Here is a 144,179-nt window from a genome sequence, read left to right on the forward strand (position 1 = left end):
ACATTGGTGAATGGAATTCAGGACCACTGACTCTGATGTGATCTGTAGGCCAGCTACAGTGGTTTACACATGGCAAGGAATCATGGCGCCCTACTCTTTTCTGCTCCAGTGTGGTTTGCACTGTTCACTTAGTAACTGACTCAAAAGGCAGATTTGTTCCAGTGTGAATAACTTCAATGGTGTTCGTTACAGGCTGTTGCTGCAAGCTGCCTTTCATTTCCAACCTAGCCTAATAAAGCCTAGCTACTGACAAAATTTTTTGGTTGTGAGCCTAGTCTTTAATGGCTGAGCCATCTCTCCAGCCCCTGACATCATTTTTTAAGAACACAAATCCATGCATTTTTTAAGTTAGTCCTAATTAGCTTAGATACTGTCAACCAATTGGAGAACAGATGCAATTGTGCCAATCAGTACTAATGGAGCCTGGATACCGGCTTTGGTTCATGTGCAGTAGTAGTGTACAGCACAGTAGTGTACATAAGGGACCCTTTGGCATATGTGAAAAGTGACCAGTAAGAACATTCAACATTAACACCAATATGCTATGCCAAGATTGAATCTGTAGGTGGCAGTACAAACTTGGGTATAGGAAATACAGTCTCCAGGGCTACTCCAGTGGCCTCAAGAAGATTTGGGTGCTGGGGGCAGGTTTTATTAGATTCATTGTACCGTTTGGTGATTGCTAAGATCATAAATAGTAACTTAAAAATATATCTGTGTTCCTTTGTTATTCTATATCCTTTAAAGAGACATCGCCAATTGTAAACCCACAGTTTGCCTAGAGACAACATCAAAGCTATTGGTTTTGAATTTGACTTTATTTAATATTATCTGGCGTGTGTACTCTTGCTTTATCTTTACCTGTTCCTTAAATTTCTAATTTTCTGTGAAAACGTGTAAGTGTATCTCTTGGAAATAGCATCTAGTTTTATATTTTCTTCATCCAATCTTCACTCTTCCTCACTTGATACTTCCTCCACGTTTCTTGCTGTACGTAAGAGTTTGGAATTCCTATCTTCCTCCTTCCTTCACATGTTACATTTATCACATCCACCACTCTTCAAGTTTAAGCAGGGCAGTACTTTTAAAAACGCTCTCGCCCTCCTTCTTTTGCAAGCACAGTGTCAGAACCACATCCTTTATTTTACCTCACCCCCAAAGGTGTGTCAACTCTCCGAGCATACTATAGTTCATTAATCATGCTGCCCCACTGGGGCAGATGTTCTGAATACTTTTGCTTTCTCCTTTACTCTCCCATTCCCAACTTGACTATTTGGTTGGTAAAACTGGGAAGTCGTCACCGTACACAGTCTTTGTAAGTTTTGGAAGTAATATTATAATTAGGAAGAAAATAATACATTACCGCAAAGAGGAACATTTCTGATGAAGTCTGTGGATAGAAGCAAGATGGTTATTAATGATTGTTTTGAAACATGGTCTGACTATGTGCCCCAGGCTGGCTTGGAACTTGCTGTGTAGGCAGAGCTGGCTTTGAAGTCACAGTTCTCTTCTCTCTCTCTCTCTCTCTCTCTCTCTCTCTCTCTCTCTCTCTCTCTCTCTCTCTCTCTCACACACACACACACACACACACACACACAAGAGTTGTTTTTTTTTTGAGCCATTTGGATGTAATCCACACATACCATGATCATTACCACTCAACAGTTTAGTGTGTTCTTTCCTAAGAAGAGTAGCAGGCTTTGTTTTGGGCCACCAGCCAGCTCCCAAATCATTACTTAATTTTAATTATGAATTCTCGGCCTTATCTTATGCTTGTCCCATCAGCTCTTATAACTGAAATCAGCCTGCTTTTCTTCATCTGCATTTTGCCTGGGGAGTTTTAACTTTTCTTTCATTCCGTATGCCCTACTCTCACTGCCTGCTGTGTCTGGCTGTCTGGCTGTCGTTGGGCATCTCCCTTTCTTTCTCCCTCATTCTCTCCTCTCTTTTTCTCCCATCCTAGATTCCTCCTCTTACTTATTCTCTCCGCATGCCAGCCTCATCTATCCCTCTACTGCCTAACTATTGGCCGTTCAGAATTTTTTATTAGACCAGTCAGGTACCTTAGGCAGGCAAAGCGAAATACCAACACATCTTTACATAATTAAATAAATGCAGCACAAACCAATGTAACACATCTTTTGCATTGTTAAAGTAATATTTCATAACACAACACATGTAACATACCTTTGCCTAGTTAAAGTAATATGCCACAACAAGGACACACACAGTACAAATGTCAATTTCACCACCTGTGACCCATGTTCACTGTGTGGAAGCTGACATGTTAGCCCCCTCTTCAGTACTGGCCATCCCTTTCCAGTTCAGGGTCCAGAGCTGAGTTAAGCATCACTTACTTGTCATGCCTCTTTAGACTCCTTTAATCTGAAGAGTGTAGTCTCCCTAACATTTGAAAAACAGAGTGTTCCTTTTGTGGCTTTTGTTGATTACTACATTGTGATTTGGATATAGGCTGCTGATTCTTGGCTCACTCTTATAGTAGGAAGTATTTTCTTGATGATACATTAAAAAAAAATAAAGATCTTCTGTTGTCTTGAATCTATCTTTAGGAGGTGATCAGATGGTAAGAACTATATCTCATGGGTGGATTGGTGGTCTTAAGATGGTGCCTGTGGGAGCTGACTTGCTTATTCAATGTGAATTGGTCCTCACTAACACTAAATCTGCAGTCCTTAGACTTACTTGTAGGTCTCCAGAAACTCAGGGAAAACTTTGTTCTTTCCAAGCCACCTAGAGACAGGTGGTAGCTGTCCTTCATAGTGACACAACTTTGCCATGCATAGTGACATGAGTGTTTGTTTAATTTCCTTCCTCTGTGGCTATGGTTTTATTGACCTCTTGTGCCGTCTTGAGTGAACTGTCCTAGTATTATCTCATTTACATACACACACACACACCCCTGGAAGTTTTTCCATTATGTGTCTATTACAAGATCATAATTTATTTCAGTGTAGCAAGAGAACATACTTCATATGACCTGAACCCTTTCAAATGTGGTGTGATTTTTTTTCTTGCAGGATTTTGGTTCTATCTTTATAGGTACACCATAAACACTGATTGAATTTGTGTCCTGTTGGTATTGGGTGGCACATTCTACAAATATAAATTATTACAAGGTGATCTCTAGTGTTGCTCCGATTTTCTGTTTCTTAAATGTCTACCTGAGAGTCATGAGTATTGAGATATCCGAGTAGATATAGAAATTTCTCTCTCTTTGCAGCTACATTTAAGTTTAGAAACTATGGTGGTGGGTATATTCACCCAAATAAAAGGATAGAAAATGATTTACTATATAGATGCTAATGAAATTAAAGATTCAGTAGCTTTATGTATATTATATAAGACACATGTCAGAAAAATTCAGATAGAAATGGTAACATCAATGCCATATTTAAAGTGGATTTATTATAGATAGCATATAGGGTGGGCTTTTTAAAATCCAGTTTCTTTAATACTGTTTCCTTTTTAATATGCCTTATTATATCTTAGCCTGTTAGGAATGCTGTAGCAAAGTGTCATAAACTAGGTGGTTAATAAATACCAGAGAGTGATTCCTTGATGTTTTGGAGTCTTAGAAGTCTAAGCACTACAGATTGAGTCAGGCTAACCAACTGACTTACACTGAAGGAACAGGCATTTCCCACAGGTGAATTCTTCATAGGAACACCAGTTACTCATTCAGCACTGTTCTGTGACCCGCTGCTCCTAAAGGTAGACACAGAGCTCCGATGACAGTGGATCATTAGAGTTCAGTGCGTTTACATGCATTTACGTGTGACGTTCTTACCATTCACTGACTGCTCATGTCTTCTGCACTGGTTTGCTTTTATTGTCAGCTTGGCACAAGCTAGGGCTGCCTGGGAAGAAAAAAAAATGTCACTAGATCATGGAGAGAGAGGGAGAGAGAGAGATAGAGAGAGAGAGAGAGAGAAGCAGTAAGCAGAATTTCTCCATTATTTCTGCTTCAGTTAAGATGTTTTTGAAGAGGAAGGGAATACAAGAAAGAAAGACTGGTTATCTATAAGGAGCAGAGGGCATGAGAACTATTGAGAAGAAGGCATGGAAGAACACAGTGCTCCCATAAGTATACCTTTTCTAGAGGCCTTCCTTTTGAAAGCTTGTTGCTGGGTGACATGTTCAAGCAATAGGAGGATGCCAGAAAGAACAGAAAGGGTGTTCCAGCACAGATGAGATGAAGGAAGCCTGCTGCACCCTTTCATTTCCATGGATGACACCTAAAAGACCTGGCATGGCACAGGCCCTACTTTCTGTTCTGTTGCTGTGAGAAAACACAGAAAACACTCTGGCCAAAAGTGAGTCAGGAGGGAAGGAATTATTTGTCTGATGCTCCCAGTCATGGTCCATCATTGAGGAAAGTCAGGGCAGGGACTGATGCAGGAATGTGAGGCAGAAACCATGCAGGAACGCTGTTTGCTGGCTGGCACACAGGTTTGTGCTGAGCTAGATTTCTTATAGCCTGGACCCAGATGCCTAGGGGTGGTGCTGTTCATACTCTGCTGGGCAGCCCTCACCACCTCCAGACATGCTCACAAGCCAATATCTGATCAGGGCATTCCTTACCTGAGGCTTTTCTCAGATAACTCTAGGCTTCTTTAAATTGATAATTTAGGTTAACCAGGATGCAGAAAGAAACTCTGTGGGGGACTTTGAAAAATAAAATATTTATGGTGGTTAGGAGCTGAGCTGAGAGTTTCAATTTTCTGTAGTCACTAAATCCAAATAGGGGTCACATGGCAGGGGTTCAGGTTAGAGATTCTGAATCAACTATATATGTTCACTGGAATCCAACAATTACATAAACCTTGGCAGATGGTAGCAACCAGGTTCCTCCCTGCTGGTGTGGGAAGTTACAGATAAGCAGGGGCTAGATGATCCATATGGCAATGGATTAGAGTTTGAGACGTGACATCAGTGGGAACTAATTTCAGTTTCATTTAGATGCATGGCTATAGGTGGAAGGGTTTATAGATCTGTGCATAGACATGGTTGGGACATGTAGATATTTTCTGGTTTGATTAGCAAGAGCCTAGAAACTGTAATTCTCCAGTAGCATCCTCTTAGTACACAGTTCTTGATTTCAAATGCCATCCTCCAGAACAGGGAACTAGATAGGGCTCCTTGAGAAGGCTCACCTCAGGGCTGCAGCTGGAAATAGCCAAGAGGACAGCTTTGGTGGAAGGGAGGAGGTACTGCCATCCAACAGGACAGCATTGGTGGAAGGGAGGAGGTGCTCCCATCCAACAGGACAGCATTGGTGGAAGGGAGGAGGTACTGCCATCCAAGAGGACAGCATTGGTGGAAGGGAGGAGGTGCTCCCATCCAACAGGACAGCATTGGTGGAAGGGAGGAGGTGCTCCCGTCCAAGAGGATAGCATTGGTGGAAGGGAGGAGGTGCTCCCATCCAAGAGGACAGCATTGGTGGAAGGGAGGAGGTGCTCCCATCCAAGAGGACAGCATTGGTGGAAGGGAGGAGGTGCTCCCATCCAAGAGGATAGCATTGGTGGAAGGGAGGAGGCACTGCCATCCAAGAGGATAGCATTGGTGGAAGGGAGGAGATGCTCCCATCCAACAGGACAGCATTGGTAGAGATGGATCAAGAGCACAGATATTAACTGAAAGTACTCCCAGCAGTCAATGAGAATAATTACAGCTGCAGAACCTTCAAAGAGCAACATGAGTGGGGGGGAGTACAGCAAACAGCATCCAGTCATGTCTGTGAGTCCAGGTAATGGTAAGAAAATGCTTAAATGAATAAGTAAACAAATGGACCTGAATGGGCACATGTCCTCTGCCTTGGATAAATACTTGGCCTTCGAGGTATGTAGTACCACTCACTCCAGTTTTTGATGCTGGGATGGCGACATCTTTAAACTTTGCGTCTTCCTCTCCCTCTTCCCTTCTGACATGCTAGGAAGAAAGCCCAGGTGATAATACCTTAATTGATGGCTGCAGGAAATTCAGACCCTCAGCCCAGCCCCTGATCACCATGGAGGAAGGTTTGCTTCCTGTATTGGTCCACCTTCCCCTGCCCCCAGCCAGTTTTATTTAGTGTCTGTCTGTTAATTTATTTACTTATTTTTATGTGTATGCTCTGTGTGGGTGTGTCCAGGGAAGCCACTGATGAGGGCATCCAATCCTCTAGAACTGCAGTTACAGGCACTTTTGGGATCTGCCTGATGTGGGTGCTGGGAACTAAACCAGGTCCTCTGGAAGAGCAGCAGGTGCAGTGCTCTTAACCACGGAGGAGCCATTGCTCCAGCCCACAGGTGTAAATTTTGAAATGTGGCATTTAGCAGGCTTCCTTCTCACCTGGAGATGGAACAGCTTGTCCTTTCTGATTACCTTTTACTGTGCAAACACGTAGACTGTTAACAGGGTTTCAAAAGAGAGACTTGAGAAAAAGACACACATGGACACATGGTGCGAGTGCTGTGTCCTCTTGGCCTAGTCCCTATTTTCCACCCTGTTACCTTTTGTAACCAACTTCAAGGACAGTTTCTCTCCCTTGCATTTCCCTTCATTGTGATAAGTGGGAAGATGGGTGTCTTCTCGTTTTCCTTCCTTCTTGCACAGAGAAAGCACAAAATAATATTGTTTTGTATTTAGCAGGACAGTTAATGGGGATTGACCCCAAGGCCTTGTTCATGGTAGGCTCTACCAGTGAGTGTACCCAAAACTATTCTTTTCTTTGCTTCAGTTAGTAGCAGTGCCGATTCTAGACCACATAATAAATTGCTTGCAGGTTGTTTTCTGTTGCAAAGGCATTTATTTATTCACACCTAGAGTTTACAGATCTATCAACTAGGATTCCAGTAAGAGACAGACACACCTTAAGGGTCACATAAGCAGATGTCTTTATGTTTTCTGACAAAGGGACTCTCAGTCTGTATAGGTCAGAGTTCAGGGGAGGATTGCAGAAGTTCTGGGTGAATATCTCAGAGTCCAGAGCCCGAGTCTCATGGGGAAAGGGTGCTTTGGCCATGGGAACTGTGAACTTAATTATGTGTTAAGAGGAGCAGTCCCTTCCTTAGAGGCACATGGCCAGCCCAGGGGACTTGCCAGGTGAGGAACTTGACCTTGTCCTCTGTAGGGAATTATCAAGTGGTAGCCCCAGACCTAAAGAACCCATAGAAGAGTCTGCAACTGGTCAGTCTGCCAGAGCAGGGACAAAGAAGAGACCTTTGCACTTATTTGTAAAACATACACTACAATATGTATTCCGTGTCATTTTATTTCCCATCATTTGGCTTTATGATTTAAAATGACACTTATGTTGAAAACGGTCTCTTCAGAATACAGGGATGGTAGAAAGGTGGCAGAGTTCTGAGTCCAAGTTACCCTCACTTTCCTCTGCCACCGGCTTTGACTGCGTTACCTGCCTGCTCAGCACCCTCAGCTCGCAGGTCTTCCTAGGGGAAGTCTGCAAGCAAGAGGCTGGGGGCTCTCTTAGCTCCTCTTTCTGCTCTAGTACATATTACCTCTGTCAAAAGTGCATTTTATCCATCCTTGATGTTCAGAAAATTCAACCAAATATATTCCATATGGCATGACTTTTCCTGGAGAGATATGAATATGTCTGTTCACCCCAGGTGAGGCACCAGTGACAGACCATCTAATTAAACCCAACTAGTGAGTTGTTTAGGTTACTGACAGGAGCAGGAACAAGGGGGCTATTTACAAAAAAAGTGAGCAACTCAAAGGCAGGTGCGGCATTCAAACTCCTCCACCCAGTGTGGGTGATGACGCACAAACACTATATCTCTGGAGCTGCTGGCGAGACTTGCATGACTTGCACGTTGCGGAGCTATTTGGAGAAAACTCCCTCTCTTAGCAATTGATAGTACTCACACAACCTTAAGAAGGGGCTTGTGCAGGATGACAAGGTCATGAAAGGGGAGCCCACAGAGACAGCTGACCTGAGCTCTTGAGAGTTCACAGACTTAGGACTGACAGCAGGGGAACCGGCATGGTACTGACCTGGGCCCTCTGCATGTGTGTGACAGCTGTGTAGCTTGATTTGTTTTAGGGATTCCTAGTAGTGGGATCAGGACCTGTCCCTAATGCTTGAGCTGGCTTTTAGGAACCTATTCCCCATGCTGGGTTGGCATTGCCAGCCTTGATGCTGGGGCAGGAGCTTGTTCTTGCATCAATTTGATGAGCCATGCTTTGTTGACCCCCCCCCCATGGGAGACCTACCCATTTCTGAAAAGAGATGGAGGAGGAGTAGACTGGGGTTGGGATCAGAGGGGAGGCAGGGGATGGAAATAAGAGGAGAAAAGGGGATGTAAAATGAATGAAAATTTTAATAAATAAAAAAAATAAAAGAAGGGCTTGTGAATCTTCAGCATTTCAGGAGCTAAAATGTCCAGGTTTTGTCTACTTTCTGAGTCTTTTGAGCCCCTCTCCTCATGTTTTGAGGGAGTTGAAACAGGGAACGTTTCAATTTGCAGGAAATTGCTATACAACACCAAGTATGCACATGTTCTGTTCTCATTAATTCAGCCTGGGAGTTGGTGAGCCCTTTCTAACAGAAATAAATCTTGAGCTGAGAAATGCAGAATCGTATGCTCAGATCTACTGAAGAGGACTATAGATAACGAAAACATCCCAGATGCCCATATTAAAGCATAGTAAAGCAAGCCTGGCCATTGCCCATACTCATATGTTACGCTAATCTTGGTTGTTCAGTGGTACTAGAATGGAGGCAGATTTTGTGTTGCTATAGCAAAATACCTAATGCTGGGTTATATATAAATAAAAAAGGTTTGTCAGGCCCACCATTTTAGTGGCTGAAGCAGTCAAACAGCATGGTGGCGGTGTCCTAGCAATCCTCCTCTGGCTGCAGTACAATACAATAAAAAACACAGAAAAGCAGCCCAGTACAGAAGGGGCCCCAGCACACGGGACCTATTGCTTTACAATAACCTGTACTGATCTAGCCACACAAAAGCTGGAACACTTCAAAACAGCACTGAGCTCTCCATGGGAGTATTGACCCTGTGACTTAACAGCTTCCATCTCAGCACCAGCACACTAGGGACTTCCCAGCCTAGGAACTTCTTTAGGATACAACATGAGGTAGAAATAGAAGGGATCTAAGCTGTCATCATAAGCAGAAACTGGGAATGACCCATGAGAACCCTGGATGGACAGAAGGCCCACTCCCCCAAATACATACAAGCAGCAAGAAATAAAAGCCAAGTCACCTGAAAATGCAGATCCACCAGAATAGCAGGTTCCTCAAATAAAAATGAAAAGCTATAGGAGCAGGGCCAGAAGGATATAGTAACTACCACTCATAATAGAAGAAGGGGAGGGGGAAGACTTTCCATGATAAAAATAGACTAAATAAATCCATGACCACTAATTTCTATAGAGGTACTTGGAAGAATTCTCCAGATTGAAGATAAAAAGAATTCCACCCATAAAGCTGCAGGAAAGGATAAGCCACACTAGAATAATAAGTATGAGAATAAGAAAACAACAAACATTACAAATTCAGCACGGTATCAATCAATACATGTCTTTAAATAATAACTGATTGTTAATGATCTCAATTACCCAGTCAAAAGACACAGACTAGTAGACTGGAAGAACAGTCAGGAACAAATCTGTTTGTTGCCTCCATGAAAAATACCTCACCACAGCAGAAGGACTAAAGAATGGTAGAAGGAATCCCAAGAAGATGCTTCCAATCTAAGAGTTGACAGAATAGACTGCAAACTAAAGCCAGTGGGGGAAAAAGTAAAGGCTGCTTCATACCAATTAAGGGAAAAATTCATCAACAGGACATTATGATTCTAAACTTGTATGTTCCAAACATGAGTGAAACTACTTTCATAATACATACATTACTAGGAGTAAAATCACAGACCATCTCCAGTACAGTAGTAGTGGGTGACTTCAGGAGCAGATCTATAACAAGAACAAAGATAAATATCTGAATGAAATGATGTCATAGATCAAACGGATTAAACATCTATAGAACATTTCATCCAAACACTGCAGAATATACATTTGTCTTAGAAACCCATTAAACTTTCTCAAAAATATACCATATATTAGGGTGCAACACAGATTTTAACAAATACAGGAAAATTGAAATAAATCCTTGTATTCTATATGATCACAATGCAATAAAACTACAAATCAACAGCAATAAAAACTCTAGAACATACAGAAACTAATGTAGATTAAACAAATGCTATTGAAAAATGAATGCATTTTTGAAGAAATCAAGAAGGAAGTAAAAAGTTCCTAGAATCAAATGAAAATGAAAACACGTTTACCTAAACTTTTGGAATACAAAGAAAGCAGACCTAAAAGGGAATTTTGTAGCTTCAAGTATCTACATAAAGAAAGCAGAGAGCTTTTAAATAAATAACTTAATGGTGTGCCATGTGGTCCTGGAAAAAAAAAGCACAAGGCAAACCCCATGTCTGCAGTTAAAAAGAAATATAAGATCAGGGAAGGTAGCAATTAATGAAATGGAAACTAACAACAACAATGAAATACAAGGAATCAAAGAAATAAAGAGTTGGTTTCTTGGAAAGGTAAACAAGAACCATAAACCTTAGCTAAACTAACCAAGAGAAAGGGAAAGAAGATTCAAAATAGTAAAAGTGGAAATTAAAGGGGAGCCATAGTGGCAGCTATCAGTAAAGTTCAGAAAGTCACTAGACTAGTTATAGATGGCATACTAAGTTAAACCAAGATGAGATAAATTAAGCAGATCTATAACAAGAAGTGATTTTGAAGCAGGAATTTAAAAAAATATCTCCTAACTAAAAAAGGAACAGGCCCAGATGGATTCACTGGTGACTTTCACTAGACCTTTCAGGGATAACTAAGACTCGTGTTCCTAAAACTTGTCCATGAAGCAGGAAGGGAAGGAACATTGCCAAACTCTTGATGGAGTTAGTAGTGTCCTGATACCCAACCAGATAAACACATAACAGCAACAACAAGAATGTTATACACCAACCCCTCTGGTGAACATAGACACAAATCTTAAACAAAACACAAACTGGGTCCAAGAACATGCCAAAAATATCATTTATTATGATCAAATTAGCTTTAATTTAGAGATAGAAAGATGATTTAATATATGTAAAACAATAAATGTTATGAATTAAGTAAATGGGCTCAAGACATATCACACCATGATCTCAAAAGGTACAGAAAGGCCTTTTTTTTTTTTTTTTTTGACATATTCAAGTATGTTTTCATGATAATGGTCATGAAGAAACTTAGAAACTTAGAATTTTTTTGTTCTGTGAAAAACATCATGGCCAGAAGTGACTTGGGGAGGAAAAGGGTTATCTCACTATACAATTTATAATCCATCATAAAGAGAAGTCAGGGCAGGAGCTCAGAGGCAGGAACTGAGGCAAAGACCAAGTAGGAATGCTGCTCACTTGCTTGTTCTCTGCAGCTTTCTCAGCTTGCTTACTTACACAACCCAAAACCATCTGCCTGTTAGCTGGCCCTGCCCATGTCAACTATTAATTATGAAAATGTCCCCATACTTGATAATAGGCCAGTCTGGTGGGAATACTTCCTCAGCTGATGTTGCTTCTTCTCAGGTGACTCTAGTTTGTGTCGAGATGACCAAAACTAACAAGCATAGTAGTACTGTGGTACTAGTAATACTGGATAGAAGCAGTTATTGAGTAAACCAAATTCTCTTTTTGGTAAGGTAAAGGGAAATTAACACTATCTGGTTCTTCCAGGGAACAGAATGATGAAGAGAAAGGAATTGCTCAGCAACACTGGCACTGAGCACAGCTCTGGGGCAGACGTCTAGGAGGAGTGTGTGAGAGGCATTGAGGGTGAGCTCAGGTTGGGTAGTGAGAGACACAGAAGAGATTTGGTGGGATTACCTGCCCCACTGGACTCTAGACTGAACCACCAAGGCAGGATGAGCTCAGTACAGAGATGTTAGAACCCTATGTTGTGATCACCCCCTGTTGATACTATCCCCAAACAGTTGGCTGATAGCTCTCCATATCTGTGTCATTTCAAGTTCCCTTTTCATGATAATTCCATGCCACAATGATGATCTCTAGATCCTTGTTGCCTAGAGTTCATATACTGAAATCTAGTCGCCAGCATCATCCGTGAGGATGGAGCCATCTTCAATGAGATTAGTGGTCCATTTTTAAGTCTATAACTCTGGTCCCAGAACCTTGCATCTTCTACTTCAAGAAGACATAACCTGGGCCAGCCATCTGCAAACCAGGAAGGAAGCCTCACCAGACATTGAATCTGCTAGAGATTTGATGTTGAACTTCCCAGGTTCCAGAACTGTGAGTGTTTCTCTGTGTAAGCTCCTCAGCTTATGGTCATACCACTGCACCCAAGACCAAAATGTGTGGTAGAATTTAACACTGCTGTTTTAAGTAGAAAATGATAAGCTATAAACAAAACACCAAAACACACTATTCCTTTCTGCAACTTCAAGGTCTTGTCTCTGAAGTTTGCAGAGTCTTCAGTAAAAGGAGAAACATGGGGAAAAGGAATTAATGAAGACGAACCTAAAAGGATACAAGTAGTTAGCCCACTCTAACAGTCAATGACATTTTAATGACTTGTTATAAGTGGAGTGACATTTTAAGCTGAAATACTTCATGAGTGACACAAGTTTGGCTAAGGAATGAAAACAAAATGGTCACTGGTGAAAAAATGGCTTGTCACTAAAATGGGCACAAACACAATGTCACAATATTTGCTGTCAACACTAGATTTTGCCAACCACCTGTTAACCACACACACACACACACACACACACACACACACACACACACACACACACACACAAAGAGGGCTGGTGGATAATTCTCAAAATGCTTTATTAAGGTTGATGATGGTTCTTTTAAAATGACAGTTGGCCACATTACCCAATGAACCACTAAGAAAATTCACCCAGATTTGACTCCTAAATAAGCCCCTGTGTTGGCTTTCTCTTTTTTCTTCTTTTTTTTCCCACTTAATTTCTTAAGTTTTTTTTCTTTAAATCTTTTTAGACTCTTATCTCCTTGCTATCATCCTTGAACATCTTTTCCCTCTATTTTTTTTTGGTCACATATGGGGCCACCCACACAGTTCTCTGTTACTCACCATGGATAAGTCTATTGCTGAAGAACCAGTTCACTGATGGAGATTCACTATGCTTAATGAACAGAAATTATCAAAGTTTATAATTGGAAAATACGGTTAGATTCAAGTTAGGCACTGTGGTGTCAGTCACTTCTATAAAGCTATAGCATTATCTGTCCTAGCATTTTGTTACTAATCATATACTTCAGAATTTCTACCAGTAAATTTGAAACATCAAACTACGTTCATAACGGTCACATTCATCAGCTTACTATAACTTGTGCATATACTATGCTAAACACATGCTCCTGTTCCCATGAGTCATTTTTTGGTGTGTAGTCCATTAATATGCTATTTTTTTTAGTTTAAGTTTATGCTTATGATTGAGTGGGATGTACTTTTTCTCAGGGATCCAATGTTGCCTTAACATTTTAAAGTGGATCAATGCAATAAACCATGTTAACTAAATAAGAAGTAAATCCCATGGTTATCTTAATAGATGCAGAAAAGACATTACACAAAATCTGGGGTCCATTTATTATAAAAAGGGCAGTGATAGGAGATGTAATTTAGACCAGCCAAGGGAAAAAACCTACTTGTAACAGGGCAGACAAGGTAGAAATAGAATGAAACTCCCTAACATGTATGGGAAACCCGCTATTGATATCTCAATAATGCAGGAAGACTGAGTGCTTTCTCACAAGATGAAAATAGCACTGTTCTTGGCTCAACATTAGAAACCTTAGGGGAGACTGAATTGGTCAAACTTGCATTGTATGCCTACATCCTTCTATTATGGGCAGGGTCTAACTATGGTGGAAGGCAGGGACCAGATGTTTTGGGAAGGGCCCAGATTCCAAATGGTCAAGAGGTCAGCTTCATATAGACTTACATTAAGACCTTCTTACTCTAAGTATCATGGTGGGTTTTTTCCTCTCATTACTGTGCTTTTAAAATTCATTCAGATAATTTTGTGTGTATTTGCATATATGTATACATATGTGAATGTTGGTATGGAGAGTATAGATCAAATTCAGATGTTTTCCTCAATTGCTTCTCTGCCTAACCTTCTGAGGCAATGTCTCTGAGTGTGGAGCTCCCCAAGTGTCCAGACTGGATGACCTCTGGTCCTAGGGATTCCTCCAGTTCATTCCCCCACCAAGCACTGGGATGACAGGCGTGTACCACCATGCTGAGATGTTTACCCATGGGCAGGAAATCTGAAATTGGGTCCTCATGTTAGTGCAGCAAATACTCTACCTCCTGAGCCATTCCTTCAGCCTTCAGATAATATGAAAATTCTTAATTATGACCATTAATGTTATTAGAGATGTGTGGTTAGTTTATTTTGAAGTAGAGGTGGTTGGCTAGACTCACTCCTCAATACCTCTCTTCCTGGAAGATCATGTGTAAGGTGACTCTGCCCTTCTGAGGACAGTAGAAAGAAAGCCAGCAGGGTGTGCAAGGTTTCCAATTTTTAGTTGGTAAACTACTGCCTCATCTAGTTAGCACTTACAGACTTACTGTGTTAGTTACCTATCTTGATGCTCTGATAGTGTAACTGGCCAAGGTAACTTAGGAAAGGAAGGATGTGCTTTGGTGCAGAGTTTGAGAGGAGAATCCATTACATTGGAGAAGACATAGCGATGGGAATGCGAGGCAGAGGTCCCATCCTACTTGTTCAGGAAGCAAAGAGAAATGAAGACTGGCTTTCCACTGCCTTCCTCCTTTCAGCCTCATAGTTTAGAACCTCTGCTCATGGGATAGTGCAGCCCACATTCAGGCCAAGGTTTCTCTCTGCCCTTCAGCATCTCTGGAAAGAACACCCCTGTCACACACACAGAAGTGTGTCTCCCAGGTGATTTAAAATCTGGCAACAGTGAATATGACTGTACTGTACTTGCAGCTCCCCCCACCCCCCACTCCAGCTGGAAGGCTTCCTCCTGATGCTCAGCCTGGACCCAGTGTGAATGGTTGTGCACCTTTGTGTACTAGGCATTAGAATTCCAGGTCATCACAAACCAAGCTGCAGTGGAGGGTCTCTTTCCTTCCTCATCACCTCCCTGTGCTGAATCAGCTTTTCCTTCCCAGGATGCCATGGAGGTGGGGGTGGGGGCAAGTCACCATCTTATAGTCACTCCTGGAAAGCCTTCAGGAGCCCTAAAAGTGGACATTTTGGCAAGACATGAACTCACTTCAGTGATGTTTCCATATTATTTTTGTTATCCTTGTTCTTACAAGTTTCTATGCAGAGCAAATGATTTCAGATAAGACATTTCATGCCTTTATCACTGAATCTTGTCAGTGGTTTTGAATAGTCAACCTGAGAGTGTGCCCCTTTAATTCTAGTACTTGGGAGACAGAGGTAGGCAGATCTTTGTGAGTTCAAGGCCAGCCTGGTCAACATACTGAGTCTCAGACCTTCCAGTGAGATTCTGTCTAAATTTAGAAAGAGAGAGGGGTCAGGCAGCGAGGGAGGGGGAAGAGAGGAGGGAGGGAAGAAAAGGAAGATAGAGGGAAAATGTACATTTAATAAGGTCCCTTCTTTGTTAAGGACTTTTCAGAAGTTCTCCAGGAATTATCTTAACTCTCCAGGTACTTCTTACCCTGGTCCCACCTGTCTATCCAGCTTTATGTTTTGCCAATGCTCTGTAAAATTCCCTCACTCAAGTGATTCTGCGCAAACAACCATTTTTAGATCCTTCATCTGTGTCTTCACATTTTCTATTCTTATCTACTGTAATGCTCTTTATATAAATATCTCATCTATTCAATATTATCTCAGTTTAATGTACTCCTTGAAGCTTTCCCAGTCTGTGCCTCTCCCACTCTAATCCTTGTCTTCCTATGTTTGCATCCATGACACACCCTGCATATACATTCCTAGACCACATTTGTCACACCGTCCTGCAATCCTTGCTTTGCTGGTCTATTCCCATTGTGGAAAGTGGTTGGAAACACTATTCATTAGAGTTCTCCAAACAGAATGATTAAGACAGGTAGATCAATTGATCGATCAATTGATCGATAGATAGGTGGTAGATAGATAGGCAGATAGATAATGAATAGATGTGTGTATATGGATAGATAGATATACACAGATAAATAGATGATAGCTAGGCAGACAGACAGGTAAATAGACAGAAGAGAATGAGAGTAATTGTCTCACATAAAAGTGCAGGCTCAAGCATCTCACACTGTGCCATCTAGCAGGCTGGAAGACCAAAGAAAATGGAGGTTCAAATGGAAAGCCCTGGGAACCATCAATGACAGAAGTACTGGGTCAAGTGCAAACCAGAGAGCTGATGCCATAAGACCCGAGGCTGCAGGAATGGGGAGCACTGCTCTGAGGGTGGGAGGAAATGGGTATTTGAGCAGAGCACTGCCTTAGCTCTGCCTCTCTCATGTTGAGGCCTTCTATAATTTGATGCAGCCATCTGTACGGATGAGGTTATTTTCTTTTCCTGGTCTGAGTACTCAAATACTAACCTCTTCTAGAAATATTTTGACAGAAATACCTCCAATTAACATCTGTGCATCCTGCTGCCCAGTCAAGTCGACACATAATGAACCATCACAGTCATGCATCTTAAATACTTTTCGATCTCCAACGCTTTGCATTATGTAAAATCATAAAATCTCCTATGGCCCAGGGAGCTGAACCAATTATCTTAATATGCTTTAGTTTAAGTTGACTAGGTCTGGGCATGCTTGTAGTTTTATTAATCTTGATGATAATGATGCCTTTGATATTAGATTCAAATCAAAGGCACCCTTTATACTTGATAAGAATTCTTCCTAGGGCTGATCAAAGGCTAAGGGACTAAAATTAAAATCACAACTAAGGCAAAAAAGTAAAAAGATATAGTTTGATGTTTTCCTTTGTGTGTATGTATTTGTGGATGTCACACGTGTGGTGAAGGATGCTAGAAGAAGGTGTCTGATCCCCTGGAACTAGAGTTCTAAGAGTTGGTAAGCTATATATAGTTGAATCCTCTGGGAGAACAACAAGCACTCTTAACTGCTGAACCATCTCTGGAGACCCCAAAGTAGAATGTTAAATAGCAGGTCAGCCTAATATGTATGGCACATCTCTATGTAAGATACTAATTACTAAGATGTTGGTTGACTTTCAACCAAATATTGAATTTTATGGAAGTACAAAATTTTATTATGAAAATATTTTAATTTCTGTATAAATAGATCTTAGCTCTAAGGCTATGATTGTAAATGCTAGATCTTCTACTAGAATATGTACAAAATAGTTGGAAAACTATGGAATAAAAAATTTGTAGGAAGAATCTTAATGCATGATAATTACATAATAGAATTCCAGATGTCCAGGGTTTGATGTCTAGATTTTGATTTTACATGTCATTCAAATTCAGTGGGAGTCCAATTATTTCATGACAGTGTTGCAGGTAACTGCAATGGAAAATTTCAAGATGTGTCAATAGTCATAGACCCTTAACATGCATTACCTTACCTAGTCTCAGAAACTAAGCAAGGTCAGGCCTGGTTAACTTTGGATGGGAGAAAAACTATCTCAAGGTGTGCCTTATTGAACAACAGTAAATGTCAATAAAGCCTTTGCCCACCATGAGCATCCTTCTGTAATGGCAGAAACTGCCCTCAGGCTGTAGAACAATGGGACCACTCATGCAATAATTTTGATTTTTCTTATCATGTATTAGAAAAATATGCTAGGGCTGGAAAGATAGATCAGTCTGTAAAGTATTTGCCATAAAAACATGAAAACTTGAGTTCAGATCCCAGTGAAAAACAATTGATGTGCCAAGGTACATGTATAGTCAAATTGCCAGAGAAGCAAAGACAGGAGGATTTGTGGGGCTAGCTGGCTAGACAGTCTAGCCAAGTTATAAGCTCCAGGTTCAGTGGGAGACTCTGCTTCAAATAATAAGACAGAGAGTGAGAAAGGAAGGCACTTGACATCAATCTCTGGTTGCTACACACATGCATATTTCCCACATGAGTGCACACATGTGATTGATTACACACATCAAATATGCTTTTGGAGCTCAGAAGTGGTTAAGACATGTTTATTGTCTTAAAGAATTAAAATCCTAGGACTCAGGGAGATGATCAGTGGATAAGTGCCTGTTCTAAAGACATGAAGACCTGAGTTCAGAACCTCACCACCCACATAAAAACAGAAGCTAGCTATATTGACACAGGTCTGTAACCCCAATGCTAGAGAAAGCCAATACCTAGCTAAACTGATGATCCCCAGGTTGAGTGACACCCTTGTCTGTGGGTGGTTGTTCCTTTCCCTCCTGCCAGTTCCTAAATAACCGACATGGAGATTCAATATGAATTATAAATGCTCAGCCAATAGTTCAGGCTTGTTACTAGCTAACTCTTAAGTTAACCCATGTTTTTAATCTATGCTTTGCCATGTGGCTTGGTACCTTTACAATATGCCTATCTTTCATCTCTGCTTCTGGCTCATGATTTCAGACTCTGCCCTCCTTCTTCCCAGTGTCCTCCTAGTCTGACTGTCCCTCCCAGTCTCTTCCTGCCCAGCTATAGGCCAGACAGTTATTAATCAGTGAGAGTAATACATATCATATTCACCGTGTATAGAAGAATTTATTCCACAGAACTTGTCAAAGTAGAAAGTAACAGAGGATAACACTAATTTTGACCTTTGACCTCCACACATGTGCACAAAGGTGCATGTCCACTCATATCTATACATGTACATGCACATATACCACACACACACACACACACACACACACACATACACACACACACACACGAATTTAAAAAGTAAAAACTTTCGAAGACACTGGAGACGATTGGAGTTCAGAATTGTGCAATAATATCACAGTGTTGACTAGTGTCACTTTTCTAGATTAGGCCAATTGAAATAGGGAGACCATCCTAAAAATCAGTTCTGGACTGACTGTGAATGACACGTGACCAGCAGCCTCAAGCTCTTGCCACCAGGACCTGCTCACTGTGACAGACTGTACCCTCAAGCTGGGAGCTAAAGTAAACCCTTTGTCCCTTAAGGTCCTTTGGCAGGGTACTTCACCAAAGCAACAGTAATAATATAATTGGTTACCCACAAACTGCCAGCAAAGTCAACATTTTTAGTTACATGTTGTTCAGATAATTAAAAATATTTTTAAATCTTTATGCTTTCCATATATTTTAAGTGTTATATTTATGACTTTTATGTCTAGAAACAAGTATACATTTTTCCTTGTTTTATTTTTTTATCCTTGTTTTATTCTTATTTAGTATTTTGGGGGCTGGGTCTAATGTCAGCAGGCTTGAACTCACTGTGTAGGTGAGGCTGACCTTGAACTTCTGATCCTCCTGTCACCACCTGTCACAACAATATGTCACTTTTAATTCTGATAATATTTCATAATTTTACTGTATAGATTCTTGACACACTTAATTTTAATGTTTACATGGTGTTTTAATACTGTACTAGTTGTGAAATGATTACTACACTAAGCTTGTTAGTATTCCCTGTCACCTCACCATGTTTTTTATGGTGTGAATACTGAATATCTATTCAATAAATTCCAAGAATGCATGGTGTTATTATGCATTATAGATAAAATATGTCACATCCATTTTCCTGAACATATATTCTTATAACTAAAATTTCATAACCACTGACACAAATCCCCCATTTTCCTGTCCCCATCCCCTGACAGAACCTTTTGTTCTCTGCTTTTACAAATTGGACTCTTTGGGGTCATGTAGTATTTGTCCTTGTGTACCTGGTTTAGTCTACATAGCATAATGTCTGTGTTCACTCACATCATTGCTAATGGCACAGCTACCTTCTTCTGTGAGGCTGAATAACATTCCATTGTGTCTGTGTTCTCCACAGTTTCTTTGTCCTTTTAATCAGTGATGGGGGCTGAGGCTGTGTTCTTATCTTTTCTTTTCTGGATACTGCCTCAGTAAACATGCATGGTGTCTCTTTGAGATACTGATTTCAGTGCCTTTGGATGAGTACCCAGAAGTAGGATTGCTGGATCATACAGTGGGTTTTATTTTTAGTTTTAAAAAAGAACTTTGATATTGTTTCCCACAATGCCTGCATCAATTTATGGTCCCTAGTAACTTTTGTTCTACATCCGCATTAAGGCTAGATATGCAAGCATACCTAGCTGCTCTTTACAGGGAGCTTTACTTCAAAACTGTCTGATACATCTTTGTGGCTACTCAAAGGCATGAGAAGACATGTTCCTCAAACATGTATGATGCTCATTGGCACTCTAACAAAAATATTCATGGTATTTGTTGCCAGTGTTGAAGTTTAAAGTTTTAGAGGTAAAATTTAAATTCCCAAAACTTGTAACTAATATCTTACACTCAGTGCTTTCCCAAGAGTTGTGTTATCTTTCCTGATGATGTCCTAGAAATGTTAACAATTGCATTTTTAAAAATATGATATTTAAATTTGTGAATATTATATTTAAAGGTTGGTGAGGCTTAAGAGCATTTGATGCTCTTGTGAAGGACCAGAGTTTGGTGCCCAGGACCCGTATTCGGTAGCTCAGAGTTTTCTGTAATTCTACCTCCAGCGGATCCAATACCATCTTCTTGTGTCCTTGGGTACTTACATAATTGTGGCAGGTGTGCATGTGCAAGCATGTGTGTGCTGTGCATGCACGTGCATGCTCGAGCATGCGCACGCGCGAACACACACACACACACAAACTTTTTGTTTTTTGTCTTTTGTTTGTTTGTTTGTTTTGTTGTTGTTTGTTTTTTGAGACAGGGTTTCTCTGTATTGCTTTGGAGCCTGTCCTGGAACTAGCTCTGTAGACCAGGCTGGCCTCGAAGAGAGATCTGCCTGCCTTTGTCTCCCGAGTGCTGGGATTCAAGGTATGCACCATCAATGCCCGACCACACCCATTTTTAAAGTACTGTTGTTATTTGGAATGTCCTCATATCCTAATGAACTGGTACAGTCCAAGTGACCAAATATTACAAAGTCATACACAGAGGAAAGATCTCCACAAAGTACACAGTGTAGGAATGATATTAGTAAGACTGATGTAACACTGACAATTTCTGATTTCACATGGCCACTGGGTATAAAACTATCACTTCTTAAATTTTGGTGTCTGTGCTAATTTACCCCAGAGACAAAAACATCTTGCCCCGAAGCTCTGGAGGCAGGAGTCTAAAACAGTGGTGTGAGTGAGACCATGCTTCTTTGCATCTTTAGGGGAAGAAGCCCCCTGTTCCTTCCAGCTAAAGGACCTGTATGGTCCTTGGTTTGTAGCATCATATCCCTAACTCTGCCCCATCTTTCCATAGCTTCCCCCTAAGTCTTTTCATATATCTTACCATGTATTTATACCCAATGTCCTGATTCCATGTTATTAATGCTGTAGAATTTGGGCCTACTGTGATAACTGCTTATCAAAGAAGACATGATTGGAAATGCCAGGAGTTAGGGCTTCAACACATTCTTTTGTGTGGATATATAGTAACCATCACCATTGCAAAGGCAGATATACCCTATTTGGAAAGGCAATACTTTTTTTATGGCCAACCACATATCTGTGTCTGACAAGATTTTATTCTAGACTGAAATCAAAATACCATTTCCTAACAGACTGAGTTTAAAAGCCCATATGAAAATTCATCTGTCTTCTGTGAAGGTCAGTAAAGAGATTTTTTGACAAATGTAAAATAGTGTGGTTGAGCTCATTGGCTTATTTTAGGAAAAAATGTTTTTTATAAATATGTTACTAACATTAATATGTGACAGGCTTATCTTTTCTATTACCTACAATTATAACTTGTGACATGGAAAATATTGATAGATACAGATAAAACTTGATAAAATTTCTTAGTTTCTTTAATAGCTTTCCAACCTTTGCTTCAGGGATAGTAATATAGATATTCAATAATGTCTCTGAAACTCAACTGTGTCTGTCCCCTGCTGTGGGACAGAACACCTGACAGAGACAACTTAATGGAAGAAAAATTTATTGTGGCTGGTGCCTGGTGCCTTCAGATGGTTCAGTCCATCGTGGCAGGAAAGGCATGGTGGAATGGAACACTTCATGACATTGCAGGCCAAGGAAGCATGAAGAAGGCAATGCTAACACTGCTGGATTTTCCATTTTTCCATTTTAGTTGTGGTGGTGCCACGAACCCTCAGGGTGGCTCTTTCCCCATTCCACTAATTTCTTCTGGTTATGTCCTCACAGGCACACCCAGAAGTGAGCCATAAACTCCGAGGTGACCCTAAGTCCAGTGGAGTTGGAGTGAAGACAAGCAATTGTCAACTCCAAGGATTATCTAGTTTATGGCTTTGTAATAGCCGTGTTTTGTCTGGGCTTCAGAATCCCATGATATAAATGGGTGGTTTGGAATTTAATAAAGGACTCCAGTGATCCCATATGCAAATGCTGGCAGCCACTGTTCTGGGTAGCCTCCTGCTCTCTAGCTGTCTAGCTCATGTTCTACCTGTTCCAGGCTGGCTGTCTCTTCATTTCTGTGTCCCCATCTGCTCCCAGCATCAGTAGAGGACTCTGGAGGGAAAGTCTAGACATCATGGGGCTCCTTTGCACCCCCTTCACAGGGATTACTCTCTTGTGCTGTCTTTGCCAGATTCCTGGAAACATTTGTTTCATAGTTTCCTCAGTTTGCTAGTTGCGTACATAGGAAAGTCAGTATCTGTGCTGGCAAGTGTTTGTGAACTTGGCCCAATCTAGCTTCATCTGGGGAGAAGAATCTCAATTGAGAAAATGCCCCCCCCCAGCTTGTTCTGCAGGCTGTGTTTTGATTGATATAGGTAGACTCGGCTCACTGTGGAAAGTGATAATCCCAGGCTGGTGGTTCTGGGTGGTTTGAGGAAAAAAAAAAAGCAGAGTGAGCAAGTCATATTTCCAACCTTTGAGATTTCACTTAATTGTGCTCACATTATACTTTTAATTAGGAACAAAGACACTATCAACATCAAAATCAGTTTGCATGGAGTTTGCATTGTACTGAAACAAGACAAATCCAGTGGGCATCAGAACAACTTGTCAGAACTACCTCTGTGTGGTAAATAAAGTCCCCTACAAGAAATTACCTCATGATGCAGTAAGAATGTTAGACAGTGGCTTGTTTCTTACTTTGAGTCTTCCTGAAGGTGACTCTGAGGTGAAGATTTTAGTGGAAGTGGCTTATTTTGGAACATGATTGCTGGAAAGATGGGGTGGGGGAAAATGAGAAAGTGTGACAGAAAAGAACACAGAGCACAAATGTAGCCTGGCTGCTGCTGTGGCCAGCTGAAGGATCATCAGGAAACATGCTCACCCACTTATTCTACTACAAAGTGTGGCAATCAGGGCACTCAGCTACCAGTGTCTGTCAGCCACCGGCTGATGGCTGCTTCTGGGGAGTGTGCATCCCAGTGTCTCACCAGGGAAGACACAGTAAGAGATGGAGATCAGGACATACACACAGGGAATGGGAGTTGGAAGCTGGTAGTGTGTGCAAAAGTGGTAATGGATACAGAGGCTGAGACAGGACAAAAACTTCTGCTACAGACGTGATTTGGTTGAGGGTGGTCTTACAGCTTCATTAAGAAGCAGCTAACAAGAAAGCTAAACAGACCCAAGGTTAGATATACATGTACACACACACACACACACACACACACACACACACACACACACACACCTATAAATATGTATATACATATAACAATAATAAAAGAATTTGGAAGGGAGTATGGTCAGAGTTAGGGGAAGTGATAGAGATTCAGGGTTCATATATGAAATCCCTCCCCCAAAATTGTAAAAAACATAGAATTCATTTTTCACCTCCCTATAAACTTATGAACTTGAAGTTTATCAATAACATCAATGTAAAAGGTGTCATAGGCATTAAAGCAAAATGTGGATAAGTAAAAAGAAGAGAAAAGGAGTGAAGGAGAAAGGGAAGAAGAGGAGGAAGAGGATGAGGAGGCAGACAGCAGTGCGTCACCCACTGCCATCCGAATCCTTGAGCTGGGAAGACTTTGTGTCAGCCACTTTGATGTCACATAACATTTGAAGCTGACATCCTGGATGGCATATTCCTGGTGACACCCCCCCCCCCCCCGGAGCACTGAGTAAAGGCAGTCTTTGCAATGTTTTGCCAGTTTGCCACAAGTCTGGGGAGAAGGAACTTATTTGAGGAAGTGCTTCTGTCAGACTGGCCTGTAGGCAAGTCTGTGGAGCATTTTCTTGATTAATAGACAATGTGGGGCCCACAGTGGTCCAGGCCCTCCCACCGTGGGCAGATGATTCCTGGAGATATAAGAAAGCAAGATGAACAAGACATGATGAGCAAGCCAGTAAAGGAGCATTTCACCCTGGCCCGCTGCATTTCCTGCCTTGATTTCCTGCGCTGACTTCCCTGGATGATGGACTATAGACTATAAACTGTTAACTGAAATAGACCCTTTCCCCCAAGGCTGCTTTTGCTAACGGTCTTTATCACACCAGTAGTCAGCTCACTAACAAGTACCTCTTCCACACTTCTGGGCTCACTGCCTGCACTTGTCCCTCACTCTGTATCGGCAGCGTGGTCTCCTTTCTGGGCTTTGTAGCTTCGGCTCCCACGTGCTCCTTGTGTTCTCTGCTTTCAGAGTCCTTCTTTAAATATCTTCATGGCTCGGTTCCTCGCTCGCTCCAATTGCTGAGTTTAGAACATTTACATTTTGTGTGCTTATTGATTGAAATCTATGCATCGGCACCTCCCATGTACTGTTTGTTTTATGCCTGTACCATCTGTCTCTTACTTCTCTTTTGGTACCTATTTTCTTCTGGTTTACCCCCCCTCAGTTTGCCAACACTTTCCCCCTTTTTTGATAATCTTGTATCTCTGCTGACTCATTGGGCTCCTTGTTTTGTATCCTCAGTGGTTGTTGAGGGCTTATAATAGTCATCTTAAATTGACCACGTTCAGCTGGATGGTGGTGGCTCATGCCTTTAATCCAAACACTGGGGAGGCAGAGACAGGCAGATCTTTGTGAGTTCGAGACCAGGAATACCACAAAGTCAGCTTCATGCAATCACTGTACATCCTGCTGCACACAGTCACCTTCTCATTGTCACAGTGCATAGATTCTTCTTCCTGACGTCAACTGTTGTCACGCAATTCTCTCCTGTATATGTCATGAACCCTAAAATTTGCCATGGTTATTTTGGCTTCAGTTAGCTACGTTTCAGAGAAAATTAAAAAACAAAACAAAAAACCGATTTGTTGTCCTTGTTCATTGTGTAGATTCAAGTTTTTGTTCTTGATCTGCTGTCATTTCTCTTCCATGGACAAGTTCCTTAAATAATTCTTTCTTTTTAAAAAAGATTTTATTTATTTTTATTTTAAGTGTGTGAGTATCTTGCTTACATGTATGTAACTGCATCATGTGTGTACCTGGTGCTCAGGGGGCAAAGAGAAGGCATTAGATACCCCTCCCTGAAATGGGAGTTACAGACAGGTGTGAGCTCCCATATGAGTGATAGGAACCAAACCCGGTTCCTGCGGAAGAACATTTAGTGCTCTTAGCCATGGAGCCATCTCTCCAGCCCCAGCCCCATCTTTTAAAAACATGTAGTCCTAGCTGTCCTGAAACTCACTCTGTAGACCAGGCTGGCCTCAAACTCACAGAGATCCACCTGCCTCCTGCTCCCGAGGGCTGGGATTAAAGGCATGTGCCACCACTTCTCAGCTTCTTTAAAAATTTTTGAATGAATCAGGTCTTCAGTTGACAACATCATCATTCAGCTTCCAATCTGATACATGTTACATTCTGTTCTTCCTGTTCAGGTGTGTGTGTGTGTGTGTGTGTGTGTGTGTGTGTGTTTTATGTATACAGAATTTTCGATTGACATTACATATGTTCCTTTTTTGTTTGCTATTAGCACTTTGAAGGTGTTGTTCTGCAGTTTTCTGGCTGGGAGAGCATCTCCCGAGGATTCTGCTGTTGTTTTTGTCTTTGTTTCACTGCATATGTATCATTTTGCTCTGTGGCAAAAATTCACATTTTATTTTTTATTTTACAAAAGAGATTTATTTTGTTGTGTGTGTTTCCAACCTAATGACATTGTGACATGATTTTGTAACCTGCAAAACTCAGTCTGCAGAACTATGCAATAGGTTTGTTAGGTTTGTTTTGTTTTTAAATCACATAAACATTTTTAATGCTTTACAATTTTGTGTTAGGGCACATTCATAGTTGTCCTTGCATGTAAGTTGGACACAGGCGATAGAATACCATTTATTTTGGGAGGTTTATTTATTTATATATTTACTTATTTATTTTTACCAGGAATACATTTTGTAGATCAGGCTAGCCTTCCTTAAACTCACAGAAATCTGCCTACATCTACTTCTCAAGGGCTTGGATTAAAGTCATGTATGCATTACTGCTATTCCTAGTTAGGAATATTTGTTGCCTCCCTTAAAAGTCTTGGACCTCTGAAGTATTTCCACACTTGCTGGAGAAGACCCAGTTCCTTCTAGACAATCTCGAAATTGTCTATGATAGGATGTTCTTTCATTTATTCAATATTTAACATAGGTGTATGTGTGTGAGCATGCATGGGTATAAATGCACCATGTGTGTACAGGGAACCATGAAGTTTATAAGAAAGCACAAGATCTCCTGGACCAAACCCTAGTCCTTTGCAACAGCAGTAACTGCTCTTGAACACCAAGCCATTTCTTCAGCCCCTGCAGTAAGTTTCCTTTCTCTCCTGTCTTTGCCCATTTTCATGGCATTTTACATGAGCCATATACAAACTAGCCCAGCATCTTAAAGGGTACCATGTCAGTTTTCTACATCCTTTGTGTGGATTCCTTCTCTTTGGAGCTCTGTCCTGCAAGTCTAGCCTTCTCAGCCTCCCATAACTCTCACCCCTATGCTCTTAACAAGTTGCCAGATCTGTGTGGTCTTCCTTTTTCTGGGATCTAACCTGGAAGTTACCCCCAGGGAAATGGTAGGCCAAGTGTTTCTTCTCAGTGGTCACTGCTGTGAAATGACTGCTGGTGGTGTTTTCCAGGTCTATATTCTCCTGAAGAGATTTCCATTGTCTTCCATTTGCACAGGTGACACCTTCTCCATGAGTGTTGCATAGTGATGTGCTTGAGTATTAAAACGATACCCTCTACTTTCACTCTGTACTCTTATTACTTTATTTTCTCCACAAGATCATCACTTTTAAATAAACTATAGCATGCTAATTGATCTTGTTGCCAGCCATATTTACTAGAATGAAAGCTAGTATTTTGTCTATGTTATCAGTGCAATCCCAGGGCCTAGAACAGTGCTTGGAATATTAATCAATATTATGATAAATGACGTTCTATGATCTTAGAGTCTGAAATGAAATGTTCCCCAAATGCACATGTTTTGAAATTTTGCTCCCAGTTAGTGATGGTGCTCTGGGAGGCTGTGGAATATCTAGGGGCTGTGGCCTAGTTGGCAGACATAGGGTACTCAGTCACTTTGAAAGTGATGCCTAGGCCCTGCTCTGGATGTTCTCTCTGCTTTCTGGTCTGCCATATTGTCAGAAGCCCCTGTTTCATGCTCCCCTGATGCCATGGGTTTTACCATGCCTTTACCACCATGATGGGCTGAAAGCCTTGAAACTGTGAGCTCAGATGAAACTTTCTTCCATTAGTTGTTCCTCTCAGGGGTGGTCACAGTAAAACAGAAATAACTAATAGATTTAAGGCTGGTGGACATTCCTAAGTTTGGCACCTGGAGGTCTAAACACTGAGAAAAGAGAACATGAAAACAAAACAAAACAAAATGCAGTTCACCATAGTTTCTGAAGTCAAAAAGGCAGTTAGGAGCCAGTGAGATGGCTCAGCAGGAAAAGGCACCTGCCACTAGGCTGACCACCTAAGGTCAATCTCCAGGAACTGTATGGTAGATGGACAGAGCCAACTTCTGCCAGTTGGTTTTGGCCTTCACACATGTGCATGTCCCATCCCTCCCCACAAGAATAAATAAAATAAATGTAATAATTTTTAAAATTCAGGCACAAAACCAGATTAAGTTGAAGATTCTCAAGACAAATCTAGTTAAGTGCTGAGCCGTGCTATGCAGGCATGGCCCGCTGAGAAGTCTCCCTGGAGGAGGTGAGAGCTCTGAAAGGGCTGGGAGGCTTTGGCGCCACGAGAGATCAGGAAAAACACTCCGGAATGCTTTCTACGTTCCCTGAGTCCACACCATCACTCAGGGGCTAGTCCTTTGGTCAAACAGACAAGCCAAACAGGCAGTGATAGACACAGTGAAGGAAAGATGACATTAAAACAAGAGCGAGCTCACTGGGTCTCTGCATTAGTTTGTTACTGCTTCAACAGACCCCCCCCCTCCTGTGAGTGTCAAATTCAGGTGTGTTATCTCAAAACCATGGGAGTCACAGGTGTCAAGTGACTATGATAATAAGACATTAGCTGGGTCACATCCCTTCTAGTGGCCACTAGGAAGAATCTTTTTACTTTTTATTATTTATTTACATTTTGAGCTCCTAGAAGCTCCCCACATTCTTTGCTTCATGACACCCAGCCAGCTAGCTCATCATTCTAACCCCAGTTCCTGTCAGATGCTCCCTCCCTGCTCCTGCCCCAGCCTACCTCCCCACTCTCATAAGGATTCTTGTGATTATACTGAACCAATCCAGAGTAATCTCCCATTTTAGGATCTTTAATTTATATGCATGTGGAAAGCGTTTTAGCCATTGTCTTAGTTAGGGTTTCTATTGCTGTGAAGAGACACCCATGGCTATGGCAACTCTATAAAGGAAAACATTTAATTGGGGTGGTTTACAGTTGAGAGGTTTAGAACATGTCATCGTGGTCGGATGTGGCAACATGCAGTTAGATGTGGTGCTGGAGAAGGAGCTGAGGCTTCTATATCTTAATCTGAAGGAAACAGGAAGTGAACTGGCTCAAGCATAGGAGACCTCAAAGTCCACCCCCACAGTGACACTAACAAGGCCACACCTATTGCAGCAAAGCCACCCCCCCAATGGTGCCACTCCCTATGAGATTATGGTGGTCAATTACATTCAAACTACCACAGCCACAGGCTTTGAGTATTAAGATGTAGAATATTTTTATTGTGTGGGAAATTATTCTGGCTATCTTAGACTTACAAAAGGAGACAAAATGTCACATGTGGGGAGAGGGGAAAAAAAGGACACCACCCATAGCTAAAGAGAATGAGGTCCAAAAATAAAATGATTTTAAAGACAAATTAAATGTTATGTATTTATATTGCCCATGTCTGCAGTTTCTCTGCTGCTAAGAGCTTTTAAGAGCCAGTGCGCTCTCTCTCTCTCTCTCTCTCTCTCTCTATATATATATATATATATATATATATATATATATATATATATTGTTACTGACCACATGTTTGTGACACCCACAGTTCACATGGTAAAATTCTAAGGTGAGAAATAGCAATGAGATAGTATTAGGAGCTGGAAACATTGTGAGCTAACTAAGTAATGAGGATGAAGCCCCCATCATCAGATTAGGAACTAAATAATGAGCCCCTAGCATGGGATTAGTAGCTAGGTACAGAGGGTGGAGGCCCAATCGTGGGATCAGTGCCTTTTTAAGGTGCATAAAACAGGACTTGCTTTGTTTTGTGTTCTTCCTATGTGAGGATTTGACAAAAAGAAAGCCATCTACAAAGTAGGAAATGGCCTCTCAGCAAACCCTGGATTTGCCAGCACCTTCATCTTGGACTTTCAGCCTCTAGAACTGTAAGAAAATAAGTGTCTGTTGACCATGCCATGTATCTATGGTAACTTTTTGTAGCAGGCCAAATTGGCTGAGACAACAAATAATTTTATTTAATTGAGGAATGGTCCCAGGTAGAATGGGTTTCTGGTACCTACCCCATTAGCTTCCTGTGAGAACAAGTATTCTCTTGGCTCTGATTGGCTCTCTTTGCCACTGGATACTATTAAGGCATCTAAAATAACCTGATTTCAAAACACGGACATTTCAGCAGAAACCAGTATAATAATCTTAGAGGATTTTTTTTCTTTTGTGAAAACCAGGCATTTTTTAAAAAGTTGGCTTATGCAATCAAAGCATACAACACATTCAAAGAAAACTTCATAGCATATGGTGTTGTGGTGTCTTCAGTTCAGTGTGATCGGGCCACAGTGAACATGAAGAGGAGGTACAAGTTAAAGCGAAGCTGTGGCTACAGTGCTGCAAATACGACCTAAGGAGGCACTTTGCAATTCATTTTTCTACTTCTATTTATCTCTAGTGCTTTATTGCTGTCTCTCATTCCCATATACTATAAATGTTCCTTGCCAGTTTAGCATAATAAATTCCAATTCCATTCTGTTCTTTCCAAGAAGCTGACATCCACCTCTCCTGGCTTGCTGGAGAGAAAGAATGTTGGTTTTGCTGAGAAAATGAAGTGGGAAGAGGTACAAGGTGGGAAGTGCCCGTGAAAATCCATCCACCATCCTGAACAGAGGTGTGTGAGCTGCTAGCTAAGCACTCCTAACTCTATTGGTTTTGTGCTTAACTCTGCTCAAATTCAACTTGCCCAGTCAGTCACATGATCAGGAGAGTTCTTCCGGACTTTAGCAGTGAAAAAATATTGCATTTATAGTCTTCATCGCCATCATTGAACCTGGGTGGGAGAAAGTTAGTCTTCTACCTAGGTACACAGAGAAGATGCTGGGAGGGGAAAGGAAGTGAGGTTGGGAAGAGAGGCTGGGTCGGGATGCACCAGGAGCACATTGGGGTTGAGGTGGAGAGTGGGCAGGAGAGAAGGAGGAAGGGAGAGGAGAGAGGAAGAGAGAGCAGCGAGGGAGGCAGGGAATTAATTCTATGTTTTGCAAAGTGAGGGTAGAGCACCAGGCACACTAACTACATCACCAGAGAGACAGACGTGCTTCGGGTATGTAAAGGTAAAATCGCTGAGTGAGATTTCCAGGTGACTTGTGTGCAGACCAACCCTTTCAGTGTCCCTAAGGGTCAGTTCCCAGTGAGCCCAGTGTGGTTTTCCATCTCCATTGAGGATCTGCGGCACAGTCTCCAGCCTCAAGGGGAGGAGATCTTCCTGGACAGATGCAGGTTTTGCCCTGACAGCACGGATAGCACGCTCACAAGATGCGCACCTGCACACCCCAGGCTAGGATTCAGCAGCCTACAAAGAGGCATAGGAGCTGCACCCTCCCCCCTTCCACCGAGTCCCGCGCCCCTTGCCTCTCGCTCCTCCCTCTAGGGCTTTCCTCACTCTAGCGCCTGGCGAGAGAGCAAGATCCCACAGTCTGTCCCTCCCAGTCATGCGGTGCCGGATGCTCCTGCTTCTTTTTTTGTTGGTGCTGATATCGCTGGACAGTGTCGGTCGCTCAGGGGCAGGTGAGTAGGGCCCGTGGGCAGGGGCGCCCTTGGAAGGGTCGCAGCTCGGGTTTGTAGGGTTCAGGGTAGTAATAATGTACTAGCAGCGTGCTGCAGAGACAGAAGGCGAACTTCAGCTGGCTTCGCTGAGCGAGTTGTCCCCAGCTGTGCGGTGGCAAAGTAGGGTGTAGAAGGGTGAGGCCCAGCGCCCTGCAGGGGCAGCCCTGGATCATCCAGGGTTGCCAGGCTCTTTGCAAACATGTGGATAGGAGGAAACGAAAGATCAAGGACAAAGATTTTCTTTTATCTTATGGTATTACCAAGTAAGTGCAAAAGGAGCTCTTCCCACTTCTGGATGTTTAGAACACCATACCTTCCTCGAAGTCCAGACCTGGTGTGACTCGCTTCCTAGCTCCAGTTTCCTACAAGTCGCCATGGGGTGGTTTACAAGCACCCAGTAGAGCTCTTGCTCCTGGGAAAGAATGGATGGGAGCACCTACTGCACCTGTCCATGCTGCCTCCGTAGACAGATCCAGAGATCTGGGGAGGGAGGACAATGTGTACCAGGGTAGTTGAGGCAGGTGCAGTTCCCAGTGGATGAAGGTACTAGCTGCTGGTGTCCAGAGGTCGGAAGTACCCAGCATTTGAGAAACACCTGCCTACTGGGTCTGGCAACCCCCTGCCCACACCCCTGCCCTCTGCACAGGTGTGCCTGATCCTACCCCAGTCACAAAGGGAAGAAGGCACAAGCGAAGTCATTTTAATGTTTGCACCTTTAATCACTTTCATCTAACTTTAGTTACTTTGGAGGGGACCTTCCAAGGCTCCGACCCTCAGGATTTGTGCCTAACCTGCTCCAGCTCTACGCTGTGGCTGAACTCCCCATACCACTTCCAAAACAGGATTTAAAGTTACTTATATAAGTATTTTTTTAAATTAAGCAGTGATTCCACACCTTTTAGTATAAAGTTATCTTTACATGTGGTTTAGGACATTATTCATGATTATGAGAAAGTCACTGCAAATTTAGTGCTAATAGATGTTAGTAAATGCCATATAAATAAAAGCCTTTATAGTGAGCCCCTACTTACATTATGAAAGTATTGAAAACCAGTCTGCAGATAATGTCTAGAATTCATGTGCATTTTTGGTTCCTAGATAGATAAACTCCAAGAGAAAATATTCTTCAGTTGTGGCTCACCTAATGGTCTGAGATTTTGACCATAAACAGCAACCCCGAGATCCTTCTGGAAGGATTTTCTGCAAGAAGTAGCAAAGGAGTTACTGGTTTGTGAGCATTGATTTAGCGGCTTCTGTGTCAAACAGCTTTGTGCTCAATTAAGGTTTCAGTCTCCTTTTTGGGTTCACTTATAGCCAAGCCTCATTGTAAACACAAGAAAACTGAGGTCACATTATCAGTGTGCAAGAGGGTACACTGAAGAAATGGCTGACTTGACAACTCCATGATATGACTAAGGTTTTTATTATAGATGAGAGAGAGAGAGAGAGAGAGAGAGAGAGAGAGAGAGAGAGAGAGAGAGAGAGAGAACAGCCAGAGGCATCTGCTGGAAGGGTCTAGAGCAGAGAGAGAAAGAAGTAGACTGAACATGGCCAGCAGACTGGACATGGCCAGGGCTAGGGAAGTGGGAGAGAACAGTGGAATTAGCAACATAGCAAGAGACAGAGATACAGCCTAGTGAGAGAGGGTAAGAGTGTAAGAGGGTAAGAGAAAGTGCTGGGAGAGTAGAGACCAGCCAGTTATAAAGAGAGTGCACAGGTAGAGGGAGGGAAGGGCCATGAGACTGGTGTGGGGGCTTTGTACTTAAGAATAGAGGGAGCCTGGAGGCCAGCAGGGCTTTCATAAGCACCCACAGGTATATGTCAATGGAGCCAGATGTCCCTTCTGCCGTAGGTAAGGGAAATAACTCCTTTCGACAGGCTGGACTTGTTTTCACAAATTCCTGGAAATGCCTGCTTTTATCTTACCACCAGAAAACCCCTATAGTCCAGGCTAAGCTCATTTCTGGGTATTCAGACAGCTTGAGACCTCACACTCAGTCAGCAAGTAGTCCAACCAAAATGCTCCAACCCAGGTGGTCTGTTGACTGAGCCTGTTGCCATAGTAGCAGTTACCAGACATCAAATAGGCTCTATAGCTTTATTCATATGATAGCCTAGATGGAATATGAGAAGATGTTAAAGATGGCAGTAATAAATAGTATTCCTGGGGGATTTATTTTTAGTGCTTTTTGTAAGCTGCATTTGCTTTAAAATCAACTAAGTTGATAATGCAGGCTTAGAAGAAAGCAAGTAAAACTGGGATAGTCTCTTGAGAGACGCAGTCTCACAACAGCTTTGTGTCCATTTCCATCAATTTGCTGCCCACGTCACTGCTGCCAGTAGAACTTGTTGAGTCTCCCACACACAGTGTAGAGATTCTAGCAGTTACAGGCCTCATAGCTTATGTTTTCTAGGAACCAATGATTGTCTTTCCTCTCTAAGAGTTAGCTTTATAGCACAGCTGTTAGGGGATCACCCTTCAAAGGATGTTGTATTGGACCCTAAACTAGACTCTCATTAAACATGGATCTGTACATGTCTAAGATTAAATGAAAGTACTTAGACTCCAAATCTTAGAACCTAAACCTCAAACTTGTAAGTGCTCACATCCCATAGCTTTGTGGTCAAGCTAGAGCTGGACGCACTGTCCCCATGTCTATTGGTGTACAAGTGTGAGTCTGTTTCAATCTAACAGAACAGGAACACAATAAACCTCCTGAAAGCAATTGTATGATACCAGAAAGACATGTGGTTCCTAAGGAATTTCCTGGTGAACCCAAGTGGAATGGGCAGATGGAACTTAGTTTTCCTCAAGGAAAGGTCTTTCAATGTGACATTTCATGGCTTCTTATCATGAAGAAATGTTGGCTTGTGCTGTAGAGGCCAGAAATCCTGACGATTCTGCTTCTTGCTATCTAATGCAGGTGAAATAGAGTGTAACAGAACACGACAAGTGGCTTGTGGTGAAAAGTGTATCCCTGTGACCTGGCTCTGCAATGGGGAGCAAGAATGCCCAGATGGGACTGATGAGCAGTGTGGTAAGCTCTTCTCAAGATGCTACCATGCACCAGCCCTGGGGTCCAAGTCCAGGATGAGCATTCCTAATGTGAAAATCTGAAATGTTCCCAAATCCAAAATGGTTTACAACAGACATGATACCACTGTGGGACATTCCACACCTGACTTTATGTGATGGGTCTTAGCAAAAAAGACAGGTTCATTGAAAATATCATATAAAATTACCTTCAGATTGTGTGTGTGGAGTATATTTGAAACACAAGATACATGGGTGGCTGGGACAGGAGGATCACAAGTCCAAGACCAGCCTAGACTATCACCTGAGTTCAAGACCAGCCTGGAAGAATTATCAAGAGCCTATCTCAAAATGAAAAGGCTGGGGATGGTATATAGAATGTGCAAGACCCTAGGCTGATTCCTCAGTGCTGTAAAAGAAAAATTAGAATTATTTAGATTTGGGCCCATCCTTGTGATACTTTAATGTGTCTGGGGGTGTGTGTTCCTCTGTGTATGTATGCAAAGTAAATGAAAAAAAAAACTTTAATATGAAATACTAGAGAAAGTTCCCAGCATTTCAAATACAGGATATTTGATGTGTATTTGGTTCACAGTATCCATCCCCATGTTTTGTGCCCTAAGGGGACATTCAAACATGTGGGGTATTCTGAGTGGTCACAGGCTCTCAATGTCTAATCCACACACCTTCAAGTACTAGTGGCTGTAAGAACCAAGTTTGCACCTTACGTTTAGGTTTAAGCATTGGTAATCATATTAGCTGAAATAGACTAATCCAGGCTTTTTTGGGAAGCCTTACAGATCATGCTGTTTTGCATGCAAATTGAGAAAAAAAAAAAGAGCGCAAAAATGGTTAGAAGCCAAGTTAAATATTTGGCAAATAGTTTGCCGCTATAAAGCCCTCGTTCTCAGTGCTTAGTGGGCCACCTGAATGCTAGTACAGGCAGGATGCGCCTTAAGCAACGAGTCCTGTTCTTGCGTCACGAGTATAAGACAGGAATAACGTCCTCATGAAAAGAGAGGTAGAGAACCAATGTATCAGTGAGTATGCCCTCTTTTCTTTATCCCACTTTCTTCTTCTTGGGTAGTCACTTGCTGTTTCCAACTTCACGTGAAATATTTGGTGTCAAGACATGCTCAGGACTCAAGGTGCTGCTGCAGGGTTGAGGGTATTTAGAACATGTGCGAAATCCTGGGGTAAACTCTCAGAATCAAATGATAGGCCAAGACAAAGGGACAAAAGAACGGACAGAAGCATGAGTGCTTGCTTCGTTGTATGGCCCTCACCCATGCTACTGCTGGCCTTGAAGGTAGGTGGCATTTTCCCATGCACTGGTGCCCCAGAATGAATAAAAGGGGGCAGGAGAAATTGAGCCAAGTATGAGTATTCATATTTCTCTGATTCCTGACTGAGATGTGTTATGACTAGCCACACCACACTCTGGCCTCCATGCCTTCTCTGCCATGATGAACTATATTAAACTGTGAACAAAAATAATTTCTTCTCTCTCAAGTTGCTTCTGTCAAGTATTTTGTCATAGTAATGGGAGAAGTAAGTAAAACCATAGGGTTGTTACCAGGAGTGTGGAGGGAACCAGCAAGTCCAGGATTGTGATTAGTGTCAAACTTAGAAGTAATTATTGCTTTGCTATTTGAAACATACAACATGAAATCCTGATAAACTCTGACAAATTTGTTCTTGTATCCAACTCTGGCCCTCAGAAGAAACATGTCTTGGACATCAGCAGGCCTGGCAGTGTGATGATGGGAAGTGTATTCCCACTAGCTGGCTTTGTGATGGTGCCAGTGACTGCTTAGATGGCTCTGATGAGGTAAACTGTGGTAGGTATGACTTACTTTAAAAAATGCACCCAATTATTATTTATTTATGTGTGTGCGTAGGTACACATGCGTGCATGTGCCCCATGCACCATCCCATGTGTGTAGAGGTCAGAGAATGACTTAGGGAGAAGATAACTTGGGGAATCGATTCTCTCCTTTCAACACTCAGGTCCCAGTGATAGAACTTACGTTAACAGGCCCAGGGTCAAGGGTTGTGACCTACCAGGTCAGTTTGTCAGCCTTGCACAAGTTATTTTCAACAGCCCATCATCTCTCTGCTCACTCGCAGCTTGTATCAGCATCACCTGTGCTAACTGAAAGTAAGCCTTGGAATAGCCTTGAGCTGTGTGGGCTAAGCCAGGTATTATATTGTCTTTGGTGTTATAAGAGACTCTCACACCCATTTCTTTGTTGTTTACTTGTTGTTGTTGTTGTTGCTGTTTCCAAAATTATTAGCTTTATTGACTTTTTGAAAACTTCTTTGGGGGAGAAACTTCAGTTCAAAATGTCACAACCATGTCCCTAATGATACCTAGCTAGCATCTCTTAGTTGTTGGTTTCACAGGTCAAGTTCCCCGGCATAGCTGTAGTACTTGCCTGGATAGTGTCCATCGTACTTCAACAGTTCTGCCCTGCCCACCTAATTCCTGCCTTTCAGAGAGCTTGGTAGCCTGTCCTGACTACAAAATCCGGTGTCCGGGGAAGGCTCAGTGTTTGGCTGCTTGGGAAAACTGTGATGATCATCAGGACTGTGAAGATGGATCCACAAAAGCACACTGTCCCCACAGTCATTGCTTGGCTGGGCAGTGGCAATGCCAGAACTGGGCATGCATCATGGACAGCTGGAGGTGTGATGGCATTGATCACTGTGGTGATGCCTCAGATGAGGAGGACTGTGGTACGTACAGACATCTGGCTTCCCACTTAAGTTTCAAGGGCAGGAGATAGTACATGAGCTGCTCGGTGCAGCTACGTTTAATCCCTATCACTGAGGCTACTATTATCTAAAAACAGGTTGTTCCCTGATAATAGCCATTGCATAGTTATCTGGGAACACAAAGGGCTGCTTAAATAACCTCTTGTAATGTATGTGCTAAATAAGCATTGCCCAGCATGTTTCCAGCACTGATCTGTAGAACACCTGAGCACCAGTCTATGCAGGGAACCCAACAACAGATGATGCCCTGCATATTCTCATATGCCTAGGGTGAAAAAATTCCCACTAAAAAGCACAAAGCCCAACCCCAAAGTGTGGCAAGCATCACATTCCTCTCCTGAACAAACCCCAACCCCAAGATAGTGGTGCCTCTGGTTTCCTGGTGAACCAAAATCTGAGACATTTATGGAGTTAAGGCTGCAAAATTTAACATGCTCAGCTTCTAACATTTGTACAATTAAGTGCCTTTAAAAATAATACTCATTTTGGTGAAGTGACTGACTCTAGTATAATTTTAATTCCAACTATTTAAAGCTAAATCAGTCAAGTTTATCACGCTTTCAATCGAGTGCCCAGATGTCTTACTATTTTTACGATTGAGTCCAAAGCCCTAATCCCCTGGGGGGGGGGCGGGAAATTAGTTCAAAATGGCAAGCTTTACTTTCCAACCTTGGATTGATTGGTCTATGGAAATACTGCCAAGTAACCCATTGAAATGATAGTCTCTGACTACACTCTTGTCCTATAAGTAGTAGTGGAAGAGAATGTTCAGCTTCCTCCACAGCCTCCTGTCCAGAAGGCACCGTTAGCTGTGATGGAGGGAAATGCATCCCAGAGTCTCGGATGTGTGATGGGGAAGCCGACTGCACAGATGGTACTGATGAACCCAGTACGTGCGGTAAGAAACTGCTTCCTCAGCTTCAGAAGGGAGGTGGGAAAATGGGATGAACTAGCTTTCTGCCTTAGTTACTGGATAAATTACTATTCATCACCTGACTGTGACAAAATAGCTGACAGAAGCAATTAAGGGACGAAGGATTTATTTTGGCTGGCAGTTACAGGCTGGGTGAGATGGGTTATCCAAGGGCATCACGGGTATGTGATTGCTGCTTTTCTCATCTCTGCAGAACGGGATGCAGAGAGATGGGTCTGAGGCTGTAACTGTAAAAGACCTGCCCCCCAATGGCCCATTTTTGCTAGCTAGTTCCCATGTCCCAAAGGTCTCACGCTTCCTAAAATAGCACCATTATCTGGGGAGCACATGTTAAAACACGGGAGTCTGTAGGTGACATTTCAGATCCCAACCCTAACAGTTGCCATCAGCCCAACTCCTTGGGAGAATGCTTAAAACGAAACACATACACAGGCGTTTGTTCCTTACATTGTACTGCCTTGCATTCCATTTATTACATTAAAGCTCCTAGCTTTGGTCTTTTGAATATGAGCAAAATCCCTTAACTTGCAAAGCTATTTTCATTTTGTAGCTTTAAGGAGATGGGTTACCTAAAAACCCTAAATACTGTACTGCTTTGTAAGTCTGGGATACAGCCAGGAGTGTAGCCTCTAATGCTGGTGGCATCCGTGTCACAAGGGCCACACCCTTGGCAGAGGCTCAGCCATCTGTAGCACTCACTATACCCCCTTCTCCAATCTAGGGACCTGTCTACAGGGAACCTCCTCTGAGCCTGGTGCACAGAAGTGCTTTTGCTCAGCTTTCAGCTTGGGGATCTTATAGGATCCAGCACAACTTTGCAGATTCAGCACAAGAAAACCCTAAAAACCGGTGGAAGCAATAGAAACCATTTGGCAACTGTAGGTAGACTTCTCCAAGTATTTAACTGAGAAAAACCTCAGAACGCATCTTTTCTGGTGAGAGAGGTTGTTGAAAAGTAACTCTGATTTTTTTTAAGACAGGGTTTCTCTGTGTGTGTAGCCCTGGCTGTCCTGGAACTTGATATGTATTCCTGCCTCTGTCTCCTGGAGGGCTGGGATTAAGGTCATGCACCACCATCACCAAGCTGTAATGGATTTTTTTTACCTTCTGATTTTCACTAGAAGAATCACTGTTGGATCTGCTAGAAAAGGTCTTAGTTAGGGTTTCTATTGCTGTGTTGAAATGCCATGACCAAAAAGCAAGTTGTCAAGGAAAGGGTTTATTCACCCTATACTTCCACATTGCTGTTTATCACTGTGGGAAGTCAAAACAGGAACCTAGAGACAGGAGCAGATGCAGAGGCCTTGGAGGGGTGTTCCTTACTGCCTTACTTCCCCTGGCTTGCTCAGCTTGCGTTCTTATAGAGCCTGGGATCACCAGCATAGGACTGCACCACCCACAGTGGGCCCTCCCTTTCTGGTCACTAACTGAAAACATGCCTTACACCTGGATCTCATGGAGGCATTTCCTCAACTGAGGCTTCTTCCTTCTGATGACTCAAGCTTGTGTCAAGTTAACACACAAAACCAGCCAGTACAAGCAGAGAGAGTGAGCATCTTACCTTAAGTCATTTTGTCATCTGTCTCCTATCCCCCATGCCTCTAAAAGAGCCCCCTCTGAAGAAACTTTGTACCATCTAGAACACAAGTGGGAGTATGGGCAAACCAAGCCCAGCTTTGGTTCCAATGTAGATAACTCATTGCATTCATAAATACAACATACAGGGCCAAGTGTCCCCATGGACCCCACAGGAAACATCTAAGGGGGTCTTGGCTTTTCTATAGAAGGGAAATGAATACACCGGCTTGGAAAGAAATGTTGCTGCCCTGCTCCTGGGCTTTAGATCTATCCCCAGCCTCATACTCTCAGGTGAGGGTCAAAGGTTGTCCCTAAGTGCTCATCTGTTCCTCACCCAGCACAGAAGGACCATGACACAACCAGTTTGTAACACATTAATCTCCACTGAGTTCTACCTTGTCCTTACAGGTAAAAACTGTTCCCTGCTGAATGGTGGCTGTGAGGGGTCATGCAGTGATACCCACTGGGGTGTCCAATGTTCCTGCGCATCAGGGTGGTGGTTACAGCCTGACGGATGGAGCTGTGGAGGTTAGAGCTCACCTGGCTCATCCTTTAGACACATTCTTATTGTGGTGACATGTACACAGCATGGATTTTAGCACTGTAGCCCTTTTACATGTACTGCTACTGATGTTTACATTTATAATGTACAAGTGTCACCACCATGCATTTCTAGCTCTTTTCATCGTTTCAAACAGAAATTTTCTCTCTATGTAACCATATCTCCCTATGCTCCATAGCCCTTAGTTTATGGTCACCTCTCTTGACTTTCTGTTCTGTGAATTTGTATATTTTATGAACTGCCACATAAGTGGAGTCACACTGTGTTTGGCCTTTTGTGTGTCACATATCTCTAGGGTTCGTCCATGTGTCAGTATTCCCTTCATTTTAAAGGCTGAATATAATTATATTGTATGCTGTTTTATGCTTGTACAACATTTGACCTATTTAGCTATTAATGGTGTGTGTTTGCACAACATTAGCATAGCTGTTGCTGTAGGAATATACATTTTGATCCTTGTCTTTGGACATCTGGCTGTATTCCACAAATGGAATGGTTGAAGCACACATATTTCCACCAGGAATACAATTCTAATTTCCTTGTCAACTCTAATTATTAGTGTGTGGGAATTGCAAGTCAATTATTGACTAAACACAAAGCACTAAGTTTGTTGTCCTACATTATGTAGCTAAAGAATTTCTGTCTTTGAACCAATATCCTTGCCACTTCACAACCAATCTCCAGGTCTTAGCAACCAAGGCTGGACAGGTTGTGGATTGAGAACATTGTGGGTTTGCTCTTGCTTGTCCCTATTAACTCACCGTCTCCAGCCATTCAATCTCGGATTTCATTTATCTTCTTTTTAAAATGGGATTATGGAACCAGAATGGCTTAAAATAAAATTTGTATATCTTCGTTATCCTTAGTAATGAGAAAAATGAATGACTGGTAACCTACAGCACCTATCTATAACAATACAGAATTTAGTTTGAAGTATAATGCAAGCATAAAGGATCTGTTGTATTGAACGTGTTCTCCGGAAGGACAGGTTGAGTTCTACTCTGGGCCTTATGTGTGTACTCAGTCCTCTCTTCCTGAGAGATCTGCAGGCCTACCCATCTGGGAAGGCTATAAAATTATATTCTACATTGGCTTTTATATCAAGGCTTCATCAAGAGATGAACCTATTTTGAAGTTTATTACTTATAATTAAAATTTAATAAGTCTTAGCAATTAAATTTAATTCATTTTATTGTTTAAATTAAACCAATACTTTAAGTTACTAGATTTATTAGTTCTTCATTAGAAGCTGGTCATGACACTCAGAAGCATCTAGGTAAGGTTGTAGCACACTTTTTGGGTTCTGACTCATGGCAAGATTTGGCTGGCTACAAACTTGACTATGGCTATGCATCTATTATCCTGCAACTGAAAAATATTGTTATGCCCAAGGATTGTGTGGTTTAGGAGGAATAATGTTTTTCTAAAATGTCCGCAGGGTACCATTCCCTTTTCTATATCAAATAAATAAATCTAGCATAGTTTTGTTGTTTATCTGATGGAGAGTTCTATTTGGTTTTTGTTGTTGTTTGTTTGAAACAAGGTCTCATGCAGTGCAGGAGTAGAATTGAATTTACGATGTAGCCGAAGATGAACTGAACTCTTGATTTTCCTGTTTCCATCTCCTCAGGACTAGGTTAATGGGTACATTTCACCAAGCCTTGTTTGTGACCATGGGCTCTGGAAACCAATAGAGCCTTAGCTCAATTTGGTATCATATCTGTGAACATGCCCTTTTCTGTCCTCTAGGACGAAGTGTTCCTGTGGCATAAATAGTGTACTCTGGGCCCCAACACTTGTCATTCTGAAACAGATTCTGGTGTGACTGGGAAATAGTATACTCTAAAAATGTTACTGGATTAACACAGCTTGTATTTTAGCCAGCCACAGCAGGGCTCCCTGTCCAGAAGCTTCTGCTAATTTATATTCATACAAATGGGAACTCCATGGTAAACCTGAAACTTCTGTGTTATAAGTCTTGAGTCATCTCTAATTTATAACTCTCTGTCATCAGATGTGGATGAGTGCTCTCTGGCATATGGTCCATGTGGCCAACTCTGTTATAACACACCAGGCTCTTATTTCTGTGGCTGTGTTCAAGGTCACCAGCTCTACAATGGCACAGACTGTCGAGTTACAGGTGAGTTCTATAGTCAAAGCCAGCCCGGCATCTGCTCTGTTCCAAAGATGCTGTTACTGTGACAGGCATTGCCTAATCAGATTGTCAGTTGCATTGAGTTACTATGTAGGCTATAGAACTGGGAGCTCCAGAGAATCAGCCACTTGTTTTAATTTGGCCTGTGCTTCTTTGCACACTCATATCTGATTGCTATGTGACAAACACATATTGGAGTTCTGTCTAAGTGGGATTCTGAAATCAAATAAAGGAATAATGTTCCAAAAGTTAGCTTTAAAGTATTGGGATCAGGGGAAAGGAGGAACTAAGAGCTCACAAATCTTAGAGTATGCTTTGTTTATGCTTTAGGGAGAAGCAGACTTAGGTATAGAAGAAGAAATAACATCTTTAGTTAAAGGGAAAGACCTAAAAGGAATAATATGTTACTATCTCCCTTCTACTTCAGATGATGATGTTAAAATTCTTATAGCAGCAGATAAAGAGCTTGGTATCCTGAACCAAAGAACGGGCATCTATGAGATGCTCATCCCTGTAAAATCAAGGCCCAGTTCTGTTGCTTATGACCTGAACAGAAACATGTACTTCTGGGTAGATAAAGTCTTGAATGTATTCATCCTTGGGAAGCCAAACTCTGTTCCCCTCTACCCAGGTATGTTTTTTTGGCATTATGATTTAACTTTTTAAGGCTTCTTACGTTAGTGATACAAAACTCCTGAGATTGCCAACCTTAAACAAGAGGAAAACCTTTTTTGATTTCAGATTTTTAGAGTGGCCAATTAGCAGTGTATCATGGTAGAAATGTTGAGGAGAAAGCTGCTCACCCCATGATAGCTGGGAAGGGAATGGAGAGAGGACAGGAATATCATCCTACATTTCCATTCAAGGGGATGCTCTCAATAACCAAAAACATTTTACTGGGCCCCTCATTTAAAGGTTCTACTACCTGTCAATAATAATGGCCACAAGATGGGGACCAAGCCTTTAGCCAATTGTCTCTTTGTGATACATCCCACAGTCAATTTATAGCATTACTTATGCTTACTGTAAGAAGTATCTACATCTATCTATATCTATGTCTGTAGATGGGCAAGCTTTATGACATACCTGTTATGAAGCATGAGAGTGTATAAGATGCCAATATGAGATACTTATGTGACAGGTTGGCTTCATAAGGCACCATACAACATTGCTTGTTCCCTGAAAGTGTTTGATCTCTCATGAATGGCCTCGCCCTCCATGGGGAGTGGTTGGGGGATGGGATGGGGGAGTCGGTAGGGAGCATGGGAGGATGGGAGAGAGAAGGAAAATAAGAAATATATTAAAATGTAAAATAAGAAAAATATTAAATAAAAAATTAAAATTAAAAAAGAAGTGTATAAATCTTGTGATGTAGCCTTAAGCCAGAGCCGTCTCTATCACTAGGTATTTGAACTTGGGTCTTTACTCCTTTGAACGGCTCCTCTAAGAGGAGGCACTAGGCAAGGGTGGGAACTAACCAGGTAGCATAGTGAGGAAGGTCACGGCAGCAGCAAGCACAGTGGCAGACAGAGCTCCTCACAATTCCCAGAGACATTTGTGGTGACCAGGCTCTGAGCTGAGGCCTCACACACTTACATTCTTTGCTTGTGCTTCTCTTTGGATCCTCCATGCATGTTGGAGATTCCATGGAATAACTCTGACCATTATTCCTTGTGTCCTATCTGCCTCCTTGTATAGATCCAAATCAGTTAAGTGTCTTGTCAAACACTGTTTTCAAGGTGAACATAGGCATGAAAACGTGCAGGTGTAACTCTTCCCCTGTGTCAACAGAACTTCCACCTGTGAGTAGTGTTTCTCTGGACTGGTTCACGGGACAGTTGTACTGGGCTAGTAGCTCTGCAAGGGTCATCTGTGCTGGCTTAAGTGACGGCAGAGGCTATGTCAAAATCTTGGAAAAGGATCTTGTGCCAGAGGAGCTGGTGGTGTTTCCTGCAAAGAAGTAAGTAGTATTTCTCTTGGAATGCACCCCAAAATCTCTTGGCATTTTACATACTTAAGAAGAGAGCAGGCCAGCCTTAAGGTTACATTTGCCCCACAAAATTGCTATTTGTACATCATAGATTGAATTCCATGTAGCCAAATCTTTCTAATCATGATGAATATGGGAGCTGAACTGTTCAGCTTTGGGTAGCAGGACAGAGACAAAGCTCATAGGGGAGAGCTAAGGGAGTTGTTGAGAATAATGCGTGGATGCAAGCAAGGGCATTTTTGAAGACTGTGTGTTCCTGCTGCTTACAGGTATTTGTACTGGGTAAATCGAGGTGAAAACGGGGTGAAGACTGTTGAGACTGCAGGAATGGATGGCTCTGACAGGAAGACACTAGCAGTGGTGACCACAGAGAGGCCTTTAGGACTGACACTTGATCATGTGACTGGCAGACTCTACTGGATCGGTGGCTATAAAGAGGTACTATTGATAGGCCAAGGCGAAATGAGAACTGTTTTTTTGCTAGGAGCTGGGAATGGGTCTACAGGTATGCATCCGACTTTCTGATGGCTAGCATTAACTCCATACAGTAATTTGCATTGCAAAAACAAGAAAAGCAAGGTTTAATTGCACAGCATCTTGGAGTAGAACAGACTGTACCAACAGCTTGGAAGACTCAGTGTGCTTTTGGTTTTTGTTTCTTTTTTCTTTTTTTTTTTTTTTTTTTACATACTCTATAGCCCAACAGTGCTAATTTTCTTTTTTTGCAGTTTTAAGGTCATGATTTATGTTGTATTCATGATACAAGATGTTTTTAAGATTTCTGGGAACTTCCACAGAAGCATATAGTTACTTAGGCACATTAGAACTATACTCAGAATTCCAAGGCCTAATGTTACAGTTTCTAATATCCCAGCTTGGGAAATGACAAACTAAAAGGTCACTATGACATAGTGACTAAAAGCAGAGACTCACAGCTTGGTGAGTTATATTTCCAAGTCTCGTTTCCTAGTTGTGATTTAGGCTGATTAGGATGCTTCTGTGGGTAGTCATGACTCTCTCTGAGAATACATACATAAAACACCTACCTTGTGCGACAATCACAGAATAGAGTGAACAGCATTGGGACATGTCTGGATGTAGAGCACATGAGATAGCAACTAAAATCTGAACAAGAACCACTCCATGTGCTGACTTGGACAGTAGACTCCACAATCTTACATGAATTCTTCCGGATCGCTTGATATCACAGGGCTATCTAATCAATGCCTAGAAATCTCTGGTGACAGTGACATCAGCAGCCCTTGCTGGTGCTGTCTCTAACTCACGAGACTCTAATCCTTTAGTCCATAGAGACAGTGAAAGTGGATGGCAGTGGGAGGTACACCTTTCCTGGGATATTTTTGGAAGATGAAGACCCCGTTGGCCTGGCTGTGTTTGAGAATGCTTTCTTCTGGGCAAATCAAACTCAACTGATTCGTACCTCGCCCAGCAGTCCAAAGGAGAGAGAGGTGTTGCTCCAAGCCTCTGTGTCTGCACTCTTAGTCCTTCACAAGTCACAGCAGCCCAAGAGTAAGTGACTCAATTGCTTCTAAATTGCTGAGATGGAAACTGCCCAAGATGAGACCTCAGTATGTGATAGAAACTTCCTGTTTTGAGGCCAAGATGTGTTCTAGTCCATAGGACTTCTAAATACAATCAAAAGCATCATGGAGAAGCTCATTCCAAGTCCTGTGCCCTGTGCCTGGCTAAAGCATCAGTTGGAATTTTAGGGTCTGGGGTAATGAAAATATTCACTCTGGGCTGGAGAGTTAGCTCAGCAGCTAAAATCACCAGGTGCTCTTCCAGAGGACCCAGGTTCAATCCTCATCAGCTGATTTGTGGCTCACAACTATCTGTAACTACAATCCCAGGGGATCCAAAGCCCTCTTCTCAGGCACCAGGCATGTATGTGGCACACATGCATACATGTGGGTAAAACACTTATACACAAAAAATAATAAATGAATCTGAAAATGTAATTAAGAAAAAGGAAATCTAAGCTGTCCATGGAGGGGAGAGTGGGGATTATGCCCACTGACATCTGGACTAATAAGGGAAAATAAAACAAAGCCTGGTATCTGGCTTCAAGCCAGAAATCAGATGTTCACCAGGGAATTAAAAGCATTTGCTAACATAAATTGTAGATCATAATCAACTCAGATGCTGCTGTGTAATGTGTCTTTTTATTTGGGGGTTTTAAAACAGGGTCTCTTTATGTGGTTCTGGCTGTCCTGGAACTCAGTGTGTATACCAGGCTGGTCTTGAATTCATACCTCTGTCACCTGAGTGCTGGAATCAAAGGCATGCTTCACCATGCCAGGCTAAGTGTGTCTGTGGTGGAGAATACAGATACCTTTAAGGGGGTCTCCCAGGAAACAAATGGGATACTCATTCTGCCTTAACTCCAAGGGAGAAAGTGCACTTGGTTAAAGTTTGTTGGTCCTATTGAAAGACATTGGAACAACACTTGTCTGAGAGCTAGTCAGGAGACGAGCACACCCACGGAAGGTGACAAATATATTTGGATTGTTCTTAAGGCAGACCATTTTACCTCTTCTTCAGCACTGAATTCTGTATGGTTTGTACAGAGAACCTGAATCCGTGTCTACTGTTTCCTTTTAAACAGGCAGACATTCAGCATGTGTTCCAGGTTCTTGCAGCCACTTATGCCTTCTGTCCCCCATCCATCCCAAGGGCTACAAATGTGTCTGTCCAGAGGGACTGTTTCTTTTACCTTCTGGCATATGTAATGGTAAGTTCCCTGGTGAAAATGGGCACAGTTCAAGAAGGCTTGCTCCAGGTTAGTCTGGAAATATGGCCAATTCCATTTCTGAATCAATCACTTCTGTTCCAACAAGCTCCATTAATGACCAATTTGTTGTCAAAACAACTTGATTCCATTTCCGTTTTGATTATGTTGAGATCAGGTCTCACTGTGTAGCCCTGGATGGCAAGGAACTCACTATGTAGATTAGAGTGGCCTCAGAATCACAGTTCTTCCTGCCTCTGCCTTCCAAGTGCTGGGATTAAAGGTGTGTATCTCCATGCCTTGTCCTTTTGAGTTAGTTTTGTAATAGTGCTAAATAATAGTACTAATAATAGTACCTAACAAAAACTTAACATTTAACCATTTTTAATTGTGTGGTGACATAAGAGGTGTTCTTGTTTCTGTGCAACCTTCACCAAGATTCATTCCCAGAACTTCTTCATCTTTCAAAATGATGCTCTCTACACCTTAGGCATTAATTCTACTAGCTTTCCCATCTAGTTCCTGCCAATCACCATTTTATTTTCTGTCTTGCCTATTTGGTGAACTTGTGGGATACTTGACTCTGGTGTGTTTCACTTAGAATATCTTTGATATTTGTCTTAGTTAGGGTTTCTATTGCTGGGATAAAACACCATGACCAAAAAGCAAATTGTTTGGGTTTATTTGGCTTATGCTACCATATTGCTGTTCATCATCAAAGGAGGTCAGGATAGGAATTCAAACAGGGCAAGAACCTGGAGGCAGGAGCTGATATAGAGACCATGGTGGGATGCTGCTTACTGGCTTGCTCTACATGGCTTGCTCAGCCTGCTTTCTTATAGAACCCAGGACCACTAGCCCAGGGATGCACCACCCACCATGGGCTGGACCCTCCCCCACTGATAACTAAAGAAAATGTCTTACAGCTGGATCTCATGGAGGCGTTTCCTCAGCTGAGGCTCCTTCCTCTTTCTTTGATAACGCTAGCTTGTGTCAGCTGACACGAAACCAGCCAGTGCGATGTTATAATCTATGTTCTAGCATGTGATACAATCTCAGACATACCCTTTTGACTTGTGAAGCAGGTCTTGGCATACAATCTGGAGTTTACTATGTGGCCCTTTGTGCCTTAGCTTCCCGAGTGCCATGATCACCGGGGTGTACCACAACTCCTGACATCATTCTGCTTTATTTTTCAGTTTTGTTTATTTTTATTTATAATAATAAATAAATGTTTATTTATTATTGGGGGGCACTTTGCTCCACTGTGTGTACATGTCCATCAGAGGGCAGTTTTGTGGAGTTGGTTCTGTCCTCCCACCTTTCTGTGGGCTCCAGGATGGAATCCAGGCTCTCAGGCTTGCACACCAGGTGCACTTTTACCTGCTGAGTCATTTCCCTCATTCTATGTTCCTCTTCAAGGCTAAGCGATAATCTTCTTTATGTATACAGTTCTTCTATTACTAGACAATTGTTTCCTTTAAAGCACAAAATAGCATATATAATTCAAGTTTACATGAAAATGTGACAAGTAAATTAATAGAAGAAGTGCCTACTATGAACCCTAGTACATATCCTGACTTGGTTTGTAAGCAGAGTCTCTGCTGGAATGTTGCTTTAGTCCAGCATTGCTAACACAAATTCCCCCATGTTGCTGTTTTATCACCAAAATACTAAAGTCTACACAATTTATTGAGTATTTTTACCCAACCTACGTGGCTTTTAAAACAAGAACATGACAATTTTAAGAAGAGTAAATCATGTAAATATGTTTATTCTCCAACTTATTTTTAATGATAAAGTTCTCAGGGCCAGCTTTGAATGGAGTCATGGTGGGATAAAACGCAGTTGCCAAGCAATCAGCTCAGACTTAGTTTTAAACATTATATATTATGTGCTGTTAAACGCACATATGGAATTTTTCTTTAAATAAACAACCAAACAAAAGTCCCCAGTAGCAAGACATTGTTAAGTCAAGGGGTGCAGCATTCCAGTGATCCAATCCTACCCATTGAAATCTAGAAATTTGTTCAAACAACCCATGTCTTTAGAGGCTCTGGTGGTCATGTGGTCATGTGTGTATGGGCTGCAGAGGCAGAGATGTTAAGACATTTATATGAGTGCCTGAGTTTGAGATGAGGCTGCTCTCATAAGGGAACCCAGGACTAGTCTGAAAAAATGGTCAAATAGCAAATCTCTCTCTTCCCTTCGTAGAATTCAAAGTTGTGTTTTCTTCTGGCAAACGTCTGTACTTCCTGAAAGTCAGCGCTATGGGAACCGCCATAGAGAGAACTCTAGTTGAGGAGCATGCTGGGAATCTCTACTTACTGGATATTGATTGGAAGAGGAATTTCATCTATTGGTCAAATGCCCAGGGACATCTCATTTACTCAGTGGGATATTTGGGACAAAAGCAAGAAATTTGGACCCAGCGCACAGGTGAACTGTGGTACCCTCTTGTTTCTTTCCTTTATTTCCTGCTTCTAAAATGTGTAGGGCCAAAAAAGTGCATCAGTCCTTCATATTTTCATGCCAAAACTAGGTGTGACTAATTGATTGTAATATCTGTTATTGACCCTTTGTTCTTAGACATGACCATGGCTATGAGGATAAATAGAGGTATAAAGGGTTTCTTTTTATTTTCCTTTCCTGGCTTTAAGTCAGGGAAAAATAGGCGAAAAGGGGACCTTCATTCTTCAGTTTTGCATTGCAGATTTTTCATACTCTAATTTAAAAGTCATTTGCAATGCAGATTTCATAGAAAAAAAGCAAGATATTTTCTTAATATGGCAATATATGCTTTTCCTTCCCACACTCCTAAATGCTCTACCTCACCCTTAAGTTACCCTTGCTTTGCCTAAATGCAACATCTCCATTGTAAAGGATTGAGACTTGAGCTCCAGGGTATTAGATTTCTGAACATCTGTATCTGTGTGCTCTGCCAAGTGCTAAGGTTATACCTCACTATGAGAAGTGCTTTGACACTTTCCTTGGGGATGTACAGGATACCCAGAGGACTGGGTAAGTACAATGGCTGGTGAATAGCAACTTCTAATGCCCCAGTCAGAAAACATTCAGGACAAACTAACTATGTCAGCACCTAAAAGCTATCTGAGATGCCTGATTGTAAGCTTCTTACCACTTAATGGAAATGCTACCTTCTCCCTGCTGGCTGGTCATACTAATTGGCTTCTGTGTTGCAGTTGTATCAAGGACTGCTGGTTTAATCTGACCTGGGTCTATTGTGGAGCAGTGATAGCTTTCCATACCTATAATAAATGCCCAAGATGATCACTTTGTAAAGAGAAAATTATAACTGAACAAATGATAACAAATAAGTAAGAGAAAAAATTTGTTTTAGCTCTTGGTCCATTCAGGTTTACACATTGTTTCTAGATCTCTGGTAATACTGGATGACAATGGTGGGAAGTGAGTTATGATCCAAAGTGCTCACTCTAAGACCAAAGAGAAAAAGAAAGAAGGAAGGGACTGGATATCCGCAGACACTTTGAGGGCACATATTCCCAATTGCCTGATTCCTTCCCTTTGGTCCTCATCCATGAAAAGTTCCACTGCATACCAACAGCACCATGGTCTGGATGGGCATAAAGGCACTAACACATGAACCTGAGTGGGGTATTCAAAATCCAAACAAACCACAGCAGTGCCTAAAACAAAACAAAGACAGCAGTATCACTCCTGATAGCCAGATGTGTTCATAGATTATGTGGCCTCCTTAAAACCCATCAGGACATTTAAGTACCCTGAAGTCAGGGTTTTCTCTTGGGCACAATACTCTTATGCTAAAGTTGAAAACTGAGGTCCCCCCAAAAAAAATCCAGTTAAAATTCTTAGTGAAAAACTGAGAGGATTTCATAGTCTAGCTCTTTAAGTACCAATGTGATACTGTTCAAAGAGCAGCCTGGCAAGTAGGGTTTTAACCTTGAATCTGCAAAGGGCAAAAATGAAATCCATAATTGAATATGAGAACCAGTGCTCTCTGTACAATGAAGAGCCTGATGAGGGAGAGAGAGCATTGAGCTTGGGCAAGAATGACTCCATGGATATAGAGAGAACTCTGACCTAATCTTACAGAAGTTCCTCCTGTGTGATGTTGTGACGTAGTAAAGAAGTGCCACTACCCTAAAGGAAGAACAATAAATAGCACGTTAAGCCTCCTGTGTCCTGGCTTCCCCATGACACTCCACCCCCTCACCCTGAGTCACCATTCTTGTGTTTGTCTATCCCCTCGGAAGTTAACATTGAATCCTCACCATCATGCCCTGTAGATGTGCTGCCAAGTGGATGCATTTAACGTCTGGCTCTCTGGGTATTACAGTTTGGATAAAAAAGGAACCCCAGCCTTGGCCCCAGTCCTATGTTGTATTAGGACTTGGCTCCCAGGTGGCATTGTTGAGATCTAATTATTAGGATGCTAACTTCATCAATAGATTAAACCAGCAAGGAGTTCAGAAATGAATGGACTGTGAGAAGCCAGAACCTGGCTGGGGAAAGCAGGCTGCTGGGATTTGCCTTGGTAGGTACAACTTGTCTTCTCCCTGCCAACTTCCTGGCCATGGTAGGGAAAACCAGGGATTGTCCACTACATGCATTCTGCCACTTTGTCCTGCCTTACTACACAGGGGCCCAGCAGCACTGCTGAAAAATGGCTGTAGATTAAGCCATGGGCAAGAATAAAACTTTATTTCATTACTTTTTATTCCACCTCAGATACCTTGTAGCCATGACTAAAAAAACAGAAACAAAAACATAATAGGAGAAATAAATATGCATACATATACCCTCACATATGCTTATAATAAAACTCACTGGTTGAATACGATTTAATACTTTTGTTTCTATAAACAAGTGAAACAAAGACAAAGTGATGAAGACACAATGGGATTAGTTCATCAGAGCCATAAGGATGGTTTGGATGACCTCAGTAATACATTATAAGTACCAGAAAATGACTCTTGGATTTGTTGGACGTTTAGAGCTTAGTTAATTTCACATCTAAGTGGAATCAGTCCTGGTAACATTTCTACTCTCTTTACATTTCTTTTATTTTGTGGTGTGTGTGTGTGTGTGTGTGTGTGTGTGCGCGCGCGCGCGTGCGCGCGCACGCGCATATGCCACATGTGTGTGAGTAGGTCAGAGGATAGCTTTCAGGAATCAGTTCTCTCCTTCCATTATGTGGGTTCCACGGATAAAACTCAGGTCATCAGACTTGGTGGCAAGCACCTCTACTTATCTTGCTTTTCTTATGTAAAGACTAACTTTACATGAAGTGTCAATAGTAACCACCACATTTGGAGGATATTTGTCATTGTGTCATGAAAACAGCATTATACAATATTTGAAATGCTAGCTATATTCCATGAAACATTATCTATATAAAAAGGCAGGGGACAAAATTTAACTAAGGTCAATTATTTATCCATCTCTAGTCTAGAGAACAAAATACAACCAACAAGAATCCCAAAACAAGTACACTCAGACATGCTGTGCTGACAGTTTTCATGGTGTAAATATCCTACAATGCCAGCTTCTAAGCCACCGTGTGATGTGTTAAAATGAATTTGAGAAGTCTTTGTGGAATAAAACTTTACACAGTATATTCACCATTCAGGAACCTTGATTATAAAAAGGAAGTGTGATAGTTTGCCACAGAATCTCAATGTCCTTTAATACCTACATGATGAGATAGGAAATTCCACATTGCTACTCATTTAGTGATGGACAGCCAGTGTTTTATAAAGCTGCTTTGAGGCTATATGTATAAGGTATACTGGAAACAAAAACAAATATTGTGTTTAGACTCATGTCCTATTCTCAGCCAACCTAAAAAATCCAGAGGGAATTCCAAATCCAGAACCACATACAGTTCCATAAAAAGAAATTCCAAGCCAGTAATAGTAAATTGTAATAAGACAATTAAGAATTTACTAGTTGAGTATTAGTGTTAGTAAATCAATATGATTGACTTAATTGCTTACATTGAACCACAATCTTGCAGTCTTTTTTGGATGTTGTGAATTTGTGTGGTCAGCTTCAGTAACTTAACCATAAAATAACAGACATTACTCTAAGATTTCCTGTTTTAATTCTGCTTGTAACAACTCCATCAAAGAAGTATCCTTAGCATGGATTTGAGGAAACTGAGAAACAGGGTTTTGAGGAAGGCATTCTGACCTTCTAGCTCGATATTGCTCTTAATCTTAATGATAGGCTGCATCCCTATCTTCTGCCCATCAGCTAATTATACTGGACATGAGCAGGAAGGGAAGAGTGTTGGAAGTTAGTGCCTAACTCAGTTATCACATCTGATAACGGATACTTGTCTTAGCTAGGGTTTCTATTGCTGTAAAGAGACATCGTGACCACAGCAACTCCTATAAAGGAAAACATTTAATTGGGGCTGACTTACCGTTCAGAGATTTAGTATATTGTCACCATGGCGGGAAGCATGATAGCATGCTGGCAGATGGGATGCTGGAGAGGTAGGTGAGAGTTCTACATCCTGATCTGTAAGCAGCAGGAAGAGAGGATGACAATTGACTTGACCTGAGCATCTGAAACCTCAAAAACCACCCCCAGGGACATACTTTCTCCAACAAGACCACATCTACCCCCAACAAGGCCACAGCTCCTAATAGTGCCACTCCCTATGAACCTATGGGGACATTTTTATTCAAACCACCACAATACCCATGATTTTAATGTACTTTGTCCTTATCATACCTACATCTTCTCATTGTAGTTTTTATTCACTGTGTGTTCTCTTGGTGACCTGGCATTCTATCCGAAGTGATGTCACCTGTCCTAGAATATTTTCCTAAAACAATTTCATCTCCAGCCCCCCTTGATGTATAATTGATTGTTTTGTATGTTGACCTGTGAGAAGAAGGAATGTTACTCTGAAGTTACAGGCCTGTGTTCAAATGCAGGCCACTTGGACATACCCTTCAAGATGTAGTGGATCTTGCCAGGTGGCTATGAGGACCACTGGAGCTCAAGTGACAAGCTGCTGGTTCCAGAGTAGGCTTCACAAGGCTCATGTTGCAAAGAAGAATCTGCTGGAGGGGCTGGTCCTCTGCCTCTCCTTGATTCATTTGAGCCAGTATACTAATATACCTAGAAGCCTATTCTAAAGCAGCCTCTCTTCCTTCTACAGTCTGCTCTGCAAATGTGGACATATCCACTGGGAACCTGTTCTGGCTACCCTGTGACCGAGGTACCATCCAGAAGACCAGAGTTCCTGGTGCAGAGACATACATTCTCTACAGCACAAGCCACATTATACTGCAACTGCTTCTTGACTGGCCCAGACGGGTGTTGTACTGGTTGGAGAGTGGGAAGCCCCTGCAAAGCATGACCCTCGATGGCAAAAACAGACAGGAAGTCTGGAGAGGCACTTGGGCAGCAGACACTCAGATGGCCTTGGACCTTGGGTCTGCTAGTATTCTCTGGACCACCAAAGGGTCAGGTAAGTACTATACAGCAGTACTGTGGGTAGAATCTGAGGCCATACGTCAAAGCCTCTTTTCAGTCTAATGCTTCCAGTCATTTCTTTTAAACTTAAATTAATATTTGTGTTTTGGGCTATAGTGGGAATTTAAAAAAAATTTTAACTAACACATAATAACTGTACATACATATGGGATAGAGTATGATGTTTTGACACCTGTATACAATGTTTAAGGATCATATTATAGTAATTAGTATATTCACCACCTCAAGCATGTGCTGTTTCTTTGTATAGAAAATATTCAAAACCTTCTAGCTGTCCTACTTATTCTGAGCACTGCTTTGACAAAGACTTTAACTCAAAATTTGACAGTTACTGCAAGGCATTTACTTCAAATCCATCTCTTTTCTAACAGTCTGGTTTAGGAATTTAAAAAAAAAATAGAACACCAGAAATAATAGACTTAAGAGCTTCAAAAACATATATGTAGTGTTTTTCCAAAAGTTTGCTCCAAATTTATTTTTTATTCCACAACTAGAAATAGCAGGAACAAACATCCTCTGCGAAGGAGGTGAAGGAGGTACCAGAGCTATGCTTATGCCTTGGTTAAAAAAAATAAGAAAGAAAGAAGAAAGAAAAGGTGTAAGCTGTAGCTTCACAGTGTTTACTCATCTTCTTACCTAACAGCTATCTTAGGGCCTGGTGGCAACATGATAGCCATGCTTTTTAGTACATGCTGCTTTGCTATTGCTGTGATAAAACACCATGACCAAAAGCAACGTGGAGAGAAAAAGGTTTTCCCAACCCTCCAACTTATGGTCATTGCCAAGGAAGAAAAGTCGGGGCAGAAACCACATCAGAAGCCATGAAGGAGTGCTGCTTACTAGCTTGCTCCTCCTAGCTTTCTAAGTTAGTTTGCTTATATAACTGGGACCACTTGCCCAGGGATGATACCACCCACAGTGGTCTGGGACCTCCCAATTAGTTGTTAATCCAGAAAATAACCCACAGGCTTGTCTCGGCCAACCTAGGAGGCATTTTCTTTCCCCAGTTAAAGTTCTCTCTTCCTAAATGACACTGGCTTGTGTCAGGTTGACAGAAAATCCTGACAATACAAGTAACACTGGTTACTTTTAGCCTATAAAACTAAAACCTGTGAAACTTGCAAGGAGGTCTGTGTGCTTCCTTGGAGCTTTGGGTCTTTGGATCTCCGTCACACAGCACCTGTGTCTTCCACCTTGTGTTGGGTCACAGGTCCATCTTGATTCCTATTCTTCCCTAGGACTGCACAGTTTCAGTCTACTAAAAAACCGAACGTGCTCACTGAACACATCCTGGAGTGATTTGGTTATGGCAGCCCATGAGCCTTATCTGGTGACAGCAGACAAAGCAGCTCTTGTGTTGTGGGACAGGAAGACCCTGAAGCCCTTCTCCACACTGAAGGAGCTGCACATAAAGAAAATGATCATCTTGGCAGAGAACCAGGAAGTGCCAGGCGAGTCTTTCTTTGTGGGTCCATCCCTCATGTTTTTTTTTTTTTAAGGGTAAAAATCCTGGGTATCCTTTTGTTTATATTGGCACTTGTCTCCTCTCCATTCCAGCAGCCCCCCTCCATAACTTGTTCATATTCTGAGAGTTTAAGAACTGAACACATTTTGCAAAGTTGCTGAGAGATTTAGCTTGTTAGCACCAACCATAAACGCTGTAGCAGTTCTTAGAGAGGTCGGCCTGCTATGGCCCTTTGGGGAAAGGTCTTTCATATTAGTGTATTCCAGACTCTTAGTCTGGTATGATCATAGCTATAAACTGTTCCCAGACTGATTTACCAAACAACCCATTCTTTCATGAGAAACAAAGCAGTACATTGTATAGGGGACCATCTGTTATGTGCCTCCAAGGATGTGGATACAGGTTGAATATCCTCCACCCAAAATATTTAGGCCCAAAAGTATTTCAAGATTTGGACCTCTGTTTTAGGCCGTGGAGTCTTTTTCAGATGCATAGTGAAATATGTTATGGATGAAACTCAAGTGTTAAACCTGAAATTTATTTATAATTCCTAAATACTTTATGCATATAAGCTGGAGGTCATTCTCTACAAGTGTCTAAGTGTGCCTGCCTTTGGAGAGTGACCTGCCACATGAAGTCAGGTGTAGAGTGTGTGTGTGTGTGTGTGTGTGTGTGTGTGTGTGTGTGTAGAGGGTGTGTGTGTGTGTGTGTGTGTGTATGTGAGAGAGGGAGGGAGGGAGAGAGAGAGAGAGAGAGAGAGAGAGAGAGAGAGAGAGAGAGAGAATGTTATATTAAACAAGTTTTAAATTTTGGAGTCTTTAGGATTTCACGTTTTTGGACTGGTGTGTTTAGCTTGTTCCAGAGAAAAACGTCATTCTTCCTTTTGCTGGAGTTGTGTCAAGGCAAAACAGGCTTTTGTGTCATGTTTTCATATAGTCCTTTGGCAGAAGAAAAACATCAAGTCCTAGGTTATGAAGCAGAAGGAAAAAAAAAAAAGAGGCATTCCCACTCCGGGTTTCAGAAGTTTTCTTGATAGAAACAGCTGGGTATATGAAACCAACAGGATGGAACCATTTTATCTCTGTATCCAGTCACACTATCGCCCATCTCTCTCTTCTCTGTGACACATATAACTTTTTGACTCACTGGTTGCTCTCCTGATCTTAGAAGTTACAATGCATCATGTCTAAGGATATATTCCTGAGGTGCCCATGTGTAGATATGGCAACCTTCCTGCTTTAATCCTATCCCCCATCTTTAACACATTTGTCTGTTGCTGCAGTAGTTGCTGACAAATACTAAATAGTAACTTGTGGCACTGTCAATCTGCATTTCAACAAATGAGTGCCTACCTAATGCTGACTCTCATCCCAGGCCAAGGAACCAGAAGGACTCTCCTGCATTACTTAAGGGTAGGGACACAATCTGAGAAACAGATTACTAGGTGGCATCATTGTGTCACTGTTATAGAATGTACTTATCCAAACCCAGGTAGACTGACATCACACCTACTCCTAATAAGAGCAGTAGGTTTGTTCACACAAATTGATTGTAGTAACTCTGGGGCAAGAAGTTTTGCCTCTGTTATGCTCTCCTACACTACTCTAGGTGCAGTCTCTTATTGACAGAACATGATGTGATACAGTTGCACTCTGCTTTTCATTTCTCAGATGCAAATAGAGCATCAGATAGCTCAAGGAGGAGAAAGGAACTTCCCATATTCCAAGTCAGTAGATAAGGGTCTACATAGCCTACTTACCTAAATGTACTTACATTGGGTGCTTCCAGGGCTCTCGTAATATAGAGCCATGTGGATACTCAGCCCTGTTGTGACTTTCCAAGGGAACAGACAGTGGGAACCTGCCCCACTGCTGGGCCCTCCTGGACTGATTTGCCGAAGTGACATGGTTTACTCCAGACCCTGGGCTTATGGAGACAGTGCCTACTGTCCCTTCTCCTCCTCCTGTTCTCTGCACCCGGTCCTCTGTCCCATGCCAGGATGGGAAGGGATGCATTCCCAGGGAGTACCTCTGCAATGGTGAGCTTGACTGTCAGGATGGCTCAGATGAAGAGAACTGCTCCCGAGTCTGCCATCAACAAGGTTGGTCACCCTGTCCTCAGTGCTTTGTGTCAGGGTCATCTTTAGGCACATGATAGGAATTGCCAGAGTATGTCCTTAATTGTGACATCCCAACTTCCCATGGACATGTTTGCATGCCATCATCTGCCAAAATGCTGATTCCCTAAGGACACACTTCATCCATCTGCCTGTGTTTGCTGCCTGGTTGCTTCCTTAAATTTTCTAAGTATTTGCCTTTTATAGGCCAGTCCACAAAATGACTTAAACAGCTCACTTATAAGAGTTGATAGTCATTTAACAAGTTGTCAAAGCAACCAAACACATGATGTCTTATTTAAATGACTTAGTTCAGGTTGGTAACATAATTGCCCTGAGCACATTATTAAGCTGGCTTCTGTATCAACTAGACATGAGAATGTAGATCAAATAAGATACCATCTGTTGACCCCTCAGACACCAGGAAAAAATAAGGTCATCTCATTTTAAATCTTCCTTTTGACCAATGTGAGCGTTGGGTGGGACTTTTCCTTGCTAGGAGTCTTCCAGTGTCTGGATGGAAGCAGGTGCATAGAGGAGAAATACCACTGTGATGGGGCTCAGCAGTGCACCGATGGCTCTGATGAGTTGGGCTGCTGGAGGCCTGCTGAAGATTGTTCACTGCGTTGTGACAACAAGACCCGGTGTATCCCTAAGAGTTGGCGATGTGATGGGAAGCTAGACTGTTTGGACAGAAGAGATGAACAAGGATGCAGTAAGTTCCATGAGCTTTCCAAAGTGCGTGTGTGTGTGTGTGTGTGTGTGTGTATGTGTGTGTGTGTGTGTGTGTGTGTGTGTGTGTAAAGAGGCATGCTGAGTTGCACCATGTAGCCCTGGGTGACTTGGAATTCACAGATGTCAACTCCTTCTGTCTCTGGAGTCCTGGGACTAAATGAATTGCCTGTACCCTCCCCAGGATGTCTGTCCCCCAAGAGCACTTCCAACTATCTTATATTTGATTCATCTTCTTTTGGGAAATTATGTTCCATAACATTGGTCTGAGTGATAACCTAAGCATCTCCCATCCCATGGGTATTGGACCATTGCAACTGGAAAAAAAAATCTAAGGGTAGATTCCTTCAAACCTCTCGTCACAGCACCTTTACCATCCAACCAATATATTACTGATTGTTTTTGTAACCCTATTTGAAGATTTCCTTTATACTGTCACAATCACATCTAATATAATCATTTGCTTCATCTTGGTTTATGTGTTGGGGGTTGTGCGGAGGGCATGGTTTCTTTTTGAGATAGATTCTCAATGTGTAGCCCTGGTTGGTCTGGAACTTGCTGCATAAACCAGGATGGCCTTACACTCACATAGATCCTTTTGCCTCTGCTTCCAAACCCAGTATCAAACACATGTGCCATTAAGCCTGCCACTGCTTATTCTTGTGCTGGGAACATATGACAGCACTTTTCATTGCTCTGAGGCTATTAGAATAGTAAAATCACCAGAGTGTGAAAATGTGAAAAGTATAGTTTTAAGTATAGCACTAAGGATGTTGTATTACAGTGTAAGAGTTGATACAAAAGTTATGGCGTTACCTTTTTGTCCCAGCTGGGAACACACACACACACACACACACACACACACACACACACACACACACACACACGACACTGTACTTACTACTGAGGTTTGATAGTAAAGCATTGGAGCTCTGAATTTCCATTGGGGAAAACAGGTCTAGTTTCCAAAATTATTTTTTGTCAAGTTAAAGATCTGCTTCCCTGAATACTTTACATTTGGCCTTTTCACTTGCTGGACCATATCGTTTGTAGTTCTTGTAACTCTCCTTTCATTTCTATGGGCTGCAGAGTCTTTATTTCTCTTCCTAATGATGTGATTCAGAGACCTACATCTTCTTGTGGGTGGGGTCTAGAATTGGAGTGGGAAGAGCTGGGTGGGGTCCCAGAGGTTTGCTGTGGAATGGACCATGTATTCAGGACTGTGCTTGCGCTTGCACCTGGGGTCAAGAAATCATCAGAAAAAAAATGAGATACTTGAAGGACCTTGCACTCTTGATGGAATGTACCTCCAATACCTATTTACATCCTTTCTGGGACTAAACCAAGAAGTTTCTGTCTTTAGGCATTGAGTCCAACAACATGAATTAGAGAACATGTTGGATGTTGTGAGATAATTTCTTTTATTATTAATGAATAAAGCTTGCAGCGGAGGTCCTCACTTTGTTTATGCCAGAGTCTGTCTGTAGGTCCATCCCTGTCCCTCAGTCCTTATTTTCTAGGATAAGACAGGACTGGGGCATTAGATTAATGGTAGGTCCTTCTTAGTGTAGTTCTTACCTCAAGATGATTTCCTACCTGATGGGGCTGGTTGCCAGGGTGACAGCAGAACTTGGGAGAGTATCTAAAGTGTTTTCCTGGTCACGGGTTTCTTCAGAGTTGCCTGAACTCTTATCCAGTGCTACCTTTCTCAGTTCGTGAAAAATGCAGCTCGTCTGAATTTCAATGTGAGAATGGCCAGTGCATATCTTTTTCTCTGCGTTGTGATGGGAACCGAGACTGCCTGGACCACTCAGATGAGGAAGGCTGCCCTGTTGCTCTATGGTGCCCAGAAGGGGAGATGAAATGCCCGGAGAGTGGAGAGTGTGTGCTGGCAGAGTGGATATGTGACCAGGATGTAGACTGCAAAGATGGAACTGATGAGAAGGTAGTGTACCCCTCCTTCAGAAATATGCTGAGGTACCTTGCCCCCAGGATGCCAGAATCTGTGGATGCAAAGTCTTTCATAGGGTGTGGCATAGTGTTTGCTTATAATGGACCCATATGCTCCCACACGTTAAGTCCCCCTTAGGTTACTTATAACAACTAATGCCATGTTTCTGCTGAGTAAATAGATCCCTCAAGGTGTTGTTCAGGGAGCAGCGACAAGAAGTATATGGTAAATACTTAATATTCAGAAGTATTTTTGATTCTCTGTGCAGTATAGCTTGTTGACTGTAGCTCTCAAATATCACAGTGACACATGCTCATGGTTGGGAAATTCAAGAAAACATGGAAGCAGATTAGTCACCTAGAGCTGCACCAGGTGTGACCAGGAGACTGTAGAAAATCAAACTTTTAAGAGGAACTTGTTTTGTAGGAAGGCTGCAAAGAATAGAACATGATCACCATGGCCTGAATAGCCAATCCAAAGCTGAGCTCTGAGACTGGACAGACTTGTCCCTTAGCTCCTTTGAATTGTCAGCATAAAGCTTACTGGAGCTCAAGGACTGTCCCAGAAACCACCTGCCTGCACATGACCTTAGTGCTCAGAAGCTGGGAATGTGTCTAAAGGCTCTGGGGTTGGGTAGGTATAAAGATGGTGCCTCCCAAGTCAGAGGAGATGCTGAAGATGCTGTCAATTTTATTTTTATTTTTGTTGTTTTCTGAGACAGGCTTCTTCCATGTAGCCATGGCTGTCCTGGAACTGTCTCTGTAGACCAGGCTGGCCTCGAACTCACAAAAACCTGCCTGCCTCTGCCCTTGGTACTGAGACCGAAGGTAAGTGCCACCACTGCTCTACAATACTGTCAATTTTAATTCACCAGAGCATTATCATTGTTGCAGAAAGAGTTCTAGGATCATTTCTAGACTGGATCCCTCTACTTCTGGTCATTCCCCCACACTTTATTTATTTATTTTTTCTGATTATTCATAGAACAATTTATTTTCTTGCCTCACCTAACATGGCAGGCCACTACTTGTGAGAAGAGGTGCCTATAGTTGTGTTCTGTTTGGATGCTGCTTGTATCTGCATGAGGGAACACTGTCCAGGGTAGTTCTAAGCTCAAGAACCCAAACAGAAGTTTAACTGAGGAGGTTCTTGTCCTCCTCAGTCTGGGCGGGTGTGTGAGTGTCAAGACCAGTGCCAATGCCTTGTTGGCGTCCCTCAAGGGGAAATGCCAGTCTTTCTCTAAGATCATGGTCTGCTGGAAGATGAGGCTGAACCTCACTCTGGTCCTCTCCAGGCAAGGCAAGTTCCTTCTCTAGAGTCCAGAGGACACCACAGACAAGAAGAACATGCCAGGCATGAAATGAGACACAAAGGGCTTGTGGCAGTCACTTTTCTCCTTGATGAGAAACATGACTTTCTAAACACACCAGGAAAGAAGCACATGTGAATTCACAGAGACTTAGGCAGCATGCACTGGGCCTGCATGGCTCCTAGAACTGAAAGGAGAAATGAACACCTGCCCCTATCCCCAACCCAGAAGCTATCTCCAATCAACAACCACTTGAAAATGAAAAATTGGTTTTCTCCAAGGGAGTGTCACTGGGGAAACCATCCACTCTTAAGGATAGGCTGCATGTACAGCTACTGAAAGAGACTCTCATAATTTGTGTTCCCTTTGGGCACTTATGTTTCATCTGGCATCCTTACAGAAGAGACTTGGGAGTAGTCTCTTTGGTTGGGGCATTGTCTAAATCTGCAACCCTCTTCCTTAGCTGGGGGTAGGGAAATACTGATTATCACTGTCTCCTCAGGACTGTGACTCCAAGGTGCTTCCATGTGGCCCAAGGCAGTGGGCTTGTGGAAGTGGAGACCAGTGTGTGCCTGATTTCTGGCACTGCGATGGACAGAGTGACTGCAGAGACAGCAGTGATGAGGCTGAATGTGAGTGCTGGCCACCCTCACTGAGGCAGAAGCCAAGGGCTTTCATGCAAATGCTGCAGAACCTGAGGTCCACCCTCTTCTCATTGACGGGATCTTGGTAGAATATAGAGGAGCCATGTAGGGGAGTGAGATTTAGAGCTGGATTATAAAACTCTAGTGGAAGGCAATCCCCTCCCCAACAGGTGCTCCGCAGAAGTGCCCGGACTCTGAGTTCCAGTGTGCTACTGGTGCCTGCCTCAGCTTCAGCATGGTGTGTGATGGGCGAGAGGACTGTGCCGATGGTTCGGATGAGGGTGGAGAGTGTTCTTCATCAGCGTGCAGCCCAGGGCGATGTTATCACTCCTGCTACCAGTCCCCAGCTGGGCCAGTGAGTTGCTGAAGTTACTGTTTGTTCTCTATCAGTCTGTGTCGAGAAAAGACAGCAGTGCACTCATGCAGGTTGTCCCTGTGACCCTTCCTGTCTCTTCTTGAGCTGTGGGAGAAATATTGCATGGTGCTAAGATCCAAACATCTGGGCAGGTCAGGAAATAACAACTTGAAAGGCGCTTCCCTGTGGGTATTTGGAATCTGCCATGCTCTTAAGCGGAGAACTGGCTCTGTTAAGGCAGTATTACTCAGCTGCATGCAGTGAGCTCAAGTATCATAGTCTAGTAAAAGAGAGTGTTCTGGTATTTGGTAACAGCAGCTCGCTACTGGCAGATGTCCAATTCAGTTAGCTTCATGTGCTTCTCTTCTCATGAATCCAGTAGATGCTCTGGTGTCCTGGGCTGAACCTAGCCATTGTTACTCTGGTCCCATGATGGCTACAAGGATGTAAGGGGTACAGTGAGGTTGATGAGGCAAAGAGAAGTGACTGTTTAAAGCAAAGATGCTTTAGTTGTCAAAATGGAATGTATCACCACGCAAATTTCATAGGAAGATCAAAGTTCTTTTGTCAATGCTGTTTTGTCTTCAGACTGTGTTGATGGCTTCTTATCTCTTTCAGATGTGTGCTTGTGCCCCAGGCTTTGAGCTGGAAAGCAGTGGTCAAATCTGTCAGGATGTAAATGAGTGCCAGCAGCCAATTGGTCGACCTTGCAGTCAGACCTGTATTAATACAGAGGGCTCATATTTCTGTGCCTGTCACCCTGGTTACTTGTTGGGCCCTGATAGCCACACTTGTAAGGCAACAGGTAACCTGGAGCTGGGAATGTCTTCTATACCCTGGATCATGGATGCTGAATCTCTAACTCTGTGATTGTGGGTCAACCTAACTTATCCAATAATTCTTTCATTTTCATCTGCCCCAGTATTTCATTTGCAACCAGTCTAATGCCTGTCAACAAATGTGTGGTTAAAGAAAATGTGGTGTATATGCACAAAGGAATTTATTTGGTCATAAAGAAAAATTAAATTAATTCACTGGCAGGAAAATGAATAGAACTAAAGAGTATGTTCGGTGAAATAAATCCAATTCAAGAAGATAAATATTTCAGTTTTCCTCTTCTATGTGGAATCTAGGTTTCAATATGAATAGATGCATGACACAAAAGAATAAGGGGACTATGTGTGGGGATAAAGAGGATTAACAGGGGTAGGATAAGAGAGTAAGAGAGGGAAGAAGTAAAATATCACACATTTTCTCTCATATGTGGAGTTTGTGCATGTGCTGTGTGACATAAAAGAAGAATGGGAACTCTTTGAAGAAAAAGTAGACAAGGACAGTTGGGGAATGGAAGTGCATGGAGAGAATAGATACGAGCAAGGTACAATGATGTGTATAATGCAAGTCACAATGAAATTCATTATTTTGTCCACTAAACAGGAAAATAAAAGAGATGTTGCTTTTAATTTAAGCTAATAATTACTGTATGTATATATTAAGTCATAGTTATTATTGCAACCATTGTGTTATGAAGCACTCCTTCTATTTGGGCTAATTGGCAGCCTGGCCTTGGCAACAAGAAGCCAAAGGCCTTGGTACCTGGTTATATTCTTTTATTCTTTAGTCTGTGCTGATCTTCACTGTATAAACTCCTTTATGGTCACATTGAAAGCCATTTCTTATTGGCAGGTGCTGAGCCAATCCTGCTTGTTGCAATTGAGTTTAACCTATTTCTTTCTGGACTGAGAAGCTTAAAAGAAGATATCCTGGCAACTGCAGACAAGAACCTGGCTATTCACTCTGTGGACTATGACTTAGTGGATCAGAAAGTCTTCTGGACTGATCCCAGCTCAGAAAGTATAAGGTGGATAAGTATGGCCACGAAGAAGGATGGGATGGTGGTGAGAGGTATGCACCTCTGCAAAGTTCTTATTAAATAGACAGAGCATAAACAACACAATAGGGGGGCAGTTAATGGGTTGGAATTCATCTCCTCAATAGTAAGGAACCAAGGCTTGCTGGTTAGTAAGAAATAGAAAGGCACAACCATTGTCATCTCAGTGGACATGGGTTCTACCAGGCTGCAAGCCATCAACCATTGCTTTTAATTATTATCTTCCTCTATAATAATATTTTGGACATATTGATAGTTTTCTCTGTTGGGTATGCATATGTCACTTAGAAAATGAATGACTAAGGCATGCAAGTCTAGGATCTCTTGGCTTAAGCCTCCTGAAGTTACAATTTAGTGTAAGCATACCTGTTGAATGGTCTCTTTAGGGATAAAGCCAGACTGTATAGTGGTTGACTGGATTGGAAGGAATCTCTACTGGACTGATAGGGGAGCTGGCCAGATTCTGGCAATTCAGTTAACTGCTGTTGAGAGAGAAAAGTCCGAGTTCACAGTTGTCCTGGATGATGTAATTCAGCCCCATTCTTTGGCTTTGGATCCCCTAAATGGGTGAGTCAGGTATCAAAATACCTGGTCAAGAACCTTAAGCTGGTTTCCCTGCCTAGTTCTACTTTGATGCTTGTGTAATCTCAATCTAGAATGAGTGATTTGAAAATGTGTATGGTTTTAGATCTAGTGCTGATTTGTGTCTACCTGATGCATGGCTATTAAATGAATCAAAATGTTGGGAAAAGTACCAAGTGCAGCTCAAGTCACAGTCTACCAATGGTTTCTAAGGCAAACAAATGGACTCCTGGAACACATTTGTGATTTTTAAATAGTGGATAAGGAGAGAAGGGAATTAGTAAGAATAGTTAATGCATGATCATCTAGATTTTAGCTAAGCTTGAGTGATTCAACTTACAATTCTTTATTTCTGAAAAGGCAAGTAATTTTATACTGTCAAAAAGTGTGTGTGTGTGTGTGTGTGTGTGTGTGTGTGTGTGTGTGTGTGTGTGTGTTCTGGGGCTATGGCATACAGGTGGAAGTCAGAAGGCGACTTGTATGAGATGGTTCTCCCTTTCCATCATATGGTTTGCTTCAAGACAAGAACTTTTTCCATTGATCCATCCAGTGACAAGTCTGTCACTGGGATGACTATATGTGTAACAAACATAAGGAAAAGATATAGGAGATCTAGGGTCAGTAGTAATCTAGGGTCTTCATTCTTCTTTCTTACCTTTTAACACACTTCCTCGGGAATTTTCAGCATGACTCCAGGACATTAATAGTAGTGTCTGATGCATTTAACATCCACAGTCAACAATGTGGGCTCACCTACACATCCACTCATGATAATTTTTAGAGCTATTTTTAGTGTACTTTTAAATCTACTTTTAGTTTTTTCCCTTTTTATTTTTTATTTTCTATTTTTTAAAGCCTGGATCCTTTTCAGGCTAGGAATTATTGTATTCCATAACTTCTTGTGGTAATTAATAACAACTAAATAGTCACCATAAAGTTTCCAGAAAAATTTCCTTCTAATATTTTACAATTATATCTAAGAAACTGAACTAATTAAAAGTTGAGGAATAGATTAATTGAGCCATAAGTCAATATTTTTCATTTTTGCTATGATGTTGAATTCCGAGCTACTGTTTTTTATATCCATTTGTAATATTTATAAGTCAATATTTTAAGAAATTAATTGATAAGTATTTTCTCTAAGGCAATATACTGCCTTAAAGCTGGCTTTTATTCACACAGATTGATGTATTGGTCAGAAATTGGAGAAGAACCTCATATAGAACAAGCTGGAATGGACGGTAGCAGCAGGAAGACACTTGTCAATGAAGGCCTTGGTCGGCCAACTAGCATAGCCCTTGACCAGTTAAGTTGGAAGATATTCTGGACTGATGAGAAATTTCACTGCATTGGCTCTGCCAGCCTAGATGGTAGTGACATTAGTGTAAGTGTCCTCTTGACATTGGGCTCTGTTGAAATATCATGTGTTTTGTGTGAAACTCACCCTAGAAAGCTCACCTTCACCATTGTAGATGATGCAGCTAACACAAATCAAGAGCCCCTTTTCAGTCGCTGTGTTCGAAGATGAAATCTTCTGGTCTGACTTGAAGACAAGAACAATACAGCGTGTGGCGAAGATGACAGGCAAGGACAGGGCTGTCCTCATCAAGCATTCTGGACAGCCCTTTGGATTCAAGGTATGTTGAGTACTCTTAAATTATCTCCCTGGTCCTCCAGGAAAAAAGATATGTCTATGAGCTACCCAGTCACCAAGTTAGGTGGCATCAACTCATAGTGATTAAGAGCATTATCTGGCCTGTGGCTGTAGCTTCATGGTAAAGTGGTACTTGCTAAGCAAGCATGAGGCCCTATGTTCAACCTTTGCACATAGATAAAGAAAGTGAGAAGAAAAGTTAGAAGGTAAGGAAAAAGGGAAAGGGAAAAGGAGAGGGGAAGAGAATCGATTGGCTTTCTGTTTTGGAGGATTTAGCACTTAGCAGCATCCAGTTCTTTTTTTCTTCAGATAATGCATGAAGTCCTCCAGCCCAGGTCTTCTAGTCCTTGTCTGGACATGGGATGTTCTCACTTGTGCCTTCTGAGCCCACGAGCCAAAGGAAGTTGTCATTGTCCACTTGGCCTCCTGCTGGCAGATGATGGAATCACCTGTGTCTCCCTCCAAGAGTCAGAGTTTGTGTTCCTGGTACTACCCACTGTTCTCACTCAGGTACTGTTCTGAGCTTGCCTGACATTCCTACATTTGGTTTGTGTTCCCTTGGAAAATTCTTAAAATTCTTACAACTAAACTTACATTTAGAATTCACTATACTCTGGGTATCTTGTAATGTAGAATGTTTTGATCATAAAAGGGTTATGGTGACCAACATGAGGTTTCTTGAAATGTGAAAGTGAAGTCATGCCCATTTTAATTCCTTTAAGACATTGGCTTTCAACCTGCATAACACTGTGACCCCTTAATACAGTTCCTCATGTTGCAGTGACCCCAACCATAAAATTATTTTTGTTGTTACTTCATGGCTGTAATTTCCTACTGTTACAAATAATATTGTAAATATCTGTGTTTTCTGACAGCCTTAGGCAACCCCTGTGAAGGGGTCATTTGACTTCCAAAGGGATCACGATGCACAGGTTGAGAACCACTGCTTTAAGACTTATTTAGCACACTGGAATGCAGTGAGGTTAGGGTGGAGAGAACATTTGCCTCTGTTCAGTTACCACCTGAGGAGTTGTAAGAATTCAGATTAGCTCTGATCCAAGCAACTCTCTGTGTTCTACCCTGGGAAGGAAGCACATTTTTATCACTTTTGTCTTAGTTAGGGTTTCTATTGTCGTGAAGAGACACCATGACCACAGCAACTCTTATTAAGGAAAACACTTAAATGGGGCTTGTTTACAGTTTCAGAGGTTTAATCCATTATCATGGTGGAGAACATGACAGCATGTTGGCAGACATGGTGCTTTAGGAGTAGCTGAAAGTTCTATACCTTGCAGGCAACAGGAAGTTGACTAAGACACTGGGAGGTATCCTGAGCATAGGAAACCTCAAAGCCAACCCCCACAGTGACGTGTTTGCTCCAACAAGGCCACACCCACTCCAACAAAATCCACACTTCCTAATAATAGTGCCACTTCCTATGAGATTATGGCAGCAAATTACATTCAAGCTACCACAGTGTCTTAAATGAATAGAGACTAAAAATACAAACAATAAAGTCATCACTTAGAGGACCTGTCAACTTTGGGCATTGTAAAACAACAAAACAAATTTGGGGTTTGAAGATCAGCTCCCGTGTCAGTGGGATATTAATTAATAATATCATTTAAAATTTAAAGAGAAGGGCCTTTAACAGTGATTATATCTTCAAAAATATGTGATATACCGGCTATTTTTATGTCAACTTGACAAAAGCTAGAGTTATCTGAAAAGAAGGAACCTCAATTGAGAAAAATGCCTGTATAAGATCAAACTGTAGGGCATTTTCTCAATTGGTGATCAATGGGGGAGGGCCCTGCCCATTGTGGGTAGTGCCATCCCTGGGGTGGTGGTCTTGGGTTCTATAACAAAGCAGGCTGAACAGGCCAGACAGTAGCACTCATCCATGACCTCTGCATCAGCTTCTGCCCAGGATCCTGCACTGTTCTGAGTTCCTGTCTTGACTTCTTTTGATGATGAACCATGTTATAAAAGCATAAATCAAATAAACTCCTTTATCCCCAACTTGCTTTCAGGAATTCTCATTGTTAGAGTCTCCAAGAAAGGCATAAATAAACTGGTTTCTGCTTTCAGGAGATAAAATGTCTGAAAATATTATTTTAAGACTCCTAGTACCAATGTGACATTAAGATAAGAAAAATTGAGTAGACTCAACCAGTGCCATCCACCTAATTTCTCCCCATAGATCTATCTGAAAAATCTTAAGACTACACCACAACAAACAACTGTACCGGAACACAGAACACTTCCCTTTACCAGTGTCAACCATCTGGCATCAGTGGATTATCATGTCCAGGAAAAGGCCCTTTATCTGTCAGAGCTCAATACCAGTGACATCAGGCTACTAAGGCTGAAAGAACCAGGGATACTGTCATGGCGGAGAATCATATCTGGGAAGGGGACAGTGGTTGACTTTGCTCTGGACTGGCTGAGTGGAAACATATATTGGATTGACAGTGAGAATCCCCACATCAATGTTGCTTCCTCCAAAGGCCAGTACCCCATTGTCTTGCTCAGTGAAAACCTTTACCACCCAACCTCTGTTGTCCTCCACCCACCTATGGCAGTCATGTGTTTGGCAGACCTGGGATCACAGGATGATGGGAGACATGGCTCCAGCATTGAATGTGCCTCTATGGACGGCAGCAGGAGAAGGGCACTATGGCTGAAATCCCAGGTACCTGTGGGCCTGGCCTTTTCGGATTCAGGATCCCGAGTGTACTGGGCTGATACTGGTAAGTAATTAATATGTGTACCCTAAATATGAGCCTGACAGACCCTGCCCTGGGCAATGAAGTTCTGGTCAATGATCTTCAGCTATAACCTCAATGAACTTTCCGGTCTTTATTTACATCTGCCAGCACAGTAGAAACAGGAGAGTCTTTCCCTAAGTAGCTGAATATCGCCCATAGGGTCATGCATTTGTCCTTTTGTAAAAGATAAGGCTGGGAAATTAAAAACATGAATAATAATGGGGCGATGGTTCAGTGGGAAAAGCATCCACCATGCAGGCATGAAGACCTGTGATAAGATCCCAAGAACCCATATAAAGCTGGGCACCATAGCACATGTTGGTAATCCCAGTTGTCCTATGGTAATACTGAAGGTGCGAGCTTCTGGGCCATCTAGCCCGGTATGTGCAGTAGCAAACAGCAAGGACGCTCTGTCTCAAACAAGAAGCTTAACTTTGTGAGCTGACCTTAAAACATATGGTGTGACACAAGTAGTCTGCACTCACCATACACTGTATAGATGCAAATCTCTAAGAATCACTGTTACAGAGAGGTGAATGAGGAAGAATTGATTCAGAGCCTGAATGGCAAACAGTGTCATCCTGAAGCTGGGACTAGACATAACAAGTTCCAGGATATAGAACAACTGTTGGGACTAAATGAAATTAATGAAGCATCTCTTCCTAGGGCAGGGGCTTATACAAAGTATTCAACTAGATGGTTCAAGATACAGAGTGGACCACCAAGGAGTTACGGGTCTTCACCTCTTTGCATGTGGTCAAGACATGATGCTGTGGACAACAGTTGATGATGGTAGGTCTTCTTGTATAGATTGAACTGTGGCCTGAATTTACTCCTGGAATCCAAGGAGTATCTGCTCCTACTTAGCGCCTGTCCCTAGCAGTGTCTTTCTTTTAGAAGAACGACTGACTTCCCTAGCCTAGAGAAGGATGTGTAACAGTGCATCTATGTCTTGGAGGACATTTCCCTTATTTGGTTAGTCTTTACATAAGTGGTTCCCAACATTCCTAATGCTGCAACCCTTTAATACAGATCCTCATGTTGTGATCACCCCCAGCCATAAAAATAGTCCATTGCTTCTTCATAACTATAATTTTGCTACTGTTAGGAATCATGATGTAAACATCTGGTATAATATGTGACCCCAGAGGGCTTGCAACCCATGGGTTGGGAACTACTACTCTATATGACTAAGCACAGATCCCAAAATTTCTGTATTTTCTTTAATGCTTTTTACTTCTATGTTACCAATCTGTCAGTGTGGCAAAACACATCCGACAACTGACTCATGATGATAAAGGACTTGGATTCACAGTTCCATGGGTTTCAGTGCACTTGGATCATTGCTGAGGAAGTATTCATAACAGGTCATGTGGTAGAGGAAGCAAACCCCCATGGATGCAAAGCAAAGAGAAAGAACAAAGAAGGCCAGGAACCTAAAATTTCAATCTAGGGCATTCCTTTAATAAACTAGCTTCCTTCCTCTTAGTCCAAGCTGGAGACCAAGCCTTCAATACATGGACAAACATGTTTAATATGTTTGTTCTTATTCAAACCACTACAGTCTTTCCCAAAACCCCATTCCGTGTCCCATTGGTCCCCTCATTCCCTCCCTTACTCCTTCTTCTGCTCTCATGACACACAGATTTATTTCAGATGTGAATATGGCCATTTCTAGCATATTAAGGGGATGTCAAAAATCACAGTGTTCTATTACCTTACAGTGTCTAGGCTATATTCCCATGAATAAACTTCTGATGAGTATCTAGATTTGATCAAACAAAAGGTTTAAAATTAACCTGTCTCCTTAAATGTCCAAATGTCAATCAGCCATAGCAGAGGGGGTTCTTAGATCCTACTCCAGAGGATCTGAGGTGTGTGATGAGCTGCTTTCCATCCACTTTAGGATCCCTCATAGCTCCTTCTGCAAGTGAGCCATTTCCAGAGATGTGTTCTAATGAATTTTGAGACCAATCCCCCCTAATCACTTGGACTAAATTCATGTGTCACTTATTCTTTCTAGTTCAACATTTATTAATGCTCTAGTTATAATTTATTGACATGTAACTGAGTTTATTTTTGTGTGTTGTTTTTTGAGACAGTGTCTCACTCTGTAGCCCAGGTTGGTCCCAAATTCAGTCTTCCTGCCTCCTGAGTGCAGGGATTATAAGTGTTTGTCACCACACGTGCCTAACTTGTGACTTTACTATGGAGGACATGCCTAACATGTGACTTTGTTTTGACTGGAAATTTGTTATCCTTGAAAGTCCCCTCAGAATTTCTTTCTCACAATAAAACTCAGAAAACTATGCCCCTATTCTGGAAAATTCTTTTTGCTTCTTAACTCACACAGATGAGTTAAAGTGTTTCTATTGAACCCATTTCTTTGCCTAGGAATGGTTCTGCCATGAATTTTATTTCTGTTAACAATTACTCACTGGCTTTTGTTTCAGCCCAGACCACCAAAGTTTGGTACAACAAAGCCCAAGTCTCAGAAAGCCAGTGGTTCCAAGTAGACCAGAAGATTGTAGACTTAAAAGTTTATAGTACGCTTAGTCAACAAGGTAAGTAAACCTCCAGTGACTGACAATATTGCAGTCCACTGAACTCCCACGGAGGGGACACTCCACCCTACCATCTCCTTGGAATGCCTTTGTTTTCACCATTATATTAAAATAGTTCTCCCTAAAATTCTTACTAGTTTGTACAAGGCTCTTGTGTATATGTAGTTCTCTATAGTCTGGGTCAGGTACAACATTGACCCCATTGCCTTATAATTGTGTACCAAATGTTGGCTGAGAATTGGTACCTCTGGTGTGCTGGTTTCCAATGGCTATTACTATAAACATGTGGGAAACAGCTGACTTCTAAGAATGTGGCTTTATTCTAGTTCATGGTTTACAGGTCCCAGTCTTTAATGGCTGTCTCTTTGCTTTGGGATCTATGGCACAACAACACTTCATAGCAGGAATGTGTGGATGGCAGAAAAAAAGTCTGTTCTCCTCATGTCTTAGAAGCAAAAGTGGAAGAGATGAGGATCCTATAATGCTCTTTAGAGGTGTGCCTCCAGTGTCTGAATACCACCCACTAAGCCGTATTTCTTCTGTTTCCAGCACCTTTCAATAGTGTTATGCTGAGGTCAGACCCTTTAGGAGGCACTTAAGATCTACATTATAAAACCTGAGTTCTGCTTTCACTTTCATTTTTTAAAATTTTATTTTAATTATTTCTTTTTTTCCTTCATGTACCTTTCAGACTCTGGCTTCCAGCAGTTTTTGTTTGATCTTTTTTTTTTTTTTTTTTTTTTTTTTTTTTGTCTTGTTGCTTTATATATTCGCTGTGCTTGGGATCTAACGCAGACCTTGTGAACACATGGCTGGAATGTTACCAATGAGGAAATCTCCTCTACTCATATTTTTTAATTGAAAATAGAGTTTTTCATACTGTATATTCTCATCACTGTTTATCCTCCTCCAATTCCTCCTAGATTCTCCCTGCTTCCCCACCCACCCAAATCCACACTTTTTCTCTCTCATATTAGAATACAAAATGGCTCTAAAAAAAATAGCAGTGATAATGAAATAAGGTAAAATAAAAACAAACAAATCATAATAGGCCAGGAAAGAAAAGAGCCAAACAAAAAGCACATAAAACACATACAGTCACTAGACACACAACATTCACACACACAGAAAATCCATAAAATCAGAAACCAAAAAAGTATCACTTAGTTCTTATAGATTAAGCACTATTAACATACAACATTCATATACACAGAAAACCCATGAAATCAGAAACCAGAATATATCACTTAGTTCTTATAGACTATACACTATTAACATACAACATTCACAAACCCAGAAATCCAATTAAATCAGAAACTAAAATGTATCACTTTGTTCTTGTGGACTAAACATTACTAGTATCATTATAAATGAAACACCACTTAACAGTTGAGAAACAACTTGTGGTTGGTGCAGGTGGGTGGTTATAGCTTGGTGGGGGCTGAGATAGGATGATTTTAAACTCAAGACCTGTCTGGTTTACAGAGTGAGTTCAAGGCTTTGTGTGGAACTTAGTGAGAGCCTGTCTTTAAAGAAAGTTGGAGGGTCAGCCTGGCTCTTGCCTACAACCTATGAGACTTTGGGTCAAATCTGTAGCAACACACACACACACACACACACACACACACACACACACACACACACACTGAAGCAGAGCTAGCCTTCATTCCACTTACCATCAATTGTATCTACCTTTGATGTTGACTGAGCTGCAAAGCATGGACTTGGCAACAGTCAGACGTGATGGACACATTGGCCTTAAGAGAACGCAGCCCCACTGTTTTTTTTTTTTTTTTTTTTTTTTTTTTTTTTTTTTGTGAAAGTCAAACCTCCATGGAAGCATGCTAGTCATGTGGAGGGTGCTAGTCTTGGTTTGATGAGTAGATAGGTTTTTTTTTTTTTTTTTTTTTATCTTTTTTTATTTAATTTATTATTTTACATGTCGATCCCAGTTCCCTCTTCCACCCTCCTTCCCTCCCTCACTTTTACCCTCTCTGCCCTCTCACATGCACCCTAACCACCCTCCCCTCCCATCCCCCCATTCCAATTCCATATGTATGGGAATGCCATCCAGTTGGGGTCATGTAGATCTGACAGGTCATGTGAAGTAGGGACTAGGGCTTCTCTTCTGTCTCTAGGTTAAGGCAGTTATCCCTCCATGGGGGATGTGTTCGCAAGGTCCTTTTGTGCACCAGGGATACATCCTAGCTCCACTGTCTGAGGTCCCTTAGACTGCTCAGTCCTTCTGGCTGAGACCCATATTCAGGGGGCCTGAGTCAGTCCCATGCTGGCTTCCCAGCTATCAGTCTGGGGGCCCGTTAGCTCCTCCTTGTTCAGTCAGCTGTCTCTATTTGCAGATGGAGAGGACAAGACCAGGCTGCAGAAACACATAGAGAGTAGATAATGTTTAGACTTCCTCCAAGTCACTCAAACTTTCTGTTGCTTAGTTCTTAGAGCTGGCAGGAGGGAGCTTTACATCCCTGTATAAGTCTATCTGCATCGCATACAGCTCTGTGCCACCATGCCTGGGACATCCCACACACCAAGGCCTCATTAGAAGTTTAAGACTGAGTCTTAAGGAATGATACTAAATGACAAATGACTCCCTTAGTCAGACTATAAAAGGGACAATAAACCTCTCAGCTTCCATGCTTTCAGCTAACAATAGTTTTATTTCCAAGACCTTTCAGGATCTTCCATTGGATAGGTTTGACTGAAGTGTGCCCACAATGTAGTCTTGAATGATTAAGAGGCCTCCTCAACTTTTCTTAAGGTGATCCCTTGTTAAATGTTTAAGGCCACATTGATCAATGAAGAATTATCAATTACTTCGAGTCTGGTTAACTAAAAGGAATCAAATGGAAATGCAATCTAATTAGCTGGAAATGTCTGTATCTTCTGAGGATAATGTATATGTAAGAAGCTTGTAGAAAACTCTCCTGGAACTTAATCTCACTTAATATAATTTTGGTTTGGGAATGGGGGCCATGTATAGGTAACAACAGCTGCTCAAAAGACAATGGAGGATGCAGTCATATCTGTTTACCAAATCCTGAGGGCAAGACTTGCAGGTGTCCCAGTGGTTACTGCTTGGTTGATGGCCACACATGTGTTGAAACTGTCCAGTGCTCTCCATCATCACGATGCTGTACTGATGGTCAGAAGTGCATTTCCATGGAGCAAGTTTGCAATGGTCATGTTGACTGTCTGGATGGATCTGATGAAGTGGACTGTGAGTACCTCCTTCCCAGCACCCACCATGCATCAGTGTTCATGACTTTTGGAAATATCCAATTCAATGCTACCCCTTAAATATTTGTCCAGTATATCGCTGCTGTGTTAGCACTGACAAGAAGTTGTCAGTGTGGACAACTGGATATAAATCATTATAGATTCCCCTGGAAAGCTAATATGCATTCTGATTGTTAGGAAAGGAAGCATGAGAGTCAATTGTAAGAAGCTGGGAGGTTTTACATTGTTTGAAAGGCTTCTCAATTCCATCAATTTGAATAGAATGACTGAGTAACCATCAGCTAGAGGAAGGAGGCTGGGCAAACAATTCCATCTGTCTTGGTCTTTATAGGTATGAATATGGGTAAAATCCATTCAGAATCAATACATAAGAAGCCAGAAGCTAGGAAAAGGTTGACACCAGAAGCTTCCAAACTTCTCCAGACTACTGAGTCTACCACAGGTGTATATGTAGGACAAGAAGGAACAAGACATCCTGTCAGAAAAACACTAGCCACTCATATGCCTGCACCAGAGAGCAAGGTCCCTGAAATGAAGGGAAGAGAGGAAACGGTTCAGTCAAAGGATTTACAGGAGGCCAATCATGTGCCCTGTAGCCGAGACTTTTGCAATGGGAGAGGGATCTGCACCATGGAGGGAAAGCTGAGACGATGCCGCTGCGTGGTGGAATACAGTGGAGAGTTCTGCCAAGAAGCAGCCCATGGTCCTGCCACTGCCTATGCAGCCCTGAGTGTAGTCATGGCTATAACAGCGTTTCTGACAATTCTGGGGCTATTTCTACATTTCAGAAGAAAACGTAAATTCAAAAGGTGAGTGATTATTAGTGCCTTCATGGGAGAATCACATTTCAAAGGCAGCTTATAAAATACGATGAGTGGGGTTGAAGACTTAAGTCTACTCAGGAACTCCTTTTCTGAGGAAGGGTTGAGATGATGAGGCACCTGTTAAGTGGCCTGGAGAAAGAGTGAATGGATTGATATTCTTGAGAGAGACCTGAGCTGTGTGACACAGTGTGGGGTCTGAGACATTTGCAAAGGTAAAATCTGATTTAACAGCCATTGGTGATGAAACTACAGGAATGCAAGTGAGGAGATTAAGTAATGGATGAGCACCAGCGACTGAAGGAGTGTATGTCAGGAGGTGAGGAATCTACTAGAACATCAGGCTGGGGATCACAAACTGATGAATGCATGCTCTCAAGGAGCCTGGAAGTCTGAGATCTAAGTGTTAGCAGAATGCTTCATTCTGTTGTTGGTCTCCTTGGCTGGTAGATGGTGGAGTGTCTCTCCTCCCCCTTCAACAATGTCTTCCCCACTCTGTGTGCATCTTCACCCCTCTTCTCAGAGAGACACAGTCGTGTGGGATTCCTTCTATTGGTCTCCTTTAACTTCAGTGCCTCTTGAAAGAGCCTACCATCACCATCTACATTTCTTTCACGGGCTTGTCGAATTGGCAGGGCACACATCTGGAGGTGAAATTTAGGAATAATGAAAAGAATTTACACTAAGTTTTATCCAAAGCCATTAAAGAAACACACAATAACCAAATCGTACTTCTGGCATTTTAAGATAGAGGAGGAAGGTGTGTTTGGAGAAAGTGATTGAACATATTGAGAAGGAACATTAAGCAGTCTCCAGACAAAGAATCATAAAGGGGCCTAATGCTTTAGAAGCTGCCTCGCTGTTACGTCTTCAATTCACAGATGGAAGAAAAGGCAGGAGAATAAAACTGTCCAATCAAAGGCTGGTTAATACATAACTGGTTCACTCTTGGTCCTTCTGCTATGCTTTCCTACTTGACTTGTGTCCCACTGCCCCTTACCTGTCCTTGAAGTTATTACTCATTGACCCGTCACTGGCCTTCCTTCAGGGGAGAAGCAATCCTATATTTGCCTGGTAACAAATAATAATTGACTCAATCTACCCACTCTAGATCATTTGTTTAAGAGATGATTAAAATGAAACACAGTTTCTATGTAATTAACCATAACATTGCATAAATGATCATATATACTTTTTAGATAAATTTATTTTTTATTGTGTGTGCGTGTATGTGCGGTGCCTTCAGAGGCCAGAAGAGACCATTGAATCCCTGGAACTGGAGTTCCAGACAGCTTTGAGCCTCTGTGTGAGTACTGGAAAGTGAATTCAGTCTTCTGCACGAGCAGGAAATGCTCTTAAGCACTGAGCCATTTCTTTTCCCTTGGTTTCTACACAAACTATTCTTTTGATACTGTTTCTTTGTAGAACATCATCAAGAAATTTGGACTATGATAAAGAAAATAACCAAGAAGAAGAAAATCTAATGAATGGTGAGACTTTTGTCAATGAAGTCTATGATGAGCAGGTATGCCAGGGAGTCTGGGAAAACTCTTTAAGGGAAGGGGATGGTGAGAGGTGAGACATGCTTGTCACATGTGATTGTGAGAAGTGCAAGCTGGGTGAATGTGGCTATTATGTTATTTATGCTAAACTTCTGCTTACTGAATCTTTGGTCTTTAGCTCTGGTTTGAAGAATTACAATGAAACATGCATGAAATAATAACCTAGACATTTCAGTTGAGTGCGCACAGGGGGTTAATCATATTGGGGGTAGGGAAGGCTGCTATTGGATTAGTGTTACCCCCAAAACTTAGATACTCCTTCCCAGTGATCTCTGTTAACATCTGTAGGTTCCACCAATGTTATTTTCTTGTTTTATGCAAATGCAGCATGTGTTCTCTAATTCCAACTCTTTTCCCACAGGAATCCTTAACCTCATTACAAACTGAATGACCTCATTAAAAAAGGAGCTGACACCTTCCAATAAATATTGTCTATTCAGTTCATTGTATGCTGTCTTAACTACTTGAACAGTTTGTGGTTCAAGTTTCTGGTTACTTCAAATGATTTCCTCTTAAATTAGAGATGGTTATTTGGTTTTGCTAGTGGATTTCTAAAAACTGTAGATGCTTAGGTATGGTGAGAATTCAGTTTGATTTCTGTGTAGCTTAGGCTATGACTCATCTACAAGTGCTCTTTACAACTAGTCACCCGACCCAGTGCCAGTTGGAAGTCCTAGATGTAAATCTTGGCTCTAACACTGACTTTGAGGTAGTTAGTCCTCTAAACCAGTTTTCTAGTTTACCAAAGTGAGTCATCTTTCCTGCTTCTCAGAAACCAAGTTCCCGTAGAGTTGCAAATGATCAAGTATTGGTTTCCTAGCTTCACCACTCAGATAAATTTCACTTCTAGGTTGACACTCATTAATACAAACTGTTCCTTTATGATAACTTCAGTCAATTCTGAAATGAATGGAACAGGTAAACATACTTTGCAGATATAGAATCTCAGACACATGCTGTGTCTAATGCTATTTAAATAACATCAGTAGATAACATCAGTGGATATTGTGGTCATCAACACAGGACATAGGCTTCACTGGGATTAATCCTAACTAGCACATGCCTGCCGAGGACCACACAAGTGTTTCCCTGCCAATATATGTGCTGGTCTTGCTCGGTTATTACTGCTCCATAGGGAATCAAAGGCACTGAGTCTGTGTTGTACACAGGGTCACAGGGGTATTGTGGCCTAAAATTTAGTAGGAGCAACTTTGGGCAAATCACTTTGTCCTGAATAATGACTATGTATGGCTTAGCATGGTACCCGAATTCAGTAACATGAGTCTAAACTGTAACAAACCCAATATCATTTAGAAGAAGTTCTTTGTTTGGATCTTTTCTAGAATTTTGCATTTTGTCTCGCAGAATGAGTTTGTGTAGGCCCCTAAGCCTAATGAGAAGCCCTAGGCTTGTTACTGTGGGAAATGCATAAAATGTCCCATGGTTTTCGATGATGTATGAAATCTTGAAAGTAAAGATCAACCTGACCAGAAGAAAAAGTTTCAGGGTAACTTCCCTTCCTGATTAGGCTGTGCTGGGTCTTTCTGTCTGGAAGATAGGACAGGCATCATTAAGTTGTGCAAGAATTCAGCTGCACATGAGAAAGCTCATCTCCACCTTCCAGTACCCTATGTCCATTTGCCCACAATAGGAATTTCTTTTTCTACCACTTAAAAGCTAATATCACTGACCTTGCCAAGTCTCTGTCTTTACTTGTCCATGCATGTGTGAAAATGACATGAAAAAAAAATCAGGCTCCAAAGCAGGTAAGGATGATGTACATCTGCATGACTATCATTTTGGGTAGACTGGAGTCACTGCCTTGTTCCCCTTGGGGTCTTAACCTTCTTGCAGACCCTCAGGACTTGTGTTCTGGCTAAATTAATCAGCGTCTGCAGTCTCAAAGCTTGAATGTCACTGTCAGATACTCCTTAGTCCCAGATTCCAATGCAGAGTCCAGAAATTCCTGCCACTTCCTTTGCTTTCAGGGGAATACGGTTGCTGAATTGTCAGCTTCCGGTGTGTTGTGTATCACCTCTCTTCCTCTCATCAAGTGTCTGATCTAGCTATGGCTTCCTGTGGGTGTATGTCTAATTATACTCCATCTGAATCTATTTTAACATATCTCTTAATGCTTTTGATGATTTATAAAATATACTGAATGTCCATTTCATCAGAAGGACATGATTTTAGAATTGAGTCTCCAGATTGTGCCATGATGAAACACCATGACTAAAACAATTTGAGAAGGAAACCATTTATTTGACATATCCTGAATCACAGCCCATTTAGGTAAGCCAAGGCAAGAACTCAAATGGGCTGAAACTTGGAAGCAAGAGGTGATATGAGGGGTGGTTCTTATTGGCTTGTTTTCATGGCTTGCTCAACCTGCTTTTTTTTAGAATTCAGGACCACCAGTGCAGGACAGGCTCCACCCACAATGGACTGGGCCCTCCCACATAAATCACTAACTTAAAAAAAAAATGTCTTGTAAACTGTGTCCTTTGCTTTACAGAAGCTTCTCAGTTTGAGGAGGTCCCATTTATTGATTGTCAATCTCAGTGTCTGTGCTACTGGAGTTATGTTCAGGAAGCGGTCTCCTATACCAATTTGTTATGGATACCTCCCACTTTCTCTTCTAAGAGGTTCAACGTGGCTGGATTGATGTTCAGGTCTTTGATACATTTGGACTTGAGTTTTGTGTATGGCAATAGTCATGGGTCTATGTAGTGAGATAGGTCTATCTGCAGTCTTCTATACACCATCATCCAATTGTACCAGCACCATTTGTTGAAGATGCTTTCCTCCCCCCATTGTATACTTTTTAGCTGTTTTGTCAAAAATTAGGTGTTCGTAGGTGTGTGGTTTAATATCAGGATTTTCTATTGGATTCCATTGGTCTACTTGTCTATTTTTGTGCCAATACCAGGCTGTTTTCAGGACTATAGCTCTGTAGTAGAGCTTAAAGTCAGGGATGGTGATGACTCCTGAAGTTCTTTTACTATACAGAGTTGTTTTGGCTATCCAGGGTCTTTTGTTTTTCCATATAAAGTTGATTATTATCCTTTCAAGGTCAGTAAAGAATTGTGATTTTAATGAGGATTGCATTGAATCTGTAGATTGTTTTGGCAAGATTGCCATTTTTACTATGTTTATCCTACCTATCCAAGAGCATGGGAGATCTTTCCATTTTCTGGTATCTTCTTTAATTTCCTTCTTTAAAGACACAAAGTTTTTATTATATAGGTCTTTCACTTGTTTGGTAAGTGTTACCCCAAGATACTTTATGTTGTTTATGGCTATTGTAAAGGGTGATGTTTCTCTGAAAGGGCTGATCTCCAAAATATACAAAGAACTCAAGAAACTAGTCAACAAAACACCAAATAACCCTATTAAAAATGGGGTACAGAACTGAAGAGAGAATTCTCAATAGAGGAAATCAAAAAGGCTGAAAGACACTTAAGAAAGTGCTCAACATCTTTAGCTATCAGGGAAATGCAAATCAAAACATCTTTGAGATAATCATCTTACTCCTGCTAGAATGGCTAAAATTAGAAACACCAATGACAGCTTAATTGGAGAGGATGTGGAGAAAGGGGAATACTCCTCCACTGCTGGTGGGAATGGAAACTTGTACAGCCATTTTGGAGATCAATATGGTGGTTCCTAAGGAAAATGGGAATCAGTCTACCACAGGACCCAGCAATCCCCCTCTTAGGCATATACCCAAATGATCCACATCCATGCAACAAAGACATGTGCTCAATTATGTTCATAGCAGCATCATTTGTAATAGCAAGAATCTGGAAGCAACCTAGATACCCCTCAACTGAAGAATGGATAAAGAAAATGTGGCACATCTACACAATGGAATACTACTGTGTGGAAAAAAAACAATGGAATCTTGAAATTCACAGTCAAGTGGATGGCACTTGAAGAAACCTCCTGAATGAGGTAACCCAGGCACAAAAAGAGGAACATGGTATGTACTCGCTCATATATGGATTTTAGACCTAGAGCAAAGGATCACCAGCCTATAATTCACACCGCCAGAGGAACTAGGATACATGGTAGATTCTAATAAGGATACATGGAGATTCATATAAGGTCCCTCACAGAAGGGGGAAGGGACAAATTCTCCAGAGCATATGAGGAGTAGGGGGAGACAGTGAGTGGAGAGGGAACTAGGAGAAAGAGAAGAGGAGGAGAAGAAAGCACGTGGGACTAGGAAGATTGAGTCAGGGGAGGAATAGAAGATGGAAAAGAAAGAGAGAGGGAGAAAGAGAGAGAGAGAGAGAACATAAAAGAGGGAGCCATTATAGGATTGAAGAGAAAAACTGAACCTATAGCAATGTCCAGATACCTACAAAACTGACTCCAACTAACAATTTGAGCAACAGTGTAAAGGCTACCATAGATGCCCTTCCCTGATAATGAGATCAACAATTAACTTATCCACCCTCATCTAGTACCTGTTGGAAACAGAAGCAAACACCCACAACTAAACACTGAGCTGAACTGGAATCCAGATGGGGAGAGGGAGGACAAGATCACACTGCAGAAACACGTAGAGACAGCTGACCTGAACAAGGAGGAGCTAACAGGCCCCCAGACTGATAGCTGGGAAGCCAGCATAGGACTGACTCAGACCCCATGAACATGGGTCTCAGCTAGAAGGCCTGAACAGTCTGAGGGACCTCAGACAGTGCACAAAAGGACCTTTCGGGCACATCCCCCATGGAGGGATACTCCCTTAACATAGAGACAGTAGAAAAGTCCTAGTTCTTACTTCAAATGACTTGACAGATTTAGATGACCCTTCCTGGCTGGCTTCACCTTACATGTGGAGTTGGGGGGGATGGAAGGGAAGGGTAGTCAGGGTGCATGTGAGGGGGGAGAGAGAGAAAGAGGGAAGGAGGAAGGAGAAGAGGGAGGGAGAGGGAACTGGAATTGATATGTAATAAATAAATAAATAAATAAATAAATAAAGTTTTTTTTTAAATGTCCTATCAAAAACTAGCCAGTACAATAACGTAATTTGGCCAAACTAAATTCATTCGCTCCCTTTACTAATGGTGGTGTCCTAAACTCTTAAAACATGGAAATTAAGGTAACAGGCTAGAGAGTCTGCTTGTTATAACATGAGTAGATAGAGCAATAAACCTATGAGGGAAGTCAAATCTCTGGGTTTTCTTCTGGAAAAATAAGGGTCTTTAGAAACGCTGATTGGCCTATGCATTAGGCTCAAAGACATACCACACACTTGACTCCTAGTGTCTGCTAGCCATTAAAATGTTCCTAGGCTGGCTTCAAAATCACTATATAATGTTGTATGTCCTTGAACATCTAATCCTCTGGCCTCTACTTTCCAAATTCTGAGATTTCAGGCATGCACTGAGCCTCCAGTGAGTTACTTGCCTGATGGTTTATGGGGTAATTTGTACATTGGCAGAATAAAATGTTCTTCAGGAGCTCTTTATGTTAAATTGCTTTTTATTCTAAAAGCACTCTACAGCACTGATTGTATTTGTTTCAGGCTGTGTGTCCTACTAGTGGTACCATTGTTTGCCCAATAAAGAGCAAATGTCAAGATGTACCTTGTCATAATTGCCAGCTTCTGGCCCTTACCGTGAGGCTATAGAAGGGAGGAAAGTTAAACACAAAGGAAAGGAAACACGTTAAGGGGAGTGGGTTCTACCGTTCCCTCCGCCTGGAGTGCTCCCCATCTCTCTTCTTTCCCTTTTCTGCCCAAGCATGACCCTTTTCCTTCTCGATGATTCTAAAATATCATGCCCCTGTCCACTGCCTCCATCATGTGACCCTGACTCACTGCTCTTCATCCTATTACATGCTATCTCCCACTTGACTATGTCAGAGCCAAACTGTGTTGTTTTCCAGTGTTCACAAGTGTGCTTGCAAAATGTCAGGTGTTTAAAATACTTGCCGGGTGGATGAGCTATGCAATAAAGAAGAGGTGGTTTCTGAATCAGCCTGCCAGCCCTTCCCACAGCCTCCCAGCAGAGAGACAGCTTCTGGAGAGACAGAGAGAGAGGGAGAGAGAGAGGGAGAGAGAGAGAGAGGGAGAGGGAGAGGGAGAGAGAGAGAGAGAGAGAGAGAGAGAGAGAGCCCACACTTCATCCTCCTTGTGAGGCTAGCATCCCATCCCAAGAAAAGCCTGACCACACAACAGACAGAGCCAATATGTGTTAGGTAATCTCCTCCAGGCTTTCTTGGGCTCTGTGGGCCTCTAGGCAAACTTGAACACCGTTAAATGGTGACACATACTTTATGTGTTGACCCAGAGGACATATCATAGGTGTCTGGTGCAAGGTGGCTGTACCGTCCTACATCAGTGAGCTAACTTCAGTGCAGCATCTGATTGGTCAGCATCAACTCACTTGGTCAAGAAGCATGTGCACTCGCAGCAGGCCTCCAGAGATAGGCTCCTCCAACATTTTGTTTAAAGCCCATATTCAGTGTGTGCTTCTGTGGCAGAGAATGACCACTGGGGCAAGAAAAGATCCCAGTTACCTGGAAGAATTGCTTTCCATGCTGTCCTGAACATTTTTATGACCAAAAAAGAAAGTGTCTTTAAAAGGGTAGTTAGGAGCCATTTCTGCTGATTTGGGGGGGGTAGTCTTAGCTTTCAGTGATCAAATATTAATCATTGCAGAAAAGGTGCTTTGCCTATAGGTCAGGGAGAATAACAGGAGAAGGAGGAAAGGAAAAAGGCAGAGGAAACCAAGTTTGTTCAATATTAGTACACACCAGTAGTACCTGGAGTCAAGATGCAGGCAAAATTCAGTACTGTCAAGAATCAGGGCTTCTAGGTTGTTAGCTGCCTCTGGACTTTGAAGCTTGTAGCTGCTGGAGTGGAAGCTAGATATATCTGGGCTACATTTTCTATTCTAGCTCTGCACCCACAGTGTGCTGGCTAGTTGTATGGCAACTTGACATAAGGTGGAATTATCTGAAAGGAGGGAACTTCAATTGAGAAAGTGCTTCCATAAGATCTGTCTGTAGAGCACTGCTTTAATTAGTGATTGATGGGAGAGGGCCCAGCCCATACTGGCTGGTGCTATCTCTGGGCTAGTGGTCCTGGGTTCTATAAGAAAGTAGACTGAACAAGCCATGAGGAGCAAGCCAGTAAGCAGCACCCCTTTGTGGCCTCTGCATCAGCTCCTGACTCAGCCCCTGCCTCCAGGTTCTTGCCCTGTTTGAGTTCCTGCGCTGACCTCCTTCCATTATGGACTATGATATGGAAGCATAAGACAAGTAAATCTTTTCCTTCCCAAGTTGCTTTTGGTCATGGTATTTCACCATAGCAACAGAAACCCTAGCTAACAAGCATAGTGAGCTTCCACCTTCTGAAGCATCTATGTAGCAGGTGCTCAGAGGTCTGTTGATGAGTGGCCTCCTGCCTCCAGCTGCAATTAAATGAGGCTATGTCCCAGCTGGCACTTTGCCACTTGGAGTGCCTCCAGGACCATGTACAAAGCAGCGGTGGTTCTCAGTGCCCCTATTGCTGGGACCCTTTAATACAATTCTTCATGCTGTGGTGACCCCTGAGTATGAAATTATTTCATGGCTACTTCATTAACTGTTAACTTGATACTGTTATGAATTGTAAGTATCTGATATTTAAGGCTATCTGATATGAGATTCCCCCAGGTTGAGGGTCCCTGCACTGGGATCTTTTGGATCTACTTATGAACAGTTTCCAGGTTCTGCAGCATGGGAATCTGCATTTGGAAAGGACTATAAAGTGACATGCCCACATGTTAACCTTGGGGGCCTCAAGAACAAAACGTAGTTTCCCTACTAAGTGGCAGGGGTAGTGAATTCCTACCTTCTTGGTGCTCTGCAAGCTTCACATTCTTCAATTGTTGCTTTCCACCATCAGAGCTGCCTGAATGCTTGTTTCCCACTTCTGTACTTTAAATAACAGATTCAGTTCAGTTCAATTGAAGGTACTTTTTTTTTTTTTTTTTTTTTTTTTTTTTTACTCCATTGTTTAGCAAGCCAGAGTTGCAGCTGGGCAAGCCAAAGCTGTACCTGGGCAAGAGGAGGAGTGGACTTCTCCCCTCATCCTGAAACTGGTGTTTCTAGTTTTTATCAACAATAGACTTGGCTTGTGCTGAAAACAACCTGAGCCTAAAAACAAAGCAATCTGGGATTTCAGTGGGGCCCCATGGCTCCTCTTAGTAATCTTAGGTGGATACCGGGGAAGATGCCAGTGCTTGATTGCAAGCAAGGCGCCTAAGCTGGCAGGAAACTGCTAGTACCAAATTCTGAAACCCCCAACAGTGACACTGGAGACAAGCTTTTGTAGGGATACTGAAACTGAGATTTAAATTTTTATTTATAAATAAGATACATACATATGGACTTGAGCCAAACTCAACTTAAGAGTTCTTTTTTTTGTGTGTGAAATATACCTCTGTTCAGGGTGAGGTATCTAGTGAAGGAAAAGAATAGTGTAGTGTTAACTTTTTTATTCTTCTGGCTTCTGGAAGACAATCTCTTAAATAAGCTCAAGCTCCTATATAGGAATAAGTGATTAGAAAAGATAAATACTGCGTATGCACGAAGACATATAAATATGAGTTGAACAAGTTACTTCACTTCATAAAAGCCTTTGAAACTGCTGGCTGTATAGAACATCCTTCAAACATAGCCATCCAGACTTACATTTTTGGCTGTTTGGGTTCTTTGGAAACTGAAGCAGGGAGGGAAAACAAAAACAAACAAAACAAAAAACCAACCATCTCAATAGTGACATTTACGAAGACTCATGGGTATCTTAGAAATACTGTACTTTCAGCGTGTTGCACCTTTTTAAAGCCCCTAGGCTGGCTGCGATTTTGTTGTTGTTGCTACTGTGATTTACAGTATGCAAAACACCACTCACTCTTGTCACTGCATAAGAAAACAGCTCCCTCTCCAGAAAAGTGAAACTCCTTAAAAGTAAATGAACCCAGCCTAGTATCTGGGAAGGAGTTTGGTCCCCGGAAAGGGAGGTTTGCCCTCCAAACAGCAAGGTGTCCAAGGTTCTGGTCGCAGATGTCATGGAAACGCACAGTTCAAGTCCCCTTCAGACCCCAGGCGGAGCTCAGGTAGAAGGTGGGTGAGCTGTCTACAGGTCTGAGTCACAGGGCAGCGAACTGTGGCAGGGCCGAGTGCTGCGAGAGGAGGAACCGCCTTGGGAGGTGGCTGTCTTCTTCTCTTCTCCCTCAAGCATATCCATTGGGTTGGTGTAGGCCTTGGGTGGCGGCCGTGGCATCGGGAATCCGACCTTGAGCTTGCTGGTGGCCCGGTGCTCGGCGGGAGGAGGCCGATGCTGGCCCTCGCTGTAGTACTTGATGGCCGGTGTGAGCGCGGGTTCCGGCCAGTCCACGTAGACCGTGCTGATGCTGCTGCGGCGCGGACCTGCGGGGGGCGCCTTGCGACAGCGGCGGCAGTGCTCTTCGCACCAGGGCGCAAAGCTGAGTGCCAGGCAGAAGCCGCCCAGCAGCAGCAAGCAACTGCCTAGGTAGCCCAGCACCAGGCTATAGCTGACTTCCACGGTAACCGGGCTGTCCGGGGCGGGTAGGACGCTGCGGTCCCCCAAGAAGTGGTTGTACCAGGAGACTGGGATGAGGCTGAAGAGGCCCGCGACGAAAAGCACGATGCCCGAGAGGCCAGCTAGCCCGAAGTGGGGCTCATCTTGCCAGCAGCGCACGCCGAGCGACGCCAGCAGCAGCCCCAGGGCGGTGATGGCCAGTGACGTAATCATGAGTCCCCGGGCCGCCTGCACAGGCTCGGTTTGGAAGTAGTTCCACTCGTCGGGCTGGCCGCACTCGCGCTCGCGGCTGCTCTGTTCGCGACATATGTCCCACAGACCCTGGTACAGCACCACGTCCAGTGGCTGGTCTCGAAAGCCCTTCACCAGCCGCCAGCCCGGGGCCAACGTACTGATGAGATTGAGCAGCAGCCCGCAGGGCGTGAACACCATGCCCAGAATCATCACCACCGGGGTCCTCATCCCTTGTAGTTTCGCGGGTCCCCAGCACCCGTGCTTGCTCTGCAGCGCACCCCAGACCCAGGGTCTCCAAATCTGCGAGGCTGCCTAGCTGGATAGCGGAGATGCTCTTGCGCTCTCTCGACGTTCTTCGTCTCCCGCGCGGGACTATCTCCACTGAGCTTCTTGCACCAGGTCCCCTCCTCTCTCTCCTCCCGACTGCTCCGCCCTCTCGCCCAACCGCTGTCCCTAATCGAAACTCGCTTTGAGTCGGGTCAGACCGAAACCGCGCACCCAGGTTCGGCCCCCGCGGCCAAACCCTACCCTATGGGAGGGGCAGGAGCGGCAGGGACACCTGGTAAGAGGCGACCTCGGACTCTGAGGACCCGTACACCCCACCCCGGCCAGGTCTTTAGGCCCCGCCTGCCCAAATGGCTTAAGGATCGAGCAAAGGTCGCCCCGCCCTGGCTCCGTGGCACCGCCCATGCTCTTGTGGGTGGGAAGGGGCAAGCTGCTGGTGTAGTCACACCTGTTGCCTGACTGTGCACCTTCTTTGCTTCTGCCTGTGGATCCTGCCTACTTAAGTCTTCCTCCACTCCCTGGTGGTGACCCGTGTCCCTTAAAAGTTTTGCACTGCCACTCGCAGCCACTCACGGCATGGTGGTCCTCTCAGGGCGCAAAGGACCAGGGTGCACTACAGCTTCTAGGCTCAGGGTGTACCCAAACAGTTGCACTATGGAAACCTTGCTGGATTTGTTTAAAAAGACTCCAAGATCCGCATGAAGTTCAACGCATAAGAAAGGGAAAGTATTTCTGTACTGAAGAGCTGTAAAAGCTGTAAAAGGGTTTTAGTTTCAGTCTTGAAAAAAAAACAAAAAACAACTCAAGTGGATAAGAGGGTGACTGGATGATTGTTTGGCTCAGGACTTTGCAGGCCTATAATGTATTGCAGAAAACACATGGTATCATTTACTATGAAATGAAGTTTTCAGATAAACACCATGGGGTGGAATATGATTGGTTGTTGCTCAAAGAATACTCAGTAGAATTTTCTTCATGAAAAATAAAACCTGTAAAGAAATATTCTCCTTTGATTGATACAAGCATTGGCAAAGGTAGGAACTAGCTAGTGATTCCTGATGTCACAGTGTACAGTGTTTAATAAACCAATTTGACAGAACACAATGTTTACAATCCACATGTTTAGGTTTCTTTTTTAAAGGTTTGTGTAATTCGTATATAATTGGACATATTAATGGGTTTCATTATGAGATCTAATACATGTACATAATGTGTTTTGCTCATTGAATAACACCTATGTTGGCACTGGTTTTCAATTTCATCTTATCTTTCCTGTTTGCTATATATAGGTTATTTGCAATCCCTTTTGATTTTCACAGGGAAGTGTTTCCCTCCTTAATTACCATCAAGTATTTGGTACATATTTACTTTATATTTGGGCAAGAGTTATGCTTCTACTTTTAAAATGTCCTTTCATAATATTTTTCTGTATTCTCTATATTCCTTATAATGGAAATATATTTTTAAATATTCTGTTATAATTAAAACTACTTAGTAAAATCAGTCAATTTAGTAATGTAGTAATTTTGAACATTCTACAGTGGACAATCCAAATTAAGAGAGGCAATACTTTCAGGTTTTTTAAATACATATTTTAGTTAAAAATTAAAAAGATTATATTTTTAAACAACGTGTATATATTTATGTCATTGTGTGGTGTGTGTATATGAGCACACAAGGGGGTAGACGATAGCACTGGATCTCCAGAGCTGTAGCTTAAGGTGGGTGTGAGCCACCTTAAGCAATCAAATCCTATGCAAGAGGATAAGCTCTTAGTCACTTAACCATCCTCACATTTAAAAAAATTAAATTGTGGCTAAGTGTGCTGCCCTAGTTTGCTTTCTGTTGATGTGATAAAACACCAAGCAAACCCAATTTGGGAAGGAAAGAGTATATATGGCTTGCACTTCCACACACATCACATTCCATTAGGGCAGGAAGTGAGAGGAACTGAGACCTGGAGGCAGGAACTGAAGCAGAGGCCATGAAATACCGGCTTGATCCTTGGTCTTGAACAGTTTGCTTTCTTATATGACCCAGGACCACTTTCCCAGGGGTGACACCATCCACAGTGGGCTGGGTCCTCCCACATCAGTCATTAACCACGAAATGACCCTACAGACTTGCCCACAGGCCAATCTGATGAATGCAGTTCTTTAAATGAGGCTCCCTCTTCTAGGATGACTCTAGTCTGTCAAGTTGATGGAAAGCAACCAGCATATGGACCTGCTATAAAATGTACTGGCTTACTCATTTTTAACTGCAGACACGAAATACACTCCCATTGTGCAACTATCGCCACTACCCTACTCTAGAACTTCTGGACATTTTCAAATTGAAACTGCTAAACAGTGACAAATGCATTCAGTCATCCCTGCAGCCTTCACCAAACACTATTCTATTTTACCTCCACAGATTTAACTAGATACCTCATCTAAATGGAAGTCAGCTCTACTCGTGGCTAACTTATTTCCCTAAGCAGAATGTCATCAAGGTTTATGTGTGTTGCAACTGTATAAACTGAACACATGACCACTCCATGGTATGGTTAAGGAGATGTTTTTTAATTGTAGATATGAGAGAGAGAGGGAACAGCCAGAGGCATCTGGAAGAGTCCAGAGCAGGCAGAGAAAGTGGGAGACTGAACATGGCCAGCAGAAGCTCATAGCATGGGGTGGGTGGGGGAAACAGAAAGAGGTGAGGGGAGTGGAAGACAAAGAAAGAGCAGGAAAAGGAAAGAGAGCATAGCTGAAATAGGATTATAAAGAGAGCGAGTAACTTCAGGGAGGGAAATAATGAGCTGGAGATGCTTAGGGTAAGGGAAGAGTCAGAAGAGCTAGGATGATACTATAATGAACTCTGAAATTTGCAACCAAATGGAGAATTCTGGGAGGAAGAAGGGCAGAGTCAGTGGATTCACCAGGAGAGATACAGGGAGCAAGATATATGCTGGAAGACAGGTAAAGCCATGAGCCACATAGCAATACATAGATTAATAGAAATGAATTAAGTTAAGTTGTAAGAGCTAGTTAGTAATAAGCCTGAGCTATCAGGCCTCCAGTCATGGAGCTTTTACAGCAGGCACCTTTGACTGCTGGGCCATTTTGCTGGATCTTTACATTTGGTTTAAACAGATCTTTAGAAAATCCTGTTTCTTCATTTTTAAAAGTACTTTTGAATTAAAGTAACTTTGAAAATTTTTGCAAAGAACAAATGTGGGTATTTCAGTGTTTTCCATCAGGGATTTTACAGATATTTTTTTGGAAAGGATGGAGAAAGAAATTAATTCTTTAAGATTAATGTAGTGGTGCATCCCTGTAATCCTAGGGTTTAGGATGCTGAGAGGGTTGAGTTGTGAATTTGAAGCCATCCTTCACTGTGTGAATGCATCATACATATCTCATTATGAATACATAATGAGACCCTGTAAAAATATAAATGTCAAAGCCAGCTGACCTGTTGAACAGTATCTGAATAGAGGAGTGGGGATTAAGAAAGAGACAAGACAGGAGAAAGAATCAGGAGGGCTCTCAGTGAATACTGTAGCAGCCCTTAATTTATTTCTCATAGCAAAAGGGGAGGGGCAAAGAGTTCCTTAACATGGTTTAAGGAACAAGCATAATCACCACCTTAAGTCTCAAAACATCTAATGACCATACCTTTGGCCAAATATCCTATTTTTTTTTTTTTTTTTTTTTTTTAGCCTTGAAAAACAAGAACAAGCTTGAACTCTCTGACCTTAAGTTGAGATGGAATGGAGTCACTGTGGTTTCCCACATATACAAAGGAATATTTAATGTTTTTATTGGATATCTGCAGTTTACTTCTAGACTCACTATCATGGGCAGTGTGGCATGAAGGAGCTTGATCCCATCTGTTCTGCAATGGGACTTGTCCATCTGAGCAGATTACTGTTAGGTCTCAGGAAGTTTGAATGCCCATAAATGGCAGGCTTGGCTTACTCAAGCTGGAACAAATACCTTGGCAAAGACATCCTCTAAGACCAAGTATTAGAAGCTCCCAACTTTGTCCTCCCTGTATGGACAACATTTGTGTGTGTCAACTTGACACCAGGTAGAGTCATCAGAGGAAAGACCCTCAGCTGAGGAAATGCCTCCATGAGATCCAGCTGTAAGCATTTTATCAATTACTGATCAATGGGAGAAGGCCCTGCACATGGTGGGTGGTGCCATCCCTGGGCTGTCTTGATCCTGGGTTCTGTAAGAAGATGGGCTGACCAAGCAATGGGAAGCAAGCTGGTAAGTAGCAACCCCACACATACACACACACACACACACACACACACACACACACACACCATGGCCTCTGTATCAGTTCCTGCCTCTGGGATCCTGTCCTGTTTTAGTTCCTGTCCGGACTTCTTTCAATATGAATAGCAATATGGAAGTGTAAGCCAAATAAACCCTTTCCTCCACAACTTGCTTTATGTCCATGATGTTTTGGCACAGCAATAGAAACTCTAAGACACTCCCCAACCCCCACTCTTGAGACAAAGGATCCTCTGGAATAGAAGGGCGGAGCCATTAGCAGGACCAGATCCCTAGCTCAGTGGTAGAGTGCTGGCCTAGCATGCCCAAAGCCCTGAGTTTGATCAGCATTACTATAAATAAATAAATAAATAAATAAATAAATAAATAAATAAATAAATTGAAATGGTGAAGCAGCAGATGCTTGCCTGAAAAGGAGCAAGCCCTGGGATGAGTTCTCACAATTGTAACTATCCAGCCTGGGTTGCTGTTAGTTAGCTTTTGACTCAGCTATGACAAAATACCTGAGGAGGAAATACTTGTTTGTCTCATAGTTTCAAAGGTTTCAGTGCATGATAACTTCCTGTTTCCCCAGCTCTGGTAAGGCAGTGTATAATGGTGAAAGGGAAAGATGCTCATACTGTGGTAAGGAGGGGCACTGGGAACAAAAATCTATCCTGCAAAGACACACCTCCAGTGATTTACCTCTGCCTGCCAAAAGCCCCCATCTGTGTGCTCATTCAGCTATGAACTAAGCAATGGGCTAAGCCACTGAAAAAGTCAGAATGCCCCCGAACCAGAACCATTTCCCTCCCAGTAGCCCCAACTCTGAGCAACTCTGCCTCAGACCCAAACCTTCAACACAGGAGCCTCTGGGTACCACCCAGGTCCACACCAACAGTAATGAGTCTTTAGGGACAAGATTAAGAACATTTCCCCATAAAAGAATGAAAACCCCTGGAAGGAAGGCACACACTGCTTCACTGAAACCAGAATGGTGAATAGAGAAGTGTCAAAGGAAGCTTTGACAAGAGGGTGTCCACAAAGAGAAGGAGCTGTCACTCATTTTGGGTTTATATGGGGCGGAACCTTAATGGCGATGCCAGGCTTCCAGAACACATATTCAAGAATGTAGAATGCTCATCGGTTCTTTTTACTCAATAGCGTTTGGTTGCTGTCATCTTTCTTCTCATTTCACCTTTCAGCCCTTGTTATTAAATGCAGCACACATCAGAATCAACCCGCTATTGGGGGTGGTAAAAGGCGTACCATAAAGTATATGTAAATGGGCTATAAATGGCTGCTTTACTTTCTTCTTCATTGCTGTGATAAAACACTATGATTAAAAGCAATTTAATGGAGGAAAGGGCTTATTTCATCTTCCACTTCCAGGTCACAGTCAGTCATTAGAGAACCTGAAGACAGGACTGCATGCTGTTCTGCATCTTTGCATGAGAAACTGGCTCACAGCAGAGTACAGAAGAAACCATGGAGGATGCTGCTTGCTGGTTCACTCATGGGTTTGTGCTTAGCTAGCTTTCTCATACAGCCCAGAGATGGAGCTGCCCACAGTGAACTGGGCTCTCCCACATCAATGAGCAAACAAGAAGATCTCCCCCACCAATGCCCACTGACCAATCGGATTTAAACATCAGATCTAAGTTTCCATGGATGACTCTACGACGTTCCAGGTTGACAATTAAAATTATTAGCATGCAAGAAGATGCACACACATGAGGTAAAAGTGGTGTGTACACTCTGCATATATCATATAACTTGTTAATAAGCACATGTACCCTTACAAACACCAAGGTGTCAAAGATATAAGCACATTTGTGACTCTTAAAGTTTTCCCTCTGGTGAGCCATCTTTCCTCTCCCTGCCAGGCAATCTTAAGGAGCAGCCTACCTGCTTTCTGTCAATACATAATGGTTTGTAAAGTCTAGCATTTTGTATACCGAGGTGTGTGATGTGATATATGTAGTCTGTAATAGAGTTTCACCTTGTCAGCTGCAGTTTATCAGCTTTCCAATTTGATTACAGGGACTACCTGAGGTGCCTGGGCAAACAGGTTCCTGAGCCACATTCCAGACCCACCGAATGGGGCTCCCTAAGGAAACAGTAAACCCCCACTAGTTTATAAGACCCCAGAAAGTGCTCTGACTAGGGAGGATAGTTTCTGCTTTTGAGCGTACTTTATAATTCACCTCTACATTAGGATCAGAATTATTGTGTGTTAGAAGAGCATGGGCACAAGATGAACATTTTATGGCTTGAATCATCTTCCAACATCTCATGTGTGTGATGTGAGCAAGTTCCAGGTATCATTTACCAAGGGGAGGAAGAAGCCCTGTCTACTCTACTTACAAAGTCTTCCTTAAGTCCTCTCCACTTCTCTGTCCTCTTACCTTCTTCTCAATGGGTTCTTTAAGTCTCCCACACTGTCCTGCTGAGAGCCTTGCTGGTGGGATTTCAGTGGAATCTGCACATCTGCATTAATCCTACAGGAGACCTTGCACAAGCCAGCCCTAGCTCTGTCTTCCATCCTAGCCTGGTTCTCAGGTCCTCACCTCCCCCACCTCCTCATGCTACAACCCAAGGCTTGTGTTCCTTTTACTTCTGAAGCTCGCATACACCTTTTTCTTCTCCTGGCATCCTGTCTGCTTCTGCTGAGCCAGGAGGCACAATTCAGATCTTTGCCCGATGTTCATTTCCTCTGTCAGTTTCCTCTTTGCCTAGGTCAAGTTACTTGTCCTGTGCAGTACTTCCATTATCCCATTTGTCACTTGCTGCATCCCTTTGGACTTCAGTTCTACCTGGTTTGTGAATCTGTGAGCTAGGGACTGCTCATCCTCTGCTCTCTCCTTGAGACCCTTCTTGGATGCCCGCCTACTAAACCGTTTGAGTTTGTCCCTTTCTCCTATGTGTTCTTCCATATGGTATCGATAAATTCCTCTTAGGAATGGCTGCCTGGTGAAAATAGATGGCTACACACATATCCCCAAGCAAGTCTGTTTATTTAAGGGTTTGTTTCCCTCTGGCATAGTAAATAAGGAAGGGCCGGCTAGGTCCAGAAACTCATGACTGTTGGACTGGAACCTCCAGCTTGACCCCACCCTCTCTCTTCAAATCCCACCCTCTCAGAAAAACTGCCAAGAGTCCAGGCTCCTTCCCCAAGGCTGCTAGCCCCATCCTCTAGATCAGTAATATGATTTCTCCTGCCCGCTACCCTTCCACCTGTGGTGGATTGGAAAGGTTGCCCAGGAGTGTTTGGCCCTATAAACCCAGTCTTTTTCAATTCTGCTCGATCTGGCTTACCGCATTGGCAGAGAAACCTGTTATCAGGGTCCAAAAATCCTGTGAATGACCAAGAAATGGTAGCCTGAGGGAGTTTGCTTCTGTTGCAAAAGGCAAAGAGAGGTTTGCATTGAGCATAGCAGGATACTGTGGAGCTGGCCTCTTAGTTCCAGAGGCTCAGAGTTGAGGCTGAGAACCGAAGCCTGAGTCAGAGCTGCAGGATTACATTACTAATGAGAGTACTACTTGTGCCAGCTGGCCCTTAGATTCTCCTTCCTTAAGGGCTCTGTGGTCCTGTCAGTGCCTGTTGATAGCCACAGGGCTCGGGATGGATTGTGAACACCCAGTGACTATTTCTATTAATTCTTGCTAGGTTCCCCTTTAGCCCCAGCCGGCTGGACCCCAGAGCCCCCCTAACACAGAGTCATGGCCTTCTGTGCTGGCTCCTTTGTGGAAAGTCACCTTCTACTGTGGTGGGTCAAGAGAAGTCAGCAACCACATCAGTTTGCTGCCATCAGATGTCACCAGATTCCCTATCTCTGGCCTATTTTACAGTCCAGTGATTAAAGCTTTTGAACATGACTGCTTGTCTTTCTTTGGTAACTCCAATTTAGTAGAATACAAGTTAAACTGGAAAAGAGTTGAACTATAGTTTTCCCTCTACTGTTAAACCATACTGAAGTGACCTAAACTGAATGAACAATGCCATAGACTATTAACATCCCAGCAGAGCACAGAGGACCGGAGACTGCTGGCTATTTTTTTTTTTCTGCCACGTGTATCTGTTTTTATAGATTATAAATATCTTGACTTAAACATAGCCACCAAATAGCTCAGTAATGCATCACTCTGTTTGTTTGGCAAACCTTTGTTTTTCTGTTTTTCTTCCTGATCATGAGATGAATTTTCTTCTACCTTATGACCACACCCAAATGTATTCTCACCACAGGTCAAAGCCAAGGGAATGATTGAGCGTAGATCAGAACCCCCCGAACTGTGGCCATGATGTCCCTCCTTTTGTGTGTGACTATATATGTGTGACTATGTGTATGTGACTTTGGTGTGTACATGTATATCTGTGTGCATATGAGTGTGTGACTGTATGTGTGCTTGACTTTGTGTGTGTGTGAGAGAGAGACTGTGTGACTCTGTGTTTCTGTGTGACTATGTATGACTGTGTTCATGACTATATGTGTTATAGTGTGTGACTCTGTGTGTGTAAATGTGTGTGTGTGTGTGTATCTGCAGAGATCAGAAGAAGATGGTGTTTTGTTCTACTACCTTCTACCCAGTTCCTCTGAAACAGGATTTCTTAGGCTGGTGACTCTAAAGTCCCAATGATCCTGTTTCTGTGCTCCACAGTGCTGTGGAAACACAGGTTGCCACACACAGCTGTACATGGGAACTGGAATCCAAACGCAGGCCCCATAATTAGGTTCTTGCCCACCAATCCATCTCTCTATCCTTAAACCTTTTTACCTTATAAGTTAGTTACCTCAGATAATCTGTTGGGACAAGAAACTGCCAAACCTCATTACATAATGACATTGTATTAAAACAAATGCTTTCAAAGAATGTGAGAAAAGTAAAGATGATGACATGGAAAGGTGACAGTTATGGAGAATAAAGCTTAGTGTATGAAAGTTCAAATCGTTTTGATGTCAAACAATTAGAAGAAATTTTAAATGAAGTAGAAGAAAAATTAGCTTATGCATCAGAAAAATAGCTAGCATTTTGTACCTATCTAGGAAAGAATGAGAAAGCTCAGTACTATAGTGAAAGGGACAGAGAATGTGTGTAATCGTGAAGGGGAGTAGCTGGCTAAGAGCAAATTCAAGGGTAACACATCACATGACCCCTTCTTCCATAAATGCAGAACAAATTAGAATAATGAATGGTGAAAGAGAAAATATAGCACTCAATTTGGCTTAGAGTAAGAATAAAAATTCTTACTGGGAAGGTCCAGGCCAGCCACAATGACAAAGTAAGACCTCTGTCTCAAAAAAAAAAAAAAAAAAAAAAAAAAAAAAAAAAAAAAGAAAAGAAAAACACCAAATCCCTTAGTCCTGCTCGAGGAAGAGAAAAGGGTGCATTTACTCCAGAGATAGTGTGAGGTCTGTGTTTTGGAGTGTTATTGTGTTGCTATTCTTTTATTTCTAAATCAGCATTTGTTCCAAAGAAATAAACAGTGAATATGGAAATATTTACTAGGAGAGGATTCACCAAATTATGAAATAGAAAAATGTTAAAAGTGGATATACCAAAAAGTCAGCTTGGGTGACCCTGCAGGGATGGGATTTATAGTTTATCTGTTTCCTTTATCAAAACAAAAAGATGATTTTCAAATTAAGTTGCTCTATTTTTTTCATTGAAGAAAAAAACCTTTTTACTTTTTTATTTTGATAGGGCCTCTCTATATTGTCACGCTGGGTGGCCTGAAACTCCAATGTAAACCAGGCTGGCCTTGTTCTAAAGATTCTCTTCAGTCTGCCTTAGAGGTGTGAGCCAGCCATCACACCCTGCCAATCTTGCATCCTTATTGCAGACATTTTGCTTTCATACCTGTGTGCATACAGTCATTATGGCCACAGCTACACCTAATCTGATGGGTAAAAGAGCAAAGTTCTGTTTGGATGTGACATCAGGAAAGCCATAGAAACACATGTAGTAAATGACAGACACACATTCCATTTCCTCTATTTCTAAACATTCTCCTTTTGTATACACACAGCAATAGAAAAATTCAGCATTTAAATCAGTCATAATATTCAAAGTTCATATTGGGCATTATTTTGGACCTCAGTGTTTACCAATTCCTTTTCTGTAGGTTATTTTTAATAGCATATCAAACCTGTGGAGAAGTATTGAGAAACATAATTTTTTTCTCTTTCTTCCTGGAGCTCCACATACCCTTTCCTGGTTGCTAAGCACATAAGACAATTCTCTGACCTAATGGTATGTTTACAGTGTCATGCTTTGTGAATACTGAGTATGTGTGGAAATACTCTGAGCCTAAAATCACGGACAACAATTATGTGTGGCTTACTATAAGGTTTTCAAACTAAGAGACTTAAACTGGATTCATGAGAAAATTTTAGCCTTAAGAATAAGAGATATAAACACTTTGCAGAAATTATTATTTTGGATAAAACAAAAACAAAAAACCAGTTTTGACTGGTAGATCCTCCAGACTTGAATAAAAAGTATGAAAGGCCACCAGGATCCCTTTTCCTGTGCAGTGGTTCCCCGTTTTACTTGAGGGGGCAGGGCGTGTTGACTCACTGACACTGTTCCTTAGTTGAAGACAGTGTGCAGATGTCCTGGAAAGTTCTGTTCCGATTTTCTGTTGTCCTCAGTTACGCCTCACCTATTCAGAAATGGGGTGAATTTTACAGAGTCAGCCATGAGCTGGGAAACAAGAAAATCACATTCGTCACCAGCAAGTGTGTGGATTTCCTTGGGGCATGGTCAGCACACAGGCTGAACTGCACGATGCTCACATTAGGCTAGGTGTGAGAGTTGTGTGGAATGACCCTTTCAAAGGGTCATTCTCCAGTCCACTCAGCGCAGTGCCTGCTGCTCCTCTGCCTGGTGGCAGCCATTCCAAAGGAACCTGTTAAACTCGCAAAACTTGTCAGTTGTTTGTGCATCTTGATGCCATCAGGGAAGCCTTTTATCAGTTTTTTCGGTTCACTTGAATCAACAGCAACACACAATATCTCCTTCTGGACAGGTACACTTGGGCCCCTGACCCTGTTAGGTTCAGAAAGGCTAGGACAACCCCATATGGCCTAATAGGGATATAAGAATGCTCCTGTCTTCTTGCCTGTTCTCCCTCCCTTCCCCCTCCTCTCTCTGTCTTTCCTTTGTTTTCTCTCCCCTCTTCCCACCCTATGCCTCCCTTTAGTGCCAGAGAATCAAACCCAGAGCCTTGTCCTGCATTCTGGGGGGAACATTCTGCCACTTCCCTGTACCCCCCCCCCCCAGCCTGGAAATATTCAAATAAGCAAATGATGGCCCTCAAACAAGCTTTATTTCTTTTCTTTTCTTTTCTTTTCCTTTCCTTTCCTTTCCTTTCCTTTCCTTTCCTTTCCTTTCCTTTCCTTTCCTTTCCTTTCCTTTCCTTTCCTTTCCTTTCCCTTCTTTTCTTTTCTCTTTTCCAGATCCGAGATCCAGAGGGGAAAGGTGGCTTTGCAGAGGGATGCAGGAGGTCAAACAGCAGATAGGACCTAGGACAGCACTGGCTGAGCACTAGCTGCCCTCTGCCATCAGTGTTTTGCCCCTGGGCCAGTGGTGCTCCCATAAACCATGTCTAATGGCACAGCTCAGGTTCAATACGATAGTTATAAGGACAAGTGGGATGATCCATATAAAACATGAAGGCAAAAGCAGGCACAGGAAATATTTTTATAGCATTAACAAAAATTGACAAGTCCATAGATGGATGACACTGGACTTCAGCCTTTTACACTCCTCTAATGTTTCTAAAATTTACAGTGAGCAAAGTTGTAGGTTTAAAATGGGTTTTGTATTTCTGAAGACCACAGGGTGATGTTGACTCTGGAGCTAGTGACTTGGAGTGACAGGTAGGCTCAGTGTCTAGCTGGTGTCCTGGAGCTCTGGGAAAGAAAACAAGAGTCAATATACAATTGAGTTTCAAAACCAGTGCGTCCAGTGACAAACCAGTGTACACAGGGACATTATCAATAACTGATCTTTCACCAGCTCTCCATGTGTGTTTAGACCCAGGTTTTTCATACCACTGGTCAAAACTGAATATTGAAAGTGTAGCCACTTTTAAAACTGAGCTAGTAAAATAAGTAAATAAACAAACAAAATTGAGCTAGTTTTGCAGAAGGGCTTAAATAAATCTTAGAACTTGGTCCTGGCCACCTTTTATGTAGAATACTAAAGCTAAGTAGAAATATTTTTCTCAATCATTCAAAATATAAACAAACATTCCTAAGTCCTAATAAGTTTGTCTAATTGGAAAATCTGGAAAAAAATTCCAAACTGGAATAATTAAATGACACTGTTAAGTGAATACAATGTTCAACTGACAGAATGAAAATAAAAATCTAAAGAAAATGAGGGCTGGGAGTGTTGCTCACTTGGTAGAGTATTTGTTCAGGACACATGAAACTATGGGTTCAAGCCCAGGTAATAAGTAGAACATGACTATAACCCCAACACTTGTGGAGTGGAGTCAGGAAGATTAGGAATTCCATGCTCTTCTTGGCCTTGAGACCAGCCCTGTCCTAAAACAAAACAAACAGAAAGGGGAAAAAAAGAAAGAAAGAAAGAAAGAAAGAAAGAAAAAAGAAAGAAAGAAAATCTTACAAACTTGACATTTTAGGAAACCTAGATGGATGGTCATACTGTGACCTGTCCCTTTATCACATCTGAGCCACTTGCGATTTCTGCTTTGGACTTGAATATAAATCCTCTGGAATACTCCATTTTCTCAGAATGCAATTCATGGACAATTCTACTCATACAGTTGCCTGGCTTGTTCAGTAGAGCAGGTTTAATTAATTGGCAGATGCTGCCTCCCTTTTGGCCTGGGGAATACCTACTGATCAGGTCCACGGGGAGGATGCTATCTGAATGCAGAGGGTTAGTCATATGGAAAACTCTTGGAAGAAATAATGACCTTGGATGCAGAAGTCCTGACTGTGCTACTCATCAGTCACGGAGCATCTATTTGTTTTCTAGGGCAACAAAACCCACCTGGTGGAAGCAAGACTCTTCTGGTATGTCCTTAAGAGGGGAAGAAATTTCTGGAGAGAAATGACTATACAATAAACAGGTGAAAGTCATGATGAGGGCATGGACAGGAAATAACACTATCTAAAGGCCTGTGGCAACAGATAATACATAATTGATAATGGTGGGGCAGTGTGTATCCTCACACACATACATATGTATGTATGTATGTATGTATGTATGTATGCGTACACATAGAGGCTTGAGGCCAACCGTGGTGTTGTTCTTCAGGACAACCAACTTGTTTGGTTTTTTCCTTCAATTTTGCTTTCTAATATTGTCTTTCTTATGACTGTTTTATTGAGAATTTCATGCATATTCATTCATAGTCATATTCCTCTCCTGCCACCCCCCTCCGATACCCCTTGAGCCCTGCAGGATACCCCCTCCCAATCCAATGTCCTCTTTTTGTTTTTATAATTCACTGAATATGATTAGTGCTGCCCACGTGTGCATGGGTATGGGGCCATCCACTGGAGTGTGGGCAACTAATGGCCACACACAGAAAGATGCCTGTTCAGTCCCTAGCAGCCAGTAGGGAATCTCAGCCAGTTGAGTCTCAGTGGGACACAGACTCAACAATTTGGCTAAGCCACCAAGCCCCAAAGATGCATCCATCTCCATCTCCTTTGCACTTGGATTACAAGTGCAGGAAATCATACCTGGCATTTCTGTGGGAGGTGGGGATTCAAACTCAGATCTTCATATGCACGGAGCAAGCTGAGCCATAAGCTTTCTAGTTAAATGGAGCATGGTCAATCCTTTTATACATATACGTACTGGATCAATTAGCCTTTGTTACTTCAAATTTATATAAAGATTTCATGACTCTGACAGTGTTTTATTATTATTTTTTAAGTGTATGACTTGGTTTTGTGATAATTCTTAAGTCTTGCCTAGGCTTAGTGTCATGCTGAGGTCATGTGGCAGTTGGGTCAGGCTGTGAAAACAGAAAGGCTTCTCTGCTTTTGTGCTCTCTTGTCTTTTAGGAGGCTGCCCCAGCTGTTTCAAAGTATAACCCTAAGTAAGATACTGGCATTCTCAGTGTGGGCTCACATTTACTTAGTCACATGGACAATCTAGAGTGGGTTGGGGGATGGAGTTATCATCTAGGGTAAAGACAGAGACAAGACTGAGTTGGAGTCATCACTGAGATTGCCACAGTTGTGGCCAGCATATTTATGTAAGATACTTGTAGATCATTATTTTTAAGAACATGTATAGCCTGAGAGTGGGTTGTTAGAAAAATCGTATGTCTGGCTCCCCCTACTGTCTTGCTTTCTATCTCATTATATACTTCTTGCTTTCTATCTCATTATATACTATCTCTTTCTCACTTAGGCTCCCACCGTTATGTTGTCTGCTTTGTTGTTATATAGCCAGGAAACCCCATTGGAGTTAAAGAGATGCTGTTCCTATTATCTTGGGCTTTTAAAACTGTGAGCTAATCAAACCTTTCCTTCCATGAAATTTACCTAGCATCAGCTATTTGTTATAGCAACATAGAATAGACTAAGGCAGCATATAAATGTAATATTTCCTTATATCTACATTACAAAGGAGTTTAAAAACACTCAAAATTATTCTTAATTCTGCATTTTTTAAAAACCTAGTATATCCGTTAATGGTAAAAATATATATATATATATATAAATCTGCTTAAACCAATAGTCAACATTTAAAATGGTCAAAGAACACAATCAGTCCTACTAAGCAAGGAATTGTTTTTACTCATTGAAGCTCTAATTCATGCAATTAGATGGGAAGCTAAAGGTATTTTTTTTTTCTGGGGGTGGAGGGATAGGGAGAGTTCAAAAAATAAACCCTCTTCCTAGAAGCAACAGAAAAATAAATTCCCTAAGGCTTCTATCAAGGTACAGTAAATTAAAAAAAAAAATGCTGTACCATGTTAATATAGAAGGGGAGGAAATTTGTGAGGTCCCACCCCTAGAGAAAGAACTACAAAGAACTAATCACAGCAAGGATGAAAATTAGTCTCTTCCAGGGCTGAGCCCCCTACTGGTTGTCTAATGCAGAGTGGTTGGCCCAGAAACCATATACACACCAACAACAAAAATGAACTCAGCAGATTTTATTTATGTACATTCATGCACATACACACACTTAGCAATAATAAAAAGAGGCTATATTTGGATTCTTTACACTGTGTGAAGATGTGTCACTGTGATTGGTTTAATAAAGAACTGATTGGCCAATAGTTAGGCAGGAAAGAATAGGTGGGACTTCTGGGCAGAGAATCAGGAGCTTGGCATAAATTTAGGTGCACAAGAGATGCCAACAAGACACTGAAGACAGACATAAGTTACAGAGGAGAAGAAATGACTCCATGTGGCAGAACATAGATTAATACAGACAGGTTAATCTATGTTATAAGAGCTAAGCTAAGGCCAAGCTTTCATAATTAATAATAAGTCAAAGGAAAATCCAGCTACAAGGCTTATCAACTTGGAGCTCATGGGAACGTTTGGGGGAAGGGTAGCTGGGAGAGGCCAGAGGGAAGATATGGAGGGGAAAAGAGATATAATTTGAAAAAAAGAAAAAGAAAAACTGTGGCTCTATATGTTAATAGGCAAAAGCTTAATCTCTTTCCTTGTTGACTAGGCATAGCCATATGGTTTACTTAGGTCAGTAGGGCTCCAACATATCTAATACCAACACACATACAATTGCTTGAGCTTTGGGGCTCTTTGGAAGGAACTCTGCTAGTGTGTGGAGGATGTGAGTGTTCTTGGAAGAGAAGCAAGGCCCAGCTGCAGCCAGCACCAAGGAGTCTGGCATGCCACCAAACCATCTTGCACCTCCATCCTAGCCAGTCAAATGCAGTACAGGAATGAGTCCAGAAAAGATCAACAAAGAACCACTTATTAAAACACAATAGTCAACTTCATTTCCCAGAGTACTTTGTTATGCAGCAATAACTAACTGATACAGAGCACTGTTTGTGGAGCCACAGAATTGTAGCTACCATTTTTTGAATTATCCATTGGCACATTTCCTTGCTAACAAGGAACACTAAGCACAAGGACTAGAAAGGTTAAGTGAGGGTGGTCTAGGGGAGGGTTGTGTCTGGAGTTAGTTTCCTTGATGCATTAATTTATCCATCCATTCAGCCAGTCCTGTTAGCTGCTGACTTTCTCTCCAGCCCTCCCCTCTTTTGAGAAATTGCATGAGGTGAAAAGGACAGTTTCTGTAACCAATCCGCTACAAACTAGGATGCATATTTGTCTCTGGAAGGAGAGAACCCACCTCCTTTAGAACTGGTTCCCGTCTCTGGAACTAGCCCTTTGGCTACCCCTTGGCCTGTCTAAGTATCATTTTTAGAATTTGACCCACAGACAAGTGTTCTTCATTATCATTTGAGTAACTAGAGAAACCTCTTTCTTTGAGTGTTAAAATTCCAATGCATCATTCATCGATTTTGTCCCTAGTAGATAGGTACATAGTGGGGTGAATGTAGCAAGCATCATTCTCAGTCTTGACTAGCCCACACTCCAGAGGCTGCTCTGTTGGTAGCATTAAGGAAATCAAGCCATTTTCTAGACACCTGGCACAGGTATTCTTAGCGAATGTGGAAATAAATGACCTTCTCTGTCTTCTCAACACCTGATGGTGGAATTGCAGCGTGAAAGTGGGTGGATGTTAGGCTCAGACCTTGAAAATAAACACATCTAGGTCATCTGACCTCCTGTGGCATCCATCATTATTCTCACTTTGATGACCCATTTCCTTCCTTCCTACCCTCATTCCCTCCTTCCTTTCTTGCTTCCTCCCCTCCTTCCCTTCCTCCCTTCCTCTCTTCCTCCCTGTCTTCCTTCTCCTCTCTCTCTCTTTCTCTCTCTCCCTCTCTCATTCTTTCTTGTTCTTGCTTATCTCCCTTTAAAAGTAAAGTTTTCTTGTTTCTTGAATAGCATAGCCCACCCTTTGGACAGACACACATGAATGTCAGAGCCTTTGTGCACTGAACTCTGGTCCTCTTGGAGAGCATCACCTACTCTTAATTACTGAGCCACTCTCGGGGCCAGGATGTAGTATCAAAGCAGGCTAACACTACATTATGCCTGATTTGGTTCTTTGTCGTCACTTATCAGCATGGTGGAGAACAGGGGAGAAAGGAGGACTGGTTGGAGAGACACTGTAATTTGGGGGATGACAACTGTTGACCTGAAGATTATACAGGCTTTGAGGGGAGCACAGGTGGCGTGTTGAGCAAGTGAGTGAATGAAAGAAGCCAAGACTCTGGAAAATGGAGAAAACCAGGGTTTGTGGGGCAAGTGGATGGGGAGGGATAGGCTTTGGTAGTTTACGTAGCTTAGAAAGAACCATCCTATAGTGACCCTGATGCCTGGGATGGATTGGGGCAGGTCTGAAGCCTTTTCTCTCTTGCTCAGTGGCTTGTTGGGTCTGCCAGCTTCTGCAGACTCTCTCCACGGGTCTAGAAGCTTTCCTCAACTTGCCACCTGGTTTTTAGTGTCACGTGATCAGTGATGGATTTTTACATTGCCCTCCACTTTTCATTTTTTTGGGGGGGAGTGCGGGGACTGAATGTGAATGTGCTGTTTTAGTATTTAAAATAAATGCCAGGTCAGTCACTTGAAAATAAAAAAGGACCTTCTGCCACACAGCATATATTTTTCCTCCGTGATGTAAGACTGTCATTTCCAGTCTCTCTCCCTTCACTTTAATCTCTAACTATATTGCATAGCCCACCCATTTTTCTTTTCTGTTCCAGTATCATTTTTCCTGTTTTTTCATTTAATGAGAAGTAGTAGATAGTGTGACCTTTCCTCTGACCATCTTTGGACAAATAGATCTTCATTTGTATAGCTGTCACTCTATCACCAATAAGTAGATATTACCTATGAATGTGGGATGCAAGGATATAGAGGAAACGAATTCTGTTCCCCAAACACAACCTCAAAACTCTCAGGAAATGAGATTAGCTGTAATATTATAGGCATATAATCCTCAGCCATGGATGTGAGAAAACACCATAACAATAAAAATGCTTTGGGAAACTTTGTCCCAGTGGCTAATTTTCACAGTGCTGGAAGGAAGGGGATAGGCACACTGTTGGGGAATAAAGATCAGCAGTCTCATTTAATACTGGACCTTGCTTGGTTCAACACCAACCTGCCAGGCACCTACTGGTGGGCAATAGTGCTGCAACTGTTATGGTGTAGCTGGTTGGATTTGAGGCTTACTACACATGAGGGGCATCCGTGCTTGATACCGTAATTCTGGGCAAAAGCCAGAATGTCTGGGCAGGTCATTGGTTGTAGAGTAGAAGCTTTTATTTATTGCTTTGCTCAATGATTATATGGTCAAATTATCTTCTCAACACTTATGTTCATACCCATACACCTGTGCGGTTCTCAGCCTTAGTCAGAGAGGCTTCTCTATGCAGTGGGCAGTGGGCAATGCAGATTCATAACTGGACAAAGAATTGAGATTAAGAGGCAGAGAAATCATCCCTAGAGGGATGTCTACATCTATATTAACCTCACCACCATTAAGGCTCAGAGAACATATAGAGGGAATATAAGAGCCAAATGGGGACAAGTGCTGTGAATGTCTCTTCTTCTATGTCAAGTATGAACTCATGACAGCTGTGGTTACTTTTTGCAAGACTTTTATAAGATCAAGCCAGCGGAATTTCTGGAGCAGATGATTGCCCCGCCTCAGTGCTGGATGAGGAGCTACTGATGTGTGGAGAGTTGCTGGCAGAGGGAGAATCCTTTTCTGGGGTGTGGTCACTGGTGAGTTCTCCATGTTGCAGTGGGTGGTCCTACCCTCATTCACACATGAGCAGTACATACTTGACCTAGTAAGTAAGCAAAACCCTAAAGAAACAAACAAAAACAGGAACATGAAGTTGGGAGGGAGTGTGTTAATGGGAGAGCTGGGATGGGGGTGGGTAGATACGCTCAAATATCATTGTGAACATGTATCAAATCCTCAGAGATTAAAAAAAAAGTATGAACCTTTAAAAGTAGAATGAAAGTGTCAAAGTTCCTGCCCTTTAAAAAAAATGCAGCACCTATAACACAATAACACTGTTATGAGCATGTACTGAATGAATTACACCTAACTCATTTGAGATTTCTCAACTCCGCAGTGACTCCTCCTTTCATTTAATGGAGCCACTGTTGTAAGGAAACACTGGGGTCAGTTTTGGTTTCCAAACAAGATAGGTGGCTGCAAGCTTCTGGTGACTCACAAACATTTTGACACTTACCACAGGCAAATCACTGTTTGGTGAAAAGAGGTCTCAGGGAGACTTCGTCCAGCTGGAAACACGGCTCTCACTGGATGGAATGGGCTTAAGTGAGTCTGCTATCTTTCTTTGTTCAGTGCATGGTCTTATATGATAATCAGGTCCCTTCCTCTAGTTTGTAGGCTTAAGTCAGTAAGACTGGAAGGCTTGGACTTTTCCCTAAAGATGGCGTCACTGGCATCTTTGAGTTAATATGTTCAATCTTGTCTTCATTGTTTTTCCTTAAGGAATTTTCAGGATTTCAGCTGGGCAATAGCAAGGACCTGACAAGTATTCCTTTTAGCATTAAAGTCCTGCCAGACAAATGAACCCCTGGGAAAGGAACCCACTGTGAAGTCCCTTATATGAGATGTTTGAGACCCACTTAGATGAGGTGGGATTGGAGTTTATTATTCAGTATTTTGGTTCCTGTCATGATCAGCACCTTCTTGAAGCCTTGTTTATTACTGTGAGCAGAGTTTCAGATTACAGGCACAAACATTTGGGTGAATTTGTGCAGCTGCATTGTTCCAGATAAGCTGAGGTGACATGGTTTTTGTTTGTCTGTTTATAAAGAGACAGCAGTAGCTATGATTTCCTGGGCTTCTTGAGTGCAGCACACTCAGCTCTACAGCTGCCCATTGTCTTCTCTTATACCAGGATGTGCCATGTGACTTTTCCCATGCTCTCCTTGCCTGGCAGAAGCTCAAATCTGGAGGACAGCAGGAGCCAGCCCATTCTGTAGAACCAGTTTTACCAGTGTCACCATCAGTCAACACACTTCCAGGCTGAATGAGACACAGTTAAAAAAAAAAAAAAACACCACCACCACAAACAAAAACCTTTGGTGTAGCTTGGTGGGTGGAGGTCCCACTGTCCCTCCAAGGGCCCATGTGACTGAAGCAAAAGTCCAACCTGGGTTTCGTTGTTTGTTTGTTTTATTTATTTTTGCTCCAACACTTTGTTCTAATTTTCTATAGAACGAGCTTTATCTGCCAGCGGATGCGTTTCCATGGCTTTCCTGTTCTTTTAGCTATCATGAAGTCTCATGTGGTCTAATACTTGAACACCCACATCTGTTAGGTTAGGGAGCAGGCATCACGGCTAGATAGAGTGGACTTTCTTTATATTCACTAGTCTTACTTCTGAGCCTTCCTCCCTATCCCCAGTGTATGTGCTCCTTTGGGATTCTTCCGAAGGAGGAAAAGTGGAGGGTCTCAAAAAAAAAAAAAAAAAAAAAAAAAAAAAAAAAATCCTTTTATCCCTCCCTCATCTGTGGGCAAATGCTGATTCTTTGTAGTTGGGCTCCCTCTAGTGGATATCTGGGAGCACGTCTACAGGGCACAATCGTTCCGCAGATGATTTGCACTGTTTTTGTTTGTTTGTTTGTTTTTTCCCCTTTTGTTTTTCGAGACAGGGTTCCTCTGTGTAGCTTTGGAGCCTGTGCTGGAACTCACTGTATAGACCAGGCTAGTCTCAAACTCACAAAGATCCACCTGGCATGTGCCGCTGCCTGGACGATTTTTTCTCTTCTTGTAGGTGGTGTTTTCTTTCTTGCAGCCCAGGTCAAAGTCAGTTTTCTTCTCCTCAGATGCGTAAGAACCATGACTTCTGTAAACCTCTACTGCATTGTCTCATCATAGCCTCTCCTCGACATTCCTTGCCTTCAGGACTTTTAGCTCTTTTTATAAAAAAACATGAGTGGGTGGGACCTATAGCTTTTCACATGCAGGGCTTCCAGTAATGTGTGGGTCCATCCTCTCCCTCTCTCTTCCTCATCTCATCCCTTTTCTGTGTCTCGTTTTCTGCATCTAGTCTGAAGTAGGTGAGTGGTAGTTTTGTTTTGGCGTTTTGTTTGTTTGTTTGTTTGTTTGTTTTTGCCTACTTCCAGCATACCTAGTGAACCCCTGCTGTTCTTCTGGATGTGAGGGGATTGATGAGTAACAGGCTCGAATAGATTTGAGAATCACTCCACCAGTTTTGTCAGTTAGATGAGTTGGACAATACAATTGATTCCCTCTTTCCTCACTACAAAAAAGAGGAAAAGAACTTTGGAAACCATGAGCCTTTTTGTTCAGAACTTCAGAGACCAACAAGCACTCACATAGAGTCCATGTGGCCTTGTGGTTTTGTTTTGTTTTGTTAAATAGAAAAGGTTGAGCTCAACACTGCAGACATTTGCTGAGATGGACACTGGTGAACCAGGTAGGGCACACAGAGCCCCTTCTCATCTAGGAGCCAGCCAGGGGAACTTGGCAGTCTGTGAACATTCTAGTGGTTAGCTTGTGGCATGGCGGATTTCCCCAACAGAATGGATTACACTTATTATCTACAGTTAAGACTGTTTAGTGCAATATATATATATATATATATATATATATGTATATATATACACACATATATATGTGTGTGTGTGCATGTGTGTGTATGTATGTGCATACAAATAGTATTTTAAATAATTTTAAAGAAAATTTACATTTGTGTTATACAGATACACAATATTTGTGTACTAATTATAGTTATACGTAATTGTATGTAATACTTAATGTTATACAAAGTTATACATAATACTTAATACAGAAGAGTAATTGAAAAGCTTTCAGATTAAACCAAAAACATAAAGACTTGCAGAAAGTTATTTTAAACTGAAATTCTAAGCCAGCTTCAAGCGAATTAAAGTGCTGTTACTTTCAGTGCATGCTGTAAACCGACTGTTTCCTAAGAACACCGAAGAACAGTGTTCAAAGGTCACTAGTGAGGATGGCCTTGGCAGAGTCTCTGAGATTATTGCCACAAATTCTCCCACGGAACTCCTTCCCAATTCCACAGGGACCCTGGATAGGTTATGTTTTCCACCTGTCTGCTTCTAACACCATTTCTGGCATAAAGATCATGTTAATAAATATGTTAGTAAAACTTATTATTGAATTTATATGTCACATTGTTAAAGATAAAGTTGGCTTATTTTCTAAATGCACAATGCCAGCCTTGCCAAATCTTAGAGTCTTGAGTGGTAGCAGGTGTCCAGGTTTAAGGGAGACAGTAGCGATGGGAGTAGCAGTCCCTCTGATAACTAGAGATGCATTTGGTCATTTCCTAGCAAGTGTTGAGTGGTGGAGCTAGAAAGAAGGTTGCCACTTTAAAAAAAATCAAGCTCAGGGTTCATTGAAGCAAGCACTGAATAGTGTTTGAAAGGTACCAAGAGCTTCTTGGATTTAATGGAAGACTGTAACTCATTAAGTAACAACAATGAAAATAAGACCAATTATACTGCTAGCTCTTTAGTATGCCATTCATTTTACCAATAGGAAGACGAAAGCACTTGGCCTTGCATTTGTATTTTAGTAGAAGGTAGTAAATGAAAAGCTCTAGTGGCAATAATATGTACAACAAAGACTGACATTTGCAGTGTGGTGTGGTTGTGAGAGCTCAGAGTGCCATCTGTAGAACTCCCCTTCTGACTTCCTGTTCCATCTTATTACTCGACTTCCTCCCAATGCAGAGTGGAACTCATACCTATGTCCTCTCCCACTCATTTCTCTTCATGCTGCTACAATCAGCTCTCTTGTGTCCCACAGAAAACAACAACTTCCTTATCTTTTGGATCCTGTGATTGACTGCTCATCCTTGGAACACAATTTGGCACAACTGTCTTCCTCCTCGTTCATCAAGGACCATTCTCAGTGACCAGTCCGTGTTCTTAATGGTATGCCTCTTTGTGTGCCAGCACCTAAGTACTTGCCTTTTGCTCCACCAGGAATCGCCTCTTTGAAATGGTTGGACTGTAGCCCCTTCTCATCATTTAGGTCTCAGGTGGGGAGGGTTGTGGAAGGACTGTGGAACCTTGTTCCAGAAAAGCCACGGAGTGTTGAGAATTCAGTGGGATGTTCTATAGGCTCTTAGAAGATAAGAGTGTTTGAAGCGGTGCATATAACGGAGTCCTGGTTTGTGAAGTTTCAGAGGGAAGCAAAGACTCTACCGGGCCATTTCTGTGAAGAATCCATGGTGTTTAGTCAGCTGGAGCTGTGATTAACAAGAGAACAGAACCACTGAAGTCAAACCTTTGTTTCGCTGGGACAGTGGTTGTTGGTCAGCTGGGGCTGAAGAATCAGCTGTGATTAAGAAGAAGCTAGCATCATTGATGTGAATCTTCGGGAAAATGTTTCCTCAGAGTCAACACATGCCAGCTGTGTTTAGAGATGTCCAAGGTTGTACCTTGTACTGGCAACCAAACTTGGTCATGGGTTAGTCTCCCAGGAGGTACTGGTTTGGAAGGCATGAAGGGCTCATGGAGAACAGCTGAGGCTTGGCTCTGTGAGAGGCCAGAAGAAGCCATTGGTGAAGGTGTGGACAGAGTACCAGCAGGAATCCCAGGACAGAAGGGATCATGGAGAAAAACTGATGCTTCATACCATAAAGAGAACTCAAAGTGCAGCCCAGTTGCAGCAGGGAGCCCAGCATGTTGGAGATGCAGTGGATTGGGGGTGACCCACTCAGAAGATAAGCTGTGTGTGCTGCATAGGACAGAGCTGGACAGGAGACCCAAACCTCTCAGAGGAGCCCAGAAGATGGTGAGTAAATCCTAGATATTGAACGTGAAATTATTTACACTGTTGGCGTGCAGTTTTGCTTTGTTCAGATTGTGACTGTGCCCTGTTTCTTCCTTCTTGAGCCAGAACATATTTAACTTACTGTTGATTTTGTAGGAGCCCATAGTTGAGAGATTTGGGCTTTTTAAAGAGACTTTGGGTATTTACAGAGACTGAGATTTTAGGGTTGGAATTGGTAAAGACTATGGGACTTTAAAGTTTGCAGTAGGTATATTTAAGGTATTTATTAATTTGAGATGAACCATGAAAAGGAAAGGTTATATCTTAAAGTGTTGTATGTCAAGTTGACAAGGGACCAGTTTTATGTCAGCTTGTCACAGGCTAGCATCATCTGAGAGGAGGGAACCCTAGTTGAAAAAATTTCCTCCGTAAGACTAGACTGTAAGCAAGCAAGACTGTAGGACATTTTCTTAATTAGTGATTGATGTGAGAGGGCCCGGTCCATTGTGGATGGGGTCATTCCTGGGCGGTTGGCTCTGGGTTCTATAAGAAACCAGGCTGAGCAGGTGATAGAGAGCAAGCCAGGAAGCAGCACCCCTCCCCCCCAAGGCCTCTGCAACAGCTCCTGCTACCCAGTTCCTACCCTGCTTTGAGCTCCTCTCCTGCTACCCAGCTCCTCTCCTGACTTCCTTCGGTGACAGACTACAATGTGGATGTGTAAGCCAAATAAACCCCCCTCCTCCCCCACTTACTTTTGGTCATGATGTTTCATCACAGCAGTAGTAACTTCAACTAAGACACCACCTAAACATATCTTGCATCAATAGTAACTGGGTTATGATGGTGTCCCTGATAAATGTTCTAGGGAAGCAGGGGTGAGGCATGGCTCGGCATTACCAAGTGAATAGCTGTGGTGGTTCTGGTATTTGGTTTTTACTTCAGTGAAATGATTAATCAGTTAAATTGCAGGACACAAACAATATGTAGCCACTGGGCAGTAGAGGGTTTGTATGATGCAGTAGAGTCGGACAGGTCTAGAAGTATAGCCTTAGGCTCTGGGTCTGCTCAGCTTCTCTGGTATTCTTTCGGGCTCTCTGACTCTTCAGGGAAAGTTTATGCCAACCTGCTACTTCCTGTAAGGCCCACAAGTCCCTTCTATGAAGTCTTTGAGTGGTGTTTCTCCCTTTGCCAGTAGGGGTCAGCATATCTCAGGGAGTAAAATACACTGGACTGGCGCCTGTTCTTTTATCACTAAATATGGGTGGGAGGGGGCGAGAGGCCACAAAGAAATTGCTAAGATGGTGCCCACACCAGAGTGCCTGGGCTGCCTTTATAAGGTAGCACCATTCCCCCAAATGCTTTTTAGCTTGGCATGTGTGTACCAGGGACAGCCTGTCAGGGACTCTTGTCACTTTTGCTACTAAAGTAATTTATGCTCAGGACTATAGGTTATTCATATGTAAAATAAAGATGGTTGTGTAACTCCCTCACAGAAGGATGTATGAGCAAGCAAGCTTCCTTCTTTATAACATTAGTCATGTACAGAGTACTAGTGACTTACTCTTTGATGGAGACGCCTTTGGATGGCCCCTCTCATTGTGCTTCTGCTGGCCACCTAGTAGCATTTTTATTGACTGTCACTAATGGGATTTTTCACTTAGAATAAAAGAAGGAGCATAGAGGGAACATTTGCTGGGTTACAGGAAGTTTTCTGGTGCCTCTGAGGATAGTCTCTTCTTGGAGAATCCTGGAACATTTCCTCACTGAGATACGGCTCATATCCCAGACACTGGTCCCAGGAGGCAGTAGTGAGTTTATTTTCTATATGTCTTGTGCAGGGGTTGGGGGGGGGCTAGAGAATGGGGTGGGTGAGGAGAGGAGGGGAGGAAGGGGTGCTTTCAAAGGTGTCTGTCTCTCCAGATTAGAATAATGGGATGAAGCCTCCCAGTAGAGGCTGGGGATCTTGAAGCTTCAGGCCGAAGCCACAGATTCTGATTCTTAAGACAGGTCCCTTGGAGAAGTGGGTGTCAAGATGGAATTCTATGTGCACGACAATGAGTGGAGAAAGACACAAGGACAAGGGAGGAAACCGGTGTGACAGAAGGAGAGCAGGTGGGGTACTGGAAGGCAGGACTCATAGTCTGCACAGCAGCTCCGAGTCTTAGCCAGGTTGCTGAGGAGTCTGTACAAACACTGAGCATCCCAGGGTCCCCACACTGAGCAGGAGTGAGTGGTCTGGCTCCCACATTTCTACCTGCTCAGTTACCTACTAAGATCTGACTGGGGACAAGATGCCCTGGGCATGAAAGTCACAGTGGGTCAAAGGTGTGGCAGGTGTTGCCCATCCACCAGCTGTACTTCTTGTATGGGATTTCAACATTTTCCAGTGATGCTCATGACCTTTAGGAGGGTTAACATAATTATCTGATCACTTATTTAAAAGTGTGTCAAAGGGTCTGGGGATGGATCAGTCCAGTGCCTGTCTTTCAGGTAAAAGGGCCTGCATTCAGATTTCCAGAAATCATGTAAAAACTAGTTTGGGCTGTGTGTGTTTGTAACCCTGGCACTGGGGAAACCCAGATGGGCAGGTTGCTGGAGCTCACTGACCAACAAGCCTAGAAGAATGGATTCAGTGAGAAATCCCCTCTCAAAAAAAAAAAATAATATGGGGGCATAATCAAAAAGGAAGCCAGCACTGAGCTCTACCTTTCACACACACACAACTGCACACACATACAACTATCCACACTTACATGCAAACAAACAAATGGCATGCCAGAAAGCCCTTAACATCAGAAATGAGCATATAGATTTTTGCTAAGGAGCTGAGGATAGAAGAAAGAGATGAATTAGAACAGTGGTTCTCAACCTGTAGGTGGAGACCACCAACATCCGCCCCGGCAAACCTCTAACTCAGAATATATCTATAGTACAATTCATATCAGTAGCAAAATTGCAGTTATCACCAACACACCCCCCTCCGGCAAACCTCTAACTCAGAATATATTTATAGTACAATTCATATCAGTAGCAAAATTACAGTTATGAAATAACAATGAAAACAGTTTTATGGTTAGACTCACCATAACATGAGGATGGTGATGTATTAACCACACTCACATATTAACAAATAATACATGTACTGACATGTATTAAAGGACTGAAGCATTAGGAAGGTTGAGGACCACTGAATTAGATGAAGAGGTAAGTGGCTTACAGGACAGCTCAGATTCCAAGTCTCTTGAGCATTTTGGAGCCTCGGATCTTTTATTTTGCTTTTTTTGTTTTTTTCTTGTATAAAATGCCATCAATATTATATTATTACTGAGGATTCCCAATGCCAAGCTAGAATCTGGGGTATCCAATCCCCATCTCTGCTACTTGCTGGCAAGAGAATCCTGTAATCTTGTCCCTACAGGAGAAGGGACATCCAGGGTCAGTTCTCGATGCTTCCTTACAGGCTTTGATGAGATTTCCAATATTAAGGGATTAAAATGAGCTACTAAGGGAGAAAATACAAAATGTTGATGATAAAATTCATGGAGGGTTGAGGCTGTAGCTCAGTGACACAGTTCTTGCCCAGCATACACAAAGCCATGGGGTTCACATCCAATACACTCACAATATTTTAAACAGAGGCTAAGTTGAGCATCACTGTTAATAGTTAGAGACCCCATACAACTCCACCCTCCCTGAAAGAACGGGACACAGGGGGATATCTCACAGCTGGCAGTGTCACAATTCCCCAAATGCCTTATAAGTCCCTCCTTTGCCCTAGCCATGTCTCAGGTGATTCATGAATTTTAGTGTTCTTGGTTCTGCTGAGACTACAAATCCTGCTGGCGGCCAGCCCCCTTCACTGGAGAGGGTGTTTTTATTTTAATTTCTTACATTGCTCCTGCAGAGATGTCACTTGCCACACTTAACTGAGTCCCAAATGCCTTTTATATTTAAGTCCCATCATTAGCTGGCCTACAACAAAGAGAAGAAAATGCTGTGATGAGGTTGATTTGATACTACGGACAGTTCTGCGTGGTGAATGAATCAACCACACAAGCCTCTCCCTGCTCTGGTTTTTCTCATCTACTCTCAAGCTCTTGGCAGTTTCTAGCTTTCAACTGTGCTGTTGACTTCTGATGACCATTTCTACCACTTATCTCATTAATAAGTCATACAGCTCCTTCACTTTATGTCCTTTAAGGTGTATGGTTGAAACACTCAAGGATGAAGAAGTCACCGTGGGCAAACCAAATCCATGGGTGTCCATGGAACCTAAACTTCTGTTATTCTAATGAATGTCTATTGTGCCCTTGCCTGGGTACACTTGCACTAGCAAAGCTGTGAAACACTTGATTTGTCTTTGCAAGGGACTATGTCATTTTAATCCTTTTTTCATACTGATTGTTCATGTCACACATCACCATGCGTGGAGTACGACTCTGATTCCTTGCCTCCCTGAACACACTGTAAATTTTCCTGTCAGTGTGAAATGCCAGGATGATCTTGTTGAGGACATTTTATGTGACAATTAGACCCAACACGTGGAGAAGAAACAAAGCGCACAATCCTGGGGAAGAGATGACAATGGCACCAACTGTGGGCAAGCTTGCACACGCAGGCAATGACAAGCAGGACACGTACATGCCTGTGGGTCACGTACATGCCTGCAGGACAACAACTGTTAAATGCTTGTGTTAGAGGATGGCTTCTAATTTTAGAGAATTCAGAGATGTGAAGAGGCACATGTGCCTCTTCGGATAAGTGCTAAATTCCAAGTCATTCAGTCTTTCTGTTTCTTATGCCTCCTTCTTTCCTGCTTCCTTCTCAACTTGAAGCATTCTCTTCAGGGACTGATTGTATCACTGACTGAATGGTGGAGAATTAATGACTTTGGTCTTTAGGAAGGGAATTATGTGCCCCACCCTGCTCTATCCAGATTCCTGCCTGAGTCATTGAACAGCTCTCACCTAAGAACTAGTTGGAGGTTCTCTGTCCTGAGGCTGCCTATCACGCTCCAGCCAGGCTACTTATCGGCTTCCTCAGAAGCCCCTGCATTATGATTCTTTCTGGATAGTTCCCTGGCATTGTGGTGACTTCTGCGAGTTTGAGAAGTGTCCTTCTGGGATGCAGTGCTAGTTACTTTAGTGGTGTGCTGAGTCTGGTATATGATGATTGCCTGGAGAAAGTCTATCGAGTGTTCTGCAGCGATAAGCCACACAGTAAGAGAGGATGCCTGGCTGAATTGCACTGTTGCTTTACCCAGCTGGAGGAGGGGAAGGTTGAGTGGCAATTCCCACTAGCTAAACCAGGAATTTTTCTCACCACTAGCCATATGAGCAGCACTTGACCCAGAGCACAGTATCACTGGAAAGGGGAGACAGGATAAATAAACATGTAAAGAATTTAAATCACTAGCTCCATCGTTCCCCAAATATTTTCCATGTAGAAACATTTCAGTTTCCAGGTTTTTTTTTACCCCAATTGTTTTATTGTGCTAAAATACACAGATAACATTTATCATTGAAACCATTTAAATGAAAGAGTTCAGTGATGTTTATTTTTGATGTTGTGTGACCATCATCACCATCCATCTTCATAAAGTTTTTCATCTAATAAACTGATGTTTAAAACCTATAAACAATAACACCTTAGTTTCCTCTTCCTTCCCATCCCTTGCAGACATCACTCCACTGGTATAATTGTCTTTTCCAAAGAAAAGAAATATTTACCATTCAAACCACCACACCTTCTTTGACCCATCCGCTATTCCTAAGTTTGTTGTTTTAGTTCCCACCACTAAAACATGTATCAACTGCTAAAGGTGATTCTTGATCTGAATCCATGATGGCTAGAAAACACATTTGCATGAGCCTGGATATGTCCAAACTGATTGTCACCTATTTTACAGCCCAAGGTGTGATCTACTTTCTTAAATCCTTTGTGTCTACATGCAAACTGCATTTTCCTGTTATTAAACAGAATGTTTTATAGATGGCAATTATGATCAATTGGTCAATAGTGACTTTGATATGCTTGTTGATTTTCTCTCAACTTGTTCTAGCATTTGCTGTGACACAGTCATCCAACCGCTAAGTGTAGTTTGTGATTTGTTGATTCTGTGTTTCTTTATGGTCTGACATGTGGTGCGAATCTCTGCTGTGTGTCACTTTTTATGTTGGTATTGTCACTCCAGCTCTTTTCATTAGCTTGGCTGAGTCTATCCTCTTTTAATCCTTTAAATCCTGACCTGTTTGTGTTATAATAAAGAACAAACACAAATACACCCACTTAAGTGTTTTTAAATCTAGTTCCACAATTTGTGCAGATTAGATCATAACTGTGTGTGATAATTGATATGATTAAAGTCTGTTATCTTGCTAGGTAGTACCTCCTTCTTTGAGTTCTCGCTTGAGTTCAGTCCCCAACACTGCATAAAACAGGGTAATGGTTCACAGGTCTGTAATCCAGCATTCTAGAGTAGAAAGAGGGGGATTATACAATTTAAAGTCATTCTCGGTCTCAACTAGTTCCCACCCAACTTGGGTCAGTTGAGATCCCATCTCAGAACAACTGTTAAATTTTACATTCCGTGCCATTCTAAGTGGCATGAGACAGTCTCATGCCACACTGTACTTCCCACCTCCCTGTTATTTCCTCAGTGGTTATTTCAGTTACTAGGTCACATGGTAACAAGTGCAGGGCTGTGCTGAAGTCATCCTCATTTTACTCCATAATGGCTAAGGAGGGAGAGCAGTAGGCTGATACTTTGTTACAGAGCATTGGTGTAGCTGTTCTATATTATTCTATATGATTATAAGGTGGTAATCTCTTACTGAGCCTACTTTATAAATTAAACTTCAACATGGTATAGATATATACACAAAAAAGAAATATGAGTAATGTTTAGTACTATCCCAGACTTCAGCATCCCCTGGGGACCTGGCAGGGTGTCTTCCAAGGACAAGAGATGACTAACTGCTGCCTGGGTTGTTTAGATATTACCTCTCTTCCTTGCTAGCTTTTACCTGTTCTTTGTTTAACATTAGATCAACTCAGGGTTTGTTTGTTTTGTTTTCATTTTGTTTATTTTCTATTGTTGGTTTCTTAACTGTAAACTTCTGTTTTGTTATTTTTGCAGTCTAGTTTTTGGAGTCTATACTATACAGTACACAACTCAGATTTATTGTTGCTATGCCAGGACAATCTACAGATTCATATACAGTGTAAAAGCAAAAACAGAAAACTTCACCTCTATTAATTATCATATATTTTACTTATATATAAATTATAAACTCCACAATATGTTCCTTTTATTTAAACATTAAATTATCTTATAAAGTGTCTAATAAGAAAGAACAATCACATTTGCCATGTTAGTGTCTTTTAATTTATTTGTATAGATCCTATACAGTATTATTTTCCTTTGCTTAGAGGATTTCCTTTAAAGCTTTTTGTAGTATAGATTTATTGGTGAGGTCTTTCCGTTTTCATGTATTTGAAAACATCTGTATTTTACCTTTTTTTTTAAGAGTTAGTTTTGCATGTCGAGATTGGCATCCCATTTAATATCTGGATGATATTTATAAAACCCCAAACCCTCAAGTCCAGTGCTTATGTAATGTCTAACCTATGACTATTGGCATGGTTTATTTTTCATTTCAGCCACTGTAGTTTTCATCTGTACAAGTCCATTTTGAGTATGGCTTTTGAAATGGTCTTTTATCTATAACTACCTTTTTGAATATTTGAAATACAGCTGTGGTAACTGTTGTGGTGTTGATCAGAAATGTCACTCACGGACTCATGTGGGAGATAGATGGGGTAGATGAGTTATGTGATGGAACCCTTAGGAACATGAGGCCTTGTTGGTACATGTTGGTCCCTGAGGGGTGTGGGACTTAGCCTATCTAATTTTCAGTCTGCTCTCCACTTTCTGATCCACTGAGATGAAGACACCACTTGTCAATCTACCACCTCCACAGTATCCATGTCCCACCATTACTGACTTAATACCTCCAACACTGTGAGCCAAAACATACCTCCCTCTCTGATGTTACTTCTCTCATGTATGGTGTCACAGCTACAAGAAAAATTACTAAGAACAGTATCTATGCTAATGTGCTCTCCACTAACTCTAACACCTCTCAGTTCGGAGTCAGTTTTGACTAACAGACGATTGTTTTTCTTACACGGTGAGTACCCAGTAATGGTGAATTGGATGCCAGGCATGATGGTGACTGGGTGCTGAGTGTTTTGGTTTCTCTATAACCATTTTTTAAGCTCTTCTCTGGAGGTAATTAAGTTATTAAAAACCAGTGGAAGGTATACCTGTCTGGAGCCATGTTTGGTCTGGGGTGGGCATGATTATTTCCCACTACTGAGTAATGGTCTCTATAGATATTTTTTCTATTATGCCCCATATTTGTTTTTTTCCATTTGAGCAGAAAGTGCTATATTGACTCCTGTTGAACAACGGCTGCTATTATCTAATACAATCCTCTCAGATTTTCCCCGTTAGCATTGTGCCATATGTGCATCCTGGGGGAAGGAACCTCGGCTGACACAAGAGAACCAACCCCTCCATATCTCCAGCATCCACACTGTGCTCCCATCTCTTCTCTGGGTCTCTTCTCTAGCTGCCTGGGCTCCCATTCCAGGACAAGAGCAAGTCTCACCTCATGCTGTTCTCATCTCACCTGGATCCCTGTTATCCAAAGCCTGATAAACAAATCATTAAGATTCTTGTCACATCCTTTGCCCTTTTTTGTTTGTTTGTGAGCATTAGTGTCAGGTGAAGGCAAAAATCTACTCTTGGTGCTCCATCCTGGGCAGATGAGCACTTCTTCAAGCAACATACTCTTGCATATATTTCAAATGATTCCTTCCTCTCTGATTGACAGGCACATGAGACACTGGAAGGCTGAAGGTGGAAAGAAGCCCATGGCTAGCCTGTCTCTCTGTTCATTATGTGGACCCTGGTAGGAGGACTCACAGTCCTCGTTTTTTTACAAAAGAGATTCTGATAGAATATTTCCAGTACAGAGCATCACTCCAGAATAATTACATTATAAGCACTGATAGGGATTATAATTGCAATTTATTCAAATTTCCATATTTACTGCCCAGGGTTTCAAGCACTTGAGCAATTAGAATTTATTGCGTGTAGCTACTTAACATACCTCTGCTTTAGGAACACTTTGTATAGTGTTCCTATACACTTTTACTTTTAAAATGTCCAAGTAAGGTGTATATTCTTATAGAAAGCCTTTTGTCTTTATTTTTCTGTGACAGAACACACCCCCCCCCCCCACACACACACAGAGAGAGAGAGAGAGAGAGAGAGAGGAGGAAAGAAAGAAAGAGAAAAAAGAAAAGAAAAAAGGAACATGCCTGTGTCTGTTTTTACCCATCTACCAGATAACCAGGCCTCTGTGACACCCCTGAAAAAGATTTCAGAGAATGTTTTCTGAAGAAGCTGCTCAGTGCTGCCTCAGAGCACTGATAGGAGCAGCTCACATCCTGCATGGCAGCAAATACGAGAAGACAGGGGAAAACAGGACAGGAACTTAAGCATGTGCAAGATTCATTTACTTATTTATACTGCTCAAATTTATCTGGATAACCATAAAAAGCTAATATTTTACATGGATGTAGAGCGAGATGGAGGTGGATCCAGATGCCGCCTACATTACTGTCCCCAGTAAAATTAACCATGAATGTGTACTGGCTTGTCCCAAGTCCTTACATTTCTCTCACCCCAACCTCCCTGCCTTCCAAAGTCCAGGACTTGATGCTGGCCTGAGCTTCCCAGAGACCCTCACAATGGAGGCGGACATTCCTCTCAGGTGTCAGCAACCTGTTTCTTTATGGCCCCTGGCACATGTACTTAGGACAAAGGGTTTGTCAACTGCACTGTGTGTGCCAGTGGGGTCCAGGTGGGAGGTACAGCAATGCACAGGAAGAAAACTATAAGCCTCTGAAGATATTTCCTTTTGTGATGCTTTTACTTTCTTTAACTGCTTGTTGCTGCTGCTTGAGAATGTCATACATGTATATGTGTTGTGATCAGCCTTCCTCCCCTTGACCTTCTCTCCAGTTCCTCCCCCATCCACCTCCATGACCACTTCCTCATCCCACTTTCATGTGCTCTTTTTTTAAATCCACAGATTCCATTTAATGCTGTCAGAATGTGTAAAGGTGTGGCATCATATACTGGAACAAGGCATAGGTAGCCTTTCGATGGCTGCATCACAGAAGAAAGTGTTCTCTCTCTCTCTCTCTCTCTCTCTCTCTCTCTCTCTCTCTCTCAGCAGCCATCAGCTGTCAATAACTCTCTTAGCTAAGGATCTCCATGAGTATCTCATGCATCCGTGGAGACTTTGTCTGGTTTGATCTTGTCTTGGTGTTTTACATGTAATCATGGCTGCTAAAGTCTGTATACCTTGTCTAAAAAACACCTTTTGCCACAGATGCCCACTACCTCTGTCTCTCACAATCTTTCTTCCCATTCTTCTGTGATGTATCTTGAGTCTTGAGAGCACAGGGTAAAATGCAGATGTTCTATTTAGGGCTGAGCTTTCCACAGTTTTTTTTTTTTTTTTTTTTTTTTTTAATCTTCTATGTGTCTATCTCTGTGTTAAATAGCCATTTACTGCAAAAGGAAGCCCCTTAAACAGCAATTTTTAAAGTCAAGCATTCCAATAGAATGCAGTCCCAAAATATACTAATGTGATCCCCCATACTGAGGAATGATGGGAAGAAAGTATTAAATGTCTCAGTTTTCTGCAATTAAACCATTGTGTTTAAAACAAACACTAAAAAAACAGCAACAACAAAAAACACTTCGCGTGATCACATTTGATATCCTAGAAGCTGAGCTGATGGACTCAAGCAGCAGCATGGGTTGGCACTGGGTTACATGAGGACATGTTTAATGTGAAGTGAGCAGGCTGTGTGTTTAGAACCCCGAGTGTGGGAAAGCTGGGTAAGTAAGTGTGGTGAGTCCTGCCAGAAATGCTTGAGATTCATTATGTGCTTGAGTTAAAATCTTCAGTTGTTGTGCATTCAGAAACCTTTTACTGTTGCCAGAATGTTCTCAAGGCCCACGCTCAGTCACATGACTCCATATGGGCTAGTGACTCACAGTTTCAGAAGTTGGGTCATGTATCACCTAAGTTTACCTAAGTATACTCTGTGATAGTCATATGATGGAATCAATTGATATTGTAAGGGTTAATATGTATCCCATATTTGTGATGAGGCACTTAAAATGCATCCTCTCCTTAAGTGAGGAGGCGTGTGTTTAGAGGTTCACACTTCCATTAGGAGTTTTCAATACCAGAACAAATGCCGTAACGCTAGGAAGAAGATGCTGTTGGTACGTACCATAAACTGGCTTTAAGGCTTATGAATACAATAATTTTAAAAAATCCAAAAAGCCTGAACATACCCATTACCTTACTTATTGGGGCCTCTTAGATGCCACTTCTAGTAACACTATAAACATGCATAAACTCTCTTCTTAAGTTTTCCTGTTTCTCCTGTACTTTTTACCCTCACATCTGCATAGATTGAAAAGAACAGTGGCTGTGTGGCAAGTTTTTCATATTTAACACAGATATTTACAAATAATAGCTCACATTGGAGCTGACAGTAGAAAAATACACAGGACAAATAATGTTTTGTTTCAGTCCACAGCACTTAAAGGTATAAAATAGTGTGACATAGGTGTGGAATTTATCTTTTTGTTTGTTTGTTTAACAAGGTTTCCCTGTGTTGCCTTGACTGTCCAGTAATTGGCTCTGTAGACTAGGTGATGGGAGATGTCATTCTGTATATGTTTCTCATACTGGTTAATAAATAAAGCACTGTTGGCCAATAGGAAAGGAAGATAGGAGGGACTAGGAGACAAGGATGAAATAGGAAGTAGTAAGGAGGAGTCAGCATGGAGAGCCTGGAGAGAACAGAACTGCCATTCCTCTGCTCTCGGTAAGAGCATGTGGAAATACATAGAAATGGGTTAATAATTAAGATAGAGCTAGCCGATAAACAACTACTAACTGGCCAACAGGATTATATCTAATACAGAGTCTCTGTACATTATTTGGGGCTGGCGGTGTGGCGGCAGGACAATAGCAGGCGGCGGGCGGAAAAACCGTACTCGTTACAACTAGGCTAGGCTTGAACTCAGGGATCCACCTACCTCTGCCTCCTGAGGGCTCTGCAAATACCACCATACCCAGCTCCGTGTTTATCTTTTTAAGAGAGTTTTACTGTAGTGAGGAGTTCTCTCTTGGTCTGTCTCCCCTCCTTTTTTGACATAAGCATTCACTTATGTCTGCAGATTTTTACCTTTATCACAAATTTTCCTTTGTTCACTTGCTCTGGCCCTGTTGTCCATCTTCTTGGTTGATACTATGGTTACATTAGCTCTTCTAGAAAGCAACTGGTCTTCTAAAGCTAATTCCCAGTGTTGAATCTAGCAAGACACATTACCATTTAGTTTCCCACCAGGTCTAGAATGGAGAGAGATGCAAACAGGTTAGCATCTCTGCCTCATGGCAGTATGGGAGATGGCCAATGAGAAGATTTGATCCACTCTCCCCCATCCCAAACTCAGTGGCCAAAACAGGCTACTCCAAAGAACCAACACAGTGGGAGTACTTCTCCAGAGACTAGGAATGGACATGGCTGCTAGGTTGCCACTCCAGGTGTGGAATGCATTGTTCTTGTCTTTAGATTGGGGTATATTTCAGAAATCAGGATGTTCTGACACCTCTGAAGTTCCAGGAGGCTGACCTGGCTGAGGCACATGCTGGGACACTGAAGTCAAGCTTTGACCTGAGCACATATAAAGACAACAGTTCCTGGCATAATGAATGTGATCCTGTTCTCCTCATATTGGAAGAGAAGGAGAAGGAGAAAGAGGAAGAAGGGGAGGAGGAGAGGAGCAGGAGGAAGAGAAGGAAGAGAAAGAGGAGGAGGAGAAGGAGGAGGAGGAGGAGAAGGAGGAGGAGGAAGAATAATTGAATCCTGGCTAGTTAATATTTCACCCCAGTGGTTTGTGCCAAAGACATCAAATCTGAGGTTGATATCTGCTCCCAAAGATGACTGATGCCTTCAGGAAGTGCATACCTCCCCCCAACACACACACCACTTATCTTTTAAAGCTCTGCTACCTTGAAGTCAACTTTCTATACCAGTGGCAACACCCCGGCCTCTGTTCCGAAATTATCTCCAATGGAAGCATTTTCCTCCCTGGGAAAACGTTCAGCCTATTTAACTGGAGAGAAGCTGTTGCCAAGAAGTTAGCCTGGAGGATGACAGTAATTAAATGATGACAATATTTAGGATCTTGCAGGTACAACAAAGGCACCTTTCTTTGTCTCGGGTGGGGACATCTTGCTGGTGTCTGGGAAAGGAGGAAAGCATGGGTGGGGGAGCTCTTGTGGGGGTGTGAGAAAGGGGATGGAAGGCAGGGCAAGACAATTTCCGTGGGTGAAAGAAGAGGCTGATGCCACCAGAGGTGACAGGGACTTAATGTTAATATTCATTCAAGATAGGCCTGTGGCATTTCTTCCCAAGACATTAGAATAGGTGAGAGATGGAACAAAGCCAAGCTCCTTGTTAAATGGTTTATTGTCTGTGAAGGACAGACAAGGATGGGCAGAGGGTTTCAGAAGGAGAGTAAGAGAAAGAATACAAAACAGCTATAGGCACAGTGTATTTGAGTGAGTCTTACACTGTACACTTGGCTGGAGACATAGTCTGGAACAGCCTTCAGCCTCTGCCCCCTTTCACATTCTTGTCATGCTGAGAAGAAAGGCCTGAAAAGATGGAAAACTAAGGCCTAACAATCAGACTCGTCTTTCTAGCCATGTGAATCTCTAAACAATCAACCATCCATACAGAAAGGAAAGTTGCCTCCTTGTCTGCTAGTTTGCCCTCCAGCCTGCATACCCCAGTGTGTACCAGGATGTGGGTGTCCCCACCCTGTGGGCCTGGATGTGTGATCACACTCCCGCTGTTTCATCTGCTGCTATGTACATTGGTCTCAAAAGTTAGGCTGATGCAGAGTTCAAAGTGATGGATGCATCCTACGAATCTCATAAATAATGACATTTGTGCCACTTCCTTCAGCTAAAGTCATTGCATTTTTTTGGCCCGACAGGACAAGAAGATAAATGGAATGTGTGGCTTCCAGCTCAGGGCCGGGGTTCCAAGCATGTGGAAAGAGTCTGCATGTTTCCATCATTACTGCCTGACCTGGAAGAGTGCCATGTAGGCCCCAGTCTCAGATCAACCTCTCCTCACACTGCTAGAATTGAACTCTGGCTAAGAAAGTTTGAACCTTGGCCAGTCTCTGGAGTCAGAGGATTGGGTTGCTGCCCGCAGTACCCACTGGGACTCTCAGGGTGAGAGATAGGAGCATGCCACAAGCAGGAGCACAGCAGGAAGAATTTAGACCATGACATCTTCTCCTACTGAAGAAAAGCAAAGCTAAAATGGGCTGGCTTTCATAACTAGTGCCGTTTGCCTTTGAAGTAGCATAGGGAAGGAGTGGGAACTCCTGAAGGAGGGTGAGGGGAAGGAGTATGAGGGAGCCTTCCCTTGCTCCCAGGACTCTTAAATTTTTATTTTTATTTTAGTTTTGAGGTTAAGACAAATCCATGATAGAAAACTTAGAAGACACACAAGGAAGAATTTACATCCTTGTAATTACAAAATTGAAAGATAAAAAGCAATAGCCTTTTGGAGAATTTTGGGTTTTGTTGTAATTATACATCCTGCTCTTTCCCTCTTAGCAATTTTTTTTGGGGCATTTTCCAAGGAGATTGCAACATCTGCAAAGTCATGCCCTTTCCAAAAGCAGCTGACTCACATTTTGCAGCATGCGTAACCTGTAAGCTATTTGAGCATTTCCTAATGCTGGGTACTTAGATCATTATGGATTCCCCTTTCCCATTAGATACAAGAAAAGCTCCAGTGCTTGCATTGTGTGTAAAAATGCAGTCATGGAAGTAGGACTGCTAAATTAATTCTCAGTGTGCTTCCGAAACCTAGCAGACAGAGTATCACACTGGGCAGGCTATAGCAAACATGGTGTGGGTGGGTATCTGTGTATGTCTGCCTTTGAGGTGCCTCTGTGTCTGTGTGTGTAGTGTCTGTGTGAATGTGTGTCTCTGAGTTTGTGTAGGATGTCTTTGTGTTTGTGTATGGTATCTGTATATTTGTGTGGTCTGTATATGTTTGTAGTGTCTGTGTGTCCCCGTACATGGTATCTGTATATTTATATATGGCATCTCTGTGCTTGTAGTGTTTGTATGCATGGGATCACATGACAGTGATGAAGAGGAGAAGGCACTATATAGCCTTGTCTCAAGGACTCCCTTGTAGTTTGGATTTCTGGTTTCTGATCAGCTGGACCCTGGACACACCTGCCCAGTAGCTGTGATCACCCACAGGTGAACCGTAGGTCCCTAACATGAGATACTTGATGTTGACTCACTAACAGTCCCTGGAGCTATAGGGGGGATATTGACATGGGGAGTTCTAATGTTTTGTCATTTTCTCAAATACATGGGAGAGAATTTCCTTAGTTCTTTGGAGAATAGTAAATGTTCATTTCTCTCTCCATCTACTGGCTTTCCCAGGGACATCTAAGTGAAATATCCTAAGAGTTCTCTATAGTCTTATGGGAAAAGGCCCCAAGAACATAAGGGAGTGGGCATGGACCCAGGCATGGAAAGACAGAGGTATAGGAGGCATCTACCCTCTGGTTAACTTCAAGTTGACCAAGCTCACTGTGAGTTGAGTGAGGATAATGCACTGACCTGGCTTCATGCTTTCTCATCATGTGCCCTTTTAATCAGTGTTCAGAGTCTGAGATTCTTACTATTGACAGGCAACGGGATGTCTCTATCACCGAGAAGCAACATCTTTCAGTAGACATGAACAAATTGACAGTGGGGTTTGTGCATTCCCGTGTTAGTTGAGTCAGGTCCCTCATAGTTTGACGCTAGGGCAGTGGGGCTATGGGCAGGTCCCGAATGTGGCAAAGGCATCTAGGCCCATGTGGTAGCCACTTGCAGCCTCCTCTACCTTCTTGTTGCACATCTGTGAGCCTGGTGATGCTACCGTGAGTCACCTTCCCTCTGACCAGCTCTAGCAGAGCCAAGGATTTGGACAGGCCACACATGGACATGACCTCACCTCTCCTTGGTCCCTTGAAAGTGGTACATTAATTCCCCTACTCTTGTGCCAACATCACCAGGAACCCAGTCTTATATGGAGTTTTCCACATGTTCATGGCTGTTTCTTTTGTGTGTGCATATGTGTGTACATGTTCATGTGTATGTGGACATGTGTGCATGAGTATGTAAGCCAAGGTTGGCATCAGATGTCTTCATCAATCACACAACATTTTTTTTATGGGTACATTTGACTACAGGGCCATCCTACTGCAGGGTGACCTCATCATGACTAATTATAACTGCAAAGATCCTGTTTCCAAATAAGGTCACATTCTGCAATACTTGAAGACAGGGCTTCAATCTATGAAATTTAAAAGGATATAGCTGGACAATGAATGACATCCTTGCTGATCATAGAGGGCACCCCTATATTTGTACTTAATATGTAGGGACAGATCCAAATAACAAGCTATTAGAAACCCAATTTCCATATTACAGAGGGTAAATGACAACTCCCTTGTGCATAGATTATGTACATATGGACCTGTGATGAAAGAGAGTCTGGGCCTGTCATGGGCTTTTGAAACGTCAAAGCCCACCCCCAGTGACATACTTCCTTCAACAAGGCCACACCTCCTAGTCTTTCTCAAATAGCGCCACTCCTTGATAACTAAGCATCCAGATATATGAGTCTATAGGGGTGCTATACTCATTCAAACCACCATGAGGACTGTGGAGAAGTCCCCCCACCCCTGTTGCAGTATATTCATTATTTAGAGAGAGAATCCATGTGTTTGTTATATGGCTCTGTGGCCAATCTATCTATCCTGGGTGGGGATGATACCCACTTTTTTAGAAAGGGATTATGAAGGGCTAGGATAGATGGTAACAGGGAAAAGAGTTGGAAAACTTTGACAGAAGTGTAGGTACTAACCCTTCACTTTTGCATTCTTCAAATAAATCAAGTCAAAATTCCTGGATGGGAGTGTAGCTCGGTGATTGAGTGCTTGCCTAGTATGTGCATGGCCCCAGGTTTTATCCCTCATTGCCAAACTATATAGCACATTTCTCACCTTTCTGTTTCAATACCACACCGTTTCTCTCCTTCCAGCAGACTGTTTTCCAGTGTCTCCTCTCTACCCCAAGGTTTTCGCTGTGTGTTTGGAGTGAGGAAGAAATTGGCGTTACCTGTACATTGTCAGGGGTGTGGGGTGAGGGAAGTTTCACCTGAGTGTTATCTTGGAGAGGAAGTAACATTATTAGGTGCCATGGCATTGCCTCATGGGACTTTTCTCCATTACCCGTGAGCCAGCATTCTCAGGACACCCACACATTAGAGACTAGAGGCAGGGCTGACACCAGAGCGGAACAGCAAGAAGTCAGACCAGTGCAGCCACACCCTATCCCACACCACCTGGAAGATGTGGGAGGAAGGACCCGCTGAGCACAAGGGGTTATGTGCACATCTGGGAGTTGGAAGGATGCTGGCTAGAGGTGGAGTGGGCAGGGGCTTGAGGAGTGGAAGGAGGGTGAGGCAGCTGTGACTCACCCTGAAAGAATACATTGTCAAGGACTGGAGAACAAACTCGGACGACCTCACATTTAGCTAATGGGAACACTGGTTTCCTTTACAAATGCATTTAATGTCTACTTCAGCATCGCTGGCAAGTATTTTTCAGTTCTTATAGTAAAGCCCCCCCTCCTTTTTTTTGGTCACGTTTGGAGTTTCCCAACTGTCCCTTTAACAAGCCTTCATCCAGTGGTAATGTCTTAATTCGGCAAGGCACCTGGCTGTTTATGCCACTCATAAATCTGTTTTCCTTCCTCTTTCAGAGAAATAAGGGGGAAATGACAGTCTGTCATCCTCGTACAATCAGCTTATTGTCCCCTGTTTATAGCACCACTGTGTGTGTGTGTGTGTGTGTGTGTGTGTGTGTGATCCCCTCTCTGGCACTCTGCCCCTAGTTTTACCTGTCTACCAACCATTCAGCCAAGCCCAGTGATGCCTTTCACTAGCAGCTCAGTGGGGAAGGGGGGAGGCGGGGGGGGGGGGAGGAGAACTCGGTAACAACACAAAAGGCAAAAGGCAAGCACATTCTTTGTTAGCACTCCTGGCTGTGTTGCATCATAATTATGGTTTTATGCAGCCTCCGAATTCTTTTTATTCCCCTTAGGCGACAGTGCAGAAAGCAAACGTTTCTTTCATTTTTATATGCTTCAGTGTTAAAACATGTATAGACCCCATGAGCTGACAATTATTAGCAAATAAAGAATAGTTTATTATCTAACCTAGTTATTGGGGCTATATTTCTTATCACAATAGGGCAGTTGCACCATCACTCTTCCATGGAGGCTGCAGAAGAAACAGCTCCATAGTTTGAGTAAAGAGATACCATGAGTGAGTGTCCCTGGCTAGCTGCCATTTTCCCTCTCCTGCTCCCAGCTACCCCCACCCTAATGAATATTCAGTCTGCATCCTTCAACCAGGAGTTTGAATAGGATGTTTCCTGTTTTTCTTACTAAAGACAGACTGTTGTCCTGGGTGAAAGGGATTGTTTATGAGAGTTTGCAGCTGGGAATTCCTGTGTGTTGTTATTATTATTATTTTAGTTATGACCCTGGTCCTGGAGACAACATATATTTCATAGTTTCAAATAATGTGTTGTATATTTGAACAGGCTGGTTACTGCTGCCTACACTGCAGGATTTTAAATCTGTCTACCCCTCCGATAACATTGTTAGCAATTCAAAGACAGGCACAGAGTCTTATTAACTTCTTTTTTCAGGGTGCCTACCACAATGCTCAGATCAAAACAGAAGCTAAGTCAAATTTGTTAGATGGATAGACAGACATTCCTAACAGTAGCTTCTAGAAAGAAGCAATCTTAATCATCCATCATTAACCTTAGGCTAAGAAAAGGGTAGATCAAGTCCTTTTGCATTCATTTTCTTATCTTTTTTCTTTTTGGCAAAGCTTGATCATGCTAGCATATCACAGGGGTTCAGGATTTTTTTTTTTTTTTTATTCCAGCAGTGAATTTTTTCCCATACTTTGCTCAGTATGTCTTACAGGTGGACTCAGTTGTGGTAACTCTGAAAGATGCTGTTTGCACAGTTTGTTGTGTGGCTGGCACAGTTGTTGTTGTTACTGAATAGACTGGGACATTATGGACACTTGACAACCGAGTGGTTGTTTTGTTGTTTTACAGGTAATTTATGGGTGAAAGCATGTTTGAAAGTATGATTGATTCCTCTAAAGCTGTCTACAGGCAAGTGAACATTGCACAGTTAAGATATGTGGTTTTTTTGGTGGATGTTTTAGACTTCTCTGGAGGAAATGTCTGGAAGCCTTTTAGAGCCAAAGAGAGATGGTGGACTTAGCTGAGCCCTTAGGGATGGGGTTTGCCTTTGTCACCTGCAAGAGTAGCTGTAAACACCTTGGTATTTCCTTAGCAGCCCATTCTTCTAAAGTTTTCATATGCACATTATAAACATCATTTCACGAGTCTTTAAACTAAGCCTGGGAAATAGATACAATTAGCATTCACTGCAATGGCTTCCTGGCAACCAAGCAATGAATCCTTCAGCTGCCAGTACCTTCACCCCCACTCTTTTTCAAGGCCTGACTTCCAGTTACAAGAATGATTACAAATTTTAGCTTTCCCTGAAATCTCTTGCCTTCGGCCTTTGAGTATACAGTTCTTTTTAACACAAACACTTATCCAGTGTCCATGTGTCCCTCCGCAGCACTCCTGGTTGCAATAAAAACTGCCTTTTACATAATATTACTTTAAATAGTGCTGTGCAGAGACTGGGAAGTCTTTCAACTAAAATAAGCTAGTTGATAGTGTTGCTTTAATCAAATTAAATTAATTATTCTGCTTAAGTACTGGAGAGTCAAGAGATTAGATGCAGAAGACCATGCCACCATTAGTTTGAAAATAACATCCCAGAAGTTCAGTGTTCCTATTCATACCATAGGAAGTAGCAGTATTAGCAAGTACCTTGTAGGGTTATTGGGAAGCAGGTAGAGTTTATCCTCTATTTCTGTGTAGCTGTCACCAAATATCACACAAAAACAATTCACAGAGAAGAAATACTTATCTTGGCTCATTGTTTCAGAGGCTTTTGTATACTATGACTGGTTCCATTGATGTTGGGTCCAAGACATGGCAGAATATCTTGGCAGCAGGAATGTGTGGAATAGGGCTATTTAACTCATAGCAGCCAGAAAGCACAGAAAGACAGGTTTCCAGAAGGGGAAATTATATATCTGTTTCAGAATATTTGTTTAACTATGTAAAGATGTGTTGTGTTTGTTTAATTATGTAAAGATGTGCTGCTGTTTTTGCCTTGCCTGCCTAAGACACCTGACTGGTCTAGTAAAAAAGCTGAATGGCTAATAGCAAGTGGGGGGGGGGGTTAGGCTCAAAAAGAAGAAAGAAAAGGAGACACTGGGCCAAGCAAGCCAGACACAGAAGAAGTAGGGGAAAAGGACATATAGAATAAAAGATAAGCCCAAAGGCAAAATGTAGATAAATAGAAACAAGTTAAATTAAGTTAAAAGAGCTAGTGGGACAAGCCTAAGCTAAGGCTGAGAATACATAATTAATATTAAGTTTCCATGTCTTTATTGGCCAAGCATCATAATTAATAATAAGTCTCCGTGTCTTTATTTGGGATCTGGTTGGCAGCCCAAAGTAAATGCCAACTCCATGAATACTCCAAGGACATTCCCCCAGGGACTTATTTCCTTCACCTAGGACTCATTTCCTACCTCTTATCACCTCCCAATAATGCCATCATTGTATGAAGCCATTCATACCATTGTGTGTATGATTCTAAAGGGGTCATTCTTTCATTAGGTCCAAGGCCCTATAATGTAATCGTCTCTAGAAACACCCTCACAGACACATCTGGAGCAACATTTTACTAATCTCCTAGGCATTTTTTTCCTAGTTCCATTAAGTAGATAATTAAGATTCACTACCACATTGTGTTAAATTTAGCTGTGTGTGTGTGTGTGTGTGTGTGTGTGTGTGTGTGTTTATCCTATTACACAGACCTCAAAGTAAGAGCTCAACAAAGGTTAGCTATTTCCTTATTGTAGACCCTAGAGGTGCCCTTTCCACTTCCACATTGGTCAAATTAAACTCTACCTCAAATATGACAGCAATTTGGGGACAGTGAACTAATTTCACTGTTTTCCCTCTGTGTTGCTAGAAAGATAGATTGGGCCTCAAAAGTCTCACCCACTCCTTCTTGATGGTAGAGGTACAGCTTGTTCAAAGATTCAAGCCCGGTGGACCATAGCTCAGTGTGGATCAGACTTGCCCCTACCCTCTGCCTCCGTTATGCTGTCTTCTGTTTGTCCCTCCTCATGGTTAAGGACAGCCAATTCCTCCCCTCAGGCTGTGATCTTGTATCATTAGGTCCTCATGCTTGTGTATCTTGCCCGTCCCAGAAATGTTTTGTTGGCTGGGGCATGCAGATGCCAAACAGCCCTTTTCCGAGGGAACAGATGAAACAATAACTAAGCTTAAATTTACTTTTCTTTCATTTTTATGATCATGGTGGAAAATAGGAGACAGGAAGGACCACACTTCCTTCCTAATAAACCACCTAAACAACTGATGGAGCCGTGAGCTTTTACATAACTGCAAAGATCCTGTTTTAAGGGTCAATTTGAGTTCTTGATGTCATTGTCTTCCTTATGGGTTGGTTGCTGCTAGCAAAATTGAGTCTACCAAGTGGCAGCATTTGGGTCTTAGTGGTCAAACCAAGGTGGGCAAGCTTCTGAAGAATCTTTTGCATATAAAGAAAATAGAGCAGCTTTCACAGATACACAGTTATATGGTCTTCCACCTCTTGAAGAATACACACAAAACACAAGTAAATGAACACTGCCCCTTGGTTTTGTTCAGTTGGTGGGCAGGGTGAACTGGAGACAGAGCCCAGGTTTTCACCCATATTGAGAATGTACACTATAAATGAGTTATAACATTGGCCCTAATTTTACCTCATTTATTTGTTTTTGCCAGTTGCCTACCAAAAGTATCTTTTCATCCCAAGTGGGAAACTTTTGAAATCTTCTCAGTGTCCCCCACTCTACCAGCTTAGAATTTCCATCCCCTAGCTATCATCTTGGTCTCTTGGCATTTCACCTAGCATCCCAGAGAACCCTGCTGTATGAGTGGAAAAAGCCTTGCTTCTCTGTAGCTGGAGGGATGGCTCAATGGTTAAGAGCATCTAAACATGGGCAGGATCCCAGTATCCATTTTGGGTGGCTAACCACCACCCATAACTCCAGCTCCAAGGGTATCCAATACCTCTGGTTTCCATGGGCAACCTGTTCATGTGCATATATCCAACATAGTTGCACATATATACACATAATTAAAATAAATCTCCTTTAAAAATCTGAACTCGTCTTTCTCATATACCATTATTTTTAAAGAACTAAGAAGGAAACAGAGTTGGTCAGTGAAGGACCCTACAGCTGCTGAACTCTACAGTCCTGGGCCTTATGTTTTCCATCCACCTACTGAAAACTTGGATTTTCTAGGTGGGATTTTAACATGCTCAGAGCTATACCATTTCCTCATCTACTTGTGGAAATAATGGAAGAGGTCTAAATAGTTTATATTTCCCCCAGGACAAAGAGATTCTGCTTCTTAAAAATTCCATCCTGCTAGGACTATTAAAATCCATCTCATAGAAATATGTGACTTAGATTAACATCATGTGCCTATTCAGATGCTAAACTGTAGGCATTATAGTTTATAATATGATAATTATTTCCTGTGCCATACCCTGACTTCATTATCTTGGAAACCATTATAATCAAGAAAGAGAACCCTAAATTTCATGTACTTGGAAGTTTCTGACCCTGATCAGTAATTGCCTGCCCCCAGGGGGAGTCGGTAGAAACAGGAAGGGTGCTAGGGAACTTGACCTCTCCTCTTTCGTTAGTGACATTCAAGTTTTCTTTTTAAATGTGGTCATGTCAGAATATTTCTGTTACAATGAATTTGGAAGCAGGGTGTTTAGTTTCACAAATATATAAAAGCTGCAATCAATTTGCTCCTAGCCTAAGGTATATTTGCAATGTATACATGCTTAACTGAGTTAATGAATTTTGAGAACGTGAGGAGAATCCATAATATTTAAATATAAGATTGGAGCCAACTTGACTGAACTACTTCTTAGGAATTATTTTCATCCATTACATTTTGTTTGCTGAAGGTATCAGATGGGTAATAGAAACAGTTAACACGAATGGACAGTTCCTACTCAGCTACCAGTAAAATGAACATTGGAGGGATGGAATGGTGGTTAATGGAAACAATCCATAAAAAGAGCTTTGAAAATTGCCTGGAATACAAATGGGTCTGAGGAAACATGAGGCAGTGTTATCATCAATAGTAAACAATCTTGAACTGATGACCAATGTGAGTATGTGTTACAGCCTCAGGTTTCACTTTTCTCCCTAGATTCTGGTAGGATTCTCATCCTTTTCTCTCCAGTTCCTTCATTCAAGGCAGTCACTGGGCTCCATTCTAACAGATCTGTGAGCAAGACCTAAATTCAAAGTTCCTATTGCTACAAAAGCTACTTCTCTGGAGCCATTTTTATTTATGAAAACACTCACATTGTAGGATCACTTAAGGGCCACCAAAACTTAGAGGGCTTTTAGGACTCAAGAAAATGCTTAAGAAAAACAAAACACAGTGCTGGATTTGGGAGATGACCTGAGTTCAGATTCCCCAGCATCATTTTAAAAGCTACATGCAGCAGTATGAGCATCTGTGGTGTTCAGAAATTCACACGGCAGCTGCTACTTCATGGAGCTCCATAGATGCCCCATCTCCAGCAAGGTGGAATGGAGAAGACTTACTCCTAACAGACACCCTCCTACCTCCACATCTGCACATACAGATGTGTACTCCCTGCCCATCACACACCTCCACATCTACAATACACATGTGTACTCCTCACCCCATCACACCTCCACATCTCTACATCTGCACACACATCTATACGCCCCACCCCCATCACATACAATCAAAAAGGAAAACATATTGTTGATGAAATGGGCATGTGAAAATGTAAATGAATACACGTTAGAAAATGGAAACTGTTTCAATGTTTGTATTCTGGAAACAGGGAGCCACTAATTTCCTAAGTGATGGCTTCTAAAGGTGAGTCCCCAGACTTGCAGTTTTTCCCTTCATCCTCTTGGGGTAGGCAACAGGGGCTTTGCTATCAGGTCACCATTTAAGTTCAAGCATTAGACTGGCCCATGACTCTCACTCCTACACATGTCTTCTAGCACTTGTAAGAGCATTGTTTTTCCTACGGCAAGAATATGGTTTGTCTCAAACAAAACTCAAGTCAAAATTCAGACCCCAATATAAGGTATAAGACAAGTGGCCAGTCCAAATACAAAAATTTCCACTCCTTCCAACAAAAAGCTTATGCAAATTTAAAACACAACCCCTAGTTCCATTACTGAGCACAAATAGATGAAGTATATACAAAAGGCAGCATGTGGGCTCCAACATGCATGAATTAAAAAGGAATGTTAAAACAAAAGCCCACATTTTAATTAATTTTACTTATCTTAAAATTGCAAATGCTATTAGAGAAATGGAGGGCAGACGGTTCCTGAGAAAGCTTCCCAAATATTTTGAAACTCTGAAAAATAGAATTTAAAATAGTATAAGCCTTGGGTTGGGCTAGTCACTGTATTTTTGGAACCCATGGCAGACAGAGGTCAGAAAAGCAATTCACTGAAATGTGGTGCTTAGTACCGAAGCAAGACCACATGGTCCAACAGTTCTCCTCCATGATAAACACATTCAACAGTCCTTCGCGATGATTATAGTTGCACTCAGGCTGTGCCCACAGTCATTGTCTCCTATGACTGAGGCTTCTTGAAACCACTTCCTCCTTCGGCTACACTTTCAGCGTTTTCAGCCATCTTCTGACAGCGGTAACTTGTGATGTATGTTCTTGAGTCAGCTGCTCTGATTTCCCCTCAGCTGTTGGCTCTATCTATTGACTCGAAGACAGGAGTCTGGCCTGCTTGTCTGACCCACTTGTCTGACAACCCCAAGGCCTGGGCAACTGCTCTCCTCTCACCTGCATGGCTTCTAGTTCATTCGTTTTTTTCCTCCATGAGTCCCTTTTGCTACAAGAACAAGGAGTGTGTCTTAGTGGGATTTTCTACTGTGATATCCATCACTTCATCTCTTCACTCTCATTTATTATAGAATGAAGCTTCATGGCTTGCAGGGGCTGCTTCAAAACAGGTTAGATCTTTTGCTCTGAAAAAGCTGTGCTTGAAGGAATGCAATTTGTTTGGCATAGCTTGAAGCTAAACCTCATCTCCTTTGTTGTAGCTCACTTCACCTCACTCTTAGAACTGTTCTTTCCAGGGATCCTATGCACTGATTTTTTTTTTCTGGGGATGGGGGTCTTGCTAAGATATTTCAGAGTTTTTCATTACACTCTTATACATCTCTTCTAGAGTTGCCTCATACTCCAGCAGCTATGGCAGGCATGAGCTTCTTCTATACGTCTGTTTAGCTGCCACCTGCCCACAGCATCACTATCCTTCCTTTTACTTTTTAGCTTGCACGAGGATTTGGTGATGATGGAGGCGAATGTCTGTACCATGCTGGTGTTCACAGAGGGTGAGTGGTGAAGGGGGAGTTAGTGCAAGCATCAGTGTCTACCACTGATGCACAACATCTGGGCAACAGAAGTCCTCTCACTTTCCCTCTTTGGCAGACAAAAAGACTAGGCTCTGCTATGGTAGCTAGGAGGTGGCAGTCCTAAGCAGCTCAATCCCCTGGCTGTCTAGATCCCCCAGTTAGGAGTCCTGAAACCCCATTGTGGGCTTCACAGTAAGAAACACACTCAAGCTTTTTGAGGTTCAGGAGCTCTGCTCTTGGGATCCCATCTCCCAACCTTAGCCTCTTGGAACCAGGGCTTGGCATCTTGCAGATCCTACCCTATAGTGACCAGAGTCCTTTGTTTGATGATCTATGCTTCTCCTGCTTGCCCAGTATTTCCCACTTCGCAGCCAGCATCTCACGCTTTCCCAGCTTCTGGTGTCTGTCCTTTGCCAAATAGGTTCTCTAGAGACAATCTCAGCCCTAATACTGTGAAAGCCATGCAGCATCTCTGTGGCACAGAGGAGACACAGGTGTGGGGGAAAGGGTGGCCCAAGGGATTGGGGCTGAGTCACAGGCTTGGGGATAATTTGTGATTTCTTGCTGTTGGGCATTGTGGCATTGAGGAAACTCGCCATTGCACAGGTGAGTACCAGGTGTAGGCATGGCTGCGGTATTGCAGAGGTTGCCTGGGGGTGGGCTTAAAGCCAGGAGGAATGGGGAGGTACAGCTAAGGGGAAAGGAAGCAAGGTCTCTGGGGAATTGGAAGGTCCAGGTCCTGGCATCTTTTCCTGGACTTGCCATCAATTCCATTTCCCTTCTCCACAAAGCCCTGATCAATCAAGGCTGTCTTTTGCATATCCCTCCCCAGAGCATGCTTGCTATAACTGAACATGTCCTGCTGATACCATGATGCAATTGTCAGCCTGTACACATATACACACATACACACACATACACACAGAGAGAGAGAAAGAGAGAGAGAAAAGAGAGAGAGAGAAAGAGATAGAGAATAAATATAATGTAAAAATTAAAGTTATGAAACAATTAACCCTAAATGTCTAGTAAAAATTTCCCTTCCCCACTGGGCCATCTCTCAGGTCCAGTATCTGCCAGGGTTATTTGAACTCTTTGTAACTTTCATTATACTCACATGAAACTAAGCATCCTTTGGATACATTTTTAGTCCCTTTCAAGAAATACTATATCACTACAGTGATGCTTTAGATATTTACTTATCTATCAAGATGGGGTTTCTCTATGTCAAAGCCCTGGCTCTCCTGGAAATGAACTGGACTGGAAATCCATTAAATTGTGGGAATATAGGGAAAGTAAGCAGCAACATGTTTGTGCAGACAGAAAACAGAAAACAAAATCAAGTTTAGAATGTGTCTCCAAACTGAGGCTCGTGTAATATGGCATAGTGCCCAATTTAGTCTGACAAATAGCTGAGATTCATGTGGGGCTGCCAGCTAGTCTAGAGATTGTGACCAGTGTCAGAGGGAGAAGGATGGGCCTGATCCAGGCGCCTTGTTCCTAATCTAGGGCCTCTGATGAACAACAAGCCTCGCTAATTTAAGAAGGATGTCGCTTCAATATGCTTCGATGCACATAACACCGTGTCAAAGTGAGGGCAAGTATAGCAGACTGTACATGGCAGGAGTCTCATTTTACAGGGAAAACAGAGCTTTCCACAAAAGCTTTAACTTTCTTTCACGTTGATAGCTTTGTGTATTTTTTATATAGGAGGAACTCCAGACTGGAGCAAAAGATGTAATGTAATCTTGTATTGTCCTTGAGGACCAGGGAATTGATTCAAGCTTGACCGTGACATTCCAGGAATCCTCTAAGCTGGTTGAAGGAATGAGTGTTCTTCTGAGGGTAATTTTAGTCAACAGATACGGGCTTTGCAGGAAGGAGATGTATACGTTATGGTTACATTCCTCCTGTCTCTTCTGTGTGATGCATGATACATACATTTCAGAAATTTAAGTGATCTTGGTGATATTTCAAGACTTTTTTCATGCAGAAGTGACAGCTGAGGATAAAGCTCAGAAATTTGGTTGTATGTTAGAATTAGAACATATGCTGGAAGATCTTGCTGTGTCCCTGGATACGCTTAGGGAGGCTGGATGTGCAGCTTACTTCTAATGCACAGAAAGATTTATCATCCCATCACTGCCCGCTTGTAAGTTAGACACATCAGGTTTCAGTCAGCAAGGACATAATTAATTGCACTTTGTTCTTTAGCCAAACTATTCTCCATTGGTGTAAGAAATGGGGCCTGTGAAGAAGAAACATGAAGAAATAATTATTAAAGTTTTTGTTAGCATACAAAGAAATAGATTTCATTGTCATGTTTCCATATGTGTAAGACACATTTAAATGTCTTAAGACATTAAAATGATAAGAAAGTCTCTATTATGTTTTTCTTGATCTACTGGAATGCACCATTCATTTTATACAGCAGACCAGAATAACAGGCAAGGGCACATCATTCACTGTGAATTCATCATCAGGATGAAAGAAAAGAACTGTGTACCATGGTATACTTATGCATACAAAGACTGTTCATTTCTAATTATAACATATCAAAGCACTCTATACAAATGAAAGCTCATCCTCAGTGGCTAGGAAGGCTTAAAGCTCTTGCAGAGGCTTGGGCTTTCGTTCTTAGCACCCACATGACAATTACAACTGCCTATAATTACAGTTCCAGGGTGCCTTCTGCCCTCTTCTGACCTTCATGGGAATCACTCACACATGTGGTACATATAAACTTATGCAGGATCAGCCACACACACAGGAAAATAATAAACCTTATTTTAAAAGCTGGGTTAATTATGTTTTGTTTGAAACAGCAAATTCATTAAAACAAAATGAAAGACAACCTCAGGGTTTTAGGAACAAAAGATGTTGTAAACACGCACATGAATTTAAATTTTCTTCCAATTCCTTAATGAAATGACAAAATGATATAAAACTGAAGTCTAGAGCTGGTTCCCGAAGTTTTTTTTTTTTCTGTACACCCTACAGGGGGCACATACAAGAGTTTTATGTTTCTTGGAACATTCTTTTGAGTGAGCACAGTTCTGTACGGTGCCATCTCCCCACTGAGTGTGCTTACTGCTCGTTATGAATGACCCAGATGCCTTAAACTCAGGGTTTTTCTCCTATAACTCAGTCCATTGCATGTGGAAGAGACACCTGGGCCTTCCCACAGCTCCCCATGGAATCTTAGAATCGGCATCAGGAAGTTCTAGTGCCCCAGCTACCAGCATTTAAGGGTAATACAACCTGCTGTCTCCAAGCGGGAGTCTTACAGCTTTTATCGCCATTGCTGACACCCTGGTGGGCTAACATTTTTACTTGTAAGTAGAAGACAACCAGACAGACACTCTTGCTAGTTCTTGAAAGTCTTGCTACCATGGATGGGATGCTGGCAGAGGCATGGTTGCCTAGAAGAGGAAGAAAGTTGCATGGAAAGGAATGTGACTTAAGGAAGCTCCATGAAAATAGGAGTGAACATATTAACTACTACTTTCTTTGTTTCCTCTTTTCCTCTTTTGCTTCTCTTACAAAGCTCTACTTCCATCTGATTTTGTTTTTGTGTTTTTTTTTTTTTTTTTTTTTTTGTTTTTGTTTTTTTTTTTTTTTTTAGTGTTTCTGTTAAAGACTTTTTAGTGAAATTTGTTTGTGTGTATGAATGAATGTGTGTGACATGCTATACCAGCATCCTTGGGGGATGCTCATTGCATCCCACCTTCTTTGAGCAGGTCTCTGTTGCACTGCTGTGTAGGACAGACTAACTTGCTCCCAAGGGTTTTCCTATCTGCGTCTCATCCTCTTGTAGGGATACTGTGATTACAGGCTCTTTCTGCAGTGTCTGGGTTTATGTGCATTCTGGGCATCTCCATGAATTCATATCTCCATGACAATTATTGAACCCACTGGGATATTTCCCCATTCCTTCATTATGGTTTTTTTTAATTTGTTAAGATTTATTTTGTTATCAGTTATGTGTATGTGTGTGTATGTCTGTGTGTGGATGCCAGAAGCCTTGGATCCCTTTTGAGCTTGAGTTACAGGCAGTTGGAAACCAACTAGGGTCTTCTGCAAGAGTATCATGTGTTCTTAAGGGATGAACCATCTCTCCAGCCCCTTAATACGTTTCAGTAATAAACCCACTAAGTTTGTGGAAATACCTTCTCCCGAATCTTAGAGAGTATCCTCTCCCCCTCTGGGAAAGACCTTCAAAGTTCCAACAGCTGACCATCATGGAGGAAAAATGGCTAGACATGGATATCTAGCTACATCTTCACAGAAGCCAGGATACCACCCTAGCAATAGATGGGATTCTAGGAAACCCAGGCCTTTCAGGGGAAGAAAAAAGAGGGAGGAGGACAAATTTCAATATTCAATTGTCCAAGTTTAAATCCTGACTTGATCCTACTTAAAACCACAAGGGAAAGAGATAAGCAGATGAAAGGAAGCTGGAAAGCTGAATTAGTTTTCATTATAGCCAAAGAGATAACACTACATATTTAACACTCAAGTTGTGCCTTTTAAACCTGCTATATCATAGCCACATTCTTAATCCTATCTCTTCTGCTTGTGTTGTCCCTTTCTCTCTAAGGCTTCAATCATTTTTCCCAACTTGCTGCTCTCATTTGTCATAGCCCTCTTAACCACCCCCAAATATCTATCTGTTCCTCTTTCTCATGCCCCTTAGCCATCACTAAATGTCTTTCCCCGTCTACTCCATACTCCCCTTGAGTGTACACATGCCTAGTGTCTTTACCTATGGATTCATGCTTAAAGTCATTGTTATTTGTCTTTAGTAATTGATTCTGCTGGAACTGAGCTTATAAAGTTGACCTCTTCCAACTCTGATGTTTCAATGCCCTCCTCCTCATCATCTCTGTGATACTTCTTGACATGACCATGACTTCATTCTCCTCTAGACTCTAGATTTCAGGTGTGGGATAGATAGGAGCTTTTGACAGGCTTGGCTAACTGACTGCAGCCACTGAAATTCTCCTTGTCGCTCACTTACTGAAATTGGAAGTTAGATTGAATTGTCTCTATTTTTAAAGATAAATGAACAAATTACTATCACAAAGCCAAGATGGTGGCCTGGGCACACTGCCATCGTTTTGGGGGAGCTTGTGCAAAGTGAGAAAACATTAAATCTCTCCGGAGACTGTGATTTCTGGCAGAAACAGTCTGATTTGTGTTGCATGTATTTGCATAAATTAGTCTCACTTCTTTCTTAAGTTTCTCAGAATAAGAGCTATTTAGCTTTTGGGAAAATTAGAGTAAAAACTGAACCGTGGTGGCTATTAGATATGAGGGATTGTTGGGAAATGAACCCTGGTAACAGCCTCATCAGATTGCATAGAAAAAGCTTGTCCTGATTGCTCTACAGAGAGACATGTCTTCATTTACTTTTGCAAAGATAACACATTTTTGGGGATGCTGATTACTCTATCAGCTGAAGACCTCTGCTCTCTTGACTAGAAGAGATCTTC

General features: G+C 42.2%; 2 protein-coding genes across 2 annotated transcripts; one reads left to right on the top strand and one right to left on the bottom strand.

Moving 5' to 3' along the window:
- The first annotated feature begins 31,449 nt into the window (after positions 1 to 31,449).
- Positions 31,450 to 78,978, top strand: LOC127220426 (low-density lipoprotein receptor-related protein 2). The gene is made up of 33 exons (XM_051182274.1): positions 31,450 to 31,536; positions 34,500 to 34,613; positions 36,331 to 36,450; positions 37,109 to 37,348; positions 38,172 to 38,285; positions 40,308 to 40,427; positions 42,476 to 42,601; positions 43,044 to 43,247; positions 44,408 to 44,576; positions 44,876 to 45,044; positions 45,911 to 46,136; positions 47,233 to 47,358; positions 49,570 to 49,794; positions 54,533 to 54,844; positions 56,109 to 56,321; positions 58,254 to 58,436; positions 58,951 to 59,166; positions 60,896 to 61,128; positions 62,946 to 63,075; positions 63,258 to 63,442; positions 64,061 to 64,247; positions 65,129 to 65,347; positions 65,720 to 65,900; positions 67,098 to 67,299; positions 67,388 to 67,552; positions 67,879 to 68,079; positions 69,773 to 70,322; positions 71,007 to 71,132; positions 72,794 to 72,904; positions 75,900 to 76,136; positions 76,488 to 76,965; positions 78,403 to 78,502; positions 78,901 to 78,978. Exons 1-33 carry the CDS (start codon positions 31,461 to 31,463, stop codon positions 78,928 to 78,930), a joined length of 6,288 nt encoding a protein of 2,095 aa, XP_051038231.1. The 5' UTR covers positions 31,450 to 31,460; the 3' UTR covers positions 78,931 to 78,978.
- A 7,885-nt stretch (positions 78,979 to 86,863) lies between these two features.
- Positions 86,864 to 89,186, bottom strand: Cldn23 (claudin 23). Its single transcript, XM_051182275.1, has one exon. It carries the CDS (start codon positions 88,561 to 88,563, stop codon positions 87,676 to 87,678), a length of 888 nt encoding a protein of 295 aa, XP_051038232.1. The 5' UTR covers positions 88,564 to 89,186; the 3' UTR covers positions 86,864 to 87,675.
- Positions 89,187 to 144,179: the final 54,993 nt, after the last annotated feature.

Source organism: Phodopus roborovskii, unplaced genomic scaffold (genome assembly GCF_943737965.1).
Source record: "Phodopus roborovskii unplaced genomic scaffold, PHOROB, whole genome shotgun sequence".
Taxonomy (NCBI): Eukaryota; Metazoa; Chordata; class Mammalia; order Rodentia; family Cricetidae; genus Phodopus; species Phodopus roborovskii.

Coding starts and splice junctions, on each gene's coding strand:
- LOC127220426 (XM_051182274.1), top strand. CDS start 31,461: ATGCGGTGCCGGATGCTCCTGCTTCTTTTTTTGTTGGTGCTGATATCG. Junction 43,248..44,407: donor CTCTGTTCCCCTCTACCCAG/GTATGTTTTTTT, acceptor CTGTGTCAACAG/AACTTCCACCTGTGAGTAGT. Junction 76,966..78,402: donor AGAAAACGTAAATTCAAAAG/GTGAGTGATTAT, acceptor GTTTCTTTGTAG/AACATCATCAAGAAATTTGG.
- Cldn23 (XM_051182275.1), bottom strand. CDS start 88,563: ATGAGGACCCCGGTGGTGATGATTCTGGGCATGGTGTTCACGCCCTGC.